The following is a 144,179-nucleotide window of genomic DNA, read 5'->3' as shown; positions in this document are numbered from 1 at the left end:
CATACGACAGTACTCAAACAATCAACATTTGAAATCCCTAGACACCGGAGCTTTAGTATTTAGTGTTCGACTGACTCCTCAACCTTTTACACAATTATCGTAATTCCAGTGGATTCTGAAGCACACAACAGCAGCCTTGTGCTGATATTCAACACTTTACGTTAGTAATGTGTTGAATATCAGTGTAAAGCTCATTTGAAATGCCACTTTTCTGAATCCAAATCAGCTCACTCACAATGATTGTGTAAACAGTCACAGAGTTGTCTTAAAGATTGTTATTTAGATGTTGCCGGCAACATCTTCATTGTTAAAGGGTTAAGTAAGCTTAAGCATTGTATACTTTTAAAAATGACTTCCACACAGTACTCAAACATTTTCACCATTCAAACCACACCAAGGGACTTTATTAAGAAAAAATATCTGCAAGGCGGGAAACCCCACTTGAAAAAACACCAACGCATTGAGGCAAAAAATAAAAAATAAAAGCACTGGTAGCATTCAGAAAATGAAAATAACAGGGGCAGCAAAATCAGAGAAAACAAACGGAAGCACCTTTAAATAAAACAGAAAGCAACATTATTTTATGGTCTAAAATGCATCAAACGAAAAACTGAAAAATCAGAGCAAGCTCAAGATAAGGACTGAAAAAAACATCTGTTGCAACTTGTATTTTTCTGTGATAAACAAAAACTATCCTTAATGAACTACATGCTTCTATCTTTCCTTCAGATCACACGGCCAATCACATGAAGCACTTTGTTGTCTAATAACAAGCAGCCATACAAAATGCACTAATTTAATTTCCACTAAAACATTTTGCAAAGCATTAAACTGCCAAAGATAGAATAACCTATTTATGCATCATTAAAAACATAATTTTCCTTTGTCAGTGTAAAATCCCCAATAATCTCCATCAGCGTTGGCTGAATTTCAGTCATCCTCGCTCTTGCATGTGTCCTTTTCTCTGCTTCAGCCTCTCTTCTCAGTTGGTGTTCCCTCTTAAGTATTCATAAATTGGTACTTGAGGGACCATCAGTCCCGTGTGGTCATAAAGCTGCTTTTGCTAAATGAACACACGTCGTTTCGGTAGAAACTGGCACAAATTAAGAATGGGAGTACCTTGTAAAGTTTTTGCACAGCGCAAGATCTGTGCTGTTGCTCTGACAGATTTGAATGTGCATTAATCAACTTTTTAATTAAAATGTGACTTAAAATGGACTTTGAAACTGTAGTGAGTTACTAATCAAGTTAAATGCATTTCAATAAAACCCATCTCAATAAAATTCACCCAGCTCAGTTTTATTACAGTCAGCAAACAAAATGAATTGTGAAAAAGCAGATGATTTAGGTGAATGCAAACACATGGGGGTCTAATAAAAACTCAGTGCTGTGTTGAGCAGCAGGTACAGGAAGCATAAAGTAATTAGGAAGCCTTAGAAACTGCTAATATTAAGCTACTGGCAACATGGAGAGTCTAAAATAGTAACAGAGAATGTGAAGATCCGATAAAGTTGAACAGAAAATGCAATAAAACGATGCACATCATTCAGTACATGAAGGGACGCCTCACCCATCATTTCAAATATTCATAATAATTTCAGTGTTTTTCCCTCATTGCAATGGAGCAGACTCCAACTTCAGAATACTAGCTATGAAAACGATTCAACCACTAGTAAACCTTTGAGCAGTATTTGAAAAAAAAAGGGATATTCTTAGAAATTATATTTCCATAAACTCCTATTCAGATGTTTTAATGATGGGCGTCATTCCAGCAGCTGCTCCAACAACCTCCCTTCCAAAAATTTCAATTCAAAATCTGAGTTCAGGCATTGGATCATTACAGTTTTGTACAGTTTTTAAATATTTATCAGATATCATGATCTGGAGCTGTACAAAATATGGTGTTTGAAGACTTCCTCCAACCCTTTACACCACCCGGTTGTGCAGCTGTCTAATGTATTTAACTTCTCTACAGTCGCTAAATACTTGATCTCAGTAAGACACCCTAAGCTGCTTTATAATGACAGCTGCCTCAAAAATGACTATGAAATGTTAGCTCCTTTTATGGTGCCATTTCTTTCTGCCTCTGAGGCGTCCTTTTACACCTGTGCACATCCTTTCACTGTGCACTTCAAAATGCTCATTCACAATGGCTCAATATTTTACTCCAACTCTGATCCGCCTCCAGAGATAGCCTCAGAGATGGAGCGTGTGCACCATGAGAGGGATGAAACTGCATCTGAAGTGCGCTGTAATGACAAGGATCCTACACGACAAGTCCTGTTTAAACCTTTTTTGAGATTATAGACTATCAAGGAGATTCTTCTCCTGTGATTTTGACTTTCCTTAACCTATTTAAAAATGGCTGCAAATTGAAGTTATTCTGAAGTGAGGGAACTTTTGAATATGTGCACTGTTGGGCAAAAATACCCGGTGCATAACTGGGACAGAATGTCATGGGCCTGTGCTTTGGAAGATTTCCTTTTTATTGCAGGTGAGGGGCTTTTATTTGAAACTAGGCTCAGTAAGACCAGTAAGTTTAGCAATCTTCGAAAACGGTAGCAAGGAGTGTTAGAACACAATGGACAGAGTGGAAGAGAGAAAATGGACCGGCCGTGCTTTGATTTGTTCACTTAGATATGTGTAAGCAGGTTAACACCAGCATGCTCTACTCCTGTGTGGCAGAGGAAACACTCAAACTCCAGGCCTCAACGCAGGGCAGTTGTTGCGGGCTGAAGAGCGGTCATCCACCCAGCAGCCAGCTAACATCACAGTTCCTATAAAAACTGCCTTCGGGCATTAGCTTTTGTTACATTTGTTAACATTTTCCCATTGTATTTTGCTTCCTTTCAATGTTAACACTCCAGGAAGCAGTGGGAAACAGGAAACATATCTGTATCTTTCATATCTGTGGAGCCCCTGCTTTTCATTAAGACCATGTATGATTTGATAACTTGCATTTATGACATTTTAGGAGTGGGACCTCTGTGTTTTTGGTAGATCTTTGTGTTTCTTTTTGTGTTAACTATTTTCAGGTGTGGCACTGGAGGTGTGTCTGGCGAATGGACCAGAACTGATGGATGTAACCCTAATAAAAATCTCCTTGTGGACCCTCTCTTCTTGAGAAAGGAGCTGTGCTGTAATCTGCTTTCACCCCAGGTCTCTGCTACTCTTTGAGACACCTGTAAACTGTGTTGGTGTGACTTTTTTAAGTTTAGTCACAATCACCCCTTACAGCTCCCTGTGTGCAGCCTGACTCTGAGAAATTAGGAAATTCCACAATCAGGGCGTTGTTTGTGTTTAACCCTTGTGCTATCTTAGATGACCCCACCCTTACATTGACGTGTTCTCTCTACCATGACAAAGGTGGATAAAGGTGGAAAGATTTCATGTAATCCATGGACACCAGTGAAGATCACAAATCATTGAAGAAAAAAGGTTCAGAGCACTGTCTAGTGGGTCCAGAGGACCCAACTCCCAATGTTAAAGTGCCTAGGATAGCACAAGGGATAAGCACTTATCCAACACAAGCACACCTTGTGTGTGCAGCATTCTCGCGTGGCCAGTAAGGGGCAAGTACTCACACCATACTAACGAACAGAGTGCAGCATAGGGGCAATGTAAGACAGTATGACCCCTACATCATGTGTGCGTATAATTTACATTATCCTTACTGATACCCATCTTGATATTACCACATGCATGACAATCGAATGTTCCATTCCTTAAGGTGGCCATACAAGGGTACTGCAAGACGCACCTGTGGTCCCCTTAAGATGCAGGCGCTCCTATCAATGACCCTCCATGGGATCTGACAACCCAAAAAGAACTTATGGGTTAGTGTGGTGTTTTATGTTCAGGCATGCTCTGCTTAGTTCTTTTTTTTGTTAACTGTGTTAAGAGTGAAGTGGTAGGGATGGAACTACCCCTTTTTAAGAACTGGATCTCTCATATGTATTTTAGTCTAGGTAGGTTGGTGTTTGTCGCTATTTTCTCTCTGTTTAGGTAGGAGCTGCTTTTGGCCTTTTCCTTCATCCTGAAGTCTTTTTGCTTTACCTCCTTAAGTTTTTGTTAATTGTCTATCATTTTTGATAGAGTTAGTTATCTTTTACAAAGGAGATATTTCTGTTATTTTTAGTTGTTGATTTAAAGTCTGGGTCTGACTGTTTTATGCTATGCTCAATCAGAGACACTCGTCATAAAAAAGGGTGTAACAAAAGCCTATCCTGTTAGCTGAGATTCAAGTCAACACCCCTCCCATTGAATGTGGGCTCGGGGGAATCTGTCAAACATTTTGAGCCTTCGAGGTGGGGGGCCAACAGGATCCACATGCTTTTATTGAGGGTTCTGATTTGCCATTTTATAACTTGCAAAAAAGAAATAATTAAAAAAAAATGTGGATTAGCAAGACCATGTTAAAAAAAAGGTATCAGAGCAGGAATGGTTATTCTGACAAATATAATGACTAAGTATTCTCTTGGTTTTCAATATAAGTCAATGAGATTTTGGCTTCTTGGAGCCGGAGGGTACTTCCTAATTGGGATGCGAGGGAGGAGGACTCACTCTGACCAGTTCTCCAGTCAATGGTTTGAACACCATATATTAAAAATCTCGTCAAAAAACATACATGTTTAAATGTGCCACAAATGCCCGTTGTGTACATAGTGTACGTAGTGTACGTAGGAATTGGTGGTGAAATATCCAGGAGACCAGGCTTGGTGGCAGGAACTTTAAAACTTAAACGTGACAAAACTCATGAAGAAACAAAAAGGTGACAAAACAGATGACCTGAGAATGAAGAACTGAAAACCAGACAATTATACGGGCCAAGGACAATGAACAAAAATGGAGACAGCTGTGGATTATTATTGAGATGAACCTGGAGTTACTGACAGGGGACATCTCAAAACTATACATGTGCAAACACTTAACTAAAATATTAAATTAGTGTGCATAGTCCTCACAAAACCTAGCAAAAATTAAAGATAAAACAAAATGAACTGAAAACAAAACTACCCACAATGCACTTGACACATTGCAGAACCAGCAGTTGGCAGGATTATCACAGTATTTAAAACAAAATGAATATGAATCACAAGATTATGCATGAAGAAAATTCTCAAGGAACTCTGGTCTCTTATGCATTCAGTTAAACTAAACTGCAGAATATGTATCTTTATGTCATTTTTATATTTCTGCACACCACAGAGCTGCAGAGACTCACACAAAAACTTCACAAATGGTTTTTGTTCACTTGTGATTTGATTTGTGGAGGCTGACAACACAGTAGTTTTATAGCAGTTGCAATCAAATTTAGATCAATATCAACAATAAAACTGACCTTCGAGAAATGGGTGAAGCATTTTTACCCTCCAGTACATTTTATTATTCCCCTGTTCTTTTTATTTATTTATTTTATCTTTCTACATTTAAACCAATTTCTTCCCATCAGGCCAACGCTTTTTATACAATTATTTCTTAGCTGCTCCGACCAAACATGTTCACCCAAACAGTTTGCCTCGTAAGAAGTTTTACATTGCTTTATTTTCCTTAGCAGGTGTAGTCTGTCCTCTAATTTTTTAAAGTTTGGGGACTGTGTAGTGTTGTCTTAAGTTCTTTTGTAATGCAATTCAGTGTACTGTATTTACTTGTAAAAACATGAGAGAAAAATCAAAGTTTTTTTTTCTCCAATTGTTAAGGTAAAAATAATACCAAACTGGTCATATGGAACAATGCTTCACATAGACCAGTCTTGCAATGCAGTTAAAATGCTTTACTGGAATGATCTGGTCTTAATTGGGCAATCGTGGTGCAGAGGTGGAGTGGTCGACCTCCTATTTGAACATTGGTGGGTTTGGTTCCTGCCCAGCATGCCCATGTGCCAGGGTGTCCTTGGGCAAGACACATTGCGCACACATTGCGCCTGGAGGTTATAAATTGGTGCCAGTGTGTGAATGTGTGTGTGCATGGGTCAAATGGACTGTAACGGCAAAGCACTTTGGGCCTTGAAGCAAGGTAGAAAACAGCTATATCCTGAGACCCGGCCCAGTCTTTTATGTCCTCTATAATGGACATTTTGTATACCTGTATATTTCTAAGGAATTAAGATATACCTTTCCAAATCCTATTCTACTCTGTAGAGGACATCCTGGGCTTTCCATTGATGTGTCATGTGATGAGTTTGCATGCTTTTTTTTTGTTTTTGTTTTTTTAAACTTGTCCTGTCCAACAGCTAGGCAAACAGATGAGAGCTGAGGGCCTCTTGTGTTGGACATATTTTATTTTAACAAGAGGGGTTATTAATCTTCAGACAAACCAAAGGTATGTCTGAATAAACCCCTTTTGTAATTGAGGCCAAACTTTATTAATTTCAATCATGTTTGAAAATCTTTTTTGTTGGACCGGACGGAAAAGGAAAGAGGGGAAGAAGAGAGAGGGACGTTAGAGCGAGGGGGGGTAGGAGGGTGATAATAGGAGGGGAAGGGGGGTAAGACCATGAAGCAGCATAGAGCAGACAGGTTTACTGGTTGTTTATCATTACGGTATGGTTCAAATGTAGTACAAAAAGGGCGGGGCCTGTTCACACACACTCAAATATTATCAACACACCTGCTAGCTGCAAAAATGTCCACATGTCAACATGAACACAAAACAGATAGTGTTCACGAACACATACCTATGCCTTTAAACCAACTAGTGTGAAATCTTTCATTCATTCAATCATGCAAACTATTAGTGCAAAGGTTGTAACAAACTATCCTCCACTCTGAGAGGGGAATGTCACAACGCCGTTCTACGGCAGGGGCATTGAATATCTTGTCAATCTCTGCACAATAATATTAACAACAAAAAACACAAATAGCCGCTTGTTTGTGCAGCCGTGTATTCTGCGCGTGCATGAACTTATTATCAATCATCAACCATCACATTCGTCATCCAATGTACAAACGCCCGATTTACCAAAATCCATAATAATCACAAAACCAAAGTGTAATCCCGAAACCCCGCAGTCTGATAAGAAAAAAAAAAGAAAAAAATGTTCGACAGTCTCACGCTTAGGTGGGAGGCCGCCCCGCCTCACTCGTCGGGACGCATTCCACCTGTAAAGAGCCAGCCGCTGATCCTCGTACCGGAACGATCCGAGCCTCTTGGAAACAATACTCCGCCAGGAATTGAAAATGTCTGGGGTAATCCAAATCGTTGCCAGAAAAGTATTCCACAGTACGAGCCTCGCTTGCTCCTCCGTCTCCTGGTCTGCCGTCAGCCCTCTACCTTTCACGCACCCGCGTCATTTAAAAAAAATAGGTGTGTCACCCTGTCACCTGGCTGTCATTTGTCAGCTGGTCCCGTTCATCCAATGGGATGACGACAGACAAAACATGACCACAAATTTCCACTTGAATCACAACCTGTTAAATAAATTCACATGTTTTTCAAGCTTGCGGTCATGGATAGAAACATTTTTTTGTGTTTAGGTGGTAACCATTACATCCCCCCCCCCCCCCCCCCCCCAGCCAGCGGCTTATCGGGACCATAAAAGGGTTTCAGGTTCACCACGTTTGTTGGGAGAGGGGAGTTGATAACTGAATCCAAGTGCAGACACAAACTGATAGAAGTTAGGTTATTTAATTTGACTTGGCAGGCAGACTGATAGGCTGGCAGGCAGACTGGAAGGCAGGCAGGCAGGCAGACTGGAAGGCAGGCAGGCAGGCAGACTGGAAGGCAGGCTGGAAGGCAGGCAGGCAGGCAGGCAGACTGGAAGGCAGGCAGGCAGACTGGAAGGCAGGCAGGCAGACTGGAAGGCAGGCAGGCAGGCAGGCAGACTGGAAAGAGATGCAAAAGTTATTTTAGTTGCTCTTGAGTGTGAAGGATTGTTCAAAGCCAAGGACTTGTTACCACAGGGTGAACAATAATCTGGCGCTGGCTGGAGATCCTCCTCAGGAATAAATAGAGTCTGTGATGGCCTGCAGGTGGGGAGGTGCTGATTGTAGAGATGAGCAGCAGGTGTTGGGCTCCAAGGAGGAGGCATGCTCAACAGAACCACAACAGTACCCCCCCCTCAACGGGAGCCACCAGGCGATGGAAAACGGTCTGGACGACGCCTGCGAAGATCCCGGATCAGGGAGTCATCCAGGATAAAGGACCGAGGAACCCAGGCACGCTCTTCCGGGCCATACCCCACCCAGTCAACAAGGTACTGGAACCCTCGACCACGTCGACGAACATCCAGAAGACGTCGGACAGAGTAGGCGGGCCGGCCACCAACCAACCGGGCGGGAGGAGGGGGCTTGGAAGGAGGGACCAAGGCACTGGAACAGACCGGCTTGAGGTGTGAGACATGGAAAACGGGATGAACCTTCATGGAGGCAGGGAGCCGGAGCTTGACCGCAGACGGGTTGATGACAGCCAAAACCTCAAAGGGGCCCAAGTAACGGGGAGATAGCTTCCTTGAGTCAGTACGGAGTTGGATATTCTTGGAAGACAGCCACACCTTCTGACCAGGGCTATAGCAGGGAGCAGAAGACCTCCGGGCATCAGCCACGCGGCAGCTACGTTCCCGAGCACGCAGGAGTGCCCGATGAGCCAATCTCCACACTCGACGGCACCTGCGGATGTGCAGCTGGACAGATGGCACAGAAACCTCCTCCTCCTGGGCTGGAAACAGGGGTGGCTGAAACCCCAGAGAGCATTCAAATGGTGACAGACCTGTAGCAGAGCAGGTGAGGGAATTATGGGCATACTCAACCCAGTCCAAGTAATCGCTCCAGGAGGAGGGGTTTGCCTCAGTCACACACCGCAGGGCTGTCTCCAGATCCTGGTTGGCGCGTTCGGCCTGTCCGTTGGTCTGAGGCTGAAAACCTGAGGACAAACTGACGGTAGCACCGATGGACCGACAAAAAGCCTTCCAAACTTGGGACGTGAATTGAGGGCCTCTATCCGACACAATGTCAGCAGGAAGCCCGTGAAGACGGAAAACGTGATGGACAAGGAGGTTGGCAGTGTCAGTAGCAGAGGGTAGTTTGGGAAGGGCCACATAATGGACAGCTTTGGAGAAACGATCCACAATGGTAAGTATGGTGGTGTTACCTCGAGACAAGGGCAAACCGGTGACAAAATCCAAAGCTATATGAGACCAAGGGCGGCCAGGAACGGGTAGAGGACGGAGGAGACCAGCAGGGGATTGATGCGAGGCCTTATTACGAGCACACGTTGGGCAGGCAGCAACATACTGCCGTACGCCCTTCTCCAAGGTCGGCCACCAGAATCTGCGTCTCAGCAGCGAGCAGGTGCGGGCCCCACCAGGATGACAGGTACGGCGAGAGGTGTGACCCCACTGGATGACCTGTGAGCGAACAGAGTCTGGCACAAAAAGGCGATTAGCAGGGCCTGTACCTGGATCTGGTTGTTGTTGCTGGGCCTCTAAAACTTTGTCCTCGATCTCCCAAGAGACAGCAGCAAGTGTACATGATGAAGGAAGGATGGGTTGCGGCAGTGTTGGTGCATCTAAAGTAAACTGGCGAGACAAGGCATCAGGTTTCTGGTTCTTGGAACCTGGCCTGTAGGACAAAAGAAAGTTAAAACGAGTGAAAAACAAAGACCACCGCGCCTGACGGGGATTGAGTTGTTTTGCTGATTGTAAGTAGGAGAGGTTTTTATGGTCAGTCCAAATGATAAAGGGATTCTTGGTTCCTTCCAACCAGTGTCTCCAATGTTCCAAAGCTAGCTTAACAGCCAACAACTCTCGATCTCCCACATGGTAATTTCTCTCAGCTGGGGTCAGGCGTCGGGAGAAAAACGCGCAAGGGTGCAATTTTTGTGTGTCCATGGATCGTTGTGACAGAACGGCTCCTACCCCAGTGTCAGATGCGTCTACCTCCACGATAAATTGCAGGGTTGGATCAGGATGACGAAGAACAGGAGCTGATGTGAACCTCTCTTTCAGCGTGGAGAAGGCCTTGGCTGCCTCCTCTGACCAGTGGAAAGAGACAGATGGAGAAGTTAATCTTGTCAGGGGAGCAGCTATCTGACTGTAATTTCGGATGAACCTGCGGTAGAAATTGGCGAACCCCAGGAAACGTTGTAGTTGTTTTACAGTGGTGGGGGTAGGCCAGTCTGCTACAGCTCGTATCTTTTCAGGGTCAGCTTTGACCTGCTTGTTCTCAAAGATGTAGCCGAGGAAGGATATGGAGGTGGTGTGGAACTGACACTTCTCAGCTTTCACGAATAACCGGTTTTCCAATAGTCTCTGTAGCACTTGTTGCACATGTTGGATGTGCTCTGTGACTGAGGGGGAGAAAATAAGGATGTCATCTAGATAGACAAACACAAACCGGTTCAAGAAATCTCTTAGAACGTCATTTACAAGTGCTTGGAAAACTGCAGGGGCATTACAAAGACCAAAAGGCATAACCAGGTATTCAAATTGGCCTAGTGGAGTGTTGAAAGCTATCTTCCATTCATCTCCCTCCTTCATCCTTACCAGATGGTAGGCATTTCGAAGGTCTAGTTTGGAGAAGATTGTGGCATCCTGGAGAGAGTTAAAAGCTGAATCAATGAGTGGCAGGGGATATTTGTTCTTCACAGTGATGTTGTTCAACCCCCGGAAATCGATGCAGGGACGGAGAGTACCCTCTTTCTTCGTGACAAAGAAAAACCCAGCTGCTACTGGGGAGAAGAAGAGGGTCTGATGATTCCTGCAGCTAGAGAAGTTGTAATGTAGTTTTCCATGGTTTCCATTTGTGGCCTAGACAGGTTATACAGACGGCTGGTTGGTAGAGGGGCCCCTGGGAGCAGGTCGATAGCACAATCATAAGGACGGTGTGGTGGAAGGACAAGGGCACGATCCTTGCAGAAAACTTCCTTAAGGTCATGATAGACTTCTGGAATGGTGGACAGGTCAGGTGGGTCAGGTGGGGATGTAGTGGAGGGACCTGAAGGCACAGCAGAGAGAAGACAGGATGTGTGACATGTGTCACTCCAGTTCAGGATGGTCCCCGTCCTCCAATCCACATGAGGATTGTGTGAGACCAACCAAGGATGTCCAAGGACCACTGGGTTTTCTGGAGAGGCAACTATGAGAAATTGGAGCTGTTCGTGGTGATTACCAGAGGTAATAAGCTTAATTGGGGCTGAGCGTTGAGTGATCCGGTAAAGCTCCCGGCCATCTAAAGCTCGTGCAACAGTGGGTGAAGGGAGGTTCTCTAGAGGAAGACTGATCTGGGACGCCAAGGTCTGGTCAAGGAAGTTAGCCTCTGCTCCTGAGTCCACCAATGCCAGAACTGGATGGGACGACTGATTAATGCACAGCGTAGCCGAGAGCAGGGTCTTTGTGTGGGTGATGTTAGTGGAGGTAGTCGTGGTCGTCAATACCCCCACTGCTACTGACGACCACTGTCTTTTGGCCGGATCGGACAGGAAATGACAACATGTCCAGGAGTTCCACAGTACAGACAGGCCCCACTAGATATTCGTCGCTGGCGTTCCTCAGTGGAGAGGCGGGCTCGACCCAGTTGCATAGGTTCCTCAGGTGGAGGGCTTGCAGCATGGAGCGGGTGAGAAGGTGGACATGAGGAGATTAATGAACGTGGACTAGGTCCCTGTTCCCTTGCTCGATCCCGCCGCCTGTTGTCCAGCCTGATTGTCAGGGAGATGAGGTCACCTAAGGTTGAGGGTGGATCTCTTGAGGCCAACTCATCTTTCAGCTGCCCGTTGAGACCATTTGTGAACAATGCCTGCAGTGCCTCGTCATTAAAGCCCACATCTGCAGCCACAGTCTGGAAATCCACAGAATACTCTGCAGCGCTCCGGGCTCCTTGTCTCATGGAGATCAACTGCCTTGTGGAATCCCCTCCTCTCACTGGGTGGTCAAAAACACGTTTTAAGTTCTCTACAAAGTCAGAGTAGGACAGCTTCCCAAAGCCATGCCGGTCGAAAGAGGCTTCTGCCCACTGCAATGCCTTGCCATCCAGGAGACCAACAACATATGACACCTTTGCTTGGTCACTGGCGTAAGAGAGAGGCTTCTGTTCAAAAATTAAAGAACACTGTAACAGAAAACCCCTGCACTTACCCAGGTCTCCGGAATATGGTTTGGGATCGGGGATGTGGGTCTCTCTCACAGCTGCGGGCGGGTTTCCTGGAAAAACAGATTGAAGCGGAGCTGGTGTAGGTTGTGCTGCAGGGGCGGTGTGAGTGGACAAAGACTGAGTGAGTCGATCCAACTGAGCCAGAACTGCATTGAACTTGTGATCCAGGTTAAGGATCATCTGTTCGTGGCGTAGAAAGTTCACATCAGAGTGAGGAAGGGGATGCTGAGCAGGGTCCTGGGAAGCAGACATGTCCGCTGGATCCATATTAAATGGCCAGATTATTCTGTTGGGAGAGGGGAGTGGATAACTGAATCCAAGTGCAGACACAAACTGATAGAAGTTAGGTTATTTAATTTGACTTGGCAGGCAGACTGATAGGCTGGCAGGCAGACTGGAAGGCAGGCAGGCAGGCAGACTGGAAGGCAGGCAGGCAGGCAGACTGGAAGGCAGGCAGGCAGACTGGAAGGCAGGCAGGCAGACTGGAAGGCAGACTGGAAAGAGATGCAAAAGTTATTTTAGTTGCTCTTGAGTGTGAAGGATTGTTCAAAGCCAAGGACTTGTTACCACAGGGTGAACAATAATCTGGCGCTGGCTGGAGATCCTCCTCAGGAATAAATAGAGTCTGTGATGGCCTGCAGGTGGGGAGGTGCTGATTGTAGAGATGAGCAGCAGGTGTTGGGCTCCAAGGAGGAGGCATGCTCAACAGAACCACAACAACGTTCACCGTATCTTGTTTTGTCTTGCCAGTCAACCCTTTAACCTGGTAATTGACGGGTCCCAATTTCTTCTCTACCCTCACAGGCCCTTCCCATTTGGGTGCTAATTTGGCAGAGAATTTTGTGGAGGCTTTAGACAGTGGGTGTGCCCGAATACAGACCAGATCCCCGACCACAAACTGTACATCTTTACGGCGGGCATTGTAATACCTGGCTTGTCTAGACCTGGCCAACCCAACGTGCCTTTCCACCTCTTTAATTAGTTGTGCATGTGTGTGTAGTGTATTGTATGCAGGTGTGTCAGGAGTGGGTGTCTGGCGAATAAGACGTTCTAAGGGTCCCGCTATACTGCGTCCAAGAGCCAACACGGCAGGGGTCACACCAGTGGTTTCGTGCACTGCAGTGTTGATAGCGAGACGGAATTCAGGCAGCCACCTGTCCCAGTCTTGATGGTGGTCTTCCACATAAGACGCCAGCATGGTCTTCAACGTCCTGTTCACACGTTCTGTTTGGTTCGTTTGTGGGTGATATGCAGTGGTGAGTTTTGAGTAACGCCCCAAGAGGAACATAACTGAGTCAAGAGCTGACTGGTGAACTGAGGCCCACGGTCAGAAACTAGGTATGCCGGGACACCCCAGCGGGTGAAGATTTCATCCTTAAGGATGCGGCATACTTTTGGTGTCTTGGCATCCCTAAGAGCAAACAGTTCCACCCATTTGCTGCAATAGTCCACAACCACCATCAGTACTGTGTTCTGGGATTTGCTGGATGGAAAAGGTCCCATAAAATCCACACCAATCATTTCACCAGGTATCTTGACATCAGTTGATTGGAGCAAACCAGCAGGCTTTTCATTGGATGACTTGTATTGTTGGCACTTCTTTTTTTTTTTTTTTTTTTTTTTTTTTTTTTTTTAACTTGTTCTGTCCAACAGCTGAGCAAACAGATTAGAGCTGAAGGCTTTTTGTGTTGGACAGGTTTTACTATCACAAAAAGAGGTTATATAGCTTCAAGAAACTAGAGTGTAGATTTGTATAAACCCCTTTTTGTCGTATTATTTTTTATTTATTTGTTACATTTAGTGTGTGTGGGGAGGGAGAGGGGAAGAATGTGAGGGGAGGGTGGAAGAGAGTAAAAGGAAGAAAGGTGAAAAGGTGGGGGATACAAGCACTGATTTGACTAAGTTATTAATTTAAGCTGTAACAATTATACCAGATCTGCTGGAAAGACGAATGTTACATCAAAGGTGAAAATCTGACACTAAGATGAGCGAAAAAAAAACTGTCCATCAATACACTGTAGGTAAGGAGGAGGGATGAAGCAGACAGGGAGCAGTGTGGGGTGTGCACGTGCACGTGGGGGTGGAGATACATGCATGCTGCCGACGTGAACCGTGTGTTCATAAAGGGAGCCAGATCCTACCCAGCCAGACCAGGAGAGGGGAGGAGAGCCCCCCAGGCCAGAAGCCCCCCCAGCATCCGTACCCAGGCAGCCCGGGAGGGGAGGAGGAGGGGACCGCCCACCCCACCAGCCAGGCACAGAGAGGGCCCCCCTACAGGGGCCCCCCCAATGCCCAGAGGCACAAGCGAACCCAGTGTCCGGCCCCCAGGCCACAAGACAGGAGCGCTTAGCCGTACCAGGCGGCAGCCATGGGGGCCACCGGGCGCCGGACACCGAGACAAAGGCCAGGGACGAAGCCAGGGCCCCCGGAACCCAAGAACCGGCCACCACCCGACCGGCGCCCCGTCCCCGCAAGCCAGCCCAGGCACGCGACCCTAGCAACCCAGGGATCGCCACGCACCCACAGCCACAGCCACCCCCCTAAAACCCTACGCACTACCACCCCCCCCGCCATAATATCTGACCCCCCCTCCCCAACCCTCTCAGTGCCCTCCCCTCTCTGTGATGGGGAGGGAAAGCCCCAGAGGGTCCCAGCGAGCCAGCCCCCAGGTCGGTCCTACCCATGCACTCACACACACATACTCACAATCATCTGGTTACCCTCCCTACCCCCGCCGCCAAGCAGTAACCCCCCCCCCAGCCGGCCGACCCCCAGCGCCGCATGCCCGACCCTTCCCGCAGCCGACAGGACACCCATAAGCCCGGCCGCCCTGAGAGGACCAGGCGGGTGAAGACCGGCCGCCCCCCCCCGACCCCACCCATGTATGGAGGTGTGGGAGTGCTGTGTGTGTGGGAGTGCTGTGTGTGTGCTAGTGCTGTGTGTGTGCTGTATTGTTGGCACTTCTGGCAACATCTTACATGAGTCCAAACATCCTTTCTTATGTCTGGCCACCAGGCCACATCCAGGACTTTGAGGAGTGTCTTCATGCGACCCAAATGACCTCCAAAAGGACTGTTATGGTAATATGTGAGGAATTCAGGAATGAGGACTGCTGGAACAACCATCTGGTAATTGTATCCACTATATTTGGATGGCACACAGCGGTAAAGCACACCCTGCTGGAGCTTATAGTAAATACGACCATGGGTTGGTTCTCTGATGGCGAGGAGGAGCTGCTGGCACAAAGGATCCTTTTCTTGGGCTTTCTCTACTTCCTGTAATGATGTTGGCAGGTCTGACCAGTATGACTTCACAGCAGCAAGGGCCACACATCCTTCTGCCGATGGATGGTTAGTCTGGTCGACAGCCCGGGAAAGTGCATCGGGGACGATGTTGGAGCATCCCTTTCGGTAATGCACACGGAAGGAGAAAGCCTGAAGCCGCAGTGTCCATCTGGTCAGCCGAGATGTTGTCTTTGGGCAGTTGAAGGCCCAGGCTAGGGCACTATGATCAGTGAAGACGTCGAAGGTGTCGCCCTCCAGGTAATGTCTCCACTTCTCCACAGCCCACACCACTGCCAGGCACTCTTTTTCTGATGTGGAATAGCGAATTTCTGGTCCACGGAGTGCTCTTGAGGCATAGGCGATGACAACCTCCTTTCCCTCCACGGATTGTGTCAGGACAGCACCCAAACCAACATCGCTCGCATCACAGCTGACTTGGAACCCCAGGTGTAATTGAGGTTGTGAAAGAACAGGTGGTGAACGTAGCAGATCCTTAAGATGTTGAAAAGCCATCTGACAGTCGGCAGACCACACCCACGGGACATCTTTCTTTTTGAGGTTGTTGAGGGGTGCTGCAATGTCAGCCAGCCGAGGTAGGAATTTGTGGTACCAACCCACCAGCCCCAAAAATCTCTGGAGACTTTTGAGATCATTGGGAACAGGATAGGTTGTGATGGCATGGACTTTGGCTGAAACCATCTCCACGCCCCGTGCAGACACTACATGTCCCAGGAAGGTGAGCTCAGTTTTGAAAAAATGGCATTTCTTGACATTGAGGGTAAGATGAGCATGGTGGAGTTTATGAAAAACCGCATCGAGGTCACGGAGATGTTGTTCTTGAGACTTGGAAAAAACAATTATGTCGTCTATGTAGACAAAATATACGCGACCATTCAGGTTTCCCAGAACTCGCTCCATTAATCGTTGGAAGGTGGCCCCAGCATTACGCAAAACAAGAGGCATTACCCTGAATTGAAAAAGTCCACGATGGGTGGTCATGGCTGTCTTGTATTTGCTGCCCTCATCCATGGCAACCTGCCAATATCCACTTTGCAGATCAAGTGAGCTGAAGTATTTGGCCCCCTGCATCGACTCAAGTATTTCATGCACTAGTGGCATTGGGTAGGCGTCATGGTGAGTCTTGGCATTGAGCCCCCTATAGTCCACGCAGAACCGCAGTGAACCGCACTTCTTTGGGACCAAGACCACTGGAGAAGCCCATGCCGATGATGATGGTTCAATGATGCCATTGGTTAGCATCTTGTCGAGATGTTCATCGATTATTGCTTGTTTTTGCGGAGACACCCGGTAGGCCCTTTTCCGCACAGTTGTCATGATGTGATGTTTGATGACGTTGGTGTTACCGGTGGCGTTTGTCCAAACTGTAGGCCACTTCTGCAGCAGTGGCCAGACCACCTCAGGTTGAGCCTCCAAAAGTTGAGAAGCAGGTTGGTTAGTAGAGTCTTCAACAGCCAAATAAAAATAGACGGAAGGCTCTACATGCCTCCACTCAAGTGTCTCTCTTGTTTTCCGCAGGAATGTGTACTCTTTGCCTCCAGTCATCACATATTTTCCAAGATGAGGTTTTAAGGTGAGCTGGCTTGTACACAAAAAGTCCAAGCCTAGAAGCAGTGGCATGCATAACTGGGTTTCTTCAAGGATATACACACAGATATGGTAATGAACTTTGTTTAAAGTGAGCAGCAAGTTAGCTTTTCCCAGGGCTTTATTCTCTTGTCCATTGGCCATGACGAACTTGAGGTTGCTGTTAGCACCCAATGTTTCATCTGGCTTTTTTATCTTATTCCACAAGGAGATGCTCATCAGGGAATATGTGCAGCCTGTATCTAACACAGCGTCACCACTATGCTCCCGTATCTTCACTGGCACCACCAAAAGAGTTGGGGTACCTTGCACTGCAGCCATGTCCGCACTCTGTCCACGACCTGGCCCTTGAGGTGGCCTCCGAGATGGTTTTTTTGATGCTCGATCTGCTGGATTAGCCTGCTGAACACGGCTCCAGTAGTCTTTAGTGTGACTCCAGTCTCTTTCTATCATGGAGCCCACTCTGACCAACTGCTCGACGGTGGAGACTATGCCCCGCAGGCCGCTGGCTAGCCTTGGGTTGCATGAATCCAGAATCCGTGGAACTATTTCAGCTTCTGGCATGTCCGGCCGCCATTTCAGGCAAAGTGCTCGATGGTCGTAAGCAAAGTCTCTTAAGGCTTGTGTTGGTGTTTGTACACTCTGGCGTAACTGTTCCTCTATTTCAGCCGAATAGTCAGAGGGCAAGAAGGCTTCAAGGAAAGCAGTTTTGAAATCATGCCAGTTCTGTATTTTTCCACGAGCAGCCATCCACCAGCTCCGAGCCGACCCCTTCAGGACAGTGTTCAGTGTGCCAAGGAACTCGGTGTTACTCAATGGGCGGAGAGTGAGAAAGTTTTCACATTGCTCTATAAACTCTGTGACATCGGTGGATTCGCGGGACTCGCCGAACTGCGGGAATTCCATTCTGATGGGTGGTCTGGGTGTGGCTGTATGAAAAGGCGTGATGGTAACATCCCCGTCAGGCAAATGAGTAGGCGGTAGATATGAAGGAGTAGAAAATCCAGTGGGGCCCCAGAATGAGTATGATGTCTTGACAGCTTTTTTCAGTTTGTCTTCCCACTGTTTATCACGCCGTTCTAAACATACCACCACAGTCTCATCCAGTTTCTGAAGCTTCCCATCAATGTATTCTTTAGCTTGCTGTCCCACTGCATCAATCGCAGCTCTTAGTCCATCCTCTCTGTTGAGCATGCTGTCCACCGTCTCCCTTAAACGCATCTCCAAGGCATCAATCTTCATGTGGATTGTCTGGAGAAGATCTGCTATGCTCTCACCATCTGCCACTGCCTCCTGGAGTTCGCTATCTTTATCCTCATTATCATCCAGGTACATGGATTCCAGCCTACTGGTTAATTCTGCCACTTCACCATGTGTGCCTCTGATGGTGACAAAGCGCGGAGAACTGGGGACAGTCATCGGGTTGGAATCAGGTGTTAGGTCCACGAGGGGAGATGCACCTGCTTCGGCAGCACCAACGTCACTGGGTGCACCCTGCTGGTCGCTCATAGACATGATTCCTGTAATATATGTGTGAGACCAACTGTAAAAATTGAGTTATGTAAATATATGTATGTATATAGAAAAAATCTGTAATGTAAAGATGAATGTGTTTTTTTTTTTCAAAGTCAATGGTGCAGTGCGCCAACAATGAAACCCAAACCCACAAATAAATGGATGTACACGTGTACCTATGCAAACACACGAAAGAAAAATAATTGCTGCTCTAAACGGCAACTATAATACCTCTCAAAACATATATACATGTACTTTCGTACACACCCCTTACTCCACAAACCCAAATGTCAAAAAACCGCAAAAAAACAGAAATGAATGCAAACATAGGTACATGAATGAAAGCAGATTTTAACATTCAATGCGTCCCCATACTGGCCACCACTCTGTAACAAACTATCCTCCACTCTGAGAGGGGAATGTCACAACGCCGTTCTACGGCAGGGGCATTGAATATCTTGTCAATCTCTGCACAATAATATTAACAACAAAAAACACAAATAGCCGCTTGTTTGTGCAGCCGTGTATTCTGCGCGTGCATGAACTTATTATCAATCATCAACCATCACATTCGTCATCCAATGTACAAACGCCCGATTTCCCAAAATCCATAATAATCACAAAACCAAAGTGTAATCCCGAAACCCCGCAGTCTGATAAGAAAAAAAAAAAGAAAAAAATGTTCGACAGTCTCACGCTTAGGTGGGAGGCCGCCCCGCCTCACTCGTCGGGACGGATTCCACCTGTAAAGAGCCAGCCGCTGATCCTCGTACCGGAACGATCCGAGCCTTTTGGAAACAATACTCCGCCAGGAATTGAAAATGTCTGGGGTAATGCAAATCGTTGCCAGAAAAGTATTCCACAGTACGAGCCTCGCTTGCTCCTCCTCCTCCTGGTCTGCCGTCAGCTGTCCTCCTTTCGCGCACCCGCGTCATTTAAAAAATAGGTGTGTCACCCTGTCACCTGGCTGTCATTTGTCAGCTGGTCCCGTTCATCCAATGGGATGACGACAGACAAAACATGACCACAAATTTCCACTCAAATCACAACCTGTTAAATAAATTCACATGTTTTTCAAGCTTGCGGTCATGGATAGAAACAGTTTTTTGTGTTTAGGTGGTAACCATTACAAGGTGAGCTAACACCTGTGCTCAAGTGAGTGTTTATGTTCTTCTAAAATGGATGGTGGAATGTGAAAAGAAGGAGGAGGAGCGCCCAGCCACCCCCACACCCAGACCCCCGCCGCAGCGGCAGCAGCAGCGGCAGCCGGAATTCCCCCAACGCCATACGGGAACAGGCAGGGAACAACCGCCCCCCGGGCGACCAAGACCGCCACCCAGGCCAGGGCCAGCAGGACCGCCGCAAGGCCCCCAGAGCCAGAGAGCAGGGAGGCGCGGAGGGAAAGAGAGCGCCGCCCCAGCCCAGCCAGGAAAGCAGCCCCCCCGCCGCGCCGGAAGAGCCCAACGCAGGGCCCCACCGGAGAGGGACGCCCACAGCCCCAGACGAGCACCCCACCACCACCCAGGAGTTCCGGGCATCCCCCCGCCCCGACCCCAGGTACGAGCCAGGACCCCCCAAGGGAGACCCGCTCCGCACTCCAGGCAGCCACCCACCCAGGTAGGAGCAAGGCAGGGGCCCGCCGCCCCCGCCCAGGAGGGGGGAACCCCGGGGAAAAAAGGGTGGCCCACAAGGGGTGTTATAAATATGGCCCAGGCTCGGCCATGTTGGAAGTTTGGGGTGGCCCAGCGCCCAGGGACAAGGACCAGGACCCACCCCCCAGGGACACGAACACCCCCGGCTCAGGTGTAATATGAACCCCCCCCACCGTGCGGAGAGAGCACCGCCGGGCCCAGGGAGCCGGCACCCAAGGGACACGGCCGCCATCGCCAAGAGGCCCGCACCCCCCACCAGGGAAGGGGTAGGGGACAGATGGACCCAGGTCCCACCTTCCTTGTAAAATGTGTGTGCGTGTATGGGTGTTTGAGAGGGTGTTTGTGTGCATGTGTGTGTGTTTATGTTTTAATATATATATTGAAGGGGGAGGGGTGTGTGTACTAAGGGGGGTGCAGTTAAAATTGGCGAGTAGGGCACTAAGGGGACATCTCCTGATTACTCACAGTGATGTCCCCTCACCCTCCACACCAAGGGGCCCTAAATGTCTAAGGTGCGGTTAAAATTGGCGGGTAGGGTGCCAGGAGGACATCTGCTGCTTGCTTGCAGTGAGATCCAAGCACCCCCCCTACCAAGGACCCTACATGTCTAAGGTGCAAATAAAACCGAAAGAGGGGGGACCCACTCCATACGGCAACCATAGGATTCATTTTTTTACCATGATAATTATATATATTCTTGGTCATAAACATGTTAGGAACAATATTTTTAGATCTGAAAAAAGTTTCATGCTTTTGGTTTTAAAACAGCAGGCATTTAATGAATGTTCACTGTAGAGGACACCGGGACCATTTTAATGTGTTTAATGGCTGGACATTATGTATGGAGAAAAAAGTGAAGCAGAGAGGATTCTATACCAGATAGTCGGAGAAGATTCAGATTTCGAGCTTTCAGATGATAAAAAGGATGAGATTCAGGAAATAAATAACTGTTATTTTTTTAATTCACTGGATTTTTTTGTGTTTTTAAACGTCCATCATAACAGGTTTACACCTGTGCTACCAGGGCGCCCTGCCTATCAAGATGACCCCAAAGTGTGTGAATACCGGAGTCCAATCTCTTACTTTTTACAGTACATTGATAACAATTTTTAGGACCTGTTTTTGATTTAGTTGTGTTCCAACTATCGGGGAATCACACTCCTCAGTCTCCCTGGGAAAGTCTATGCCACAGTACTGGAGAAGAGAGTCGGTCCGATAGTCCAACCTCAGATTCAGGAACAACAGTTCGGTTTCCTTTCTGGTCGTGGAGCAGTATAACAGCACTACACCCTGTCTAGGGTGCTGGAGGGAATGCAGGAGTTCGCTCATTCAGTCCAGATGTGTTTGGAGAAGGCGTCCGACTGCGTCCCCAGTATCCTGTGGAGGGTGCTATGGGAGTATGGGGTCCGGGGAGCCTTACTGAGGGCTGTCCGGTCTCTGCATGACCGGAGCAAGAGCTTGGTTCGCATAGCCGGCAGTAAGTCAAACCTGTTCCTGGTGCACGTTGGAGTCCGTCAGGTCTGCCCTTTATCACCACTTCTGTTCATAGTTTTTATGGACAGAATTTCTAGGGCACAGGCAGGGGCCGGAGGGTGGGGGGTGGGGGGGTCTGGTTTGGGGACTACAGAGTTTAATCTCTGCTCTTTGCAGATGATGTTGTCCTGTTGGCTTCATCAAGCTGGGACCTCCAGCGTGCATTGGAGTGGTTTGTGGTAGAGTGTGAAGCGGCTGGGATGAAGGTCAGCACTGCTAAATCTGAGGCCATGGTTCTCGACCGAAGAAAGGTAGTTTGCCCTCTCTTGGTGGGTAGAGTGTCCGTGCCCCAGGTGGAGAAGTTTAAGTATCTTGGAGTCTTGTCCATGAGTGGGGGAAGACAGGAGCGTGAGATTGACAGGCGGATCGCAGCGGTGTCCATAGTTATGCGGTTGATGTACCGGTCCGTTGTGGTGGAGAGATGAGCCAATAAGCAAAGCTCTCAATTTACTGGTCGATCTTCCTCTGTAGCAGATGGTCCAACAAGTAACAAAAGAGTGGTGCAGAACTTTATTGTTTTAGAACAAAATTCAATGTTTTTTGGGTGAATATCCCTCACAAGATTTAATCTGCTCCTTTTTTCTGATTTTCCAAATTGACCTCTATTTTCTCAGAAATATCATCCTGTTGTCCTCTACAGTGGACGTGTTGGAAAATTGAAATAAACATTTTTAAAAAAATTAAAATTCTAAGGTGTTTTTTTAGGCGCAAATAGATAGGAAATCACAAAAAAACAGAAATTGTAAGACACTTTTTTTCCTCGGTTGTCAGGAGGATATACAGTACAGACCAAACGTTTGGACATGGCTTCTCATTCAAAGAGTTTTCTTCTCTACATTTTATCTACAATTTTCATCATGAAAATTGTAGATTCACACTGAAGGCATCAAAACTATGAATTAACAGATGTGGAATTATATACATAACATAAAAGTGTGAAACAACTGAAAATATGTCATACTGTAGGTTCTTCATAGTAGCCACCTTTTGCTTTTATTACTGCATTTCTCTTGAAATGTGATGTTGAATGTTGATGTTGATCTTGGTGCTTAGCATTCTCGTCTGTGAATAGACCCTGGTTCAAACTTCAACTGGATCCTTTCTGTGAGGGGTTTATTTTTTATTTATACCTTCCACCCACAGTCCAAAATCATGTTTTATAGTTTCATAGGTTGACTGGTAACTCTCAGTAGTCCGTTAGGTGTGATTATGTGGCCCATTTTGCCCTGAAAAAGGTGGGAAAAACTCCAGCTCCAAATGGATTGATGGATGTTTTTCATGCATTCTTGTTTTCAAGCATCAGTTCAGAAGTGATCGGTTGCATTTTAGCAGGTAAAGCACATTTTGAAAAAACATTTCATGTTAACTTGATTGTTTAGCACAGATGACTTTTCAGCAAACCAGGGCAAAAAAAGAGCCCAGTAAGGGGTGTCATGTTGTAGAGAACAGCCTGACACTTACAGGTACATGTAGCTTCTGAGGCTTTGATTATGCAGTTTGAGTGTCTTATTGCTTTATTTTAGTCCTGTTTTAAAGTAAAATTATCAGCTACCCGCTTTAGGAACTGCTGTTGTTTGCTTCTGTTCTGCTTGCTTTGGGTTTACTGAACTGATCTCTCCGTCTTCTTCCTGCTCTCATGATATTTAAGCTGGGCCGAGCAGCTCCTACATGGGGAAGCTGCAGATTTGCTTACATCTCAAACCCCTTGAGCATGTAGCCTGGAAAACGTGATCTGCGTACCACGGGGGAACCTCATTTGGCTAATAATTAGGTGGTCTGACAGTCAAGCATAATTGTAGCATTTGACTGCGTGTGTTGGGGGGGAATTTGTTTTGGTTGGTCGTGGAAATTGGTTTCTATTTTTGTCATTTGATCTGATTAAGTCTCCTGCATTTCCCCTGATTAAAATGTAATATGTGACGTTTCTTGGTATTAATACTTCACTATCTGGTTTCTACACTTTTTGTTTATCTCTTAATCCAACGATGTTGCAATTGCTTTTTTTGTTTTGTTTTGTTATTTTAATGACTTCCTTCAAGTTGCAATTCCACTGTTTTTAGTGCTTTTTTCAATGCTCAGAGCCCTCAGTGGCAGTTGGGTAGTTAGTGAGGTGGAGGTGGAGGTTGACACTTTTCCTTGTTTCTGTGTTCCCGGGTGTGATTTTTCATCTTTCACTAATGTTTCAGTGGGACCATTTGTTTGTTTTTTGTTGAATTCTTCATCACAATTGAAGCCTTTAGCCTGATTTACATAGAATGTTTACATAGAATTTTCAATGAAAGTGCCCGCTTGTACGTGCTGGTGATGGCGCTGTGAATGTAGCTTCAGAGCGCATTATTTGGTTGTTTACACCACCAGCTCAGTCATCCCCTCAGTGTTGCCACAGGCATGTGCAAGTATTCATTACTAATTTAATAATTAATTCTGTTGATTCTTAGAGCTAAATTCAGTTTAAGTTGCAGGGTATTTCAGTGCTTCATAATTGATCTGTGGAGAAAATCAGAAAATAAATGAGAAAAAAACTTTTTTTGGGGTATGAAATTCTGTTTAGTCTACTTTCAGCAGGCTGGTATCAGGAAGCTTGACGTTGGCTAAATCTAGTTCCTGAAGATCAAGGCTTCCTCCTCACAGGGACTCAATTATTTTCAGCCAAACAGGCAGCAGAAACGGGGGGAGGAGTGGATTGATGTTGATGCAACATTGTGAGACTTTAGTGCAGGATTGGGGTGTGAAGGCAGAGCAGACAGATTTGCCTTAATGGTGGAAAAAATAGCTTTTAGGTCAAAAATGCAATGAAACACCAGATGATTGGTATTCTTACAATTTTCAATATTTAAGCCCTACAATTTGTGACTTTTCAATTTGATATGTGAGACTTGGAAGGTCACATAATCTTTTTTTTTGTCTATCAAAGAAATAAAAAATGTTCTCGGCTTATTTTGGAAAAAAAAAAAAAAACATCCAATGTGCCCTGTGTCATTTTTGTTTTCTGTCTTTTCCTCACCTTTCAGTTTCCAAATAGGTTTTAGGATATTTTCTCAGCAGCAGTAAATTTCAGAGCAGAAAAATACCTTTCAGAAGGGCAGCACTGAAAATTTGTGGTCCAACTGGGACTTTTTATTGCTCAAAGGCAGACATTTTTTAGGTGAGGGAGGCAACACAAAATGTCTTCTTCAAAGACTAAAAATACATTGTTTTTTGAAGCAACCCTTGACTAATGCTTGTAGCTCCAGTACATCATGGCACATGCAAATGATGGGTGTTTGAGCAGACAGGCAGCCAGGATGGGTTGTTCCAGTCTTTTAAATGGACCTCACAGTCTGCCTGACCTTGACTCTCTGAGAATGCAGGCAGATTTAAAGAAGAAATCAATTCCCCCACTGTTGATGACTTGTTCGCCTGATTACATGACATGTTAACAAGGTCAAACATGTAATTTCTTTTCTTGCTAAAGGGCCTTTCTGTTGTGGGTCTCACCAGTAATGCATTCATCACATTGCACAGCATGCTCCTATACCCTAGCGTATGTCATTAATTGTCTTTGTCTCCTGCAGTTGATCCTGTCTGTCCTTGTACATTTCTTCTCCTTGCTAAGCTCTTGTACAGCAAATAGCTGCATTGTCGGTTTATTAAAACATGCATAATGTCACATGGATGTTAAAACTGTTTGAATTCTGGCTGAGGCTGGTCTGGGTGGAACAGGCATGTTTTTTTTTCCGTGTCTATTTGGGTATTGTGCTTTCCCCCACGGTCCAAACACAAGCATGTACGGTTGACTGCACAGAACTGAGCACGAGTGCATGCTGGTTTGATTCATCTGTGACATGGACTTGTGACCTGTGCAGGTTCACCCTACCTCTCACCCTACCTCTGACTGATGAGCGGACCTCAGGCCCCTAAAATTCAGGAGCAGGGGAAGGGTGTGATTTTTTTAAAGCTATTATTTAGCTTTTTTAGTACTCTTATTACAACTTCCCAGTCCTTTCTCAATATTTGATTGCATTTAGAATTTAAATATTTTGCATTCAAGGTTATTTTTATATTTAATTTAGATTCAACTGGACGAGGCAAGATATGACAACCCATAAAAGAAGGAATAGAAATTATTATAGGTTATATGTCAAAGCATAGGCTTTTAAATGAGGTTAATAAACATGTCTATACTTCAAACTTATGGCCCAACCATCATGGCTGGAATCTCTTTCAGAGCAGAGTGATCACAGCTTCTGTCACAATCTTTAAACTTCAGAATTCCTTTAAACCTATAAAGTTTAGATTTATTTGCCATCCTGTTTTAATTTCACAGTAATAGGTTTAAAAAATGTCTTTACACAGTTTTTTACTTCTAGGATTCTTTAAAGGAGAAAGCAGGAAAATGAATGTGATGTCTCAAGTTCACAGTAACCTTTGCCATCTTTTATGATTTTACAAATGGAAGCTGAAAGCCTGTAATGACAGTAAAAGTGGTAGTAAAAGCTCGCTTTAGATTATGGAAAACGAAGAAGAGCTTGGGGAAGAAGCAGATGCAGGGCGAATGATCTGTTCCGTTTAGAGGATGGTGGTTTCCTGATACGGGATATCCCACATGTGTGCAGCCTTTTCTTTTTATTTCTGATCTGTAGGTTCCTGCTTGTGAAAGAAACTTAACATCACAAATCCTTTTTTTACATACCCTTAATATTTGGATTGTAGATATACGGTCCAAGAAAAAAAAAAAAAAAACTAGATAAATAAAAAGTTGACAGAATCAATTTGCTGTTGGAGTCTCTGATGTGTTGAAGTGGAACGACAGCAAACGTCCTGCGGTGGACTTCAATTATTTTGTAGCTATCATTGTGCTGCCTTGAAGGTAATTTCTGAAATTCTCTGTGAGCGGCGCAGGTTTCCAAATCTAAAAAACAAAGAAAAGAAGAGAAATGAATTTAGTTGAAAAACAACTTCTGAACGTTTAAACCCAGTACATGCAAATTGTGGGGAATGCATCAGCAATCTTCCAGCTGTTATAATTGAAAAAAGAAAATGGAGAAAAAAACTAATTCCTAAAGCACAAGTGCTAGTTGTTTTACATTTTCACTTAAGTTTCACATGTTTTATTGCTTTTTTATTTCAGTTAGACCCTATGCACTATATCAAATAAGCATTTTAATGTCACAGCCAGCATTATCATGAATCTGCTGTATTTATGAAAGCAGGATTGAGAATGGATTTAACTTTAACACAACCTCCTTTGTAAGCTTCTTGAAGTCTTGAAATGGTGATTTCAAGACCCAGATGCAGAAAACAGAAGTAAATAGGAAGAACAACAGAAGCATAAATCATTTAATAAACATAGCAAAAAGCTTGTCTTCTGGCTGCATTGGGCTCAGATCTTTCTCTCATTAACTAGCTGTTTTGGATGATAAATGCTGGAAAGGGCATCACATTTGATAAAAAGCTAATTTAATAAATCATCAAAAAGAGGTACAGGCCTCTGAAAGTCTGTTAGATACAGTAAGTTGACTTATTGTCATAATTACCACATGTCAGATGATGGAAAGACGGAGGTATGGTGGCCCAAATGTTTAAATACAAACATTTGGGCCACCATACCTCCGTCTTTCCATCATCTGACATATGTGGTAATTATGCCAATTGTAAAGGCAATGTGTAAAAAAACAAAACAAAACTCATGCTTTCAAAAACACGAGTTGTTAACTTATATGTGTGACCCCCGAAAATGAATGCTAACCTATGCCAAATAAGGACATGCAGAAACTTCTCTTTTTATAGTTTTTAATGTTGGTTTCTCAGGTGCAAATCAGTTATAACATCAGGGATCATCATTAGGACCATTCTTGAACACACACAAACACACACACAAACACACACACACACAAAGGCGACGTTCACACTGCAGGGCTTAATGCTCAATTCGGATTTTTTCAAAAAATCCGAATTGTTTGCTAGACCGTTCACATTTCCAAGTAAATCCGAACTTTTGTGATCTCCAGTGTGACCGTGACACGACCCAAACGAGACCCGCATGCGCAGAAGCCAGAAGAATACTCAACGGTGAACGACGTCACTCGTTGTTTGCGGAGCAAACGTTAACAATGGATGTCAACAACAGTGTTGTCAAAAGCGGAGCTCTTTTTGTAATATTAAATTTATTTTCACAAGGAGCAGCACAATTACAATCTTCTCATTTTAAGAAGGCATTGGAGTCGGGATCGTCTGTACCCACTGTAGTGGAAGAGGAATGTGTATGTGTTGGGGCCGCGCCCCCCCGTGTGTGCAAGCGCGTGCCGCGATAGAGAATAGGTGGGGGGGCAGTGTGGGCGCGCATTCATGTTTTGTGTTACGGAGGACGGTAATAAAAGAAGGTTTCCCCCAGAATAAATGCTATGGACTCTTTATTAACCCGTTCTGGAGAATCTAAGGATCAGAACAGAGAGGAGGAGGAGGATCGCGCTTGAGCACGGTCAAAGAGGAGAAAGAAAAAAAAGTTATCGCGGGAAAGGTTCAACACCACGCTCTGCCATTTAGGTGGAATCTTTTTCAAAAACCGCCCAGTTGCGATAAGAGCCCTGGAGTTTGGCCTGAATAGAGCGATCAGCCCAAATATTAATCCAATCAGTGACCTCGCTTCTCTTCCACTGACTGATCTCAGCAGCATCGTCCACCATGGTTAATGTTTACGTTCTCGTTCCCGCCTACTTCAACGCAAAATGATGACGTTTGTTGCGTGTCGATGACGTACGGTTCGGAATCAAGTTGCCTGGCCGGTCAGACGGCGGTCGCAATTGAAAAGAACGGCTACAATTCGGAATCAGGCCGGCAAACCCACGGGGCCTGGGTCGCAATTGAAAAGATCGGATCTGTGTCATTCAGACTGTCATGAAAAGATCGGAATTGGGCCGCTTAGGGGCAAAAAATTCGGAATTGGGTCGTTTCAGCCTGCAGTGTGAACGTAGCCAAAGAAACATTCTTAGTTCAAAATAAAAGGGTTCAGGTCTCCAAAAGAAGGGGAGCCAGTTTAGCTCGTGCTGGTTTGCGGCGCCTTCCGTCCGTGAAACCCGGGTTCGACTCCGGGCTGCTCCCTGTTCCCTTCTCTACCTCTGCCGGTTCCAAGCCCGGTTTGAGAAGGTTGTGTCAGGAAGGGCATCCGGCGTAAAACATTGCCAAATTTACCATGCGACTCGTTCGCTGTGGCGACCCCTGATGGGAGAAGCCGAAAGTGGAAGAAGAAGAGGTCTCCAAAAGAAGCTCTTTTTTTAGAATGTTTGAAATATTGAAGGGTTGTGTGAGTTGTCATGAAATGAACTTTACCTTCACAAGTGTATTTATTAAGCCTTTTCTGAGCTGCTCATAAAAGCAATGATAATGGCTTTTCCATCCATTATATTTTACTGTTTAGTATAAAAAAATCTCTTTGTTTATGCCAGCTCTAAATGTCCTTTTTGACGAGAGTTGATGTGCAGCTGAAAAGCGACAGATGGGGTTTAGCTGTTCCTTCTCAAGCAAATATACACCAGTTACAAGGTGGAAACGTAAACAGGATTTACAAAAAACAGGGGTTTCTGGCAGAGAAAAGGAAGTCATTTTCCTGCTCCGGGCTGAAATCTGCTCTCAGCTACCGTCTCCATTTTTTACTACTACCATTTTCTGTTTGATTTGTTTTATGAAATGTGTCGTGACTCACTCATTTCCTTGATTACACTCAAATAAAAGCACATTATTGCTTCTTTACAGTCTTCATGGAGGTTCAGCATAAAACCCATCATTTTTATGTTTTCCGCTTTAGTTTTACAACACTGACCTTGTTTTGAATCGGACACTAGGGTCCAAAAAGTTATCCAGCTCCCACTTTAAATTCCATATTGTTGGATTTCATTTCCTGAAGAACAATTTGCATCTGTGCTGTATATGCTAGAAGGTATTGATCAGTGTTTCACTTTTCCCTTTTTTGTTTTACAGCAGAGCAAATGAATTTCTCTTTAAAAAAATCTACACAAAACACCAGATAATAACAACTAATTAAAACCTGTTTGTTGACATGTTTCCTTTTTTTTTCAAATTTATAATTAAAAAAGTATTATTCACAACCCTTTGCAATAAAGTCCCAAGACTTTACACATTTTACTCGCTAAATTGCAGTAGAAATGTTTTGCTCAGTGATTTTGAGAGATTTTTTCTTGTAAACCATGATTAGTTAGTGTCAATAAAAACTCTGTACAAGCAGTCAATCTTTGGTTAGATACAAAAATGAATTAACTGTGGAGTTACACAGGGTTTCATATTGGATCCATTTATTTCCTTCTGGTATTTTTATACTACCGGTAATTGTCTCAAGAAATAAGGTTGGGTTATTTGGTGATGGCAATATATTTTTCCTTAGCTTAGGAAAAGATTAACATTTTTGGTTCAGAGTATTTAAATAAGCAAAATACTATGAAAGAAAAAAGTAAAGCATTTAATTTATCCTTCAAACAAAAAAAATATATGTTCATAAACTTAAAGACATAGAATAATGTATTAAGGCTGGAGTGTATATTATGTTTATGTTGAACATATACATGGAGTTTACATGTTTACTTGTACTACCACAGCTATTAGTTTGAAAGTTTGGGAAATATATAACCAACCAACATGAATTCCTTCTGTAATGGTTGCACCTGGCTCTAACTATTCAGTTCACCTGAAAGGTGGGCTTTTTTATTTAAGTCTCTAATGCTTGTTCATCTGGTGCCAGAGTGTAAGTGTTGTGTACCTTGCCTCCATTGTGGGTCCTTATCTTCTGTGCTTGCCAGGATTTCTGAGCTGTTTTGCCCTGATTTGTACCTTGGATGGGAGAATTGTATTGGATTTTAACTTGTGTGTCAAGTCTTCCATTGCCTATTTGCTATCAATTCCTGATGTCAATGATCTCTGTTACTCCTTTTTAATCTGATATTCACGATCACTTTTAGGAAAGAACACCGGATATAGACATCCACAATAGCTGATTTGCAATCTTTATACATACAGTAAAGTAGGCAATGCAAAAATGTCTCTAAAAATCTGATAAGTAAATAAATAAGTATATAAAGTAAAGTAAATTAATCTTTAAAGGAAAGTGTCTGTGAAAGTTCTACTTTTCAAAGTGTGTTTTTAATTTTTTTGTAGATGAAAAACAGGAGACTGAATTCCAGTCTACTGAAATAAGTTCAGAAAATCTGATTTTGTTTTAAATATAGTTGACAGTCTGAATAAAAATTGTTTACTATTTAATTAGGAATATTATGAAAATCTTGATCAGTTACGTAATGTAATATGACTGGCTGGTGGAGAAGACATACAGCAGGGCTGGCCCACGGCGGTCCTCATGAGTCTGAACCCTGCCTGTTTCCCAGCTCTCCCTGGACTGCTTGACGCTGACAACCGAAATCAGGTGTGTTCAGTCAATCAGGATGTGGAATCACTTGAGTCAGATAATCAGCAGCAAGCTGGTTATGGAGAACTGGAAAACAGACACGGTTGAGGCTCTTAAAGACCAGGGTTGGCCAGCTCTGCCATGTAGACATATTCATCTATAGTGTGAGAGTTGTACCATTTTTATTGAGTTGTTGTTGTGTCTTCATTTACTATTGTCTGGTCATCGATCTGTAGACATTTACTCTTTGAGGATGGAAAAACTGTGGAGAACATTTTTAGAATTTGTTAAATGATCAAAGACAACAGTATGTTTGTTTTGTTCACTGCTGAAGTTAACCAGGAACTTGACAAGTTTTGAGTGTGACGTTGTGTAAATAGATAAAGAAAATGTTTTTTCTTTTAAATCTTAGTTTTTTTTTCATTTAACATTTTGTTGTTTCTGATCTATTATTATAAAAAAGATATAAAAAATGATGATTAAAATAAATTATTTTAAATTTCAAACATCCAGTAAAAAGACACACATATAGCAACCATTCAAACACAATACATTTCAGTCAGAAAACTGATGCAGTAAAGATTTATTTCCATATTTCTTTTAGTTTGGCATAAGGCTCCACTCAGACACATTAACAAAGATCTCAATAGAAAACTTATATAACTTGTATAAGTCATATAACTTATATATATAACTTAGATATTAAACTACCCCTAACGGAGCTCACAGGTGGAAGGCGGGGAGGAGGGTGGGGTGATGAACGCAGAGCTCGTGGAAATGGAAAAGAGGGATTAGACCGCACAGCTGGAACTTAAGTAGGACGCTGAACAGGTCAGTTAATTAGACTGAACCGCCCGCGGGGAGGAGTAACCAGCTAAACGCACTGCTCGAGTTGCCTGCCTGAAATACTCCCAGGGTCGTTCATTAAATAGTAAGAATTGACTTGTTCACAGAATTGTCCACATTTGTATCCTCCAGGTGGGACACCCACTTCCCTGCAAATGAATGAAAACCAGAGAGAGATGCCACTCCACCCTAGTCCCATTAAAGGGTCATTGGTGGTCGCACTGGAGTTTGGGTCTTCTTTGCAACCATGGCAGCATGTTAGATAGAAGACAAATTGTTGCTGACGTCTCCCTCTCTGTTGGGGGAAGACTGATTAACACGTACATGTTTTACTTCTCTGACTCCTTTCAAAGCGTCTTCTTTGACAAGAATCTGTACATCTTGGTCTTCAAATGAGTGTCCTTTTTCTTTAAAAGCAAGAATAAAAAGCAGAAACTGTTCCTATGACTCAACTTCAAGACAACCTCAGTTGGAGAATGAAAACCTAGTAAGATTTGTAGTTAGATTTGTAAATCGTTGATTTTAATTCATGATTTGAGTCAGACTTCTACCTAAGTAACAATGCACAGTCCTGCTGATCTCAATTAGTTTTCTAGCTGGTTTGAGGATCCAAAGGTCCAGTCTGATCTCCAAAAACCTGTTTCATTTAGTCATTCTACTGAGCCATTAAATACATCTTTATATCTCTCTGCTAAGTCTGCGTCTCTTGGGGTTCTGCCATCCCTCTCACGTTGTTTATGTATCAAAACAAGGGCACGAAGGACAATTAGGAAGCACTCAAGAGAACACAGAAACACTTACCAAATCCCAAATAAAACCTCGAAGACTCACTTAAAAGTGAGACTTTTTAATTATTTATTTTGTCAGAAAAAGATGATCGCCGGGCAACTTGGTAAAGTTGTTTATTTAGTTGATGAACATCATCAAAGCAAAATGATCTACATTATTTATTCAGACTTCCTTATTTATACGATATAAAGACAAGTGTCTTTGGGTTTTGGAGTTAAATTGTAAAATACATCAGAGAATAAAAGAGACTTTCTTTTTCTTTTCAAATATGGTTCAGTTAGAGAATGTTTCAAATTTTAATCATTATAAAAGTCAAATGTTAAAAGACTTGGCTGAGAGGGGATTTAGTGGGTGTGTTTTCAAATCTTGCTGGTGAAGTTTGAAAAGTCATCTGTGTTTGTTAAGAAATACATGTGAGGGGAAGAGTGATAAATTGATGAATGAAAAAAAAGTTCTTCTGCCTGCCATTTATCTCTTTTGAAATGTTTGCAGCTTTTAGCTTGTACATCCACTGTGTAGAGCATTTGTATTTTTACCAACTGTGGAAAAAGCTGAAATGAAGAATTCAAAGTTCTTTTAACATTATACCATCCATTCATCATTTACCACCCCCTCCGTCGCATCATCTTGTTTGTATATCAGCCAAGTGATATAATCTCCTCAGTGTGTCTGGGGGCTTGCCATGGGTCCTGCTCCTAATAACTCATCTAGCAGGTGTTTGGAGAGCAAGTCTAAGCAAAAGTCCAAACCTCCTGATTTGGCCCCTCTTAACATGGAGGAGCATTGTCTCTGCTAAGATCCTCCTAGATAACAAAGCTTTGTATTGTATTTCTTAGGGAGACCCTGCAGAGAAAGCTCATTTCCTTTCCCTGCACCCACAATCTTATCTGTGTCTTCACAACACACCGCTCAAGGCCAAAGGTCAGAGGATTGGCTCATAGGTAAGCTAAGGAAGATATAAAAAAATGTAAATATATATTTATTTTGAATCCAATCTTTAAGTTCCTAAAATGTGTAGAAAAATGCAATAAAAACAAATTTGAGTTAATTTTACATCAGAAGTCTTGCACATGAAATATGAATAAGACTACAATGTAGCAAAACACAAGACAATTTAAAAAAGAATAGATCCAAAAGAAGAAGGTGGGCTTCTGTGAAATGAGGACAATTAAATGAAATGCTCCTACTGTGTGTCCCAGTGAGGAACTGAGAATATCAGAGACAGCCGCGAGGTAAATCAAGCAGTTCATTAAAGAAACAAACTGTGCTGCTCGGGAAGGACAACTGTAAAACTGAACAATGAACACTAAAGACTCTTAAACCTTTAAAAAAATCTACAAAAATTTTAAAGACACAACGTAAAACTACTGATGTAGAAGTAATGAAGCAAGATAATGGCAAAGATTAACTGAAACCAAGTCCATGTGTACTGAGGGAGCAGTTAACTGCTGAAACAATAAAGAAGGCTGAAAGGAATACATTTTAGTCAGAGCACAAGAACCACAATTTAACGCAATGAAACAATTTCAGAATGAAAACAAATGACCTAAACCCAGACAGCGGACGTGCTCATAATTCTTGGTACCCCAACGTCTCAGCATCATTTTTTATCATATTGGTAATTTTACAAATGTCTGAAAGTTTGGTAAGAAACTTTTATTAGCTGGAAGTTATTATTAATTAACATAAAAATAAAAGAAATAAATAGCTATTTCACAGGTTTTAAGATAAATTGGAAATTTTAAAAAAAGTGTGTTTGCAAAGTTTGGATTTATTAAAATCCATTTCCATTTTTTATTTCTGCTGTTATACAAAACCCAGAGTTTTAAACATGCTTAGATCCCTAAACTTTAAATTGGAACCACATCACCAAATAAACCAAAGTTTTTGTTTTGTTACTGGCAACATTTGCCATGACTTGCCATTGAAGATTCCTCTGTCTGTGCACCATGGTTTTTTCAAATCAAACAGGAGCCTTTACTGTGCTTTTTTTATTTGTATTTTTTTCAATTTATGTATTTAATTAAGCCTTTCAAGTAAGGGTTAATGGCCTTCGAAGTGTGCATTATCAGAAATTAATGCATGCTGTGTAAGCCTAAAGCGTCCAACGTGTTGATTTCTGATAATGCACACTTCGAAGGCCATTAACCTGCCTATACCGTGGTCACTCACAAGAGAAATAAATATTCAAACATTTTTAAGTACTTTATTCATGTCATTTTTTTTGGTTTAGATCACTTTTTTCCCCCACAAAAAGTCGACTATTTGTTACATGGTGCAGCGCGTTGTCACGGTAAGACTCACTAAGACTCACTGTATGACAAAACCCTGAGCTGGCACCGACCTCGACTACAGCGGCAAAGGAAATTGATATATATGCTGATCGTCACAATGGGTTAAATAAAGCATCAGTTCAGAAAGAATCCATTGTTATTTCCAAATGATGAAGCCAAATTTTGCTTTAAAGAAGCCAGCGCAGTGATATACAACAATCAGGATATGTGATTGTAACTTCTTTTTACGCGTGCAGTATCACTGTCGATTATCACTTTTTATTCCACACCCAGTCAGAATCGAGTATTCACCTGGATCATGGTATCAATCCTGTTTAACCATTTAGTGCTTGGTTCTGATTTGGTGCTCTAGGTTGGTTGCAGAGTCTGTTTGGCTTTCATATTTACATCAAATCTCACAGCCAAGCCAGTTAACCCTTTAACACCAGGAATGTCGCCTGGCAACACCCAAATAGCACATGCTCTTTAACATACCATACATCTTCAACCATTTACGCGATGAAAGTGAATCAGTTGATTCCAATGCGGAGTTAAGTGTCTTTTCACCTCAACTTTGCATTCATATGCAACACATTACTAACGTAAAGTGTTCCATAACAGCACAATGCTTCTTTTCTCCATGACAGAATCATCTGATTTACATTGATTGCATAACCGCTTCATGAATCACTACTGTAAACTGTTGCATATCGGCAGAAGGCTGCTTTTTCTGCTTCACAATCCGATGAAATTATGTTAATTGGTTGAGGATTTACGAAAGTAAAAATGTCAACGCTGGAGCATTATATGGTTAGGTGAACAAAATTGGCAATGGAGGTTAGTTGTCAGCCTTTATGGACACGTGAAAATACTATTCTGGAAGTCCTTCAATGTGTTATGACTGTCATTTTATTATAATTATATTTTTCTGTATGCACTCCAAAATGCTGCTGTCACATTTTTAATCCAGCAAGTATTCTGTCTAAAGAAAAGAAATACAACCCAGCGTTTCTGAAGAATTTCACACTTCAGTGGCAAATAGAGGGAGTTTTAATTTAAAAGGAAAGAGAGATCAACACCAGTGTTTGATTATTAGGAATCCTTTTATTGCTAAGTGTGTTGGTGGGAGTCAAACAAAGCTGAGTCTTGAACCGAAGGGGTTTCTTTTTTGAAAACATTCTAACACCATCATGTACCGATCCCACATTGGTAAACAAAAGCCTTAACTCTTAACCAGAAATAATTTTCTTTTACCTCCTTCATTTGGTGCAAAAATCAAAACAATTATTTCTGTCTCTATTAGTTATTTTTCTGGAATATTTGTCTTCAGGTAACTTTTGTATCAACTTCCTTATAAAAATATATAGACTTCTAGAGATTTTTTTTTGATTTTTTTTTTACATTTTGAATTTGAAGTGTTTATTTTATTATTAGGATGTAGGATAAGAGTTCTCTTCATAACCAAAGCTGATTTAACATTCTTCAGAAATTCCCCCTCACAAATTTATTTTATTTTATTTTTATTTTCACTTCTAAACAGAAGCTGTGTCCGATATGATGACAAAACAATGTCTTAAAAGAAAAAGAAAGACATTTTGGCCAGTGAAAAAAAAGAATAAAAAAAAGGATTTCTTGTATCTCTTTCTTAGATACAAGAATCACAGCACTGAACACAAAAGGGCAGCAACAGCCTGAGCTCTGCTAACAACTCTCACAAAAGTCAAAGTGAGCACAATGATACCGAGAACAAAGTGGTGCAATGTCCAGTATGAGCTATTGACAAACAAAGGATTTTTCCCCCCTAAAAACCTCTAAAAAAAAATTTTTAAAGTGTGTGAGGAGCTGCAGTTTAAGGAAACGATTTAGGAGCCCAGTCAAAACTTGGACTGCAGTCTTACCAGCTGCAGAACAAAAAGCCAAGAGTCATAACCTCTCCACCCCAGACAACACCAACTTTGGGATTAATATTACAGCCATAAAAAAGTAGCTGAAAACATGATTTTACAACATCTTTGAGGTTAATTAACAGCAGTTTTAAAAGTGACTTTGTCTGGAAAGTTTTACTTGACTACAGCACTGAAGCCAAACTGCACAAAACATCTCCACTGTCCCAACCATGGAGAGCTCACGGAGTCACTCAAAATCCTCCCATGTTGTTCTAACATGCCATCGTCTAAACTCCACAGTTGATATGAGTACAAGGAAGCAATGATATGTAACCAGACAGAGCAAAAGATTTGGCTGGAGTTCAAAGACTTTTAAGTTAATTTTGACATGCTCACTTAAAACAGAAACATCCAATGTAAAGTGGAATCCTACAACTGTTAGACCTGATCCTCTTTACTTAATATCACAGTGAAATAGATTTTTCTGAGCAGCTCATCAATATCCACCCATAGCTATTGTTCATGCATGCTGGTTGACAGAATAATTGTGTAGCACTTCATGCCTGCTCTCATCTGGAGGGGAGGATCTCAACAAAGTAAGATTAAATGAGTGAAGTGATACACCACTGACATATTTCAGTTTCAGAGCATCCACTTGATATGGTCATAATGTAAGGATTTTTGAACATGTGCTGCAGCAGCAAAAATGTTCCTGTTTGTATTTTTCTGAGTGTTACAAATAATGTAAAAGACCCAGTGCAGTGAAAATCGTGCTTTTAGTGTTTACTCACATGTTTTTCTAGGACCTTTCTCATGATGGAGGAAATATAAAAAGAAGACTGAGCTCAAAATTGCATTTTCTGCATTGCCTTTCTGAGTATTTCTTTACTGTAACCCTTGTGCTATCCTATGCAGTTTACCGTTGGGAGTTGGGTCATTTAGACCCACTAGACAGTGCTGTGAACCTTTGTTCTTCAATGATTTGTGATCTTCACTGGTGTCCATGGATTACATGAAATCTTTCCACCTTTATCCACCTTTGTCATGGTAGGGAGAACACGTCAATGTAAGGGTGGGGTCATCTAAGATAGCACAAGGGTTAATTATAGTGAAAAGACCAGAAAAAAAATCCAGTTGTAGCAGTGTTGTAAGTGCTACAATTGGCAGGCTACAAGAAGCTTCCTGCTCTGCTGTAATTAGATGCATCCACCTTGAGAATAATCGATCCATGTGCGTCTTTGTTTTCCTTGCCTGAGCTGGAATCAGGATCAAAACTGTACGGTTGGATAGCTCCACAACTCAGAGGGGAATTTCTATTGAACTATACTGCTCTGCAGAAACTATGTCCTAGAAAATGAAAGATTTATTTTTTATTATTATTTTGGCTAAAAACAACATGATCATAGTTAAGAGATCACTGGGTATGCTTTGAAAAAATAGATCAAAAGATGATCGGAGTGGGACTTCAATCAGTATTACAATAAGTGACATAAGCACATGGTGCTTGATTTAATTTCTTTCAACAGTTATCATCTCAGCCAGGAAAATTACCATTGTCGAGGTTATTTACATTTTTTTTTTAATGAGGTACTGAAACCATAGGTTGGTCCATGAGTGGAGCCATTTTGACCTACAAACCAAAACCCACATCCAGAATGTGTAAATAAAATCTAAAGATTACCAAAAAGACTGGAAAAATGCATTCACCTACAAACTCAGAGACTTTCAACAGATACAGAAAACTTTAAAAAAATTGATGGGGGTGACTTATTAATGTGAAGGAAGACAGACACCAGCATTATTTTGACTGTGTGTTTGTGTTTACATGTCGACTGTAGTGTGTAACTTTTCTCAAGCTGTATTAAACAATTGTGTACTCCCTCAATGCTGTTTCTAAATGCTGTCTGTAACGTTGTGTCACTGTGGGTTGGTTTTAGTCTTCACACGTGCCTGCCCACCCTTTATTTTAGCCTTGCCGACAGTCTGTTTTATTGTCAGTCGGAGGTCTTGTTTGTTCAAGGATCTAAGGATCTAAATGAGATTTTCCAATGATATCAAGCCAAAAAAGAGCTGATCTCAATAAATGACAGACTGCTTTGTGCAGCTGTGGTAAAGAGTCAGCAAGTATTTAATACACCTTGAGTCAGTCAAAGGTGCTACAAAAACTCTATTTAGTAATTTTTGGAATGATTCATGTGTTATGCAATTTTTTTTTATTTTAAAAATTTGAAGAAACTTTAGTGAGATGAGGGAAGAAAATATGCCTTCACTGTTTGGTTCCAACATTTAGAAGTTATATAATTTACTGCCATTATTCGCATGATGAAGTATTGCTGTGATTCAAGACCTGCTTCTCCTCTGGCCAGTGCCTTTGATGTTGGGGAATAAAATGCTCTGATGCTGTTGGCCGTGCAAAACTACTTATCTGGCATAACTCTCAGGCATTCTTGGTGTTATGCGTCTTTAGCTTCAACTAAATCTTGAATACATAGCAATAGACCAATAATGGCGCCTTTGTAGATCTGAACATAAACACTGACATCGACTCATTTCTAAACAACAATCTTACTCTTGTGTCATATTTGTATTTCTGTCGGGGTAAAAAAGGGGATGTGTGGTACTGGAGTGTATATGGATTTGTAATGCACTTAATCTCTTTACTGCACATTTACACTTTAAAACGTAGAAATAATAACGGTAATGCATTGTGAAACCAATGCTTTAGTGTGTTATCCCTCTTGTGGGAGACAGCTGCTGCAGAGTACACCACAATCCACTGCAATGTTTAATCCTAAGGGAAAGTCAATGTTAATGTGTTTGAATAATTGAAACTCGCCTGTCTTTGGGCTTCCCAGGGTGTTTTAGCAAATGCTTGTCCAGAGGCCTGAAAAATTGGTCAACCCTTGTGCTATCCTATGGGGTCCAGATGACCCGATCCTTATATTGACGTGTTCTCCCTAGCATGACAAAGGTAGATAAAGGTGAAGAGGATTTTATGTAATCCATGGACACCAGTGAAGATCACAAATCATTGAAGAAAAAAGGTTCAGAGCACTGTCTAGTGGGTCTAGATGACCCAACTCCCAATGGTAAAGTACCTAGGATAGCACAACGGTCAAGCAGTTGAAAGAAAAGGTTTGGGTTGGAAAGAGATAGGAGAGTTTATCTTTGTGGTGAGTTCATGGTGCTGTTTCACACAAAAATGACAAATCTTTTTTAATGCCCATTATATTATAATTTTTATTATTATTATGGGAGAGCTGTGGTGCATAGGTAAAGGGAAGATCGCAGGTTCAGTTCCCACCGTACTCGCCAATGTGTTGAAGTGTCCTTGAGCAAGACACTGAACTGGTGGGTTTTTTAAGCCACCAACCAAGATTTATAGATTTGCTTTCATATTTTGTGAGCTTAATATCTTTCCAGACTGCTATTTTCTTAAAGTAACCATGGTCTGAGGTCAAATCTGAATTGGTGAGTGGTAATAATTATGATTGCAAAAGGTGCTCACCCCACTATCCCAAAATGAAATTGTTTTAATTTTGCACTTGACCTTCAGCGGATGTGTTGACCTCCTGGAAATTTTGGCCAAACAGGCTGTGGTACCACACAAGAGTAAATTTAGACCAATTTTTGCTTAGTGAATCAACACTATAATCAAATGTCTTTTTAACTTTTTTTTTGAAGAGAATTAAAAAAATAAAACATAAATTAAAGCTACAAGTAGCATTTAGCGGGCCCGAGCACGTGCCACCGCCTGGCACGAGCGACCGCCCCGTGAGCAACGCCCTGCTCGAGCCATTCTCGTTGTTTTTTCTTGTCCATTCTGGAGCTCCAAGATAATGTTAATATGACAGCAGCCTGTGGGGGGGGGGGGGGGGGGGGGGGGGGCTGTAATCTGTTTCCTTAAAGGACAAAGACTTATGCATATAGCATGAAAAAAATTCTTAAATCTAAGCCTCGTTTAGACCTGCTCAATTTCTCATCAAGTAGAAGAAGGTTTTTATCAGATTAAGAAACAAGCAATGATGATAATTGCTATCACTGTTCCTAAGAATGAGAACAATAGAACTCATTCAATTTCCACTACAATGTCTAGATGAGTGTCAGCTATGTCTGATAACTTGGCCAATTAGCTGGACCGGGATCTTGCAAAGTGCAGAGGGTTTACGTCCAGTGTGATGAGTCTGTGGACGGCAACAGTTCAGCATAGCTTTTGGTTTCCACAAGAGAAGAACTCCTGACACATCTGCCCTAACAGACAACTACAAGAGGAGTTGAAATGTATAACACGGTGAAGGAGTTTTTGTGCAGAAAAATGTACCATTAGAAAAGCCAGTAGCAGTGACTGCAGACAGGTTTCATCACTCACTGTAAAGCTGACCCAGACTTTCCAAAATGTCTGCATTACTGCTGCGTCATTCACCAGTAGGCCTTATGTGCAGAAGTGATTGGCTCTGGACACATAATGACTCCTATTGTGAAAATCATAAAAAAAACCTCAGCTGCAAAGCAAAACAGAACAGGATTTTTAAGGTGCTATTGGTGGAGATATCTGCTGAATATGGTGAATATGAATATGGTGAATCTGAACTTGTATTCTTGACTGACATTACTGGAAAACTAAACCACTTGATCTGCGAGCTGCAAGACATTGGCAAAACTATATTTTTTTATTGACCAGCCTGCCTGAGCCAGTGTTTTTCTTGTGGGGATCTTTTCTGCCAGGGCTTTCCAGCTTGGTCAGTGGATGTTGCTGCAGTTGTCTCCCTTGCTGGGACAGCTGGAGTTAAACATAGCAGCCTCACGGCTGTGAAGTGGACCCCGTTGCTGTCCCAGTCTGGGTGGGCACTGTGGTGATGTTCCAATGTTCAGGCTGGCTCCTGGTATGAAGAGATTCCCAATTACCATTTCCTAACCGCAGAGCCAAGGATGTGTTTACATGTTTAGGTCAAAAATGTGATGAACAGCTTCATGTTGTCTATTGATGTAAGTTTAAACCTAAACATGTTTCCCTGTTACTAATCCAGTTGATGTGGTTCTCCACCTGTGTCTAGGTGATAGAAAAGCATTTTTTTATATTTAGAGCTCTAAGCAAACAAACAGTTGTCTATATAAAAGAGCTTTTACAATTGTGCACTTTTAGCAGGTCTCTGAATACATGTGACCAATGTATAATGGATTTTCACAGACTTTGTTTAAAACTGAAGGTGACAGAGACTTTGGAGAAGTGGCTACATTATTCTGGACTTCTTTGTTTCATCCACAGAAGAGTAAAATATGTGATTGATTTTGAAAAGCTGCTGAAAAATGTATCTTTTTAAAATTGCAATTTCTAATTTGGGTTTTACATTTTGTGTTCCATTTTTTGTGATTTTATTAGAAAGATTTGTTATTTATTTGGTGTTTAAAGGTGGTACATATTGTATATACACAATCTTCTTAGAGACATTTGCTATATGTTGTGTTTGTTGTCATTGTAGTTTAATTTTATTGGATGTATTGAAAGGAAATGAAAAGAAGTTGCAGCATTGATTAAAAAAAGCATAAAAGAGACATTTACTGTCTGATGTTACATCTGTAGGAGTGTACTGAGGCTGGGTTTTGTTTTGGAGCACATTCATATGTTTTGTTTGTAAAAAAAAAAAAAAAAGATAAAATATAAAGTTAATTGTATTTTGGATGAATAAAAAAGCAATGATTAGTGCTAAGGATGTATAAAAGACAAACAAAACAAAGGAAAATGCTGTATTTTAGGGTTGAACTAGGCTTTCTAACTGTTCTACTTTCTGTCTGCCACTCCTGGCTAATTTACATGTGAGCACACAGCCGGGGGTTGGGGGGGGGGGGCTAACTCCACTCCTGCAGCAGGGGAGACTGATGAAAAGCTTGAGGATGTAAGATTGAATAAATAAAATCCTAGAGTTGACCAGTTCATTTTATAAATGTAAATATTTTTTATTTTGGTGCTGATAAACTAAACAGAAGTTATGATAAAAATATTTGCTTGAGTCAAAATGTCCCAAAATTTGCTTTTAGCACAATAGGGTGATTAAGGTGGTTAAATGTTTCTCGTACGTATAGTGCTGCTTTTCAAACGTGGAGCTTTGTAGGACGCATCTAATTCTGAAATCTCAGCTTCCTGAGACAAACGGCTGATTTCCTATAAAGCTTAATTATATGACTGCAACGGAATCGACCACTTCCTGTTTGGCAGTGCCTTACGCAGGCACCGTCAGATGTGCAGCCATGAAACTTGAGATGATGAGAGAAGAGCCTTCTGAGTATCTCCAGTTTTAATTTCATGCACATCGGAAAAAGCACATAGAAAATACAGGGCAGAATGTGCCCCATGCAATAACCAGGTGGCGCTATAGAGCTCGTCCAAAGTTGTCATATCCATGGGTTCAGAATGGAAGCTTCATCATATCCATTGAAATTCAGTGAGATTGGACAAGGAATGTGCACATGAGAGCAACATTTGTCTGCATGGCGAGACGCCCAACTTTGCCGCTCTGTCAAGACCACACCCCGCATTGAAAGTTATGGCTTTTTATCAGAGTAAACTTCAATGGTTTTTCAACAGGTGGACGTCATTTTGAGGTGTGTCGGCTCATCCTACTTGGAGCAGTGATGCTCCAAGTAAAACATGTCATTTCCTGTTGCCAACAGGTGGCGCTACACCTGTTTCGGATTTTTCGACTGCAGATGTGTTCAAAGTCAGACTACAATCATGCACAACAAATTTGGATCAGATTAGATTATTTATGGCTGAGTAATGGCCATTTTTCTTTTCATGGCGTGATTTCGAAACGACCTCAAATTTTGACGCGCCGCCACGGTCACAAACAACCGTAAAAACTTAAAAGCTTCGCAATTTAATATTGGACATGTGTTTAGTTTACAAAACCAAAGTTTGGAGTCATTGTTCAAAAATCTCTAGGAGGAGTTCGTTCTAGAACGAGGCTTGCAAATGACCAAAATACACCAAAAATGACATATTGACACCAATATAGCAGACTTCCTGTGCAACTGACAGCTTGGTACCAAGAGACTTTTTTGTAGGTTTTCATCTGATGAACATGTCCTGTAAAAATCAAGCTTGTATGTTAAAGAACATGGCGGGGCTCTCAAAAACAAACATGGTAGGTGGCGCTATTGAGCCGTTTTTGTTCACCCATGCAAGTGCTGTATATCTAAGTTGGAGATATTTATGAGGCATCTCATTCTGAAATCTCAGCCTCGTGATACAAACGGCTGATTTTTTATGAATTTTTAATTATCTGACTGCAACGCAATCAACCACTTCCTGTTTGGTGGTGGCTTGCGCAGGCACCGTCAGGTGTACACCCATGAAACTTTAGACGATGAGAGAAGACCCTTATGAGTATCTCCTGTTGTAATTTTATGAATGTCGGACAAAGCAAAGAGAAAAGATAGGTCAGAATGTGACATAAAATGTATTTGTCAATATCTAGGTGGCGCTATGGAGTTCGTCCAAGATTGTCATATCCATTGGTTCAGAATGAAAGCCTCATCACCTCTATTGAATTTCAGTGAGATTGGACAAGGAATGTGCACGTGAGAGCAACTTTTGTGTGCATGGCGAGACGCCCAACTTCACCGCTCTGTCACGACCACACCCCCGCATTGAAAGTTATGGCTTTTTATCAGAGTAAACTTCAATGGCTTTTCAACAGGTGGACATCATTTTTAGGTGTGTCGGCTCATCCTACTTGGAGCAGTGATGCTCCAAGTCAAACATGTCATTTCCTTTTACCAGCAGGTGGCGCTACACCTGTTCTGGATTTTTCCACTTCTGATGTGGTCAGGGTCAGACTACAATCATGCATATCAATTTTGGATCAGATTGGATTTTGCATGGCTGAGTAATGGCCATTTTTCTTTTCATGGCGTGTTTTCAATATGACCTCCATTTTCGACGCGCCGCCACGGTCACAAACATCCGTAAAAACTTAAAAGCTTCGCAATTTAACATCGGACATGTGTCTAGTTTACAAAACCAAAGTTTGGAGTCATTACTCCAAAATCTCTAGGAGGAGTTCGTTCTAGAGCGAGGCCTGCAAATGTCCAAAATGAAACAAAAATGACATATTGACCTCAATATATCAGACTTCCTGTGCGAGTGACAGGTGGGTCCTTTCAGACTTTTTTGTAGGTCTCCATCTGAAGAACATGCCCTGTAAAATTCAAGCTTGTACGTTAAAGCGTATGCGGGGCGTCGGGACAAAAGTCACTGTAGGTGGCGCTATCGAGCCGTTTTTGTGCGCCCATGCCAATCTCCTATAAAATACGAAATTTTTCGCGACTCCTGATGTGTGTGCCAAATTTGGTGAGTTTTGGGGTATGTTAAAGGCCTCAAAAAGGCGACTCTTCCGGTAGAATAATAATAATAATAATAATTAAAGCTACAAGTAGCATTTAGCGGGCCCGAGCACGTGCGACCGCATGGCACGAGCGACCGCCCCGTGAGCAACGCCCTGCTCGAGCCATTCTCGTCGTTTTTTCTTGTCCATTCTGGAGCTCCAAGCTATTGTTAATACGACAGCAGCCTGGGGGGGGGGGGGGGGGGGGCTGTAATCTGTTGCCTTAAGGGACAAAGACTTTTGCATATAGCATGAAAAAAATTCAAGCAATGATGATAATTGCTATCACTGTCCCTAAGGATGAGAACAATAGAACTCATTCAATTTCCACTACAATGTCTAGATGAGTGTCAGCTATGTCTGATAACTTGGCCAATTAGCTGGACCGGGATCTTGCAAAGTGCAGGTGGTTAACGTCCAGTGTGATGAGTCTGTGGACGGCAACAGTACAGCATAGCTTTTGGTTTCCACAAGAGAAGAACTCCTGACACATCTGCCCTAACAGACAATTACAAGAGGAGTTGAAATGTATAACACGGTGAAGGAGTTTTTGTGCAGAAAAAGGTACAATTAGAAAAGCTGGTAGCAGTGACTGCAGATGGGACTCCTGCTATGATCAATAGACAAACAGGTTTCATCACTCACTGTAAAGCTGACCCAGACTTTCCAAAATGTCTGCATTACTGCTGCGTCATTCACCAGCAGGCCTTATGTGCAGAAGTGATTGGCTCTGGACATATAATGACTCTTATTCTGAAAATCGTAAACAACCTCAGCTGCAAAGCTAAACAGCACAGGATTTTTAAGGTGCTATTGGAGGAGATGTCTGTTGAATATGGTGAATATGAACATTGTGAATCTGAACTTGCATTCTTGACTGACATTACTGGAAAACTAAACCACTTGATCTGCGAGCTGCAAGACAATGGCAAAACTATTTTTTTTTTGACCAGCCTGCCTGAGCCAGTGTTTTTCTTGTGGGGATCTTTTCTGCCAGGGCTCTGAGACGAGCTTCCCCAGCCTCACATACTGCTGTCTGTCCGTCAGGAAGTCTGTGATCCACCTGCAGGTGGAGTCAGGCACATTCATCTTGGAGAGTTTTTAATACTAAAGATGTATGAAAGACATACCGAAAAAATATGTCTTTCAGTGTTTAACTGGCTGTCTTTGGATTATGCATGCCTGAGTAATGACCATTCTTACTCCTCATCTCTCTGTTCACTGCTTGCTAATTTACATAGCAGGGGTCCCAGCAGGAGGGGGCGGGGTTGTAACACGACTCCTTCAGCAGAGCCAGGCTGAGAGAGGCTTTGACATGTAAGATGTTAGATGTTAGAATGCCAGATGTTAGAATGACCAGTTCATTTTATATCTATGAAAATATTCAGGGAGCTATGGGACATGTTCAGCTTTAGGTCTGTGAAAATTGGTGTCGATTGTTGAAACATAAGTTACCATAAAAAAATGTTTGTTTGGAGTCTAGACAGATTTAACACAGGTTTTTGGATGAAAAGGATTTTTTATAAATCATCTGTTACACTTTTAAGTCTGAAAAAAATATGGAAGGCAGCAAACACAGATCCCTACCGTTTTTAATTTTTTTGTGCTGATATTTGAAAGATAAGTTATGCAAAAAAATAGGTGTTTGCAGTTTTGCCTAAAAAGACGTTTTCGGACCTTTTTGGATGTAATGCTCTCTAAGATGTCACCTGTAACTTCAATCATTCTGAATTTTTTTAGGAAGCAGTAGCACATAAATGCCTATGAAAGTTGAATTCTTGGTGCTGATAACCTAAACAGAATTTATGCTAAAAATCTTTGTTCAGTCCAAAATTGTATAGGAAAAAAAGAGTTATGAAGTTTCTCATAGACCCTATTGTGTTACATATCAAAGCTGGAGGTTATTAAAGGCATCTAATTCTGAAATCTCAGCTTCCTGAGACAAACGGCTGATTTATAATAAATTTCTATTATTTGGGTGCACATAATCGACCACTTCCTGTTACGCAGGCACCGTCAGGTGTACACCCATGAAACTTCAGATTATGAGAGAGGACCCTTCTGAGTATCTCCAGTTTTAATTTCATGCACATCGGACAAAGCAAAGAGAAAATACAGGGCAGAATGTGCCCCATACAATAACTAGGTGGCGCTATAGAGCTCGTCCAAAGTTGTCATATCCATGGGTTCAGAATGGAAGCTTCATCATATCCATTGAAATTCAGTGAGATTGGACAAGGAATGGGCACATGAGAGCAACATTTGTGTGCATGGCGAGACGCCCAACTTTGCCGCTCTGTCAAGACCACACCCCTGCGTTGAAAGATATGTTTTTTATCAGAGTAAACTTCAATGGTTTTTCAACAGGTGGACGTCATTTTGAGGTGTGTCGGCTCATCCTACTTGGAGCAGTGATGCTCCAAGTAAAACATGTCATTTCCTGTTGTCAGCAGGTGGCGCTACACCTTTTCCGTATTCTTCCACTCCAGATGTGTTCAGAGTCAGACTACAATCATGCATACCAATTTGGGATCAAATTGGATTATGCATGGCTGAGTAATGGCCATTTTTCTTTTCATGGCGTGATTTCGAAACGCCTTCGAATTTTGACGTGCCGCCACGGTCACAAACAACCATAAAAACTTAAAAGCTTCGCAATTTAACATCAGACATGTGTCTAGTTTACAAAACCAAAGTTTGGAGTCATTGTTCACAAATCTCTAGGAGGAGTTCGTTCTAGAACGAGGCCTGCAAATGACCAAAACACAGCAAAAATGACATATTGACATCAATATAGCAGACTTCCTGTGCAACTGACAGCTTGGTCCCAAGAGACTTTTTTGTAGGTTTCCATCTGATGAACATGTCCTGTAAATATCAAGCTTGTATGTTAAAGAACATGGCGGGGCTCGCGAAAACAAACATTGTAGGTGGCGCTATTGAGTCATTTTTGTGCACCCATGCGAGAGCTGTATATCTAAGGTGGAGATATGTAAGAGACATCTCATTCTGAAATCTCAGCCTAGTGATACAAACGGTTGATTTTTTATGAATTTTTAATTATCTGACTGCAACGCAATCAACCACTTCCTGTTTGGCGGTGGCTTGCGCAAGCACCGTCAGGTGTACGCCCATGAAACTTTAAACAATGAGAGAAGACCCTTGTGAGTATCTCCTGTTGTAATTTTATGAACGTCTGACAAAGCACAGAGAAAAGATAGGTCAAAATGTGACAAAAAATGTATTTGTTTATATCTAGGTGGCGCTATGGAGCTCGTCCAAGATTGTCATATCCATGGTTTCAGAATGGAAGCATCATCATCTCCATCGAATTTAAGTGAGATCGGACAAGGAATGTGCACGTGATAGCAACTTTTGTGTGCATGGCGAGACGCCCAACTTCGCCGCTCTGTCACGACCACACCCCCGCATTGAAAGTTATGGCTTTTTGTCAGAGTAAACTTCAATGGCTTTTTAACAGGTGGATATCATTTTGAGGTGTGTCGGCTCATCCTACTTGGAGCAGTGATGCTCCAAGTCAAACATGTCATTTCCTCTTGCCAGCAGGTGGCGCTACACCTGTTCCGGATTCTTCCACTGCAGATGTGTTCAGAGTCAGACTGCAATCATGCACATAAATTTTGGATCAAATTGGATTATGCATGGCTGAATAATGGCCATTTTTCTTTTCATGGCGTGTTTTCAAAATGACCTCGAATTTTGACGCGCCGCCACGGTCACAAACAACCGTAAAAACTTAAAAGCTTCGCAATTTAACATCAGACATGTGTCTAGTTTACAAAACCAAAGTTTGGAGTCATTATTCATAAATCTCTAGGAGGAGTTCGTTCTAGAACGAGACCTGCAAATGTCCAAAATGCAGCAAAAATGACATATTGACATCAATATAGCAGACTTCCTGTGCAACTGACAGCTTGGTCCCAAGAGACTTTTTTGTAGGTTTCCATCTGATGGACATTCCTTGAAAAAATCAAGCTTGTATGTCAAAGCCTGTGGCGGGGCTCGCCAAAACAAATTTTGTAGGTGGCGCTATCGAGCCATTTTTGTGCACCCATGTCAGTCTCCCATAAAATATAAAATTTTTCGCGACTCCTGATGTGTGTGCGAAATTTGGTGAGTTTTGGGGTATGTTAAAGGCCTCAAAAAGGCGACTGTTCCGTCGGAAGAAAAATAATAATAATAATAATCCGAGTAAATACAATAGGGTCCTTGCACTACGTGCTCGGGCCCTAATAATAATAATAATTAAAGCTACAAGTAGCATTTAGCGGGCCCGAGCACGTGCGACCGCATGGCACGAGCGACCGCCCCGTGAGCAACGCCCTGCTCGAGCCATTCTCGTCGTTTTTTCTTGTCCATTCTGGAGCTCCAAGCTATTGTTAATACGACAGCAGCCTGGGGGGGGGGGGGGGGGGGGGCTGTAATCTGTTGCCTTAAGGGACAAAGACTTTTGCATATAGCATGAAAAAAATTCAAGCAATGATGATAATTGCTATCACTGTCCCTAAGGATGAGAACAATAGAACTCATTCAATTTCCACTACAATGTCTAGATGAGTGTCAGCTATGTCTGATAACTTGGCCAATTAGCTGGACCGGGATCTTGCAAAGTGCAGGTGGTTAACGTCCAGTGTAATGAGTCTGTGGACGGCAACAGTACAGCATAGCTTTTGGTTTCCACAAGAGAAGAACTCCTGACACATCTGCCCTAACAGACAACTACAAGAGGAGTTGAAATGTATAACACGGTGAAGGAGTTTTTGTGCAGAAAAAGGTACAATTAGAAAAGCTGGTAGCAGTGACTGCAGATGGGACTCCTGCTATGATCAATAGACAAACAGGTTTCATCACTCACTGTAAAGCTGACCCAGACTTTCCAAAATGTCTGCATTACTGCTGCGTCATTCACCAGCAGGCCTTATGTGCAGAAGTGATTGGCTCTGGACATATAATGACTCTTATTCTGAAAATCGTAAACAACCTCAGCTGCAAAGCAAAACAGCACAGGATTTTTAAGGTGCTATTGGAGGAGATGTCTGTTGAATATGGTGAATATGAATATGGTGAATCTGAACTTGCATTCTTGACTGACATTACTGGAAAACTAAACCACTTGATCTGCGAGCTGCAAGACAATGGCAAAACTATTTTTTTTTGACCAGCCTGCCTGAGCCAGTGTTTTTCTTGTGGGGATCTTTTCTGCCAGGGCTTGTCAGCTTGGTCAGTGGATGTTGCTGCAGTTGTCTCCCTTGCTGGGACAGCTGGAGTTAAACACAGCAGCTCACGGCTCTGAAGTGGACCCCGTTGCTGTCCCAGTCTGGATGGGCACTGTGGCGATGTTCCAATGGCCAGGCTGGCTCCTGGTATAAAGAGATTCCCAAATACCATTTCCTAACCGCAGAGCCAAGGATGTGTTTACATGTTTAGGTCAAAAATGTGATGGACAGCTTCATGTTGTCTAAACATGCCACCCTGTTATTAATCCAGTTGATATGGTTCTCCATCTGTGTCTAGGTGATAGAAAAGCATTTTTTTTATATTTAGAGCTCTAAGCAAACAAACAGTTGTCTATATAAAAGAGCTTTTACAATTGTGCACTTTTAGCAGGTCTCTGAGTTCATGTGACCAATGTATGGTGGATTTTCACAGACCTTGTTTAAAACTGAAGGTGAGAGAGACTTAGAGAAATGGCTTCATTGTTCTGGAGTTCTTTGTTTCATCCACAGAAGAGTAGAATTGGTGATTGATTTTGAAAAGCTGCTGAAAAAAGTATCTTTTTCAAATTGCAATTTCTAACTTAGGTTTTACATTTTGTGTTCCATTTTTTGTGCTTTAATTGGGAAGCATTTGTTATTTGTTTGGTGTTTTTAAGGTTCTGCAAATATACACATCATTTTTTAGAGACATTTGTTATCAGTTGTGTTTGTTGATTTGTAGTTTAATTTCATTGGATGTATAGATGTCGTGTGGGGGGGAGGCTCGAGAGCAGGTAGGACCCAGGCGCAGAGACGGGAGGCAAACGGGTTCAGGGCAAGTGGGTTTATTTAACTAACAAAAAGCGCTGCAGAGCAGGATGACAAAACTAAAAACAAAAACTTACTGTGGCATGGCAAGGGACATGGACGCCAGACAAGAAGACGTGAACAACATGAGCAGAAGTTAATGGACCAGCACAGGAGGAAGGCAGAGACAAGACTTATATACAGACAGGGCAGACAAGACACAGGTGAACACGATTAGGGCAGATGGGGACCAAAGGAAGTAAAACTCAAGAAACATGACAATACAGGAAACCTTTCAAAATAAAACAGGAAACAGAACCAAACAAGACAGAACAAGAACTAAAGCGAAAAAAAAGACAACAAACTGAAACCATGACAATAGAAAGGAAAAGAAGTTCAAACATTGATTATAAAAAAGGATATAAGAGATAAAAAAAAAAAGAAAAAGGAAAAGAAAAAAGATAAAATATTGATTTAATTGCATTTTGAATGAATAAAAAACAATGATTAATAGAATCAGAATCAGAATCAGAAATCAGAAAAAGTTTTATTGGCAGGTTCAGTAGAGCGCACTTTACAAAACGAGGAATTTGACTTGGTGTATAGTGCAATTAAGAATAAGTTAAAAATTAAGTTAACAACAACAACACACTATATACAGTAGAGTAAGGTGAATTAAAGTGGGAGCACAGATGGGCTGGGATGGTGGGGCCTGTAAGTGGCACCGACAGTCCTTTGGTGGGCGGGGGGGGGGGAGGGGGGGTCACCTGGGGGAGTTGGGGTACTGTTCAGCAGGCTGACTGCAGTGGGGAAGAAGCTGTTCTTGTGGCGCGAGGTCCTGGTCCTGATGGACCGGAGCCTCTTGCCAGAAGGGAGGGGCCGAAAGAGATTATGTCCTGGATGAGAGGGGTTGGCTACAATCCTGGCTGCCCGCCTCCAGGTCCTGGAGATGTGCAGCTCCTGGAGAGACGGGAGGTGGCAGCCGATCACCTTCTCTGCTGAGTGGATGACGCGTTGCAGCTTGGCCTTGTCTCTGGCCGTGGCCGCAGCGAACCAGACTGTGATGGAGGACGTGAGGGTGGATTCGATGATGGCGGTGTAAAAGTCTACCAGCATCTTTTCAGGGAGATGAAACTTCTTCAGCTGCCTCAGGAAGTACATCCTCTGCTGGACCTTCTTAGTGATGGAGCTGATGTTCTGCTCCCACTTGAGGTCCTGGCTGATGATGGTTCCCAGGAAGCAGAAGGACTCCACAGAGGTCACCGGGGAGTCACAGAGGATGACAGGGGGGAGGGGGGCTGGGGCCTTCCTGAAGTCCACTGTCATCTCCACTGTCTTCAGAGCATTAAGCTCCAGGTTGTTAGCGCTGCACTATGACACCAGCCTGGCTATTTCACTCCTGTAGGCCGACTCATCTCCGTCAGAGATGAGGCCGATGAGTGTGGTGTCGTCAGCAAACTTCAGGAGTTTGACAGACAGGTGACCAGCTGTGCAGCTGTTTGTGTACAGGGAGAGTAACAGGGGTGAAAGGACACAGCCCTGGGGGGATCGGGTGCTTGTGGTCCGAGTATCTGAGACGAGCTTCCCCAGCCTCACTTACTGCTGTCTGTCCGTCAGGAAGTCTGTGATCCACCTGCAGGTGGAGTCAGGCACATTCATCTTGGAGAGTTTTTAATACTAAAGATGTATGAAAGACATACCGAAAAAATATGTCTTTCAGTGTTTAACTGGCTGTCTTTGGATTATGCATGCCTGAGTAATGGCCATTCTTACTCCTCATCTCTCTGTTCACTGCTTGCTAATTTACATAGCAGGGGTCCCAGCAGGAGGGGGCGGGGTTGTAACACGACTCCTTCAGCAGAGCCAGGCTGAGAGAGGCTTTGACATGTAAGATGTTAGATGTTAGAATGCCAGATGTTAGAATGACCAGTTCATTTTATATCTATGAAAATATTCAGGGAGCTATGGGACATGTTCAGCTATAGGTCTGTGAAAATTGGTGTCGATTGTTGAAACATAAGTTACCATAAAAAAATGTTTGTTTGGAGTCTAGACAGATTTAACACAGGTTTTTGGATGAAAAAGGATTTTTTATAAATCATCTGTTACACTTTTAAGTCTGAAAAAAATATGGAAGGCAGCAAACACAGATCCCTACCGTTTTTAATTTTTTTGTGCTGATATTTGAAAGATAAGTTATGCAAAAAAATAGGTGTTTGCAGTTTTGCCTAAAAAGACGTTTTCGGACCTTTTTGGATCAAATGTTGTCTAAAAGTTCACCTGTAACTTCAATCATTCTGAATTTTTTTAGGAAAACTAAACCACTTCAACTGTGATCTGCAAGGCAATGGTAAAACTATATTTTTTATGGAACAGCCTGCAGTGTTTCTTGTGGGGATCTTTTCTGCCAGGGCTTGCCGGCTTGGTCGGTGGTTGTTGCTGTTACCAATCCAGTTGATATGGTTCTCCATCTGTGTCTAAGTGATAAAATCAGAATCAGAATCGTTTATTGTCATTGTACATGGGGATACAATGAAATTGCAGCAGCCTTGGAGTGAAGGAGTTACATAAAATAAAAATAAAAATAGAATAGAAAAAGAAATACTGTATTTACAACTCTTAACAAAAATGAACAATATGGACAGAAACTGTTAAATATTAAATATTTGTGAATAAAATAGAAAGGAATTACATGAGTTGCTGTGAGCACAGCTTAATAAATATCAAGTTATTGCACAGTGACCCGGTTAGACAGTCAGGATATTGCACGCATTGTAGTAAAATTAGAGTGAGGTGTGGTTGGTGGACGTATGTGCATTCCGTATGATAATTGCCTGTGGAAAAAAGCTGTTTCTTAGTCTGTTTGTCCTGGTTCTGATGGACCTGTACCTCCTTCCAGAGGGCAGCAGTTCAAACAGAGGGAAAGCAGAATGGGTGGAGTTAGTGGTGATGCTAGTCACTCTGCTGAGGCAGCGAGACTGGTAAATGTCCTTCAGTGAGGGGAGGGGGCAGCCGATGATCCTCTGCGCTGTCTTTACCATTCTCTGGAGACTCTGCCGTTCTGCTTCAGTGCAGTGGGAAAACCACACTGTGATGCCATAGGACAGAATGCTCTCAATGGTTGAGCGGTAGAACGTTACCAGCAGCTCCTGGCTGACGTCGTTCCTCCTAAGTTTTCTCAGGAAGTGCAGGCGTTGCTGGGCCTTCCTGATGACAGTCATGGTGTTGTTAGACCATGTGAGGTCAGCAGAGATGGTGGTGCCCAGGAGGGTGAAGCTGTGGACCCTCTCCACACAGTTTCCATCGATGTAGAGTGGGGGTGGATCTGTTCTGTTTTTTCTGAAGTCCAGGATGATCTCCTTGGTCTTGGTGGTGTTCAGGATGAGGTTATTAGCCTGACACCACCTTGAGAGTTTCAGGACTTCGTCTCTGTAGGCCGTCTCGTCGTCCCCAGAGATCAGCCCCACCACAGTAGTGTCGTCTGCAAACTTCACCACGGTGTTGCTGGTGTGGGCTGGTCTGCAGTCTGCTGTGTACAGTGTGTACAGCAGAGGACTCAGCACACATCCCTGTGTGGAGCCTGTGCTCAGCGTCCGGGTGGAGGAGAGGTGGGGGTCAAGTTTGACTGTCTGTGGTCTGTTTGTCAGGAAGTCCTTGATCCACGAGCAGGTGAGTGGGTGGAGTCCTAGTTCAGACAGTTTGTTGACCAGAATGTCAGGAATGATTGTGTTAAAGGCTGAGCTATAGTCCACAAAGAGCATCCTGGCGTAGGTGTCTCTGTGTTCCAGGTGGCTCAGCGCAGTGTGGAGGGTGATGGAAATGGCATCATCCGTTGATCTGTTTGCTTTGTAAGCAAACTGGTGGGGGACGAAGATTGGAGGGAGGGAGTCTTTGATGTGTCCCAGGAGCAGCCGCTCCAGACACTTTGTGATGACAGCAGTGAGTGCAACTGGGCGGAAGTCCGTGAGGAAGGCTGTGGATGAGGACTTTTTGGGTATCGGGATGATAGTGGATGACTTCAGGCAAGCAGGGATGAAAGCCTGAGCTAGCGACAGGTTGAAGATTTTTGTGAAGACCTGGGAGAGTTGATCGGCGCAGGCCCGCAGAACCTTTCCGGGAACTCCATCAGGTCCCGCCGCTTTCCTGGGGTTTACCCTGCTGAACATCCGTGCCATCCGTGCCACGTCCATAAAGGCATTGTTTTTATATTTAGAGCTCTAAGCAACCAAACAGTTGTCTATATAAAAGAGCTTTTCCAATTGTGCACTTTTAGCAGGCTGAAAAAATTATCTTTTTAAAATTGCCATTTCAAATTTGGGTTTTAAATTTTGTGTTCCATTTTTCTGTGCTTGTATTGGAAGGATTTGTTATTATTTTGTTTAAAAGTGCTACATATTGTATATACACATAATTTATTTAGAGAAATTTGCTATACGTTGTGTTTTTTGGTTTTGTAGTTCAATTTCATTGGATTTATATTAAGGAAAAGAAGTTGCAGCATTGATTAAAAAAGGATAAAAGAGACATTTACTGTCTAAGTCTTATGTTACATCTGTAGAACTGTACTGAGAGTTGGGTTTTGTTTTGGAGCACATTCATATGTTTTGTTTGTAAAAAAAAAAAGATAAAATATTAAGTTAATTGCATTTTACATGACTAGAAAAGCAATGATTATTCATAAAAATCTATGAAAGACATACAAAACAAATGAAAAAGCAGTCTGCCCTCCCTCTTGTGTCTAAACTCTTGTCACCTCACCTCTGGGTTAGTTAGCATATGAATAGGCAGCTGGTGTGTGTGTGTGTGTGGGGGGGGGGGGTGAAATTTGACTCCAGCAACAGGGCGGATTGAGGAGCAGGCTGCAGCATGAGGAAAAAACTGAAGCATGTAAGAGGAAATGACATCCTACAGTTGACCAGTTCATTTTATATCTGTAAAGAATATTCAAGAAGCATTTAGACATGTTCAGCTATATGCGTGTGAAACTTGGTGTGGATATTTGAAGCATAAGTAATTTTAAAACACACTTGTTTGGAGTCCAGACGGAAAAAGCACAGGTTTTGGGATGAATCAGGATTTTTTTTAAATCATCTGTTTCACCTGGACTTCTGAAAAAAATATGGAAGGCAGCAAACACAGATCCCTACATTTAAAAAAATAAATGGTGTTGATATATGATGATTAAGTTATGAAAAAAAATAGGTGTTTGTAGTTTTGCCTAAAAAGACGTTTTCGGACCTTTTTGGATGTAATGCTCTCTAAGATGTCACCTGTAACTTCAATCATTCTGAATTTTTTTAGGAAGCAGTAGCACATAAATGCCTATTAAAGTGTAGTCTTTGGTGCTGATAACCTAAACAGAATTTATGCTAAAAATCTTTGTTCAGTCCCAAATTGCATAGGAAAAAAAGAGGTATGAAGTTTCTCATAGACCCTTTTGTGTTACATATCAAAGCTGGAGGTTATTAAAGGCATCTAATTCTGAAATCTCAGCTTCCTGAGACAAACGGCTGATTTATAATAAATTTCTATTATTTGGGTGCACATAATCGACCACTTCCTGTTACGCAGGCACCGTCAGGTGTACACCCATGAAACTTCAGATTATGAGAGAGGACCCTTCAGAGTATCTCCAGTTTTAATTTCATGCACATCGGACAAAGCAAAGAGAAAATACAGGGCAGAATGTGCCCAATGCAATAACTAGGTGGCGCTATAGAGCTCGTCCAAGATTGTCATATCCATGGGTTCAGAATAGAAGCTTCATCATATCCATTGAATTTCAGTGAGATTGGACAAGGAATGTGCACGTGAGAGCAACTTTTGTGTGCATGGCGAGATGCCCAACTTTGCCGCTCTGTCACGACCACACCCCCGCATTGAAAGTTATGGTTTTTTGTCAGAGTAAACTTCAATGGCTTTTCAACAGGTGGACGTCATTTTCAGGTGTGTCGGCTCATCCTACTGGGAGCAGTGATGCTCCAAGTAAAACATGTCATTTCCTCTTGCCAGCAGGTGGCGCTACACTTTTTCCAGATTTTTTCACTGCTGATGTGTTCAGGGTCAGACTACAATCATGCACATCAATTTTGGATCAGATTGGATTATGCATGGCTGAGTAATGGCCATTTTTCTTTTCATGGCGTGTTTTCGAAACGACCTCCAATTTTGACGCGCCGCCATGGTCACAAACATCCATAAAAACTTAAAAGCTTTGCAATTTAACATCGGACATGTGTTTAGTTTACAAAACCAAAGTTTGGAGTCATTACTCTCAAATCTCTAGGAGGAGTTCGTTCTAGAGCGAGGCCTGCAAATGTCCAAAATGAAGCAAAAATGACATATTGTCATCAAAATATCAGACTTCCTGTGCGACTGACAGCTTGGTCCCAAGAGACTTTTTTGTAGGTTTCTATCCGATGAACATGCCCTGTTAAAATCAGGTTTGTACTATAAAGCATATGGAGGTGCTCGCGAAAACAAATTTTGCAGGTGGCGCTATCGAGCCATTTTTGTTTACCTATGCCGTTCTCCTATAAAATATGAAATTTTTCGCGACTCCTGATGTGTATACAAAATTTGGTGAGTTTTGGGGTATGTTAAAGGCCTCAAAAAGGCGACGGAAAAGTCGGAAGAATAATAATAATAATAATTAAAGCTACAAGTAGCATTTAGCGGGCCCGAGCACGTGCGACCGCATGGCACGAGCGACCGCCCCGTGAGCAACGCCCTGCTCGAGCCATTCTCGTCGTTTTTTCTTGTCCATTCTGGAGCTCCAAGCTATTGTTAATACGACAGCAGCCTGGGGGGGGGGGGGGGGGGGCTGTAATCTGTTGCCTTAAGGGACAAAGACTTTTGCATATAGCATGAAAAAAATTCAAGCAATGATGATAATTGCTATCACTGTCCCTAAGGATGAGAACAATAGAACTCATTCAATTTCCACTACAATGTCTAGATGAGTGTCAGCTATGTCTGATAACTTGGCCAATTAGCTGGACCGGGATCTTGCAAAGTGCAGGTGGTTAACGTCCAGTGTAATGAGTCTGTGGACGGCAACAGTACAGCATAGCTTTTGGTTTCCACAAGAGAAGAACTCCTGACACATCTGCCCTAACAGACAACTACAAGAGGAGTTGAAATGTATAACACGGTGAAGGAGTTTTTGTGCAGAAAAAGGTACAATTAGAAAAGCTGGTAGCAGTGACTGCAGATGGGACTCCTGCTATGATCAATAGACAAACAGGTTTCATCACTCACTGTAAAGCTGACCCAGACTTTCCAAAATGTCTGCATTACTGCTGCGTCATTCACCAGCAGGCCTTATGTGCAGAAGTGATTGGCTCTGGACATATAATGACTCTTATTCTGAAAATCGTAAACAACCTCAGCTGCAAAGCAAAACAGCACAGGATTTTTAAGGTGCTATTGGAGGAGATGTCTGTTGAATATGGTGAATATGAATATGGTGAATCTGAACTTGCATTCTTGACTGACATTACTGGAAAACTAAACCACTTGATCTGCGAGCTGCAAGACAATGGCAAAACTATTTTTTTTTGACCAGCCTGCCTGAGCCAGTGTTTTTCTTGTGGGGATCTTTTCTGCCAGGGCTTGTCAGCTTGGTCAGTGGATGTTGCTGCAGTTGTCTCCCTTGCTGGGACAGCTGGAGTTAAACACAGCAGCTCACGGCTCTGAAGTGGACCCCGTTGCTGTCCCAGTCTGGATGGGCACTGTGGCGATGTTCCAATGGCCAGGCTGGCTCCTGGTATAAAGAGATTCCCAAATACCATTTCCTAACCGCAGAGCCAAGGATGTGTTTACATGTTTAGGTCAAAAATGTGATGGACAGCTTCATGTTGTCTAAACATGCCACCCTGTTATTAATCCAGTTGATATGGTTCTCCATCTGTGTCTAGGTGATAGAAAAGCATTTTTTTTATATTTAGAGCTCTAAGCAAACAAACAGTTGTCTATATAAAAGAGCTTTTACAATTGTGCACTTTTAGCAGGTCTCTGAGTTCATGTGACCAATGTATGGTGGATTTTCACAGACCTTGTTTAAAACTGAAGGTGAGAGAGACTTAGAGAAATGGCTTCATTGTTCTGGAGTTCTTTGTTTCATCCACAGAAGAGTAGAATTGGTGATTGATTTTGAAAAGCTGCTGAAAAAAGTATCTTTTTCAAATTGCAATTTCTAACTTAGGTTTTACATTTTGTGTTCCATTTTTTGTGCTTTAATTGGGAAGCATTTGTTATTTGTTTGGTGTTTTTAAGGTTCTGCAAATATACACATCATTTTTTAGAGACATTTGTTATCAGTTGTGTTTGTTGATTTGTAGTTTAATTTCATTGGATGTATAGATGTCGTGTGGGAGGGAGGCTCGAGAGCAGGTAGGACCCAGGCGCAGAGACGGGAGGCAAACGGGTTCAGGGCAAGTGGGTTTATTTAACTAACAAAAAGCGCTGCAGAGCAGGATGACAAAACTAAAAACAAAAACTTACTGTGGCATGGCAAGGGACATGGACGCCAGACAAGAAGACGTGAACAACATGAGCAGAAGTTAATGGACCAGCACAGGAGGAAGGCAGAGACAAGACTTATATACAGACAGGGCAGACAAGACACAGGTGAACACGATTAGGGCAGATGGGGACCAAAGGAAGTAAAACTCAAGAAACATGACAATACAGGAAACCTTTCAAAATAAAACAGGAAACAGAACCAAACAAGACAGAACAAGAACTAAAGCGAAAAAAAAGACAACAAACTGAAACCATGACAATAGAAAGGAAAAGAAGTTCAAACATTGATTATAAAAAAGGATATAAGAGATAAAAAAAAAAAGAAAAAGGAAAAGAAAAAAGATAAAATATTGATTTAATTGCATTTTGAATGAATAAAAAACAATGATTAATAGAATCAGAATCAGAATCAGAAATCAGAAAAAGTTTTATTGGCAGGTTCAGTAGAGCGCACTTTACAAAACGAGGAATTTGACTTGGTGTATAGTGCAATTAAGAATAAGTTAAAAATTAAGTTAACAACAACAACACACTATATACAGTAGAGTAAGGTGAATTAAAGTGGGAGCACAGATGGGCTGGGATGGTGGGGCCTGTAAGTGGCACCGACAGTCCTTTGGTGGGCGGGGGGGGGGGGAGGGGGGGTCACCTGGGGGAGTTGGGGTACTGTTCAGCAGGCTGACTGCAGTGGGGAAGAAGCTGTTCTTGTGGCGCGAGGTCCTGGTCCTGATGGACCGGAGCCTCTTGCCAGAAGGGAGGGGCCGAAAGAGATTATGTCCTGGATGAGAGGGGTTGGCTACAATCCTGGCTGCCCGCCTCCAGGTCCTGGAGATGTGCAGCTCCTGGAGAGACGGGAGGTGGCAGCCGATCACCTTCTCTGCTGAGTGGATGACGCGTTGCAGCTTGGCCTTGTCTCTGGCCGTGGCCGCAGCGAACCAGACTGTGATGGAGGACGTGAGGGTGGATTCGATGATGGCGGTGTAAAAGTCTACCAGCATCTTTTCAGGGAGATGAAACTTCTTCAGCTGCCTCAGGAAGTACATCCTCTGCTGGACCTTCTTAGTGATGGAGCTGATGTTCTGCTCCCACTTGAGGTCCTGGCTGATGATGGTTCCCAGGAAGCAGAAGGACTCCACAGAGGTCACCGGGGAGTCACAGAGGATGACAGGGGGGAGGGGGGCTGGGGCCTTCCTGAAGTCCACTGTCATCTCCACTGTCTTCAGAGCATTAAGCTCCAGGTTGTTAGCGCTGCACTATGACACCAGCCTGGCTATTTCACTCCTGTAGGCCGACTCATCTCCGTCAGAGATGAGGCCGATGAGTGTGGTGTCGTCAGCAAACTTCAGGAGTTTGACAGACAGGTGACCAGCTGTGCAGCTGTTTGTGTACAGGGAGAGTAACAGGGGTGAAAGGACACAGCCCTGGGGGGATCGGGTGCTTGTGGTCCGAGTATCTGAGACGAGCTTCCCCAGCCTCACTTACTGCTGTCTGTCCGTCAGGAAGTCTGTGATCCACCTGCAGGTGGAGTCAGGCACATTCATCTTGGAGAGTTTTTAATACTAAAGATGTATGAAAGACATACCGAAAAAATATGTCTTTCAGTGTTTAACTGGCTGTCTTTGGATTATGCATGCCTGAGTAATGGCCATTCTTACTCCTCATCTCTCTGTTCACTGCTTGCTAATTTACATAGCAGGGGTCCCAGCAGGAGGGGGCGGGGTTGTAACACGACTCCTTCAGCAGAGCCAGGCTGAGAGAGGCTTTGACATGTAAGATGTTAGATGTTAGAATGCCAGATGTTAGAATGACCAGTTCATTTTATATCTATGAAAATATTCAGGGAGCTATGGGACATGTTCAGCTATAGGTCTGTGAAAATTGGTGTCGATTGTTGAAACATAAGTTACCATAAAAAAATGTTTGTTTGGAGTCTAGACAGATTTAACACAGGTTTTTGGATGAAAAAGGATTTTTTATAAATCATCTGTTACACTTTTAAGTCTGAAAAAAATATGGAAGGCAGCAAACACAGATCCCTACCGTTTTTAATTTTTTTGTGCTGATATTTGAAAGATAAGTTATGCAAAAAAATAGGTGTTTGCAGTTTTGCCTAAAAAGACGTTTTCGGACCTTTTTGGATCAAATGTTGTCTAAAAGTTCACCTGTAACTTCAATCATTCTGAATTTTTTTAGGAAAACTAAACCACTTCAACTGTGATCTGCAAGGCAATGGTAAAACTATATTTTTTATGGAACAGCCTGCAGTGTTTCTTGTGGGGATCTTTTCTGCCAGGGCTTGCCGGCTTGGTCGGTGGTTGTTGCTGTTACCAATCCAGTTGATATGGTTCTCCATCTGTGTCTAAGTGATAAAATCAGAATCAGAATCGTTTATTGTCATTGTACATGGGGATACAATGAAATTGCAGCAGCCTTGGAGTGAAGGAGTTACATAAAATAAAAATAAAAATAGAATAGAAAAAGAAATACTGTATTTACAACTCTTAACAAAAATGAACAATATGGACAGAAACTGTTAAATATTAAATATTTGTGAATAAAATAGAAAGGAATTACATGAGTTGCTGTGAGCACAGCTTAATAAATATCAAGTTATTGCACAGTGACCCGGTTAGACAGTCAGGATATTGCACGCATTGTAGTAAAATTAGAGTGAGGTGTGGTTGGTGGACGTATGTGCATTCCGTATGATAATTGCCTGTGGAAAAAAGCTGTTTCTTAGTCTGTTTGTCCTGGTTCTGATGGACCTGTACCTCCTTCCAGAGGGCAGCAGTTCAAACAGAGGGAAAGCAGAATGGGTGGAGTTAGTGGTGATGCTAGTCACTCTGCTGAGGCAGCGAGACTGGTAAATGTCCTTCAGTGAGGGGAGGGGGCAGCCGATGATCCTCTGCGCTGTCTTTACCATTCTCTGGAGACTCTGCCGTTCTGCTTCAGTGCAGTGGGAAAACCACACTGTGATGCCATAGGACAGAATGCTCTCAATGGTTGAGCGGTAGAACGTTACCAGCAGCTCCTGGCTGACGTCGTTCCTCCTAAGTTTTCTCAGGAAGTGCAGGCGTTGCTGGGCCTTCCTGATGACAGTCATGGTGTTGTTAGACCATGTGAGGTCAGCAGAGATGGTGGTGCCCAGGAGGGTGAAGCTGTGGACCCTCTCCACACAGTTTCCATCGATGTAGAGTGGGGGTGGATCTGTTCTGTTTTTTCTGAAGTCCAGGATGATCTCCTTGGTCTTGGTGGTGTTCAGGATGAGGTTATTAGCCTGACACCACCTTGAGAGTTTCAGGACTTCGTCTCTGTAGGCCGTCTCGTCGTCCCCAGAGATCAGCCCCACCACAGTAGTGTCGTCTGCAAACTTCACCACGGTGTTGCTGGTGTGGGCTGGTCTGCAGTCTGCTGTGTACAGTGTGTACAGCAGAGGACTCAGCACACATCCCTGTGTGGAGCCTGTGCTCAGCGTCCGGGTGGAGGAGAGGTGGGGGTCAAGTTTGACTGTCTGTGGTCTGTTTGTCAGGAAGTCCTTGATCCACGAGCAGGTGAGTGGGTGGAGTCCTAGTTCAGACAGTTTGTTGACCAGAATGTCAGGAATGATTGTGTTAAAGGCTGAGCTATAGTCCACAAAGAGCATCCTGGCGTAGGTGTCTCTGTGTTCCAGGTGGCTCAGCGCAGTGTGGAGGGTGATGGAAATGGCATCATCCGTTGATCTGTTTGCTTTGTAAGCAAACTGGTGGGGGACGAAGATTGGAGGGAGGGAGTCTTTGATGTGTCCCAGGAGCAGCCGCTCCAGACACTTTGTGATGACAGCAGTGAGTGCAACTGGGCGGAAGTCCGTGAGGAAGGCTGTGGATGAGGACTTTTTGGGTATCGGGATGATAGTGGATGACTTCAGGCAAGCAGGGATGAAAGCCTGAGCTAGCGACAGGTTGAAGATTTTTGTGAAGACCTGGGAGAGTTGATCGGCGCAGGCCCGCAGAACCTTTCCGGGAACTCCATCAGGTCCCGCCGCTTTCCTGGGGTTTACCCTGCTGAACATCCGTGCCATCCGTGCCACGTCCATAAAGGCATTGTTTTTATATTTAGAGCTCTAAGCAACCAAACAGTTGTCTATATAAAAGAGCTTTTCCAATTGTGCACTTTTAGCAGGCTGAAAAAATTATCTTTTTAAAATTGCCATTTCAAATTTGGGTTTTAAATTTTGTGTTCCATTTTTCTGTGCTTGTATTGGAAGGATTTGTTATTATTTTGTTTAAAAGTGCTACATATTGTATATACACATAATTTATTTAGAGAAATTTGCTATACGTTGTGTTTTTTGGTTTTGTAGTTCAATTTCATTGGATTTATATTAAGGAAAAGAAGTTGCAGCATTGATTAAAAAAGGATAAAAGAGACATTTACTGTCTAAGTCTTATGTTACATCTGTAGAACTGTACTGAGAGTTGGGTTTTGTTTTGGAGCACATTCATATGTTTTGTTTGTAAAAAAAAAAAGATAAAATATTAAGTTAATTGCATTTTACATGACTAGAAAAGCAATGATTATTCATAAAAATCTATGAAAGACATACAAAACAAATGAAAAAGCAGTCTGCCCTCCCTCTTGTGTCTAAACTCTTGTCACCTCACCTCTGGGTTAGTTAGCATATGAATAGGCAGCTGGTGTGTGTGTGTGGGGGGGGGGGGGGGGGGTGAAATTTGACTCCAGCAACAGGGCGGATTGAGGAGCAGGCTGCAGCATGAGGAAAAAACTGAAGCATGTAAGAGGAAATGACATCCTACAGTTGACCAGTTCATTTTATATCTGTAAAGAATATTCAAGAAGCATTTAGACATGTTCAGCTATATGCGTGTGAAACTTGGTGTGGATATTTGAAGCATAAGTAATTTTAAAACACACTTGTTTGGAGTCCAGACGGAAAAAGCACAGGTTTTGGGATGAATCAGGATTTTTTTTAAATCATCTGTTTCACCTGGACTTCTGAAAAAAATATGGAAGGCAGCAAACACAGATCCCTACATTTAAAAAAATAAATGGTGTTGATATATGATGATTAAGTTATGAAAAAAAATAGGTGTTTGTAGTTTTGCCTAAAAAGACGTTTTCGGACCTTTTTGGATGTAATGCTCTCTAAGATGTCACCTGTAACTTCAATCATTCTGAATTTTTTTAGGAAGCAGTAGCACATAAATGCCTATTAAAGTGTAGTCTTTGGTGCTGATAACCTAAACAGAATTTATGCTAAAAATCTTTGTTCAGTCCCAAATTGCATAGGAAAAAAAGAGGTATGAAGTTTCTCATAGACCCTTTTGTGTTACATATCAAAGCTGGAGGTTATTAAAGGCATCTAATTCTGAAATCTCAGCTTCCTGAGACAAACGGCTGATTTATAATAAATTTCTATTATTTGGGTGCACATAATCGACCACTTCCTGTTACGCAGGCACCGTCAGGTGTACACCCATGAAACTTCAGATTATGAGAGAGGACCCTTCAGAGTATCTCCAGTTTTAATTTCATGCACATCGGACAAAGCAAAGAGAAAATACAGGGCAGAATGTGCCCAATGCAATAACTAGGTGGCGCTATAGAGCTCGTCCAAGATTGTCATATCCATGGGTTCAGAATAGAAGCTTCATCATATCCATTGAATTTCAGTGAGATTGGACAAGGAATGTGCACGTGAGAGCAACTTTTGTGTGCATGGCGAGATGCCCAACTTTGCCGCTCTGTCACGACCACACCCCCGCATTGAAAGTTATGGTTTTTTGTCAGAGTAAACTTCAATGGCTTTTCAACAGGTGGACGTCATTTTCAGGTGTGTCGGCTCATCCTACTGGGAGCAGTGATGCTCCAAGTAAAACATGTCATTTCCTCTTGCCAGCAGGTGGCGCTACACTTTTTCCAGATTTTTTCACTGCTGATGTGTTCAGGGTCAGACTACAATCATGCACATCAATTTTGGATCAGATTGGATTATGCATGGCTGAGTAATGGCCATTTTTCTTTTCATGGCGTGTTTTCGAAACGACCTCCAATTTTGACGCGCCGCCATGGTCACAAACATCCATAAAAACTTAAAAGCTTTGCAATTTAACATCGGACATGTGTTTAGTTTACAAAACCAAAGTTTGGAGTCATTACTCTCAAATCTCTAGGAGGAGTTCGTTCTAGAGCGAGGCCTGCAAATGTCCAAAATGAAGCAAAAATGACATATTGTCATCAAAATATCAGACTTCCTGTGCGACTGACAGCTTGGTCCCAAGAGACTTTTTTGTAGGTTTCTATCCGATGAACATGCCCTGTTAAAATCAGGTTTGTACTATAAAGCATATGGAGGTGCTCGCGAAAACAAATTTTGCAGGTGGCGCTATCGAGCCATTTTTGTTTACCTATGCCGTTCTCCTATAAAATATGAAATTTTTCGCGACTCCTGATGTGTATACAAAATTTGGTGAGTTTTGGGGTATGTTAAAGGCCTCAAAAAGGCGACGGAAAAGTCGGAAGAATAATAATAATAATAATTAAAGCTACAAGTAGCATTTAGCGGGCCCGAGCACGTGCGACCGCATGGCACGAGCGACCGCCCCGTGAGCAACGCCCTGCTCGAGCCATTCTCGTCGTTTTTTCTTGTCCATTCTGGAGCTCCAAGCTATTGTTAATACGACAGCAGCCTGGGGGGGGGGGGGGGGGGGGGGGGCTGTAATCTGTTGCCTTAAGGGACAAAGAATTTTGCATATAGCATGAAAAAAATTCAAGCAATGATGATAATTGCTATCACTGTCCCTAAGGATGAGAACAATAGAACTCATTCAATTTCCACTACAATGTCTAGATGAGTGTCAGCTATGTCTGATAACTTGGCCAATTAGCTGGACCGGGATCTTGCAAAGTGCAGGTGGTTAACGTCCAGTGTAATGAGTCTGTGGACGGCAACAGTACAGCATAGCTTTTGGTTTCCACAAGAGAAGAACTCCTGACACATCTGCCCTAACAGACAACTACAAGAGGAGTTGAAATGTATAACACGGTGAAGGAGTTTTTGTGCAGAAAAAGGTACAATTAGAAAAGCTGGTAGCAGTGACTGCAGATGGGACTCCTGCTATGACCAATAGACAAACAGGTTTCATCACTCACTGTAAAGCTGACCCAGACTTTCCAAAATGTCTGCATTACTGCTGCGTCATTCACCAGCAGGCCTTATGTGCAGAAGTGATTGGCTCTGGACATATAATGACTCTTATTCTGAAAATCGTAAACAACCTCAGCTGCAAAGCAAAACAGCACAGGATTTTTAAGGTGCTATTGGAGGAGATGTCTGTTGAATATGGTGAATATGAACATTGTGAATCTGAACTTGCATTCTTGACTGACATTACTGGAAAACTAAACCACTTGATCTGCGAGCTGCAACACAATGGCAAAACTATTTTTTTTTGACCAGCCTGCCTGAGCCAGTGTTTTTCTTGTGGGGATCTTTTCTGCCAGGGCTTGTCAGCTTGGTCAGTGGATGTTGCTGCAGTTGTCTCCCTTGCTGGGACAGCTGGAGTTAAACACAGCAGCTCACGGCTCTGAAGTGGACCCCGTTGCTGTCCCAGTCTGGATGGGCACTGTGGCGATGTTCCAATGGCCAGGCTGGCTCCTGGTATAAAGAGATTCCCAAATACCATTTCCTAACCGCAGAGCCAAGGATGTGTTTACATGTTTAGGTCAAAAATGTGATGGACAGCTTCATGTTGTCTAAACATGCCACCCTGTTATTAATCCAGTTGATATGGTTCTCCATCTGTGTCTAGGTGATAGAAAAGCATTTTTTTTTTATATTTAGAGCTCTAAGCAAACAAACAGTTGTCTATATAAAAGAGCTTTTACAATTGTGCACTTTTAGCAGGTCTCTGAGTTCATGTGACCAATGTATGGTGGATTTTCACAGACCTTGTTTAAAACTGAAGGTGAGAGAGACTTAGAGAAATGGCTTCATTGTTCTGGAGTTCTTTGTTTCATCCACAGAAGAGTAGAATTGGTGATTGATTTTGAAAAGCTGCTGAAAAAAGTATCTTTTCAAATTGCAATTTCTAACTTGGGTTTTACATTTTGTGTTCCATTTTTTGTGCTTTATTTGGGAAGCATTTGTTATTTGTTTGGTGTTTTTAAGGTTCTGCAAATATACACATCATTTTTTAGAGACATTTGTTATCAGTTGTGTTTGTTGATTTGTAGTTTAATTTCATTGGATGTATAGATGTCGTGTGGGGGGGAGGCTCGACAGCAGGTAGGACCCAGGCGCAGAGACGGGAGGCAAACGGGTTCAGGGCAAGTGGGTTTATTTAACTAACAAAAAGCGCTGCAGAGCAGGATGACAAAACTAAAAACAAAAACTTACTGTGGCATGGCAAGGGACATGGACGCCAGACAAGAAGACGTGATCAACATGAGCAGAAGTTAATGGACCAGCACAGGAGGAAGGCAGAGACAAGACTTATATACAGACAGGGCAGACAAGACACAGGTGAACACGATTAGGGCAGATGGGGACCAAAGGAAGTAAAACTCAAAAACATGACAAGACAGGAAACCTTTCAAAATAAAACAGGAAACAGAACCAAACAAGACAGAACAAGAACTAAAGCGAAAAAAAAGACAACAAACTGAAACCATGACAATAGAAAGGAAAAGAAGTTCAAACATTGATTATAAAAAAGGATATAAGAGATAAAAAAAAAGAAAAAGGAAAAGAAAAAAGATAAAATATTGATTTAATTGCATTTTGAATGAATAAAAAACAATGATTAATAGAATCAGAAATCAGAAAAAGTTTTATTGCCAGGTTCAGTAGAGCGCACTTTACAAAACGAGGAATTTGACTTGGTGTATAGTGCAATTAAGAATAAGTTAAAAATTAAGTTAACAACAACAACACACTATATACAGTAGAGTAAGGTGAATTAAAGTGGGAGCACAGATGGGCTGGGATGGTGGGGCCTGTAAGTGGCACCGACAGTCCTTTGGTGGGCGGGGGGGGGAGGGGGGGGTCACCTGGGGGAGTTGGGGTTCTGTTCAGCAGGCTGACTCTAGTGGGGAAGAAGCTGTTCTTGTGGCGCGAGGTCCTGGTCCTGATGGACCGGAGCCTCTTGCCAGAAGGGAGGGGCCGAAAGAGATTATGTCCTGGATGAGAGGGGTTGGCTACAATCCTGGCTGCCCGCCTCCAGGTCCTGGAGATGTGCAGCTCCTGGAGAGACGGGAGGTGGCAGCCGATCACCTTCTCTGCTGAGTGGATGACGCGTTGCAGCTTGGCCTTGTCTCTGGCCGTGGCCGCAGCGAACCAGACTGTGATGGAGGACGTGAGGGTGGATTCGATGATGGCGGTGTAAAAGTCTACCAGCATCTTTTCAGGGAGGTGAAACTTCTTCAGCTGCCTCAGGAAGTACATCCTCTGCTGGACCTTCTTAGTGATGGAGCTGATGTTCTGCTCCCACTTGAGGTCCTGGCTGATGATGGTTCCCAGGAAGCAGAAGGACTCCACAGAGGTCACCGGGGAGTCACAGAGGATGACAGGGGGGAGGGGGGCTGGGGCCTTCCTGAAGTCCACTGTCATCTCCACTGTCTTCAGAGCATTAAGCTCCAGGTTGTTAGCGCTGCACTATGACACCAGCCTGGCTATTTCACTCCTGTAGGCCGACTCATCTCCGTCAGAGATGAGGCCGATGAGTGTGGTGTCGTCAGCAAACTTCAGGAGTTTGACAGACAGGTGACCAGCTGTGCAGCTGTTTTTGTACAGGGAGAGTAACAGGGGTGAAAGGACACAGCCCTGGGGGGATCCGGTGCTTGTGGTCCGAGTATCTGAGACGAGCTTCCCCAGCCTCACATACTGCTGTCTGTCCGTCAGGAAGTCTGTGATCCACCTGCAGGTGGAGTCAGGCACATTCATCTTGGAGAGTTTTTAATACTAAGTCTAGACAGATTTAACACAGGTTTTTGGATGAAAAAGGATTTTTTATAAATCATCTGTTACACTTTTAAGTCTGAAAAAAATATGGAAGGCAGCAAACACAGATCCCTACCGTTTTTAATTTTTTTGTGCTGATATTTGAAAGATAAGTTATGCAAAAAAATAGGTGTTTGCAGTTTTGCCTAAAAAGACGTTTTCGGACCTTTTTGGATCAAATGTTGTCTAAAAGTTCACCTGTAACTTCAATCATTCTGAATTTTTTTAGGAAAACTAAACCACTTCAACTGTGATCTGCAAGGCAATGGTAAAACTATATTTTTTATGGAACAGCCTGCAGTGTTTCTTGTGGGGATCTTTTCTGCCAGGGCTTGCCGGCTTGGTCGGTGGTTGTTGCTGTTACCAATCCAGTTGATATGGTTCTCCATCTGTGTCTAAGTGATATAATCAGAATCAGAATCGTTTATTGTCATTGTACATGGGGATACAATGAAATTGCAGCAGCCTTGGAGTGAAGGAGTTACATAAAATAAAAATAAAAATAGAATAGAAAAAGAAATACTGTATTTACAACTCTTAACAAAAAATGAACAATATGGACAGAAACTGTTAAATATTAAATATTTGTGAATAAAATAGAATGGAATTACATGAGTTGCTGTGAGCACAGCTTAATAAATATCAAGTTATTGCACAGTGACCCGGTTAGACAGTCAGGATATTGCACGCATTGTAGTAAAATTAGAGTGAGGTGTGGTTGGTGGACGTATGTGCATTCCGTATGATAATTGCCTGTGGAAAAAAGCTGTTTCTTAGTCTGTTTGTCCTGGTTCTGATGGACCTGTACCTCCTTCCAGAGGGCAGCAGTTCAAACAGAGGGAAAGCAGAATGGGTGGAGTTAGTGGTGATGCTAGTCACTCTGCTGAGGCAGCGAGACTGGTAAATGTCCTTCAGTGAGGGGAGGGGGCAGCCGATGATCCTCTGCGCTGTCTTTACCACTCTCTGGAGACTCTGCCGTTCTGCTTCAGTGCAGTGGGAAAACCACACTGTGATGCCATAGGACAGAATGCTCTCAATGGTTGAGCGGTAGAACGCTACCAGCAGCTCCTGGCTGACGTCGTTCCTCCTAAGTTTTCTCAGGAAGTGCAGGCGTTGCTGGGCCTTCCTGATGACAGTCATGGTGTTGTTAGACCCTGTGAGGTCAGCAGAGATGGTGGTGCCCAGGAGGGTGAAGCTGTGGACCCTCTCCACACAGTTTCCATCGATGTAGAGTGGGGGTGGATCTGTTCTGTTTTTTCTGAAGTCCAGGATGATCTCCTTGGTCTTGGTGGTGTTCAGGATGAGGTTATTAGCCTGACACCACCTTGAGAGTTTCAGGACTTCGTCTCTGTAGGCCGTCTCGTCGTCCCCAGAGATCAGCCCCACCACAGTAGTGTCGTCTGCAAACTTCACCACGGTGTTGCTGGTGTGGGCTGGTCTGCAGTCTGCTGTGTACAGTGTATACAGCAGAGGACTCAGCATACATCCCTGTGTGGAGCCTGTGCTCAGCGTCCGGGTGGAGGAGAGGTGGGGGTCAAGTTTGACTGTCTGTGGTCTGTTTGTCAGGAAGTCCTTGATCCACGAGCAGGTGAGTGGGTGGAGTCCTAGTTCAGACAGTTTGTTGACCAGAATGTCAGGAATGATTGTGTTAAAGGCTGAGCTATAGTCCACAAAGAGCATCCTGGCGTAGGTGTCTCTGTGTTCCAGGTGGCTCAGCGCAGTGTGGAGGGTGATGGAAATGGCATCATCCGTTGATCTGTTTGCTTTGTAAGCAAACTGGTGGGGGACGAAGATTGGAGGGAGGGAGTCTTTGATGTGTCCCAGGAGCAGCCGCTCCAGACACTTTGTGATGACAGCAGTGAGTGCAACTGGGCGGAAGTCCGTGAGGAAGGCTGTGGATGAGGACTTTTTGGGTATCGGGATGATAGTGGATGACTTCAGGCAAGCAGGGATGAAAGCCTGAGCTAGCGACAGGTTGAAGATTTTTGTGAAGACCTGGGAGAGTTGATCGGCGCAGGCCCGCAGAACCTTTCCGGGAACTCCATCAGGTCCCGCCGCTTTCCTGGGGTTTACCCTGCTGAACATCCATGCCATCCGTGCCACGTCCATAAAGGCATTGTTTTTATATTTAGAGCTCTAAGCAACCAAACAGTTGTCTATATAAAAGAGCTTTTACAATTGTGCACTTTTAGCAGGCTGAAAAAATTATCTTTTTAAAATTGCCATTTCAAATTTGGGTTTTAAATTTTGTGTTCCATTTTTCTGTGCTTGTATTGGAAGGATTTGTTATTATTTTGTTTAAAAGTGCTACATATTGTATATACACATAATTTATTTAGAGAAATTTGCTATAGGTTGTGTTTTTTGGTTTTGTAGTTTAATTTCATTGGATTTATATTAAGGAAAAGAAGTTGCAGCATTGATTAAAAAAGGATAAAAGAGACATTTACTGTCTAAGTCTTATGTTACATCTGTAGAACTGTACTGAGAGTTGGGTTTTGTTTTGGAGCACATTCATATGTTTTGTTTGTAAAAAAAAAAGATAAAATATTAGGTTAATTGCATTTTACATGACTAGAAAAGCAATGATTATTCATAAAAATCTATGAAAGACATACAAAACAAATGAAAAAGCAGTCTGCCCTCCCTCTTGTGTCTAAACTCTTGTCACCTCACTTCTGGGTTAGTTAGCATATGAACTGGCAGCTGGTGTGTGTGTGTGTGGGGGGGGGGGGGGTGAAATTTGACTCCAGCAACAGGGATGATTGAGGAGCAGGCTGCAGCATGAGGAAAAGACTTAAGCATGTAAGAGGAAATGACATCCTACAGTTGACCAGTTCATTTTATATCTGTAAAGAATATTCAAGAAGCATTTAGACATGTTCAGCCATATGCGTGTGAAACTTGGTGTGGATATTTGAAGCATAAGTAATTTTAAAACACACTTGTTTGGAGTCCAGACGGAAAAAGCACAGGTTTTGGGATGAATCAGGATTTTTTTAAAATCATCTGTTTCACCTGGACTTCTGAAAAAAATATGGAAGGCAGCAAACACAGATCCCTACATTTAAAAAAATAAATGGTGTTGATATATGATGATTAAGTTATGAAAAAAAATAGGTGTTTGTAGTTTTGCCTAAAAAGACGTTTTCGGACCTTTTTGGATGTAATGCTCTCTAAGATGTCACCTGTAACTTCAATCATTCTGAATTTTTTTAGGAAGCAGTAGCACATAAATGCCTATGAAAGTTGAATTCTTGGTGCTGATAACCTAAACAGAATTTATGCTAAAAATCTTTGTTCAGTCCAAAATTTCATTAAAAAAATCAAGTGATGAAGTTTCTCGTAGACCCTATAGTGTTACATATCAAAGCTGGAGGTTATTAAAGGCATCTAATTCTGAAATCTCAGCTTCCTGAGACAAACGGCTGATTTATAATAAATTTCTATTATTTGGGTGCACATAATCGACCACTTCCTGTTACGCAGGCACCGTCAGGTGTACACCCATGAAACTTTACATGATGAGAGAGGACCCTTCTGAGTATCTCCAGTTTTAATTTCATGCACATCGGACAAAGCAAAGAGAAAATACAGGGCAGAATGTGCCCAATGCAATAACTAGGTGGCGCTATAGAGCTCGTCCAAGATTGTCATATCCATGGGTTCAGAATAGAAGCTTCATCATATCCATTGAATTTCAGTGAGATTGGACAAGGAATGTGCACGTGAGAGCAACTTTTGTGTGCATAGCGAGATGCCCAACTTTGCCGCTCTGTCACGACCACACCCCCGCATTGAAAGTTATGGTTTTTTGTCAGAGTAAACTTCAATGGCTTTTCAACAGGTGGACGTCATTTTCAGGTGTGTCGGCTCATCCTACTCGGAGTAGTGATGCTCCAAGTAAAACATGTCATTTCCTCTTGCCAGCAGGTGGCGCTACACTTTTTCCAGATTTTTTCACTGCAGATGTGTTCAGAGTCAGACTACAATCATGCACATCAATTTTGGATCAGATTGGATTATGCATGGCTGAGTAATGGCCATTTTTCTTTTCATGGCGTGTTTTCGAAACGACCTCCAATTTTGACGCGCCGCCATGGTCACAAACATCCATAAAAACTTAAAAGCTTTGCAATTTAACATCGGACATGTGTCTAGTTTACAAAACCAAAGTTTGGAGTCATTACTCTCAAATCTCTAGGAGGAGTTCGTTCTAGAGCGAGGCCTGCAAATGACCAAAATACAGCAAAAATGACATATTGTCATCAAAATATCAGACTTCCTGTGCGACTGACAGCTTGGTCCCAAGAGACTTTTTTGTAGGTTTCTATCCGATGAACATGCCCTGTTAAAATCAGGTTTGTACTATAAAGCATATGGAGGTGCTCGCGAAAACAAATTTTGCAGGTGGCGCTATTGAGCCATTTTTGTTTACCTATGCCGTTCTCCTATAAAATATGAAATTTTTCGCGACTCCTGATGTGTATACAAAATTTGGTGAGTTTTGGGGTATGTTAAAGGCCTCAAAAAGGCGACGGAAAAGTCGGAAGAATAATAATAATAATAATTAAAGCTACAAGTAGCATTTAGCGGGCCCGAGCACGTGCCACCGCCTGGCACGAGCGACCGCCCCGTGAGCAACGCCCTGCTCGAGCCATTCTCGTCGTTTTTTCTTGTCCATTCTGGAGCTCCAAGCTAATGTTAATATGACAGCAGCCTGTGGGGGGGGGGGGGGGGACTATAATCTGTTGCCTTAAAGGACAAAGACTTTTGCATATAGCATGAAAAAAATTCTTAAATCTAAGCCTCGTTTAGACCTGCTCATTTTCTCATCAAGTAGAAGAAGGTTTTTTTAGATTAAGAAACAAGCAATGATGATAATTGCTATCACTGTCCCTAAGGATGAGAACAATAGAACTCATTCAATTTTCACTACAATGTCTAGATGAGTGTCAGCTATGTCTGATAACTTGGCCAATTAGCTGGACCGGGATCTTACAAAGTGCAGGTGGTTAACGTCCAGTGTGATGAGTCTGTGGACGGCAACAGTTCAGCATAGCTTTTGGTTTCCACAAGAGAAGAATTCCTGACACATCTGCCCTAACAGACAACTACAAGAGGAGTTGAAATGTATAACACGGTGAAGGAGTTTTTGTGCAGAAAAAGGTACCATTAGAAAAGCTGGTAGCCATACCTGCAGACGGGGCTCCTGCTATGATTGACCGACAAACAGGTTTCATCACTCACTGTAAAGCTGACCAAGACTTTCCAAAATGTCTGCATTACTGCTGCTTCTTTCACCAGTAGGCCTTATGTGCAGAAGTGATTGGCTCTGGACATATAATGACTCCTATTGTGAAAATCATAAAAAACCTCAGCTGCAAAGCAAAACAGAACAGGATTTTTAAGGTGCTATTGGTGGAGATATCTGCTGAATATGGTGAATATGAATATGGTGAATCTGAACTTGTATTCTTGACTGACATTACTGGAAAACTAAACCACTTGATCTGCGAGCTGCAAGACATTGGTAAAACTATATTTTTTTATTGACAAGCCTGCCTGAGCCAGTGTTTTTCTTGTGGGGATCTTTTCTTCCAGGGCTTGCCAGCTTGGTCAGTGGATGTTGCTGCAGTTGTCTCCCTTGCTGGGACAGCTGGAGTTAAACACAGCAGCCTCACGGCTGTGAAGTGGACCCCGTTGCTGTCCCAGTCTGGATGGGCACTGTGGTGATGTTCCAATGTTCAGGCTGGCTCCTGGTATGAAGAGATTCCCAAATACCATTTCCTAACCGCAGAGCCAAGGATGTGTTTACATGTTTAGGTCAAAAATGTGATGAACAGCTTCATGTTGTCTATTGTTGTAAGTTTAAACCTAAACATGTTTCCCTGTTACTAATCCAGTTGATATGGTTCTCCATCTGTGTCTAGGTGATAGAAAAGCATTTTTTTATATTTAGAGCTCCAAGCAAACAAACAGTTGTCTATATAAGAGCTTTTACAATTGTGGACTTTTAGCAGGTCTCTGAATACATGTGACCAATGTATGGTGGATTTTCACAGACTTTGTGTAAAACTGAAGGTGACAGAGACTTTGGAGAAGTGGCTACATTGCTCTGGACTTCTTTGTTTCATCCACAGAAGAGTAAAATATGTGATTGATTTTGAAAAGCTGCTGAAAAATGTATCTTTTTAAAATTGCAATTTCTAATTTGGGTTTTACATTTTGTGTTCCATTTTTTGTGATTTTATTAGAAAGATTTGTTATTTATTTGGTGTTTAAAGGTGGTACATAATGTATATACACAATCTTCTTAGAGACATTTGCTATATGTTGTGTTTGTTGTCGTTGTAGTTTAATTTCTTTGGATGTATTGAAAGGAAATGAAAAGAAGTTGCAGCATTGATTAAAAAAGCATAAAAGAGACATTTACTGTCTGATGTTACATCTGTAGGAGTGTACTGAGACTGGGTTTTGTTTTGGAGCACATTCATATATTTTGTTTGTAAAAAAAAAAAAAAAGATAAAATATAAAGTTAATTGTATTTTGGATGAATAAAAAAGCAATGATTAGTGCTAAGGATGTATAAAAGACAAACAAAACAAAGGAAATTGCTGTATTTTAGTGTTGAACTAGGCTTTCTAACTGTTCTACTTTCTGTCTGCCACTCCTGGCTAATTTACATGTGAGCACACAGCCGGGGGGGGGGGGCTAACTCCACTCCTGCAGCAGGGGAGACTGATGAAAAGCTTGAGGATGTAAGATTGAATAAATAAAATCCTAGAGTTGACCAGTTCATTTTATAAATGTAAATATTTTTTATTTTGGTGCTGATAAACTAAACAGAAGTTATGATAAAAATATTTGCTTGAGTCAAAATGTCCAAAAATTTGCTTTCAGCACAATAGGGTGATTAAGGTGGTTAAATGTTTCTCGTACGTATAATGCTGCTTTTCAAACGTGGAGCTTTGTAAGACGCATCTAATTCTGAAATCTCAGCTTCCTGAGACAAACGGCTGATTTCCTATGAAGCTTGATTATATGATCATGCTTCATGATCATTTATGAACATATATAGCTCGTCCAAAATTGTCATATCCATGGGTTCAGAATGGAAGTTTCATCAAATCTATTTAATTTCAGTGAGATCAGACAAGGAATGTGAACGTGAGAGCAACATTTGTGCATGGCGAGATACCCAACTTCGCCGCTCTGTCACGACCACACCCCCGCGTTGAAAGATTTGTTTTTCATCAGAGTAAACTTCAATGGTTTTTCAACAGGTGGACGTCATTTTGAGGTGTGTTTGCTCATCCTACTTGGAGCAGTGATGCTCCAAGTAAAACATGTCATTTCCTGTTGCCAACAGGTGGCGCTACACCTGTTTCGGATTTTTCCACTGCAGATGTGTTCAAAGTCAGACTTCAATCATGCACAACAAATTTGGATCAGATTAGATTATTTATGGCTGAGTAATGGCCATTTTTCTTTTCATGGCGTGATTTCGAAACGACCTCAAATTTTGACGCGCCGCCACGGTCACAAACAACCGTAAAAACTTAAAAGCTTCGCAATTTAAGATCGGACATGTGTTTAGTTTACAAAACCAAAGTTTGGAGTCATTGTTCAAAAATCTCTAGGAGGAGTTCGCTCTAGAGCGAGGCCTGCAAAGGACCAAAATAGAGCAAAAATGACATATTGACATCAATATAGCAGACTTCCTGTGCGACTGACAGCTTGGTCCCAAGAGACTTTTTTGTAGGTTTCCATCTGATGAACATGTCCTGTAAATATCAAGCTTGTATGTTAAAGAACATGGCGGGGCTCTCAAAAACAAACATGGTAGGTGGCGCTATTGAGCCGTTTTTTGTTCACCCATGCAAGTGCTGTGTATCTAAGTTGGAGATATGTAAGAGGCCTCTCATTCTGAAATCTCAGCCTCGTGATATAAACGGCTGATTTTTTATGAATTTTTAATTATCTGACTGCAACGCAATCAACCACTTCCTGTTTGGTGGTGGCTTGCGCAGGCACCGTCAGGTGTACACCCATGAAACTTTAGACGATGAGAGAAGACCCTTATGAGTATCTCCTGTTGTAATTTTATGAATGTCGGACAAAGCACAGAGAAAAGATAGGTCAGAATGTGACATAAAATGTATTTGTCAATATCTAGGTGGCGCTATGGAGCTCGTCCAAGATTGTCATATCCATGGGTTCAGAATGGAAGCCTCATCACCTCTATTGAATTTCAGTGAGATTGGACAAGGAATGTGCACGTGAGAGCAACTTTTGTGTGCATGGCGAGACGCCCAACTTCGCCGCTCTGTCACGACCACACCCCCGCATTGAAAGTTATGGCTTTTTATCAGAGTAAACATCAATGGCTTTTCAACAGGTGGACATCATTTTGAGGTGTGTCGGCTCATCCTACTTGGAGCAGTGATGCTCCAAGTAAAACATGTCATTTCCTTTTACCAGCAGGTGGCGCTACACCTATTCCAGATTCTTCCACTGCAGATGTGTTCAAAGTCAGACTACAATCATGCATATCAACTTTGGATCATATTGGATTTTGCATGGCTGAGTAATGGCCATTTTTCTTTTCATGGCGTGTTTTCAAAATGACCTCCATTTTCGACGCGCCGCCACGGTCACAAACAACCGTAAAAACGTAAAAGCTTCGCAATTTAACATCGGACATGTGTTTAGTTTACAAAACCAAAGTTTGGAGTCATTATTCACAAATCTCTAGGAGGAGTTCGCTCTAGAGCGAGGCCTGCAAATGTCCAAAATGAAGCAAAAATGACATATTGACCTCAATATATCAGACTTCCTGTGCGAGTGACAGGTGGGTCCTTTCAGACTTTTTTGTAGGTCTCCATCTGAAGAACATGCCCTGTAAAAATCAAGCTTGTACGTTAAAGCGTATGCGGGGCGTCGGGACAAAAGTCACTGTAGGTGGCGCTATCAAGCCGTTTTTCTGCGCCCATGCCAATCTCCTATAAAATACGAAATTTTTCGCGACTCCTGATGTGTGTGCTAAATTTGGTGAGTTTTGGGGTATGTTAAAGGTCTCAAAAAGGCGACTCTTCCGGTAGAATAATAATAATAATTAAAGCTACAAGTAGCATTTAGCGGGCCCGAGCACGTGCGACCGCATGGCACGAGCGACCGCCCCGTGAGCAACGCCCTGCTCGAGCCATTCTCGTCGTTTTTTCTTGTCCATTCTGGAGCTCCAAGCTATTGTTAATACGACAGCAGCCTGGGGGGGGGGGGGGGGGGGGGGCTGTAATCTGTTGCCTTAAGGGACAAAGACTTTTGCATATAGCATGAAAAAAATTCAAGCAATGATGATAATTGCTATCACTGTCCCTAAGGATGAGAACAATAGAACTCATTCAATTTCCACTACAATGTCTAGATGAGTGTCAGCTATGTCTGATAACTTGGCCAATTAGCTGGACCGGGATCTTGCAAAGTGCAGGTGGTTAACGTCCAGTGTAATGAGTCTGTGGACGGCAACAGTACAGCATAGCTTTTGGTTTCCACAAGAGAAGAACTCCTGACACATCTGCCCTAACAGACAACTACAAGAGGAGTTGAAATGTATAACACGGTGAAGGAGTTTTTGTGCAGAAAAAGGTACAATTAGAAAAGCTGGTAGCAGTGACTGCAGATGGGACTCCTGCTATGATCAATAGACAAACAGGTTTCATCACTCACTGTAAAGCTGACCCAGACTTTCCAAAATGTCTGCATTACTGCTGCGTCATTCACCAGCAGGCCTTATGTGCAGAAGTGATTGGCTCTGGACATATAATGACTCTTATTCTGAAAATCGTAAACAACCTCAGCTGCAAAGCAAAACAGCACAGGATTTTTAAGGTGCTATTGGAGGAGATGTCTGTTGAATATGGTGAATATGAACATTGTGAATCTGAACTTGCATTCTTGACTGACATTACTGGAAAACTAAACCACTTGATCTGCGAGCTGCAAGACAATGGCAAAACTATTTTTTTTTGACCAGCCTGCCTGAGCCAGTGTTTTTCTTGTGGGGATCTTTTCTGCCAGGGCTTGTCAGCTTGGTCAGTGGATGTTGCTGCAGTTGTCTCCCTTGCTGGGACAGCTGGAGTTAAACACAGCAGCTCACGGCTCTGAAGTGGACCCCGTTGCTGTCCCAGTCTGGATGGGCACTGTGGCGATGTTCCAATGGCCAGGCTGGCTCCTGGTATAAAGAGATTCCCAAATACCATTTCCTAACCGCAGAGCCAAGGATGTGTTTACATGTTTAGGTCAAAAATGTGATGGACAGCTTCATTTTGTCTAAACATGCCACCCTGTTATTAATCCAGTTGATATGGTTCTCCATCTGTGTCTAGGTGATAGAAAAGCATTTTTTTTTATATTTACAGCTCTAAGCAAACAAACAGTTGTCTATATAAAAGAGCTTTTACAATTGTGCACTTTTAGCAGGTCTCTGAGTTCATGTGACCAATGTATGGTGGATTTTCACAGACCTTGTTTAAAACTGAAGGTGAGAGAGACTTAGAGAAATGGCTTCATTGTTCTGGAGTTCTTTGTTTCATCCACAGAAGAGTAGAATTGGTGATTGATTTTGAAAAGCTGATGAAAAAAGTATCTTTTCAAATTGCAATTTCTAACTTGGGTTTTACATTTTGTGTTCCATTTTTTGTGCTTTATTTGGGAAGCATTTGTTATTTGTTTGGTGTTTTTAAGGTTCTGCAAATATACACATCATTTTTTAGAGACATTTGTTATCAGTTGTGTTTGTTGATTTGTAGTTTAATTTCATTGGATGTATAGATGTCGTGTGGGGGGGGGGCTCGACAGCAGGTAGGACCCAGGCGCAGAGACGGGAGGCAAACGGGTTCAGGGCAAGTGGGTTTATTTAACTAACAAAAAGCGCTGCAGAGCAGGATGACAAAACTAAAAACAAAAACTTACTGTGGCATGGCAAGGGACATGGACGCCAGACAAGAAGACGTGATCAACATGAGCAGAAGTTAATGGACCAGCACAGGAGGAAGGCAGAGACAAGACTTATATACAGACAGGGCAGACAAGACACAGGTGAACACGATTAGGGCAGATGGGGACCAAAGGAAGTAAAACTCAAGAAACATGACAAGACAGGAAACCTTTCAAAATAAAACAGGAAACAGAACCAAACAAGACAGAACAAGAACTAAAGCGAAAAACAAGACAACAAACTGAAACCATGACAATAGAAAGGAAAAGAAGTTCAAACATTGATTATAAAAAAGGATATAAGAGATAAAAAAAAGAAAAAGGAAAAGAAAAAAGATAAAATATTGATTTAATTGCATTTTGAATGAATAAAAAACAATGATTAATAGAATCAGAAATCAGAAAAAGTTTTATTGCCAGGTTCAGTAGAGCGCACTTTACAAAACGAGGAATTTGACTTGGTGTATAGTGCAATTAAGAATAAGTTAAAAATTAAGTTAACAACAACAACACACTATATACAGTAGAGTAAGGTGAATTAAAGTGGGAGCACAGATGGGCTGGGATGGTGGGGCCTGTAAGTGGCACCGACAGTCCTTTGGTGGGCGGGGGGGGGGGGAGGGGGGGTCACCTGGGGGAGTTGGGGTACTGTTCAGCAGGCTGACTGCAGTGGGGAAGAAGCTGTTCTTGTGGCGCGAGGTCCTGGTCCTGATGGACCGGAGCCTCTTGCCAGAAGGGAGGGGCCGAAAGAGATTATGTCCTGGATGAGAGGGGTTGGCTACAATCCTGGCTGCCCGCCTCCAGGTCCTGGAGATGTGCAGCTCCTGGAGAGACGGGAGGTGGCAGCCGATCACCTTCTCTGCTGAGTGGATGACGCGTTGCAGCTTGGCCTTGTCTCTGGCCGTGGCCGCAGCGAACCAGACTGTGATGGAGGACGTGAGGGTGGATTCGATGATGGCGGTGTAAAAGTCTACCAGCATCTTTTCAGGGAGGTGAAACTTCTTCAGCTGCCTCAGGAAGTACATCCTCTGCTGGACCTTCTTAGTGATGGAGCTGATGTTCTGCTCCCACTTGAGGTCCTGGCTGATGATGGTTCCCAGGAAGCAGAAGGACTCCACAGAGGTCACCGGGGAGTCACAGAGGATGACAGGGGGGAGGGGGGCTGGGGCCTTCCTCAAGTCCACTGTCATCTCCACTGTCTTCAGAGCATTAAGCTCCAGGTTGTTAGCGCTGCACTATGACACCAGCCTGGCTATTTCACTCCTGTAGGCCGACTCATCTCCGTCAGAGATGAGGCCGATGAGTGTGGTGTCGTCAGCAAACTTCAGGAGTTTGACAGACAGGTGACCAGCTGTGCAGCTGTTTGTGTACAGGGAGAGTAACAGGGGTGAAAGGACACAGCCCTGGGGGGAATCCGGTGCTTGTGGTCCGAGTATCTGAGACGAGCTTCCCCAGCCTCACATACTGCTGTCTGTCCGTCAGGAAGTCTGTGATCCACCTGCAGGTGGAGTCAGGCACATTCATCTTGGAGAGTTTTTAATACTAAGTCTAGACAGATTTAACACAGGTTTTTGGATGAAAAAGGATTTTTTATAAATCATCTGTTACACTTTTAAGTCTGAAAAAAATATGGAAGGCAGCAAACACAGATCCCTACCGTTTTTAATTTTTTTGTGCTGATATTTGAAAGATAAGTTATGCAAAAAAATAGGTGTTTGCAGTTTTGCCTAAAAAGACGTTTTCGGACCTTTTTGGATCAAATGTTGTCTAAAAGTTCACCTGTAACTTCAATCATTCTGAATTTTTTTAGGAAAACTAAACCACTTCAACTGTGATCTGCAAGGCAATGGTAAAACTATATTTTTTATGGAACAGCCTGCAGTGTTTCGTGTGGGGATCTTTTCTGCCAGGGCTTGCCGGCTTGGTCGGTGGTTGTTGCTGTTACCAATCCAGTTGATATGGTTCTCCATCTGTGTCTAAGTGATATAATCAGAATCAGAATCGTTTATTGTCATTGTACATGGGGATACAATGAAATTGCAGCAGCCTTGGAGTGAAGGAGTTACATAAAATAAAAATAAAAATAGAATAGAAAAAGAAATACTGTATTTACAACTCTTAACAAAAAATGAACAATATGGACAGAAACTGTTAAATATTAAATATTTGTGAATAAAATAGAATGGAATTACATGAGTTGCTGTGAGCACAGCTTAATAAATATCAAGTTATTGCACAGTGACCTGGTTAGACAGTCAGGATATTGCACGCATTGTAGTAAAATTAGAGTGAGGTGTGGTTGGTGGACGTATGTGCATTCCGTATGATAATTGCCTGTGGAAAAAAGCTGTTTCTTAGTCTGTTTGTCCTGGTTCAGATGGACCTGTACCTCCTTCCAGAGGGCAGCAGTTCAAACAGAGGGAAAGCAGAATGGGTGGAGTTAGTGGTGATGCTAGTCACTCTGCTGAGGCAGCGAGACTGGTAAATGTCCTTCAGTGAGGGGAGGGGGCAGCCGATGATCCTCTGCGCTGTCTTTACCATTCTCTGGAGACTCTGCCGTTCTGCTTCAGTGCAGTGGGAAAACCACACTGTGATGCCATAGGACAGAATGCTCTCAATGGTTGAGCGGTAGAACGTTACCAGCAGCTCCTGGCTGACGTCGTTCCTCCTAAGTTTTCTCAGGAAGTGCAGGCGTTGCTGGGCCTTCCTGATGACAGTCATGGTGTTGTTAGACCATGTGAGGTCAGCAGAGATGGTGGTGCCCAGGAGGGTGAAGCTGTGGACCCTCTCCACACAGTTTCCATCGATGTAGAGTGGGGGTGGATCTGTTCTGTTTTTTCTGAAGTCCAGGATGATCTCCTTGGTCTTGGTGGTGTTCAGGATGAGGTTATTAGCCTGACACCACCTTGAGAGTTTCAGGACTTCGTCTCTGTAGGCCGTCTCGTCGTCCCCAGAGATCAGCCCCACCACAGTAGTGTCGTCTGCAAACTTCACCACGGTGTTGCTGGTGTGGGCTGGTCTGCAGTCTGCTGTGTACAGTGTATACAGCAGAGGACTCAGCACACATCCCTGTGTGGAGCCTGTGCTCAGCGTCCGGGTGGAGGAGAGGTGGGGGTCAAGTTTGACTGTCTGTGGTCTGTTTGTCAGGAAGTCCTTGATCCACGAGCAGGTGAGTGGGTGGAGTCCTAGTTCAGACAGTTTGTTGACCAGAATGTCAGGAATGATTGTGTTAAAGGCTGAGCTATAGTCCACAAAGAGCATCCTGGCGTAGGTGTCTCTGTGTTCCAGGTGGCTCAGCGCAGTGTGGAGGGTGATGGAAATGGCATCATCCGTTGATCTGTTTGCTTTGTAAGCAAACTGGTGGGGGACGAAGATTGGAGGGAGGGAGTCTTTGATGTGTCCCAGGAGCAGCCGCTCCAGACACTTTGTGATGACAGCAGTGAGTGCAACTGGGCGGAAGTCCGTGAGGAAGGCTGTGGATGAGGACTTTTTGGGTATCGGGATGATAGTGGATGACTTCAGGCAAGCAGGGATGAAAGCCTGAGCTAGCGACAGGTTGAAGATTTTTGTGAAGACCTGGGAGAGTTGATCGGCGCAGGCCCGCAGAACCTTTCCGGGAACTCCATCAGGTCCCGCCGCTTTCCTGGGGTTTACCCTGCTGAACATCCGTGCCATCCGTGCCACGTCCATAAAGGCATTGTTTTTATATTTAGAGCTCTAAGCAACCAAACAGTTGTCTATATAAAAGAGCTTTTACAATTGTGCACTTTTAGCAGGCTGAAAAAATTATCTTTTTAAAATTGCCATTTCAAATTTGGGTTTTAAATTTTGTGTTCCATTTTTCTGTGCTTGTATTGGAAGGATTTGTTATTATTTTGTTTAAAAGTGCTACATATTGTATATACACATAATTTATTTATAGAAATTTGCTATACGTTGTGTTTTTTGGTTTTGTAGTTTAATTTCATTGGATTTATATTAAGGAAAAGAAGTTGCAGCATTGATTAAAAAAGGATAAAAGAGACATTTACTGTCTAAGTCTTATGTTACATCTGTAGAACTGTACTGAGAGTTGGGTTTTGTTTTGGAGCACATTCATATGTTTTGTTTGTAAAAAAAAAAGATAAAATATTAGGTTAATTGCATTTTACATGACTAGAAAAGCAATGATTATTCATAAAAATCTATGAAAGACATACAAAACAAATGAAAAAGCAGTCTGCCCTCCCTCTTGTGTCTAAACTCTTGTCACCTCACTGCTGGGTTAGTTAGCATATGAACTGGCAGCTGGTGTGTGTGTGTGTGTGTGGGGGGGGGGGGGGGGGTGAAATTTGACTCCAGCAACAGGGATGATTGAGGAGCAGGCTGCAGCATGAGGAAAAGACTTAAGCATGTAAGAGGAAATGACATCCTACAGTTGACCAGTTCATTTTATATCTGTAAAGAATATTCAAGAAGCATTTAGACATGTTCAGCTATATGCGTGTGAAACTTGGTGTGGATATTTGAAGCATAAGTAATTTTAAAACACACTTGTTTGGAGTCCAGACGGAAAAAGCACAGGTTTTGGGATGAATCAGGATTTTTTTAAAATCATCTGTTTCACCTGGACTTCTGAAAAAAATATGGAAGGCAGCAAACACAGATCCCTACATTTAAAAAAATAAATGGTGTTGATATATGATGATTAAGTTATGAAAAAAAATAGGTGTTTGTAGTTTTGCCTAAAAAGACGTTTTCGGACCTTTTTGGATGTAATGCTCTCTAAGATGTCACCTGTAACTTCAATCATTCTGAATTTTTTTAGGAAGCAGTAGCACATAAATGCCTATGAAAGTTGAATTCCTGGTGCTGATAACCTAAACAGAATTTATGCTAAAAATCTTTGTTCAGTCCAAAATTTCATTAAAAAAATCAAGTGATGAAGTTTCTCGTAGACCCTATAGTGTTACATATCAAAGCTGGAGGTTATTAAAGGCATCTAATTCTGAAATCTCAGCTTCCTGAGACAAACGGCTGATTTATAATAAATTTCTATTATTTGGGTGCACATAATCGACCACTTCCTGTTACGCAGGCACCGTCAGGTGTACACCCATGAAACTTTACATGATGAGAGAGGACCCTTCTGAGTATCTCCAGTTTTAATTTCATGCACATCGGACAAAGCAAAGAGAAAATACAGGGCAGAATGTGCCCAATGCAATAACTAGGTGGCGCTATAGAGCTCGTCCAAGATTGTCATATCCATGGGTTCAGAATAGAAGCTTCATCATATCCATTGAATTTCAGTGAGATTGGACAAGGAATGTGCACGTGAGAGCAACTTTTGTGTGCATAGCGAGATGCCCAACTTTGCAGCTCTGTCACGACCACACCCCCGCATTGAAAGTTATGGTTTTTTGTCAGAGTAAACTTCAATGGCTTTTCAACAGGTGGACGTCATTTTCAGGTGTGTCGGCTCATCCTACTCGGAGTAGTGATGCTCCAAGTAAAACATGTCATTTCCTCTTGCCAGCAGGTGGCGCTACACTTTTTCCAGATTTTTTCACTGCAGATGTGTTCAGAGTCAGACTACAATCATGCACATCAATTTTGGATCAGATTGGATTATGCATGGCTGAGTAATGGCCATTTTTCTTTTCATGGCGTGTTTTCGAAACGACCTCCAATTTTGACGCGCCGCCATGGTCACAAACATCCATAAAAACTTAAAAGCTTTGCAATTTAACATCGGACATGTGTCTAGTTTACAAAACCAAAGTTTGGAGTCATTACTCTCAAATCTCTAGGAGGAGTTCGTTCTAGAGCGAGGCCTGCAAATGACCAAAATACAGCAAAAATGACATATTGTCATCAAAATATCAGACTTCCTGTGCGACTGACAGCTTGGTCCCAAGAGACTTTTTTGTAGGTTTCTATCCGATGAACATGCCCTGTTAAAATCAGGTTTGTACTATAAAGCATATGGAGGTGCTCGCGAAAACAAATTTTGCAGGTGGCGCTATCGAGCCATTTTTGTTTACCTATGCCGTTCTCCTAGAAAATATGAAATTTTTCGCGACTCCTGATGTGTATACAAAATTTGGTGAGTTTTGGGGTATGTTAAAGGCCTCAAAAAGGCGACGGAAAAGTCGGAAGAATAATAATAATAATAATTAAAGCTACAAGTAGCATTTAGCGGGCCCGAGCACGTGCGACCGCATGGCACGAGCGACCGCCCCGTGAGCAACGCCCTGCTCGAGCCATTCTCGTCGTTTTTTCTTGTCCATTCTGGAGCTCCAAGCTATTGTTCATACGACAGCAGCCTGGGGGGGGGGGGGGGGGGCTGTAATCTGTTGCCTTAAGGGACAAAGACTTTTGCATATAGCATGAAAAAAATTCAAGCAATGATGATAATTGCTATCACTGTCCCTAAGGATGAGAACAATAGAACTCATTCAATTTCCAATACAATGTCTAGATGAGTGTCAGCTATGTCTGATAACTTGGCCAATTAGCTGGACCGGGATCTTGCAAAGTGCAGGTGGTTAACGTCCAGTGTAATGAGTCTGTGGACGGCAACAGTACAGCATAGCTTTTGGTTTCCACAAGAGAAGAACTCCTGACACATCTGCCCTAACAGACAACTACAAGAGGAGTTGAAAGGTATAACACGGTGAAGGAGTTTTTGTGCAGAAAAAGGTACAATTAGAAAAGCTGGTAGCAGTGACTGCAGATGGGACTCCTGCTATGATCAATAGACAAACAGGTTTCATCACTCACTGTAAAGCTGACCCAGACTTTCCAAAATGTCTGCATTACTGCTGCGTCATTCACCAGCAGGCCTTATGTGCAGAAGTGATTGGCTCTGGACATATAATGACTCTTATTCTGAAAATCGTAAACAACCTCAGCTGCAAAGCAAAACAGCACAGGATTTTTAAGGTGCTATTGGAGGAGATGTCTGTTGAATATGGTGAATATGAACATTGTGAATCTGAACTTGCATTCTTGACTGACATTACTGGAAAACTAAACCACTTGATCTGCGAGCTGCAAGACAATGGCAAAACTATTTTTTTTTGACCAGCCTGCCTGAGCCAGTGTTTTTCTTGTGGGGATCTTTTCTGCCAGGGCTTGTCAGCTTGGTCAGTGGATGTTGCTGCAGTTGTCTCCCTTGCTGGGACAGCTGGAGTTAAACACAGCAGCTCACGGCTCTGAAGTGGACCCCGTTGCTGTCCCAGTCTGGATGGGCACTGTGGCGATGTTCCAATGGCCAGGCTGGCTCCTGGTATAAAGAGATTCCCAAATACCATTTCCTAACCGCAGAGCCAAGGATGTGTTTACATGTTTAGGTCAAAAATGTGATGGACAGCTTCATGTTGTCTAAACATGCCACCCTGTTATTAATCCAGTTGATATGGTTCTCCATCTGTGTCTAGGTGATAGAAAAGCATTTTTTTTTATATTTACAGCTCTAAGCAAACAAACAGTTGTCTATATAAAAGAGCTTTTACAATTGTGCACTTTTAGCAGGTCTCTGAGTTCATGTGACCAATGTATGGTGGATTTTCACAGACCTTGTTTAAAACTGAAGGTGAGAGAGACTTAGAGAAATGGCTTCATTGTTCTGGAGTTCTTTGTTTCATCCACAGAAGAGTAGAATTGGTGATTGATTTTGAAAAGCTGCTGAAAAAAGTATCTTTTCAAATTGCAATTTCTAACTTGGGTTTTACATTTTGTGTTCCATTTTTTGTGCTTTATTTGGGAAGCATTTGTTATTTGTTTGGTGTTTTTAAGGTTCTGCAAATATACACATCATTTTTTAGAGACATTTGTTATCAGTTGTGTTTGTTGATTTGTAGTTTAATTTCATTGGATGTATAGATGTCGTGTGGGGGGGAGGCTCGAGAGCAGGTAGGACCCAGGCGCAGAGACGGGAGGCAAACGGGTTCAGGGCAAGTGGGTTTATTTAACTAACAAAAAGCGCTGCAGAGCAGGATGACAAAACTAAAAACAAAAACTTACTGTGGCATGGCAAGGGACATGGACGCCAGACAAGAAGACGTGATCAACATGAGCAGAAGTTAATGGACCAGCACAGGAGGAAGGCAGAGACAAGACTTATATACAGACAGGGCAGACAAGACACAGGTGAACACGATTAGGGCAGATGGGGACCAAAGGAAGTAAAACTCAAAAACATGACAAGACAGGAAACCTTTCAAAATAAAACAGGAAACAGAACCAAACAAGACAGAACAAGAACTAAAGCGAAAAAAAAGACAACAAACTGAAACCATGACAATAGAAAGGAAAAGAAGTTCAAACATTGATTATAAAAAAGGATATAAGAGATAAAAAAAAAGAAAAAGGAAAAGAAAAAAGATAAAATATTGATTTAATTGCATTTTGAATGAATAAAAAACAATGATTAATAGAATCAGAATCAGAAATCAGAAAAAGTTTTATTGCCAGGTTCAGTAGAGCGCACTTTACAAAACGAGGAATTTGACTTGGTGTATAGTGCAATTAAGAATAAGTTAAAAATTAAGTTAACAACAACAACACACTATATACAGTAGAGTAAGGTGAATTAAAGTGGGAGCACAGATGGGCTGGGATGGTGGGGCCTGTAAGTGGCACCGACAGTCCTTTGGTGGGCGGGGGGGGGGGGGGGTCACCTGGGGGAGTTGGGGTTCTGTTCAGCAGGCTGGCTGCAGTGGGGAAGAAGCTGTTCTTGTGGCGCGAGGTCCTGGTCCTGATGGACCGGAGCCTCTTGCCAGAAGGGAGGGGCCGAAAGAGATTATGTCCTGGATGAGAGGGGTTGGCTACAATCCTGGCTGCCCGCCTCCAGGTCCTGGAGATGTGCAGCTCCTGGAGAGACGGGAGGTGGCAGCCGATCACCTTCTCTGCTGAGTGGATGACGCGTTGCAGCTTGGCCTTGTCTCTGGCCGTGGCCGCAGCGAACCAGACTGTGATGGAGGACGTGAGGGTGGATTCGATGATGGCGGTGTAAAAGTCTACCAGCATCTTTTCAGGGAGGTGAAACTTCTTCAGCTGCATCAGGAAGTACATCCTCTGCTGGACCTTCTTAGTGATGGAGCTGATGTTCTGCTCCCACTTGAGGTCCTGGCTGATGATGGTTCCCAGGAAGCAGAAGGACTCCACAGAGGTCACCGGGGAGTCACAGAGGATGACAGGGGGGAGGGGGGCTGGGGCCTTCCTGAAGTCCACTGTCATCTCCACTGTCTTCAGAGCATTAAGCTCCAGGTTGTTAGCGCTGCACTATGACACCAGCCTGGCTATTTCACTCCTGTAGGCCGACTCATCTCCGTCAGAGATGAGGCCGATGAGTGTGGTGTCGTCAGCAAACTTCAGGAGTTTGACAGACAGGTGACCAGCTGTGCAGCTGTTTGTGTACAGGGAGAGTAACAGGGGTGAAAGGACACAGCCCTGGGGGGATCCGGTGCTTGTGGTCCGAGTATCTGAGACGAGCTTCCCCAGCCTCACATACTGCTGTCTGTCCGTCAGGAAGTCTGTGATCCACCTGCAGGTGGAGTCAGGCACATTCATCTTGGAGAGTTTTTAATACTAAAGATGTATGAAAGACATACCGAAAAAATATGTCTTTCAGTGTTTAACTGGCTGTCTTTGGATTATGCATGCCTGAATAATGGTCATTCTTACTCCTCATCTCTCTGTTCACTGCTTGCTAATTTACATAGCAGGGGTCCCAGCAGGAGGGGGCGGGGTTGTAACACGACTCCTTCAGCAGAGCCAGGCTGAGAGAGGCTTTGACATGTAAGATGTTAGATGTTAGAATGCCAGATGTTAGAATGACCAGTTCATTTTATATCTATGAAAATATTCAGGTAGCTATGGGACATGTTCAGCTATAGGTGTGTGAAAATTGGTGTCGATTGTTGAAACATAAGTTACCATAAAAAAATGTTTGTTTGGAGTCTAGACAGATTTAACACAGGTTTTTGGATGAAAAAGGATTTTTTATAAATCATCTGTTACACTTTTAAGTCTGAAAAAAATATGGAAGGCAGCAAACACAGATCCCTACCGTATTTAATTTTTTTGTGCTGATATTTGAAAGATAAGTTATGCAAAAAAATAGGTGTTTGCAGTTTTGCCTAAAAAGACGTTTTCGGACCTTTTTGGATCAAATGTTGTCTAAAAGTTCACCTGTAACTTCAATCATTCTGAATTTTTTTAGGAAAACTAAACCACTTCAACTGTGATCTGCAAGGCAATGGTAAAACTATATTTTTTATGGAACAGCCTGCAGGGTTTCTTGTGGGGATCTTTTCTGCCAGGGCTTGCCGGCTTGGTCGGTGGTTGTTGCTGTTACCAATCCAGTTGATATGGTTCTCCATCTGTGTCTAAGTGATAAAATCAGAATCAGAATCGTTTATTGTCATTGTACATGGGGATACAATGAAATTGCAGCAGCCTTGGAGTGAAGGAGTTACATAAAATAAAAATAAAAATAGAATAGAAAAAGAAATACTGTATTTACAACTCTTAACAAAAAATGAACAATATGGACAGAAACTGTTAAATATTAAATATTTGTGAATAAAATAGAAAGGAATTACATGAGTTGCTGTGAGCACAGCTTAATAAATATCAAGTTATTGCACAGTGACCCGGTTAGACAGTCAGGATATTGCACGCATTGTAGTAAAATTAGAGTGAGGTGTGGTTGGTGGACGTATGTGCATTCCGTATGATAATTGCCTATGGAAAAAAGCTGTTTCTTAGTCTGTTTGTCCTGGTTCTGATGGACCTGTACCTCCTTCCAGAGGGCAGCAGTTCAAACAGAGGGAAAGCAGAATGGGTGGAGTTAGTGGTGATGCTAGTCACTCTGCTGAGGCAGCGAGACTGGTAAATGTCCTTCAGTGAGGGGAGGGGGCAGCCGATGATCCTCTGCGCTGTCTTTACCACTCTCTGGAGACTCTGCCGTTCTGCTTCAGTGCAGTGGGAAAACCACACTGTGATGCCATAGGACAGAATGCTCTCAATGGTTGAGCGGTAGAACGTTACCAGCAGCTCCTGGCTGACGTCGTTCCTCCTAAGTTTTCTCAGGAAGTGCAGGCGTTGCTGGGCCTTCCTGATGACAGTCATGGTGTTGTTAGACCATGTGAGGTCAGCAGAGATGGTGGTGCCCAGGAGGGTGAAGCTGTGGACCCTCTCCACACAGTTTCCATCGATGTAGAGTGGGGGTGGATCTGTTCTGTTTTTTCTGAAGTCCAGGATGATCTCCTTGGTCTTGGTGGTGTTCAGGATGAGGTTATTAGCCTGACACCACCTTGAGAGTTTCAGGACTTCGTCTCTGTAGGCCGTCTCGTCGTCCCCAGAGATCAGCCCCACCACAGTAGTGTCGTCTGCAAACTTCACCACGGTGTTGCTGGTGTGGGCTGGTCTGCAGTCTGCTGTGTACAGTGTGTACAGCAGAGGACTCAGCACACATCCCTGTGTGGAGCCTGTGCTCAGCGTCCGGGTGGAGAAGAGGTGGGGGTCAAGTTTGACTGTCTGTGGTCTGTTTGTCAGGAAGTCCTTGATCCACGTGCAGGTGAGTGGGTGGAGTCCTAGTTCAGACAGTTTGTTGACCAGAATGTCAGGAATGATTGTGTTAAAGGCTGAGCTATAGTCCACAAAGAGCATCCTGGCGTAGGTGTCTCTGTGTTCCAGGTGGCTCAGCGCAGTGTGGAGGGTGATGGAAATGGCATCATCCGTTGATCTGTTTGCTTTGTAAGCAAACTGGTGGGGGACGAAGATTGGAGGGAGGGAGTCTTTGATGTGTCCCAGGAGCAGCCGCTCCAGACACTTTGTGATGACAGCAGTGAGTGCAACTGGGCGGAAGTCCGTGAGGAAGGCTGTGGATGAGGACTTTTTGGGTATCGGGATGATAGTGGATGACTTCAGGCAAGCAGGGATGAAAGCCTGAGCTAGCGACAGGTTGAAGATTTTTGTGAAGACCTGGGAGAGTTGATCGGCGCAGGCCCGCAGAACCTTTCCGGGAACTCCATCAGGTCCCGCCGCTTTCCTGGGGTTTACCCTGCTGAACATCCGTGTCATCCGTGCCACGTCCATAAAGGCATTGTTTTTATATTTAGAGCTCTAAGCAACCAAACAGTTGTCTATATAAAAGAGCTTTTACAATTGTGCACTTTTAGCAGGCTGAAAAAATTATCTTTTTAAAATTGCCATTTCAAATTTGGGTTTTAAATTTTGTGTTCCATTTTTCTGTGCTTGTATTGGAAGGATTTGTTATTATTTTGTTTAAAAGTGCTACATATTGTATATACACATAATTTATTTAGAGAAATTTTGCTATAGGTTGTGTTTTTTGGTTTTGTAGTTTAATTTCATTGGATTTATATTAAGGAAAAGAAGTTGCAGCATTGATTAAAAAAGGATAAAAGAGACATTTACTGTCTAAGTCTTATGTTACATCTGTAGAACTGTACTGAGAGTTGGGTTTTGTTTTGGAGCACATTCATATGTTTTGTTTGTAAAAAAAAAAGATAAAATATTAAGTTAATTGCATTTTACATGACTAGAAAAGCAATGATTATTCATAAAAATCTATGAAAGACATACAAAACAAATGAAAAAGCAGTCTGCCCTCCCTCTTGTGTCTAAACTATTGTCACCTCACTTCTGGGTTAGTTAGCATATAAACAGGCAGCTGGTGTGTGTGTGTGTGTGTGGGGGGGGGGGTGAAATTTGACTCCAGCAACAGGGCGGATTGAGGAGCAGGCTGCAGCATGAGGAAAAGACTAAAGCATGTAAGAGGAAATGACATCCTACAGTTGACCAGTTCATTTTATATCTGTAAAGAATATTCAAGAAGCATTTAGACATGTTCAGCTATATGCGTGTGAAACTTGGTGTGGATATTTGAAGCATAAGTAATTTTAAAACACACTTGTTTGGAGTCCAGACGGAAAAAGCACAGGTTTTGGGATGAATCAGGATTTTTTTAAAATCATCTGTTTCACCTGGACTTCTGAAAAAAATATGGAAGGCAGCAAACACAGATCCCTACATTTAAAAAAATAAATGGTGTTGATATATGATGATTAAGTTATGAAAAAAAATAGGTGTTTGTAGTTTTGCCTAAAAAGACGTTTTCGGACCTTTTTGGATGTAATGCTCTCTAAGATGTCACCTGTAACTTCAATCATTCTGAATTTTTTTAGGAAGCAGTAGCACATAAATGCCTATGAAAGTTGAATTCTTGGTGCTGATAACCTAAACAGAATTTATGCTAAAAATCTTTGTTCAGTCCAAAATTTCATTAAAAAAATCAAGTGATGAAGTTTCTCGTAGACCCTATAGTGTTACATATCAAAGCTGGAGGTTATTAAAGGCATCTAATTCTGAAATCTCAGCTTCCTGAGACAAACGGCTGATTTATAATAAATTTCTATTATTTGGGTGCACATAATCGACCACTTCCTGTTACGCAGGCACCGTCAGGTGTACACCCAAGAAACTTTACATGATGAGAGAGGACCCTTCTGAGTATCTCCAGTTTTAATTTCATGCACATCGGACAAAGCAAAGAGAAAATACAGGGCAGAATGTGCCCAATGCAATAACTAGGTGGCGCTATAGAGCTCGTCCAAGATTGTCATATCCATGGGTTCAGAATAGAAGCTTCATCATATCCATTGAATTTCAGTGAGATTGGACAAGGAATGTGCACGTGAGAGCAACTTTTGTGTGCATAGCGAGATGCCCAACTTTGCCGCTCTGTCACGACCACACCCCCGCATTGAAAGTTATGGTTTTTTGTCAGAGTAAACTTCAATGGCTTTTCAACAGGTGGACGTCATTTTCAGGTGTGTCGGCTCATCCTACTCAGAGCAGTGATGCTCCAAGTAAAACATGTCATTTCATCTTGCCAGCAGGTGGCGCTACACTTTTTCCAGATTTTTTCACTGCAGATGTGTTCAGAGTCAGACTACAATCATGCACAACAATTTTGGATCAGATTGGATTATGCATGGCTGAGTAATGGCCATTTTTCTTTTCATGGCGTGTTTTCGAAACGACCTCCAATTTTGACGCGCCGCCATGGTCACAAACATCCATAAAAACTTAAAAGCTTTGCAATTTAACATCGGACATGTGTCTAGTTTACAAAACCAAAGTTTGGAGTCATTACTCTCAAATCTCTAGGAGGAGTTCGTTCTAGAGCGAGGCCTGCAAATGACCAAAATACAGCAAAAATGACATATTGTCATCAAAATATCAGACTTCCTGTGCGACTGACAGCTTGGTCCCAAGAGACTTTTTTGTAGGTTTCTATCCGATGAACATGTCCTGAAAAAATCAAGCTTGTATGTCAAAGCATATGCGGGGGCTCGGGACAAATATCACTGTAGGTGGCGCTGTCGAGCCGTTTTTGTGCGCCCATGCCAATCTCCTGTAAAATACGAAATTTTTCGCGACTCCTGATGTGTGTGCCAAATTTGGTGAGTTTTGGGGTATGTTAAAGGCCTCAAAAAGGCGACTCTTCCGTCGGAAGAAAAAGAATAATAATAATAACTCTTACAGATACAATAGGGTCCTTGCACTCCGTGCTCGGGCCCTAATAATAATAATAATAAACCTAACAGATACAATAGGGTCCTTGCACTCCGTGCTCGGGCCCTAATAATAATAATAATAATAATAATAAACATTCGAATTACAATAGGGTCCTTGCACTCCGTGCTCGGGCCCTAATAATAATAATAATAAACCTAACAGATACAATAGGGTCCTTGCACTCCGTGCTCGGGCCCTAATAATAATAATAATTAAAGCTACAAGTAGCATTTAGCGGGCCCGAGCACGTGCGACCGCATGGCACGAGCGACCGCCCCGTGAGCAACGCCCTGCTCGAGCCATTCTCGTCGTTTTTTCTTGTCCATTCTGGAGCTCCAAGCTATTGTTAATACGACAGCAGCCTGGGGGGGGGGGGGGGGGGGGGGGCTGTAATCTGTTGCCTTAAGGGACAAAGACTTTTGCATATAGCATGAAAAAAATTCAAGCAATGATGATAATTGCTATCACTGTCCCTAAGGATGAGAACAATAGAACTCATTCAATTTCCACTACAATGTCTAGATGAGTGTCAGCTATGTCTGATAACTTGGCCAATTAGCTGGACCGGGATCTTGCAAAGTGCAGGTGGTTAACGTCCAGTGTAATGAGTCTGTGGACGGCAACAGTACAGCATAGCTTTTGGTTTCCACAAGAGAAGAACTCCTGACACATCTGCCCTAACAGACAACTACAAGAGGAGTTGAAATGTATAACACGGTGAAGGAGTTTTTGTGCAGAAAAAGGTACAATTAGAAAAGCTGGTAGCAGTGACTGCAGATGGGACTCCTGCTATGATCAATAGACAAACAGGTTTCATCACTCACTGTAAAGCTGACCCAGACTTTCCAAAATGTCTGCATTACTGCTGCGTCATTCACCAGCAGGCCTTATGTGCAGAAGTGATTGGCTCTGGACATATAATGACTCTTATTCTGAAAATCGTAAACAACCTCAGCTGCAAAGCAAAACAGCACAGGATTTTTAAGGTGCTATTGGAGGAGATGTCTGTTGAATATGGTGAATATGAACATTGTGAATCTGAACTTGCATTCTAGACTGACATTACTGGAAAACTAAACCACTTGATCTGCGAGCTGCAAGACGATGGCAAAACTATTTTTTTTTGACCAGCCTGCCTGAGCCAGTGTTTTTCTTGTGGGGATCTTTTCTGCCAGGGCTTGTCAGCTTGGTCAGTGGATGTTGCTGCAGTTGTCTCCCTTGCTGGGACAGCTGGAGTTAAACACAGCAGCTCACGGCTCTGAAGTGGACCCCGTTGCTGTCCCAGTCTGGATGGGCACTGTGGCGATGTTCCAATGGCCAGGCTGGCTCCTGGTATAAAGAGATTCCCAAATACCATTTCCTAACCGCAGAGCCAAGGATGTGTTTACATGTTTAGGTCAAAAATGTGATGGACAGCTTCATGTTGTCTAAACATGCCACCCTGTTATTAATCCAGTTGATATGGTTCTCCATCTGTGTCTAGGTGATAGAAAAGCATTTTTTTTTATATTTACAGCTCTAAGCAAACAAACAGTTGTCTATATAAAAGAGCTTTTACAATTGTGCACTTTTAGCAGGTCTCTGAGTTCATGTGACCAATGTATGGTGGATTTTCACAGACCTTGTTTAAAACTGAAGGTGAGAGAGACTTAGAGAAATGGCTTCATTGTTCTGGAGTTCTTTGTTTCATCCACAGAAGAGTAGAATTGGTGATTGATTTTGAAAAGCTGCTGAAAAAAGTATCTTTTCAAATTGCAATTTCTAACTTGGGTTTTACATTTTGTGTTCCATTTTTTGTGCTTTATTTGGGAAGCATGTGTTATTTGTTTGGTGTTTTTAAGGTTCTGCAAATATACACATCATTTTTTAGAGACATTTGTTATCAGTTGTGTTTGTTGATTTGTAGTTTAATTTCATTGGATGTATAGATGTCGTGTGGGGGGGAGGCTTGAGAGCAGGTAGGACCCAGGCGCAGAGACGGGAGGCAAACGGGTTCAGGGCAAGTGGGTTTATTTAACTAACAAAAAGCGCTGCAGAGCAGGATGACAAAACTAAAAACAAAAACTTACTGTGGCATGGCAAGGGACATGGACGCCAGACAAGAAGACGTGATCAACATGAGCAGAAGTTAATGGACCAGCAAAGGAGGAAGGCAGAGACAAGACTTATATACAGACAGGGCAGACAAGACACAGGTGAACACGATTAGGGCAGATGGGGACCAAAGGAAGTAAAACTCAAAAACATGACAAGACAGGAAACCTTTCAAAATAAAACAGGAAACAGAACCAAACAAGACAGAACAAGAACTAAAGCGGAAAAAAAAGACAACAAACTGAAACCATGACAATAGAAAGGAAAAGAAGTTCAAACATTGATTATAAAAAAGGATATAAGAGAAGAAAAAAAAAGAAAAAGGAAAAGAAAAAAGATAAAATATTGATTTAATTGCATTTTGAATGAATAAAAAACAATGATTAATAGAATCAGAAATCAGAAAAAGTTTTATTGCCAGGTTCAGTAGAGCGCACTTTACAAAACGAGGAATTTGACTTGGTGTATAGTGCAATTAAGAATAAGTTAAAAATTAAGTTAACAACAACAACACACTATATACAGTAGAGTAAGGTGAATTAAAGTGGGAGCACAGATGGGCTGGGATGGTGGGGCCTGTAAGTGGCACCGACAGTCCTTTGGTGGGCGGGGGGGGGGAGGGGGGTCACCTGGGGGAGTTGGGGTACTGTTCAGCAGGCTGACTGCAGTGGGGAAGAAGCTGTTCTTGTGGCGCGAGGTCCTGATGGACCGGAGCCTCTTGCCAGAAGGGAGGGGCCGAAAGAGATTATGTCCTGGATGAGAGGGGTTGGCTACAATCCTGGCTGCCCGCCTCCAGGTCCTGGAGATGTGCAGCTCCTGGAGAGACGGGAGGTGGCAGCCGATCACCTTCTCTGCTGAGTGGATGACGCGTTGCAGCTTGGCCTTGTCTCTGGCCGTGGCCGCAGCGAACCAGACTGTGATGGAGGACGTGAGGGTGGATTCGATGATGGCGGTGTAAAAGTCTACCAGCATCTTTTCAGGGAGGTGAAACTCTTTCAGCTGCCTCAGGAAGTACATCCTCTGCTGGACCTTCTTAGTGATGGAGCTGATGTTCTGCTCCCACTTGAGGTCCTGGCTGATGATGGTTCCCAGGAAGCAGAAGGACTCCACAGAGGTCACCGGGGAGTCACAGAGGATGACAGGGGGGAGGGGGGCTGGGGCCTTCCTGAAGTCCACTGTCATCTCCACTGTCTTCAGAGCATTAAGCTCCAGGTTGTTAGCGCTGCACTATGACACCAGCCTGGCTATTTCACTCCTGTAGGCCGACTCATCTCCGTCAGAGATGAGGCCGATGAGTGTGGTGTCGTCAGCAAACTTCAGGAGTTTGACAGACAGGTGACCAGCTGTGCAGCTGTTTGTGTACAGGGAGAGTAACAGGGGTGAAAGGACACAGCCCTGGGGGGATCGGGTGCTTGTGGTCCGAGTATCTGAGACGAGCTTCCCCAGCCTCACTTACTGCTGTCTGTCCGTCAGGAAGTCTGTGATCCACCTGCAGGTGGAGTCAGGCACATTCATCTTGGAGAGTTTTTAATACTAAAGATGTATGAAAGACATACCGAAAAAATATGTCTTTCAGTGTTTAACTGGCTGTCTTTGGATTATGCATGCCTGAGTAATGGCCATTCTTACTCCTCATCTCTCTGTTCACTGCTTGCTAATTTACATAGCAGGGGTCCCAGCAGGAGGGGGCGGGGTTGTAACACGACTCCTTCAGCAGAGCCAGGCTGAGAGAGGCTTTGACATGTAAGATGTTAGATGTTAGAATGCCAGATGTTAGAATGACCAGTTCATTTTATATCTATGAAAATATTCAGGGAGCTATGGGACATGTTCAGCTATAGGTCTGTGAAAATTGGTGTCGATTGTTGAAACATAAGTTACCATAAAAAAATGTTTGTTTGGAGTCTAGACAGATTTAACACAGGTTTTTGGATGAAAAAGGATTTTTTATAAATCATCTGTTACACTTTTAAGTCTGAAAAAAATATGGAAGGCAGCAAACACAGATCCCTACCGTTTTTAATTTTTTTGTGCTGATATTTGAAAGATAAGTTATGCAAAAAAATAGGTGTTTGCAGTTTTGCCTAAAAAGACGTTTTCGGACCTTTTTGGATCAAATGTTGTCTAAAAGTTCACCTGTAACTTCAATCATTCTGAATTTTTTTAGGAAAACTAAACCACTTCAACTGTGATCTGCAAGGCAATGGTAAAACTATATTTTTTATGGAACAGCCTGCAGTGTTTCTTGTGGGGATCTTTTCTGCCAGGGCTTGCCGGCTTGGTCGGTGGTTGTTGCTGTTACCAATCCAGTTGATATGGTTCTCCATCTGTGTCTAAGTGATAAAATCAGAATCAGAATCGTTTATTGTCATTGTACATGGGGATACAATGAAATTGCAGCAGCCTTGGAGTGAAGGAGTTACATAAAATAAAAATAAAAATAGAATAGAAAAAGAAATACTGTATTTACAACTCTTAACAAAAATGAACAATATGGACAGAAACTGTTAAATATTAAATATTTGTGAATAAAATAGAAAGGAATTACATGAGTTGCTGTGAGCACAGCTTAATAAATATCAAGTTATTGCACAGTGACCCGGTTAGACAGTCAGGATATTGCACGCATTGTAGTAAAATTAGAGTGAGGTGTGGTTGGTGGACGTATGTGCATTCCGTATGATAATTGCCTGTGGAAAAAAGCTGTTTCTTAGTCTGTTTGTCCTGGTTCTGATGGACCTGTACCTCCTTCCAGAGGGCAGCAGTTCAAACAGAGGGAAAGCAGAATGGGTGGAGTTAGTGGTGATGCTAGTCACTCTGCTGAGGCAGCGAGACTGGTAAATGTCCTTCAGTGAGGGGAGGGGGCAGCCGATGATCCTCTGCGCTGTCTTTACCATTCTCTGGAGACTCTGCCGTTCTGCTTCAGTGCAGTGGGAAAACCACACTGTGATGCCATAGGACAGAATGCTCTCAATGGTTGAGCGGTAGAACGTTACCAGCAGCTCCTGGCTGACGTCGTTCCTCCTAAGTTTTCTCAGGAAGTGCAGGCGTTGCTGGGCCTTCCTGATGACAGTCATGGTGTTGTTAGACCATGTGAGGTCAGCAGAGATGGTGGTGCCCAGGAGGGTGAAGCTGTGGACCCTCTCCACACAGTTTCCATCGATGTAGAGTGGGGGTGGATCTGTTCTGTTTTTTCTGAAGTCCAGGATGATCTCCTTGGTCTTGGTGGTGTTCAGGATGAGGTTATTAGCCTGACACCACCTTGAGAGTTTCAGGACTTCGTCTCTGTAGGCCGTCTCGTCGTCCCCAGAGATCAGCCCCACCACAGTAGTGTCGTCTGCAAACTTCACCACGGTGTTGCTGGTGTGGGCTGGTCTGCAGTCTGCTGTGTACAGTGTGTACAGCAGAGGACTCAGCACACATCCCTGTGTGGAGCCTGTGCTCAGCGTCCGGGTGGAGGAGAGGTGGGGGTCAAGTTTGACTGTCTGTGGTCTGTTTGTCAGGAAGTCCTTGATCCACGAGCAGGTGAGTGGGTGGAGTCCTAGTTCAGACAGTTTGTTGACCAGAATGTCAGGAATGATTGTGTTAAAGGCTGAGCTATAGTCCACAAAGAGCATCCTGGCGTAGGTGTCTCTGTGTTCCAGGTGGCTCAGCGCAGTGTGGAGGGTGATGGAAATGGCATCATCCGTTGATCTGTTTGCTTTGTAAGCAAACTGGTGGGGGACGAAGATTGGAGGGAGGGAGTCTTTGATGTGTCCCAGGAGCAGCCGCTCCAGACACTTTGTGATGACAGCAGTGAGTGCAACTGGGCGGAAGTCCGTGAGGAAGGCTGTGGATGAGGACTTTTTGGGTATCGGGATGATAGTGGATGACTTCAGGCAAGCAGGGATGAAAGCCTGAGCTAGCGACAGGTTGAAGATTTTTGTGAAGACCTGGGAGAGTTGATCGGCGCAGGCCCGCAGAACCTTTCCGGGAACTCCATCAGGTCCCGCCGCTTTCCTGGGGTTTACCCTGCTGAACATCCGTGCCATCCGTGCCACGTCCATAAAGGCATTGTTTTTATATTTAGAGCTCTAAGCAACCAAACAGTTGTCTATATAAAAGAGCTTTTCCAATTGTGCACTTTTAGCAGGCTGAAAAAATTATCTTTTTAAAATTGCCATTTCAAATTTGGGTTTTAAATTTTGTGTTCCATTTTTCTGTGCTTGTATTGGAAGGATTTGTTATTATTTTGTTTAAAAGTGCTACATATTGTATATACACATAATTTATTTAGAGAAATTTGCTATACGTTGTGTTTTTTGGTTTTGTAGTTCAATTTCATTGGATTTATATTAAGGAAAAGAAGTTGCAGCATTGATTAAAAAAGGATAAAAGAGACATTTACTGTCTAAGTCTTATGTTACATCTGTAGAACTGTACTGAGAGTTGGGTTTTGTTTTGGAGCACATTCATATGTTTTGTTTGTAAAAAAAAAAAGATAAAATATTAAGTTAATTGCATTTTACATGACTAGAAAAGCAATGATTATTCATAAAAATCTATGAAAGACATACAAAACAAATGAAAAAGCAGTCTGCCCTCCCTCTTGTGTCTAAACTCTTGTCACCTCACCTCTGGGTTAGTTAGCATATGAATAGGCAGCTGGTGTGTGTGTGTGTGTGGGGGGGGGGGGGGGGGGGTGAAATTTGACTCCAGCAACAGGGCGGATTGAGGAGCAGGCTGCAGCATGAGGAAAAAACTGAAGCATGTAAGAGGAAATGACATCCTACAGTTGACCAGTTCATTTTATATCTGTAAAGAATATTCAAGAAGCATTTAGACATGTTCAGCTATATGCGTGTGAAACTTGGTGTGGATATTTGAAGCATAAGTAATTTTAAAACACACTTGTTTGGAGTCCAGACGGAAAAAGCACAGGTTTTGGGATGAATCAGGATTTTTTTTAAATCATCTGTTTCACCTGGACTTCTGAAAAAAATATGGAAGGCAGCAAACACAGATCCCTACATTTAAAAAAATAAATGGTGTTGATATATGATGATTAAGTTATGAAAAAAAATAGGTGTTTGTAGTTTTGCCTAAAAAGACGTTTTCGGACCTTTTTGGATGTAATGCTCTCTAAGATGTCACCTGTAACTTCAATCATTCTGAATTTTTTTAGGAAGCAGTAGCACATAAATGCCTATTAAAGTGTAGTCTTTGGTGCTGATAACCTAAACAGAATTTATGCTAAAAATCTTTGTTCAGTCCCAAATTGCATAGGAAAAAAAGAGGTATGAAGTTTCTCATAGACCCTTTTGTGTTACATATCAAAGCTGGAGGTTATTAAAGGCATCTAATTCTGAAATCTCAGCTTCCTGAGACAAACGGCTGATTTATAATAAATTTCTATTATTTGGGTGCACATAATCGACCACTTCCTGTTACGCAGGCACCGTCAGGTGTACACCCATGAAACTTCAGATTATGAGAGAGGACCCTTCAGAGTATCTCCAGTTTTAATTTCATGCACATCGGACAAAGCAAAGAGAAAATACAGGGCAGAATGTGCCCAATGCAATAACTAGGTGGCGCTATAGAGCTCGTCCAAGATTGTCATATCCATGGGTTCAGAATAGAAGCTTCATCATATCCATTGAATTTCAGTGAGATTGGACAAGGAATGTGCACGTGAGAGCAACTTTTGTGTGCATGGCGAGATGCCCAACTTTGCCGCTCTGTCACGACCACACCCCCGCATTGAAAGTTATGGTTTTTTGTCAGAGTAAACTTCAATGGCTTTTCAACAGGTGGACGTCATTTTCAGGTGTGTCGGCTCATCCTACTGGGAGCAGTGATGCTCCAAGTAAAACATGTCATTTCCTCTTGCCAGCAGGTGGCGCTACACTTTTTCCAGATTTTTTCACTGCTGATGTGTTCAGGGTCAGACAACAATCATGCACATCAATTTTGGATCAGATTGGATTATGCATGGCTGAGTAATGGCCATTTTTCTTTTCATGGCGTGTTTTCGAAACGACCTCCAATTTTGACGCGCCGCCATGGTCACAAACATCCATAAAAACTTAAAAGCTTTGCAATTTAACATCGGACATGTGTTTAGTTTACAAAACCAAAGTTTGGAGTCATTACTCTCAAATCTCTAGGAGGAGTTCGTTCTAGAGCGAGGCCTGCAAATGTCCAAAATGAAGCAAAAATGACATATTGTCATCAAAATATCAGACTTCCTGTGCGACTGACAGCTTGGTCCCAAGAGACTTTTTTGTAGGTTTCTATCCGATGAACATGCCCTGTTAAAATCAGGTTTGTACTATAAAGCATATGGAGGTGCTCGCGAAAACAAATTTTGCAGGTGGCGCTATCGAGCCATTTTTGTTTACCTATGCCGTTCTCCTATAAAATATGAAATTTTTCGCGACTCCTGATGTGTATACAAAATTTGGTGAGTTTTGGGGTATGTTAAAGGCCTCAAAAAGGCGACGGAAAAGTCGGAAGAATAATAATAATAATAATAATAATAATAATAAACCTAACAGATACAATAGGGTCCTTGCACTCCGTGCTCGGGCCCTAATAATCCGAGTAAATACAATAGGGTCCTTGCACTACGTGCTCGGGCCCTAATAAACCTAACAGATACAATAGGGTCCTTGCACTCCGTGCTCGGGCCCTAATAATAATAATAATAAACCTAACAGATACAATAGGGTCCTTGCACTCCGTGCTCGGGCCCTAATAAACATTCGAATTACAATAGGGTCCTTGCACTCCGTGCTCGGGCCCTAATAATTCAACCTCTTAAGACCTGGACTTCACATGAATGGATGTCACATTTTGGGTTATGTCATCACAGTAGTTAATTCTGCTTAACTGGGGCCCTGACAAAGAGAAGTTAAAAAAAGCCTCATCAAACAAGAGCTCTGGTCTTAAGAGGCTAAAGAAGTCATTACAAACAGATCATGAAAGACAGAAAAGAATACAAAAGTATTCTCGCTCAGGTCTAATTCATGAAATGACATGATAAAAAAGCCTGTTTTCTCTTAAGGTCCTTGTCCTGTTGTAGTTTTGTGCTCCCGATGCGAGAAACAAAAGAAAGTATGCTAGATGATACAATTTATAATAAAAAAGTAGGATTTTTTTCATTTAGATTTACTAACGGCAAATACAAAGCAACTGTTTTTGCCAAAACGTTTATCTAAAAGAGGACGGACATATTGTTTGATGAACTTCCCCACTCCACTGCATGTGGAATAGTGCAATAATAGCACATAACAAGTAAAACATCTCATTGTTGTTGGGCTTTTGCTTCATGACATGACTTTTATGTTTAGTATCTCAGGAATCTAAAACTTTCCTCCTTATAATCATGATGAGCTGCTGGCTTTTAACGATTTAGGTGACTGCAGTCACCATAGTGTGTTTCTATACATTATTTGGAACATTATACAGTTTAAAACTGTTAGTGGTATTTTACTTTTTTTTGCTCTTTTTCAACAAAATATACAGTAACTACTCAAGTAATGTTGCTTATTAAACTTTAGATCACGTGAAAGCCGCTGTCATGCTGTCTAAAGAAATAGAACTGGAGTTGATTGCTAGGGCTGTGGCGCCTCACTTTTCAGAATGCCTTGTGTTACATTCAGTGGGCTCATTCCAACTGATTGCCGTGGAAGAAGCCTTGATGTCGTGGGTCCATGCCACTGTGGTGTCCGGTGGGGCTGCTGCTTGATGGACCTCCCTGAAACAAACTATAGAATACAAGGCATTTTGTGCCTCCCGTGGAGAAGGGAGCTGGGAGATGAAGAAACCACAGATTGCTTCTTTCTGACCTCTTATGTGGACTTACAAAGAGAGAAGATGAGGTTTGATGAGGGCTGAGTTCTGGAAAAAAACATGTCCTCATTCTCCAACTTTCTGTCTAACTCAAACTGCCAGCAGACACATTGACTGTAGAATTCTCTCAGTGGGTTCATAATGCATCTCAGCTGCCAGAATGTCAGAGTCAGAAGAGCTCAAGAGATGCAAAACTATCTCATTAATTTAGATGGATATTTGGGTCACAGTTATCTAAATTATTTATTAATTGTAGGGGTGTGTGTTAAGATACACAAGCAGGGATTAAAAATAAATGAACAAAGCTCACATAGCTCAAAATATGACCACTGACTTCTGATTAAAACTGTCAGCTGATTAAGTCATAAACTGTCAGCAAGTAAACTGTCAGCATAAACTGTCCCTCTCTCTTCTTCCCCTCTTTCCTTTTCCGTCCGGTCCAACATAAAAGATTTTCAAACATGATTGAAATTAATAAAGTTTGGCCTCAATTACAAAAGGGGTTTATTCAGACATACCTTTAGTTTGTCTGAAGATTAATAACCCCTCTTGTTAAAGTAAAATATGTCCAACACAAGAGGCCCTCAGCTCTCATCTGTCTGCCCAGCTGTTGGACAGGACAAGTTAAAAAAAAAAAAAAACTGTCAGCAAGTATGTACTTTTCCTAAGGATTCGTGAAGAGAATCCGACTGGGATTCTCATTGCACTTTACTGACATTTAACCTTTATTTAGGCATTGTTTTTGTTGGTGTTTATGTATCTAATCGACATTTTTTATTTAAAAAAATTCAAAGCTCATGCTTTATACAAACAGTGACAGCTCAATCTTTTAATTTACTTGTATATTTCACAGTCATGAATAACTTCTTTTTTCTAATGAATTTCCAAATATAAATGACAGTCTGCTGAAATTGTTTACTTCCAACATTTCCATGTCTGTCTTCTCTTTCCTTATAAAACTAAAAAACATTACTGAAGCTTGATTTTGGAGCTCAACATAATGAGTATTAAAACACATTAGTATGGACCTTTCAAATGTAACAAATTATTCAAAAGTCTTAATTACACACTCATGCTAATGGATTTTTTAAATCCACTACTCGTTGGTTAATGAAGACGACATCCCTTTTCTTAATTTACAAGCATCTAAAAATATTTTTACTGCTTTACGGTTCTTTATGTACTTTTGTCATTTGTTTTTCAATACCTACATCTTTAGAAACACCTTGAAATACCTTCATTCTTAATAAACAGTTTAACCTTTCCGGTGTGCCTTAAGAAATGCCAAATACAGAATTTTCTAACTTTTGAGAGTCGTTAAATATAACATCAATAAACCTATGTATATTGTCAATGCTTTATAATTTGTTAAAAATATATAAAATCCCAGCCAATTAGTTTAAGAAAGTTGCCATATTATAGAGTACCGGTTTGAAAGTTTGAAAGGGTCAATGAATAAAACCTTCTGAGAGGTTTAAAGATTTTCCGACCCTTTTTTCAAATATCACAGACTGTTAGTTGAATATTTTATCAACCCAAAAGGTTTGCATTGGCAAAAAGTATAGACAACCCATATCTCAAGAAGCAGCTGGACATTTCACTATTAGAAATTTCAAAATGATGCGATGTAAGTTTTACACTACATTTGCTGAAAGACATAAGGAAGAATAAGGTCAAAAGCTCACTAGAAATATTTGCTCTCTGGATTCTCACAGTATTGTTTGGATAAAGTAATACCAGCAGCTGTATAGTTGCATCAAGGCTTGATGAAGCCTAGTTATTTTAACCTTTGCAGTGTAAAAAAGTGAATTGTTATTCTGTGCAATGCTTTAAGTCTTAGTCACAACTGCCCATTTGGTAGATAGCCAAATAGGCAAATCTGTACAGGAGGTGTAAGTGTTATGGGTTGCCCCCTAGTGATTTTTTTAGGTTCTGTATTTTGCATATTGGCTGTGGCCTTCCCTGAATGGGTCACATCTGCCTGCAATTATCTGATTCCAGCTTCCTTATTTAAGGACGGTTCATTCTCTGTTTAATGTTGGAGCGTCTTCTGTGATGTCCCTTATGTTTGGCATTTTGATTAAATCCTTGAAACCTGGGGATGTGTTTGAGTCTTCCTGCTCCTGGTTTTATCCTCTCTGACTAACCATAACAGAAAGCGCTAGAAATGATAAAGTCGTTAATCGTTGGGTGAGCCCATAAGATAAAAAAGTGCAGGCACATTTTTTTCAACAGGCCTACTGTGAGCGACATGTTGTAGCAAACATTTAAACAACATGCAAGGGTAAACCTAGGTAAACACTGGGCATGTGTGGTCTGTTCAAGAACATGCTAAATGGGCATTGTTGATTACGCTTTTAGCAAATTTTGTTTACATTGAATTGTTGCCACCCGATACTAGCACATGCACTCACAGAGGCTTGTGAAATGTAAAAGTGGTGTAAATCTTGCTCCAGGCTTTTATTTTCAGGCATCCTAAGCTCACTTATGTATGACCTACACACCCCTTGCGTGTAGCATTTGCATGTCAGTAAGGAGGCAGTGTACAGACCTTACAACGACTGGCGTGTTGCTTGAAGGGCACCGTTCATCAAAATCCGTACTGCAGGCCTCCTTCACTTAATTTACGTGTTGTTAAACTACAGAATTCCCCTACAAAAACAATGTGCATGAACAGGTTCACCCTACGGGTTCACCAAACAATCTAAAACTTTGACATTTGCAGGCCACATGCGTATCCTGTACAGATTTGCCCATTTTTTGCCCACAGGAAGCCCATTTTTAGCTGTAAGGGCAGTTGTGACTAAGGCATAATTTGCGGCACAAGTTAAACAAAATGTTGTCTGCTTCTAAAATCCGTGTTCATCAATTTTTTTTTTTTCTTGAAACATGTAATATAAACTTTTCCAAGAGGTGAGAGTGAATTATGACCAAGAAGGCCTTTGATAGCCAGTATTAGATGTATTCAGGGTACATCTGTTCCAGCTGTCCTTGCAGTTAGTTTATCCTAACCCAAGTAGATAAATTCCCTCAGGGGCAGTGGGACAGATGGTGGGGACTGCACTGAATCACTGAGGCTTTGCTTCAGTGAATGGGGAAACCCCCTAGTCTAGCTTCTTTGACCTTTCTCTATGCTTCAACGGAATGCTCAAAAAACTTCTAGTGACCCTCACACACATACTTACGCACACACACTTGTTCCTGCTTGCCCCCAGACAGTCACAGTGGAAGAAAAAAAAAGTCCTTTTTAATGTAGCCTGCAGGAGTCTTTACGTCTTCAGTCAACAAACACTGTCACTTGAAAGGTTTTTCTCAATTATTTCTAACAGGAAAACATTACTTGCTGTATGGAGATGTTTTAATAACTACAGACAACTCACCATTTGAAAGCAAGGTTTTAGAAAAACTTGTTTTTTTCAGCTTAAATAGTTTCTCTTGCAAAAATACATTTTTAAGATAAACCAATCTGGCTTTAAAACAGACCACAGTAAAGAAACACCCTTGTTAAAAAATGGTTAATGATGTCAGGGGTGCCTTGGATTCAGGTCAGATCTCAGTGTTAGTTCTACTATATCTAAGTGCTGCTTTTGATACTGTTGATCACCTGATCCTTGTAGACAGTCTTTAGAGTCTTGGCCTTTCAGGGAGTGTTCTCAAGTGGTTCAAATCTTATCTCATGGAGAGAACCTTTATGGTAAGCATGGACACAAAATTAAATTTGGTGTGCCTCAAGGCTCCATCCTTGACCCCTTGCTTTTTAACATTTACATGCTTCTACTGGGGAATGTCATCAGAAGCCATTACATCAGCTTTTACAGCTATGCTGATGATTCCCAGCTGTACAAAGCTATGTCTCCAGATGACACAAGACCAATAGAAGCACTTTTTAACTGAATTTTAGATGTGAAATGATGAATGAGAAATAATTTTCTGCCGCTCAACCAGGAAAAAAAATAAAATTTTAGTTATCGATCCTAAAGCTATGAGAGTGAAACCGTTTTTGAAGCTAAAAGAACTTTAATCAAGCCATTCAGAAACAGTCAGAAACCTGGGTGTTATTTTTGACTATAAGCTAACTTTTATTCCTCATATCAAACATATAGTTAGAACTGTTTTTTAAAATCTGGCTAGGGTCCACCCAGTAATCTCTTTTGATAATATGGAGATTCTAATGCCTGCTTGCACCATCAGTAGAATTGAATATTGTAACACTCTGCTTGCTGGTCTTCCAAATCCTAACATTAAGAACCTTCAGCTTCTCCAGAACTATGCTGCACAAATTCTCACCAAGACCAGAAGGGGAATCACATCAACCCGATTTTAAATTCCCTCATTGGCTCCCCATCTGCTTCAGGATGGATTTTAAGATACTTTTAACAGTTTTTAAACAAACATAACCAACAGCAACTAAGTTAAGAGAAAAGAATATTTTTCCAGAAAGATTGACATTTTGCTAAAGCAGTGTTTTTCAACCGGTTTTCCAACTTGGAGATGGTCAGGTGTGCCGTGGGAAATTGCCCTCATTATCTGATCTAAAAACATTGACCATCTCCAGGATATCAGCTCAGTGTTCATCCAAACAGACCCTGATAAAACACTGAGTAGTTAGGAATATAAAAGATCGTAAAATACTTTTTTCTTTGTGTTTATTTGATTCTATTAAAGACATTTTGATAAGAATGACAGTACCGCGATTTAGCCGTAGCTTCAGCTGTATTAGGAAAAGTCCCGCCCCTTTAACTGTCTCCAATCATTCTTGAAGGCTTAATCATACGTCATCAGTCTGACCAATCAGAAGTGTTTAAAGTCTTCACTTCCTTGTTCCGATTTAGCTCGTAAAGTCTCTCAGTTCCAACAAAAATACCAGGTAAAGCTCGTCTTTAGCGGTGTAGCTTTCCACGGGATCTGGTATTAGACCATGGAAAAAGTGAACAAAACAATAAAGCTCAGTCTCAAGCGAGTCGGTCTGCGTTCGGCGGCTGTTTCTACTACATCTCCCATGATGCATTGGGTTAAAGTGACAGTGTCTCAGCACACAATGAGTCCCTCCTGTTAAACGTCTTGAAACCACAACGAACACACATCAAACAGTTTTTAAATATTTTAACTTAACTTTGATTACAAATTTTAGAAAAACAGCGGCAACTTTCAGCTTTTTCTGCCACAATTATCACAAAAATGCATGTGAGATTGTGGGGCTGTAGATCAATAAAGACTATGAGTTTCTCCTTTTTTTAAATTTTTGGATGCTGGGATTTTTGTCAAGGTTAAAGTGTGCCGTGTCTCACAAAAGGTTGAAAAACACTGTTCTAAAAAACAGAGTCCAGATAATCATTTGCTTTAGGTGAGCTGGCATAAAAGGAATATATGGTCATTCAGGGTCGCAGAACGTGTGGTTGACCCATATCCAGCCAGTCTCTCTGCCTACAATAATAAGTTAACCTAATTTTTTGTTTCTGAGCTATTAATACAGAATACTGAACATACAGCAACCACTTTGGTTGCATCTATGTTACCCATGTGTCTACCATTTCAATTCACACACAGACAGATGAATCATGGTCAGCTCTTTATATAGAAAAGTAAAATTAATCTTGATTTTGTGGCTTGTCCTACTAAAATAAAAAAATAAATAAAAAACATTAACTGCAGAATCTGTAATTTCAGTCTTCTGTTGTGCAAAATTGTGAGGCTTTAGAAGTTCAGTTACCTAGCACTGACAGCAAATGAGGCTATGATGCTCTTCTATTACAGAACACACATTAAATAAATGGTTTGCCGTGAAGTCACAAGCCATTACTTTCTGCTGACCAGGTCAAGCTGCTGGTGGGTGCACATATGTCACATGGCTAAGTCCGCTCTGCGTTGAAGCAAATGTCAGTTCAGTCAGTCACATAAAATCAGCACCGAGCATTAACACTGGAAGACCTGGTCAAGACCATCTCCTGAAGTTAAGCACAGCAGAATGAAGACCAAAAACATTATTTCTAAAGATGCTTTTCTTAGTTACAGGAGAAATTGACTTTATTTAACCTCTGTAATAAAAGTTACAACACTCAACCTGGCAACTGTCAACACTTTCAAAGGGATTCACCAGAGTTAAATGGGTCCCTTAACAGTTGAAATACATATTTTGGAACATTTACTACAGCTTCTTTTGTGAATGTTTATTTAGAAAATGAGATTTGAGGAGCTGATGTCATTAAGACGAAGCTCCTGCTACAGGAGTGAAGCTCAGGGTATTGGAAGAGAATCTGAATGATTCCATGACCCAGGCAAGGGGATATGATTACTGATGCTTTTGTAAATTTATTTAAAAAAAAAAAATGAACCCCATCTCCAAACACCCCTGTATTTCATGTAATGTATATGAGATACACAGACACATTTACGGGCAAAAATTATTTAGCGGTAGCTCCTCCCATACGCGTCTGGGGCGTCAAGCTAGAAACACATTTTTTTAAATTTGACGCACTTTGAAAATGAAAAAGAAGCTTGAATCAAGATCGGTGTAAACGCTGCTTAAGAGTCAACCCTTTTGATTCAAACTATATTGTACTGATAAAAAAAATATATTTAGATAGACTTTACGAGGATGAAAACAGGGTTAGTGGGTTAAGGTAAGTCCAATTAGAAAAAAAAAAAGAATAAATTGAGCCAAACAAACTCTCAAACCATCCTAAGTTAAATGTTTCAAAAAGGAAAAGAACAAAACCAATATCAAGGGGCATAGATAATTTAATGCATAAACATTCTGTCCATATTTCACTTGGCAACCTCAGCCGACCTATACTCTTACACACTGCATATTATAAGTGAGCTTTGTAACCGGTTTATAGCCATTTCGCAGGAACAGTTAAACCCTGAGGAACTAGGATTCAATTTTGCGTTATTAGATTTTCCTATCACACACAGCAGATTTTTTATAATTAGTTTGTAAAGTCTCTCTTGAGGGACTGCAGGACTGATAAAACTTGCACTAAGCAATACCCGTGACAACAATTTCTAAAAAATGTGAAAAATCCTCTCCAGTTTATCCGAAAGAGTCACTAAAGTCAGTTTCTGGCCAACCCACACTGGACAATACTGTCTAGTGATTTATGAACTGATTTCCTATTGATTAAGTATCCACAAATATAGTGATCCAATCAAAATAAATAAAAAGCCCATCCATCTATCCAACTTTGAAATTTTAAACTGACCTCAAACCGACATGAAAACCAGCATATTGGACTTTGATGCCACCCGGACAGACCGGCACCCAGGTCTCATGGTCGACCTCGGCGTCGGAGGGCCCCTCGCTTCTGGAGCTGCTCCCAGGAGGGGGTTTCTGTCATAAGTCAGAGCTCTGTCTTCCCCTCTGTTCACTGGCGGCAACCGTCTCCAGAGTTCTGAATGCACTACATCTCCCAGCAACCCAAGTACACAGTTTCTGGATGCCACACACCTGACTCTTATTTCCAATCACTCATAGTCTGCTTAAGAACTGCACTGAGCCTCACTCAGTGTGATGTATTGTTTGTGCCACTCTGCCTGCATTACCGAAAGTTCCATCTGGATCTGATGTTCTGTTTCCTGACCCTGTTTTGTCTCTGACTCCGTTTGCCTGCCGCCTGACCCGACTCTCGTCTGGTTCCTGACTACTCTAGCTGCTTCTCTGATGCTTCAATGCCTGTTGTTGATCCCTGTCTGCCTGACCCTGCCTGATTTATGGACTTTTAGCTGTGCTGGTTAACCTGGTGCAATTGGAACCAACGGTCTTCTGTTTTTTGGGACAGACAGAAAGACAGACATAAACAGAATGAAACTAAATGTAAACTGAGTAGGTCATGTTTCCATGTCTACCTGGGGGCATGGCAGAAAGCTGATTGTAAGGAAAACTAATAATGAAAATAACAACCTGCTGCTGGTTTGACTAGCCTTCCACTTGCAGGAGCAACTATCAATTTCAAAGTGATGCTAACATTGTTTTTTATATATTTTATGTCATCGAAAGAAAATTTTCATAACAGTCTTGAGTGTAATCATAGGATGGAAAAAGCGGTAGAATGATCAAAGAGGTTAGAGACCTGGAGGGTGGGCTGGAATTTTCTGGAACATGATCTGCTGCGTTTGGCATTTCACCAACTAGGCTGAGGCCAATAAGGCCCACTGCAGACTTAAAGTCATGCAACATACAAAACTGATAATGAGTAACTGCATACCTTAATAGTTCAGCTCAGAAGTATGCACAAGTTTTGCAGATCACCACATTTCACACCATCACAAACGGATGGAAGAATGAAAGGATGGGAGGCTTATAACCAGTGGCACTCATAGGACCAGACAACTCCCAAGTCAAAAACACTTGTAGACTTATCTTCTGTCCCTGCTCTGTGTCCCCTACTGACATTTTACATTTTATTACAAAACACTATTTGTTCTGTAAGCTGCTTAAGGATCATTTTGTTGTTTGGTGCATTTCAGTGCAATTGCTCTGTGTAATGATGCATTTTTGGTTTTGAAACACACATGCACACAAATACGCATACATGATCCCATATAAATATCTACATACCCCGCATAATTATTGTGGTGCTGCTGTATTATTCATTCTGCCTGTCAGGTAACTTGTCAGGTACCATTTCCCGGTCTAACTCTGCAGGCAGTTCTATAATTGTGGAGAAATATATGTATTTCTTTCTGTATGCTAATGAGACACAATGCGCCTGGCTTGAAAACATATCTAGGTTTTAAATGGACATTCCTATGAACTGAAGGGCTGTACTTGTACCTTTAATATGCTAAAGAATGTGAGTCTGCCTGTCAGGATTCTGATGCATGAAAATGACCAGAGTGGAAGCAGAAACGCTCTGAAGAGCACTTTTTTCTGTTTTTGAAATAGTAAACAGACATAAAGGGAGCTGCAATTGAGGGACAGGAGTAAGCACTCTTTCTTCACAGTGATAAGGCGCTGGTTCAAATCTCGGCAGGTTTCTTCCTGCATTGAGCTAGGATGTTCTCCTCGTGCTTTTAACCCTTGTGCTATCTTAGATGACCCCACCCTTACATTGACGTGTTCTTCCTACCATGACAAAGGTGGATAAAGGTGGAAAGATTTCATGTAATCCATGGACACCAGTGAAGATCACAAATCAGTGAAGAAAAAAGGTTCAGAGCACTGTCTAGTGGGTCTAGATGACCTAACTCCCAATGTTAAATTGCCTAGGATAGCTCAAGGGTTGCGGGTTTTGTCCGAGGTCTCCGGCTTCCTCCCACAGTCCAGAAACATCCTTCTTAGGTTAATTGGCATCTTTAAATTGTGCTTAGGGTGTGCATGTTTGTGAGAGTATGTGTCCCTGTTCAGGGTGTGGCCTTCACCCAGGTTGGCTCCAGATACCCCATGCCAGTGAAAGAGACATTCTGAAGATGGATGGACTTTCATAAAGACCAGGCTCAATTAAGGAAATCAATTCCAAAGATGATTACTCATGTTATACATATTTTTTATCTATTCTAAGTGTTTTTTGTACAAACGTTTGCCTATGGCTGCTGCAGGAGTCAAACTTCCCAGGTTGGGATCACTAAAGTATCTTTATCTTGTATTATTATTTGTATAAAAGAGGGGAAACATTTTTGGAAAGATGTATTTTGTTGCTGACAACATGAAGCTGCGGAGCCTGGGATCTAAATAAATAAATATAGCATTCCCACAAAATAATATTTCGTTCCCATGGAATAATTAATGCGTTGGAACGGATTCATATTCTGATATACATTTATTCTATTGTCTTTGAATGCACCACAGTTACAGGGACACGTTGATTGGTCGAGATGCATTATGGGATATGTGTGATGCATTATGGATACATAGCAAGTAGCCTATAGATGTTAAGTGACTGCTAACGAGCATGTTAATGAAAGACAAGTCCTGAATATTATTATTCTTATTCGACCTTAAACTACAACATCAGCTGGCTGTCCGTCTACCGGCCAGCCAGCTGCCTGAATGACGGCATAAAAAGCAAAATAGCTCCGCGGTGAGCCGCAGCTCATAGCACATAGCTCATAGCTCGAGCAAGCTATGTTGGGACAATTGCTGCGGTATCTGGAAGCAGCAAGCTCGGGTATCCTAAATACTATGACATTTTTCTTAGTTTTAACAAGACAATAATAAATAGAGTATTCTGGTTTTTATTTTCCCCTCTTGAAGGAATGTGGGTCACAGAGACACGGAAGTAGCGGCGGACAGCGGCTATTGATGCAGGACGGAGACCGTACCAGGATGTGAATGCACGCAGACATGGAGACATGATTACCGATGCTTTTGTGCTTTTTAAAATACATAAATCTGATCTCTAAACATCATCAGTGTCTTCCATGCAATGTAATGAAACACACACAGACAGAAATGTGAAGGTATCTGCTGTAAATCCAAGTACCGCTAACATTTGTGTTTAAGAATTACTAATGACGTGAATATAATAATTTCGTTCGAATTAATTATTTTGAGTAAACAAATATTATTTTGTGGGAACGGAATATGTATTATTTTACCCATGGCACTTTCCGGGCTCAGTATGAAACATATTCTTTTGAGAACAGCATGTTTCACATGTACAGTTTGGGGGCCCCAGGAAAACAATAACATGGGGCCCTCTGCAGCGGCTGAATTATTATTATTTTTTTTTAAATTATTATCTATAAAGTAAGAACCTTGAATAACTTCCTTACTGATCTACCTTTACACAACGTCAATGCCAAGAATCCAAATGTTTTTATTAGAATTTAAAAACTGAAAAAAAACAAGAACAGCAAAAGAGAAGGAAGAAAAGTGTGCATGGGTGGAATGGAGAACAAAATGCAGAATGTCACCTGTATTCATGAAAAGTTAAAAATGTCTCCCTGATCCTAAAAGTTTGTCTGAGTTTTCCTATTTGTTTCTGTTTTACTTTTGTCTCTGATGCCAAGATAATAAAACATCCACATGGAGTTAAGAGGGATTTCACTTCTGACCCCCTATTTTGCTCCTGTCAGGTAGCGAGTTAGCTGATCCAAAAACCAGACCAATATGGCCCCCGGAGACCTTTAAATTTGGGCAATGCCAAGTCACACAAGTACGACGGAGTTTTAGGGCCACCAAAAGAAAATTTAAAATAGTAAAAGTAAAATTTACGACTTAAAATCTCGTAAATTTGCGAGAACAAAGTCATAGATTTACAAGGAGAAAACACCGAAGTCGTCTGTTTATCGGAACCCAGCTTGAAGATGAAATATGTGGAGCCTTTTGTGAAGCTTTATTTCCAGATTATAGGTTTAAAACAAAGAGATTCTGAACCTTTTGATGACTCAAAATCAGATTATTGTCAGTGTAGTCGGCTTTCCGGGGTTCAGTGTCAGTAAAGCGGAGTTTCATATGTAAAATAAGGAACTCAGAGAAACATTTGGGTGCAGAGGACCGCTGCAGCCTTTATTCTCCTTTTGATTCACACATCCTGAAGTTCATTTGTCACCTTACGTCATGAACCTGTAATCCAAACACCAATGCGGAAGTAAACAGTGTTACATATGCCCACTCCTGCAGGTGTAGCGTCCCGTTTCAGCATAAAACAATAAAGAGGAATTAAAATAGTCTGTTATATTAGCAATAGAACGATGAAAATGCCAAAAAAGTGCTCCTCCTCGGACGGAAGCGTCACACAGACGCAGAGATCTTGTCTTTGGTGCAGGAAGAAGGGATTGAAGTAGAAAGCTGCAGGGACACCGACGGCTTCATCGGGCTGCAGAGATCCTGCAAACCAACCATCAATAAATAAAACTTTAATAAATCATAAATCAAATGAGCTTCCAGACATTTGGAACGTTATCAATAAACATTCAGATCACCTGTTCAACTAAGTCTAGTCGGTCTGCTCTGTTGCTACGCGGCGTTCACCTGCTGCTCTGCATGCTCACTTCCACCTTAATTTCACAAATTTACAAATTTTTTTTCTCATAAATTTACGACTTAAAATCTCGTAAATTTACTTTTTTTTTCGTATACAAGGGATCTCACTTCAACACAAGATCCATTACACACAGAGAATACAGTCATGTATCCTGTCTGATTAAAGGTCCTATTCATGCTAAATCAACTTTTTAGATATTTTGAAGTGTGTGATGATATTGATTCCCTCAAAAAAAAAAAAAAAAAAAAAAATCCCAAACTGGTATTTTAATTCATTCACACCTTTCTAAGCATTTCTCTAAAAACGTGCTCTCTGAGCGCCAGCCCCTCCCAATCCACAAGAATGAGTGGATTCTCACATTGTGACATAGATAAGTAAGATCAGCCTCTTTGAGCACCGCCCCCAGGATAACACACACAGACATTTTCTCAGAAGAGCTAGCAGTGATCAACAAAAATGTTTTCCTTTTATATGCACCATTTGCACATCCATCTTTGCAAAAGTTCAGATGTTGATTTGTTTTTTTCTTGTGGGTGAAGCACAGACACGCTGCCAAGGCCGACTCTAGGTTGATGTCATGAAATGGACGGCACCCACAAGGAGTGAAAGGTGGTGCCTCTGAGATTCTTCCAGGAAGAAAATTCGTTAAAAAAGAGTTCTTTAGTGTGTCAAAGATAATATATTACCATATATATGAATATAGTTTAGGCTTATGAAAAGCAAGATAGAGGCCCTTTAAATTTTGGTGGGAAAAAAAACCTTTAGGCTTTTTTTGCAACGGGCATCTGAGCCTGAGGGGGATTCTCTCTTTGCTTTGTTTTCATGGATACCTGAACAAAAACAAAACTCATAATTCACAATTATTGACAAGCAGAGTTCACATCTAAAATTTAGAAGCATACATAACTGAGTAAAATATGTTCAGTTAGCCCTGATCTGGATAACTGGGTTTTTAGTAACAAAACAAGGCAATAGGGCGACGTTAATTAGCTAAGGAATGCCATCTTCTTTTCTAAAACTCACCTCTTACTGTCATCTTTAATACCACAAGCATTTCCTTTCTGCTGATTTGTTGATGATTTCATGTACATCCTATTAAGGAAAAACACTAGAACCAGCACACAGCTTTACATTTCAGAAATTGGTTTATAAACTACTGTGTACATTCACCCACAAAGTTCTGAAATCTCTTCGAGAGACCTTCTCATCTTTATTCCACTTATTTTGCATAATCATATTCAAAGATGAGCTGGATTGTGCTGTTTGCTCATTCAGCCATAAAACAAATTAAGAAAAGAGCCAATATCTTAAATTATTTTTTGATGGATCAAACAGAGAGGAAAGGAAGCCAGAACCAATGAAAAAACAAAGTTTTAAAAAGAGTTACATTAAGAGTTACATTAATGACAAAATAAGAACATAATGTGCTTTTATAACTAAATTTTCAAATGTATTCCTTTCTTTATAACAAATTCCCTGTTGTCTTTTAAAATTTGCAGTAAAAGGCACATTTCATGACTAATAAGGACCTAATTTCTGAAACATATACAGTATATAGACACAAAAAAACTACTTTTTTACCTACCGTTGAAGATCTTCTCATGGAAAAAACGTGCAAATCTTAAAACGTGTTCAAATGCTGATTTTAGATGAGTGTAAACAGTAATTTGTGGAAAAAAGGTATTTCTTGTCCTTGTTAATGTTCACATTAACACACTGTTCTGAGGATCCGTTCTAGAAAGTTTATTTGAGATCCTTTCTTCTCTGTCACTCTTAGGCTACGTTCACACTGCAGGGCTTAATGCTCAATTCTGATTTTTTGAAAAAATGTCAATTTTTTTGCAAGGCCGTTCACATTTCCAATTAAATGCCAACTTTTGTGATCTCCTTTGTGACCGTGAAATGACCCAGAAGTGACCTGCATGCGCAGAAGAGTACTCAACGGTGAACAACGTCACTCGTTTGCGGAAGTAGCTAACGTTAACAATGGATGTCAACAACAGTGTTGTCAACAGCAGAGCTCTTTTTGGATTAATACATTTATTTTCACAAAGGAGCCAGCACAATTATAATCTCCTCATTTTAATAAGAAAATTAAAAAGGCCCCTTTTGTCCAAAGCAGCTGTCCAACAGTTCTAGTGGCTGAACGCTGGGCTTATCCCCCAAAATGTGGTCCAGCTCTTCGTAAAATGGAGAGCTGATACAATCACGGCCACTTTGTTTGTTCCAGTCTTTAACCTCCTTGTATTTAGCTCGGAGGCTTTTTGTTGTTCGCTGGCATTGGAGCCAGGATCGTCTGTACCCACACTCGGCCATTTCACAGGAAAAATTTTCAAAAACTGCCCGGTTGCGATAAGAGCCATATAGAGTTTGGCCTGAATAGAGCTGTAGCCCCAAATACGAATCAAATCGGTGACCTCTCTTCCCTTCCACTGACTGGTCTCAGCAGCATCGTCCGCCATGGTTGATGTTTCTGTTCTCGTTCCCGCAGAATTACGACGTTTGTAGCGTATCAATGACGTATGGGTCGGATACATGTGGCCTGGCCGTTCAGACGGAGGTCGTATTTCAAAAGATCGGATACATATCGGATTCAGAACCACATACCCAAGTGGCCTGGGTCGCATTTGAAAAGATCGGATCTGTGTCATTCAGACTGTCATGAAAAGATCAAATACAAGTCGCATAGGGGCAAAAAAATTGGAATTGTGTAGTTTCAGCCTGCAGTGTGAACGTAGCCTTAGATAATGTGCAACAATCTCACATAAAAAAAAATGTTTCTGACTTCATGGCCTCAACATTTGAAGCACACAGATTGTTTTGTCTTAACCTATGACTTTGCCCAAACCTCTAACAATGTGGACCAGGAACACTTATTGGAGAGGGTGACCTATTGTCATCCTTAGGTCAATCTAAAAAAACACTCACACTTCTTTAAAGACTCTTTCTTTAAGGCCCAAAAGGCTTTAAAGTCGAAGTTCCAGTCACCCAAGAACACACACATTCCAACACTGACAGCAGCTCCTCGGCCTTACAAATCAACCCCCAGAAGAAATGAGGGGTTCAGTGACTTGCCCAAGTACACTTCAACACATGGGCAGGTAAAGTGAGAACTGAGCCTGCAATCAGTGATCAACCACTCTACCCCTGCACCATGGTCGATTCTATTTCCTGTTGTAAACACGTGCAAAAGGTGCACTTACATGTGTCAGTTGTTTACATTTGGGCAGGACCGCACACACACAACCCTAAAAACACAGTGTTACCTTTCTAAGTGCACTATTGTGTGTTCTGCTTTCACCATACTGCACATGCCTCTGTGGATGTTGTTATGGAGTGGAGACGGGTTTAATTTGAAAAAATGTGTCCAAGAAATGCTTTTCTTTTCCATAAGATGTGGGTTTTATTATTGTTCATGGACAACCTTTTACCACATTTCACACAAATGTCACTAATTAAACAGCTTATTTTTTGTTCAACTTTTTAACTGTGGCCTTCATGGAGGAAGAAGAAAACAGAATCTCCTCAGCAGACAGGACCCATGCAGACTATTTCTGGTAAGAGAGGGGCAGCATTGCAGAACGAAAGTGGGTCTGCTTCATATAAATACTGGCATATGCTGTAATGGTGGGGCATACATCTCTTGGTGAGCACAATAACTCAATAGCTATGGTGGCCCATTGGTGATTTTTCCTAAACTTCCCGACCAGCCACTCCAGGCTCTGCTGTGCCTATATTTTTACAGGTGCAGCAGTAAAAGTGACTTTGACAGCAGCATTACGGATCTGTGTGATTTCCCACCACAGCAGCAGGCCCTTGGTGCTTAATTCAAGCTATCGGAATTGTGATTCAGAGCACATTGCTGAAGCAGTTGCTAAAGTTTTAAAGTGCGATCACCCATACAGCCAATTCCACATCTGTTATAGGACATTTTAACACCCAAGTGTACCTTAGTCACAACTGCCCTTACAGGTTGATACGTCTGTGGGTGAAAAATGGGTAAACCTGTATGGGTGGCAGTTAAGCACAAAATATCAAGGTTGTAGAATGCTTGGTTAGCCATTAGAGAAAAAATGTTCATGCACATTTTTTCTACAGGCATGTTGCAAGCAACAGGTTGTAGTGACAGATTTAAAAAAAAAATAATTATCCCCCCAAATCATGTGCCCATTAGTGCTGCTCGTGTGTGCGCTCCTTCTGTGCAGCTTGGGTGATAGAAATGTGGAAATTGGATAACAAGAGCCGTTTATGTTGACACCCTGGTGTCCTACAGGCACTTACAAATCACCTGGACACCCTGTGCATTTGCACATGTTCAGTTAGGGGCCTTTACTTGCCCCTTACTAATGACTAGAGCAGGGGTGGAGAACACCCGGCTCTCTGCCAATAAGAATGCTGCTCTTTGACTTATTTCACATTTTCTATATACCTTTCTGTGGCTCTTTGCCTCATTTCATATATATATTTTTTTCACCTCTTAAACCACACCCAAATCCATCAGAGGGTATTAAAAACAAATAGTCAAATTAATTCCTGTGCGTGTGGACTTCCAGGGTAGCCGCTGTGTTAACTCTGGCTAAACTTCATTTGATGTGTGTATTGAGGGTGGACACTTGAAATAAACAAAAATACAATACTTGATGTTGTACTGAAAGGAGAGGAGTGTGTTGTTGAAAATATTATGGCTTTAACTGCATGTTTGTGTGTGTATGTCTTGTGTATGTGCATGTCCTGGTGTGTGTCTTGGCAGGCGTGGTGCCTTTTGGAATACAGATTTAATGAAAATAAAAGTTCATATTCATATCAAATCTTACAGCTAATGTTTTAGAACTGACCTGTAATACCAGAAATTCTAGTTAAAAATGGTAAAAAAATAAATATAAAAATAAAAAAAGAGAAGAGAGAAGTAAATGACCAATCTGTTGTTTTTTAATGACTTTCAGCTGTAGTTAGACATTTTGGGAACAAATGTATTTGATTTTCATTAGGTTTCTTGAAGTATTTATAATACTGAAATAAATGAATAACACTTTTTTGGTAATATGTAATTTGGAAAACAAAAAAATAGAATAGAAATTGAGGAGCAAACTGATTGAACAACCATTTTTTTGTGTTTATCGCACAGAAGTTTTTAGGACAGTCAAAACTGAGCTGCAAACACAAAATATTGTAAAAGAAAAATCACACAAGAGGAAGTTGAATCAAATTGTTCTGTACCCTTTATTGAACATTTCTAAACACTGGAGAGTCCATTCAAGCACAGATTTAAGCTAATGAAACCCCCAAATCCCTTGCCATGTATTCCGGGGACAACTCGTGTCAGCTGGCATTGTAACCCTTGAAACAAACTGGGAGAGCAGATGCTTGGAATCCATTTAGCCTGAATTGGCAGTTTCACGAGACATTTAATTGTTTTTGTGCAAAATACCTCATCGAAGTGGGAATGTGGTCGCTGATACTTCTGCTGGAGTCAAAGGTAGGGGGCAAATTAGCTCACTGTGTGCAAGTATTCGAAAAGTTGCAACCCTGTTTCCCTGCTTTTCAGAAATGCTTTATCCCTCATTCCTCGCTTTAGCAGTGCATGTGAGTAAATGACAGGAATAGTAATTTGACTTAAAATAGAGATTACATTTACATGCATGAAAATATTGTCTTTTATAAACTTGTTCTGTGACTAGGATACTAATTAGATTCCATAGATCTTTCCATAAGTTTTTAGACAGGCCATGAGTTTTCTGGTACCAAGCACCAGCTGGATAAAAAAAATGCAATAGGGACTGAAGCATCCACATGGCATCTGCACACCTTATAAAGCGTGACAAAGTTCTCAACATAGCCATCAGTTAATGACAATGCTAATCATAGATTTTATTTATAAGCCCCCTTTCTTACACTATAAGTCACCACAACAGTGTAGAATAACAATACAAATGCAAAAAAGAAGACAAAAAAACAAACACACAAACAGCCCACAGTGAAAAACAACATGAACATCCATCCACCCATTATCAGTATATCCCTTTTGGGGTTATGGGGTTACCGGAGCCTGTCCGGGTCAATGTTGGGCAAAGGCGGGGTACACCCCGGACAGGTCAGGAGATTGTCGCAGAGCTAAGGCATAAAACAAATCAGACAAATTCAAAATGATGAACTCCTAATAAAAAAGTAGTAAAGCTTGAACAAATGCCTTTCGAGTTTTGCTTGATAAAGTGATAGAAAATGCAATATTGCAAATATTTGGGGGAGTGAATTCTAAATCAGGGGAGCAGAGGGACTAAATGGCCTCCCTCGTAGAGTTGTATAGATTGACCAGTGAGCTGGACAGATGTGGAGGATCTGAGTTTGCGAGCTGGAATGGGACGAGGAGGAGATCAGTGAGGTATGGAGGGTGACTTTGTGAATAGCCTTGTGGGTAAAAAGCATTATCATTTACTGAGTGTGATGTGTGATGGCAAAACATTGGAGATGCCATAGAAAAGGTGTACTGTGATGGGTAAATTGGGTTTTTATTCTTGTGATGTCTGCTGCTGAGATTTGAGCCAGTTAAATTTGTTGAACATTTCCCGATGTAACCCAAATTATAAGGAGTTGTAGTAGTTGGGAGGTGACAAGACCGTGAACCAGTATGGTAATAGACTGGGTTTGTGAAGGAGTGCATTCGAGTGGCCGCTTCCAACAAATGCGTGTTTCGGGCTTTTGTGTTCAAAACTCTCGCATTTATGTGCCGCTACGCAAATCTTTAAATCTGTTTGCAGGCTCTGCGTTAAAACATGTGGCCCCTAAAAGTTAAACCAGTTGAACTTTGACCAGTCAGAGACTCAGATTTGGTAATGAAGTATTGGTAGCGTCCTTTTCAAAGCAACCTTTTGAACAACCATTTATGCTCGGACAAAATTCTATGACACCGTGTCTTCTATATCCGAATAGATCTGTGAAAGACAAAGGCTTGAGCAAGATTTCTGAGATTTATACTGCTTTAACGTTTTCCATCAAGCCTCATCCAAATGTGAGTATATGTGCTAGTACCACGTACCAATGAACCAGTGTGAATACCATTAAGCTAAAAGTGCATTTAAAATGCCTCTTTAGTGGGTTCTTGAATGCTTCACACATGCCCGGTATGTATCTGTACGACCCTGGGAGTATTTCAGGGAGGCAACTCGAGCAGTCCGTTTACCTGGTTACTCCTCCCCGCGGGCGGTTCAGTTTAATCAACTCACCTGTTCAGCGTCCTATTTAAATTCCAGGTGTGCGGTCCAATCCCTCTTCTTCCATTTCCGCGAGCTCTGCATTCATCACCCCACCCTCCTCCCCAGCTTCCACCTGTGAGCTCCATTAGGGTTAAATACCAAAATGTTTTCTATGAAGATTTTTGTTTTATGTAACTGAACGGAGCCTTATACCAAACTAAAGGAAATATGCAAATACATTTTTTTTGCTGCACGAGTTGTCTGACTGAAATATACTTAATGTTACAGTAAGTGTTTTGAAGGTGGAAGTAGGCGGACCCAGTAATACTATACTGTAAATATGTGCAGAGAAGGAAAAAATACTGTCAAGGTTGACATGCAGACTCTTTACATGAAAGAAGGGAGGGATGGCTGAACTATTCACATCTACTGAGAAATAGGGGGTTTGGTTAGCGTAGAATGAGTGTCAAAAGTAGTATTTATGTTTTAATAACACAGTCTTACTTAATGATTTAGCTGTGAGTGGTTAAAAAAAGTGAAAGGATTACTTATACAAACAGAATCCTCTTCCTTTGCAGGATCGTTGTGACTTTCTTCAGAAAAGCATGTGAAGCTTAGCCATTCTTAAGGGATTCTAATTCAATTCACTACTCTTCCACAAGGTGATGAGGTTTTTGACATTTTTTGGACAGCTGGCTAGAATTTTACTTGGAAACCAGGAAATAACTGTGACAAAAGGCTTTGGAAGTGACACAGGGGTTGCCACTATCTTTTCTGATAATTTCAAAATTCTGTCAGCTGAGGAAACATTCAAAGAAATTTTTTCTTCAGCCGGTAATTCAAACCTCTGTAAACTCAAACCCTGCTAGGATAACATGTAGATGAAATGATGAATGACTCCACTTGCAGAACAATAAAACAATATTTTATTAAAATAACATTATCATGCATGGACAGTAATGGTGTATCAATTTACATAGTGGAACCAAACCGTTTCGGTACAGCAGTTTCGGATGGGGTCACTCCTGTTCATTTCGGTACGCTTTTTTCCCACATATGCATTGCACCCACCTACTTCATCACTCGTAGCAGGGAAACGCGAGTCGAGCTGCCAAATAACTAGCTGCGTTGACTGTCCTTGTCCCGTACTCCACACGCCCTCAAACAGTCTCAGAGAGGGAGAGGTAGATGGAGAAGCAGACTGCTCGGTCTCCTTTCCTGCACTATTAGTGACCGGGGGAGGGGGGATGGGGTTGGGGTCAGCCTACGATGTACCTTGGGGGGAGGAGCTACTTGGTAGTGGTCCCCCTCCCATGTTTGCTGTATGGAATAGCCCCCCCTCTCGGTTTTAATTGTCCCTTAGACGTGTAGGACCCTTGGTAGGTGGGGGCGCTTGGACATCACTGCCAGCAAGCAGCAGATGTCCTTTTAGCGCCCTACTCGCCAATTTTAACTGCACTTTAGACATTTAGGGCCCCTTGGTGGGGAGGGTGATTGGACATCACTGTGAGTAATCAGGAGATGTCCTCTCAGTACCCTGCCCGCCAATTTTAACTGCACCTCCTTAGTACACACACCCTTTACCCCTCAAAATAAGCACTCCAACACAAACACACATACATGCACACACACACCCCTCAAACACACACAGGTGGCTGCCTGGAGCGCAGGGGTGGGTCTCCCTCGTACCTGGAGTTGGAGCGAGGGAATGCTCCTGGGTGGTGGTAGGGTGCTTGTCTGGGGCTGTGGGCGCACTTCTCGGGCGGGGCCCCGTGTTGGGCCCTCCCTGCACGGCAGGGGGGCTGCTCTCCTGGTTGGGCTGGAGCTTGCACTCTCTGTCCCCCATGCCTCCCTGCTCTCTGGCTTTAGGGGGCCCCGTGGCGGTCCTGCTGGCCCTGGCCTGGGTGGCAGATGTGATCGCCAGGGGGCGGTTGTTTGTCTATCTGCTACCGTGCTGGTGTTGGGGGGTTCTGGCTGCCGCTGCTGCGGCGGGGATCTTGGGTCCCTCTTTATTTTTACATTCCATCATCCATTTTAGAGGAACATAAACACTCACTTGAGGACAGGCGTTAGCTCACCTTTGCACTTTGCGTGATTGAATGAAATATTTCATACTAGTTAGTTTAAATGCATAAGTATACATGTGTGAAAATTATCTGTATTTTATACATGTTGCCATGTGAACATTTTTGGAGCCAACAGGTATGTTTATAACATTTGAGTGTGTGTGGACAGGCCCCGCCCTTAGACTTGTATTACCTCACTGTAATGATTATAACCATCCAGCAACTTGTTGCTTAATGCTGCTTCATGGTTCTACCCCACCCCTTTCTATAATCACCATCCTGTCCCCCCCTCTAATATCCCTCTTTTTCCTCCCTCCTTTCCTTTTCTGTCCGGTCCAACACAAAAGCTTTTCAAATGTGATTAAAATGAATAAAATTTGGCCTAGATTACAAAAGGGGTTTATTCAGACATACCTCTGGTTAGTCAGATGATTCATAACCCCTGATGTTAAAGTAAAATATGTCCAACACAGGAGACCTTCAGCTCTCATGTATTTGCCCAGCAGTTGGACAGGAAAAGTAAAAGAAAAAAAAAAGAAGTACAAAGAGATGCAGAGCAAAATGAAAGTGGGGGTGACGAAGGCCAAATAAAGGCATGTGAAAACATGTTGCCCTGTCTGGAAGAAAGTGGAGATATTGTTTTGTATAGGTGTAACAGAGTACAGTGATCCCTTGCTATAACACGGTTTACTTTTCACGGTTTCGCTACTTCACGGATTTGCATCGTGCATTGTGTTCTGCATTCTGATTGGCTAAAACGTCACTCAGCTTCTTCTCTACCTATGCGTCAATAACGATGCAGTTTAATATGTACACGTACGTAAAACAGCTTGCCAAATTTACATTATGTACGTGCAAATTCTCTTGATGTTGGCATGTCGGTGTATAAGGATGTTTTTGATGTTTTTGGGAAGAAGAAAAAAGAGCGACACCAACTGCCGATCACTATGTTCTTCTTCCCCCGAACAAACACACCTGCAGCTGCACCGCGGGCTGCAAAAGAAGAAAACACTGCAGAGTAAAGTCAGGATGGAGCGGCTCAGTCTGGACTTAGAGCAGTTAAATACACCCGAGTCACTATTTGTCCCACTGTACTTTTTTTAATCATTATTTTATAATGACAATTCTTCGGGTCGCGGTGGGCGGGGCTAATCTCCGCGATTTGAAGCCTTCTGTTCACATTGATGATTAAAATTATTATTTGACAGTACAGAACAGAAGTTATTTGTAGAAAAAAACGTTTCTAAGGTACTTTTATTGGTGACTCAAATGCTTGAGCCTGTAAAATGGTTTGTTCTTTCTTTTCAATGTATAATAGAGTATTTAATTGTATAATAATTGTTAAAAGATATAGAGGTTTCTACTTCACGGTTTTTGCCTATCACGGGTTCTTTCTGGAACGTAACCCCCGCGAAAAACAAGGGTTTACTGTAGTTCGAAGTAAAGTTGGGAATCCACCATGTGTCAGCTTTGAGCTCCTTTGTGTTAGCTGTGGTAATGAACAAACTGACGGATGAGTACTTTCGGTCAACACTACACACTAACAGAGAGTGTAGGAAAGGTTTGATTGGGACATGAAGGTTTGATTGGGTGGAGGAGAGTTTCAGGGGTAATGTGTAGCAAAAAAGAGTGTCAACAAGAATGAAAGAAAAGGGGTAGTCTTTGGGAGTGACCAGGATGGATATAATCCAGAATGAATTCATCATGTCAGATGTTTTGGTGATAAATGCAGGGAAACAGAATAAGATGGACCTGTTGAGAGGAGGAGGAACAGTGATGCTGTTGGTCTTCTTAGGCCTCTTTCCTGTCTTTTTACCAAAGATGAGGTCTTTGCATGGATTGCCTCCATGCAAAGGGATGGAGGCAAAAGAGAAAAAAGACAAAATAGAAGACATGATTTGCTACTGCGCATCATTTTAAATATATTCATAGACAAAAAACAAGAATGGATCATCCAGAAAGTCATCAAAGCATTTATCAAAAAACTGCAATGTCTCACAGTGTATTGAAGTCTTGAAATGTTGAAGCTTGTAGTCTTGGAACAATTCTACATCCTTGCATTTGCTGCCATGGTAAAAAGAATTGCTACTCATGTACTTTTTGATGCATCCTATTGTAATTAATATGGTAACATTTTTATTAACTTAAATACAATACAGACCAAGAGTTTGGACACACCTTCCCATTCATTTGAATGGGAAGGTGTGTTCAAACTTTTGGTCTGTATATTTTGTTGTAGTTTTTTATGTGTTGTTTACAAAGCAGTTACTTGTGTATTTATTTATTCTTTAACATAAGAGCTAGGTGGCAGTGGTGCAACAGTTTGGTTTTACTCTTTGTGATTGGTTTGGAAAATACAATTTGTAACTACTCAGATCAAATATAGCAAATGCTTCCTTAAATATTCTAGTTGAGAAAGAACATCACCAACTGAATTGCTTTTATTTATTTATTCTTCAGAAAAAAAAGGTTATATTTTTAATGATGGCATTTTACTGTCAGTGAGCATTTGAAAGGGTCATCCAGAGACACACTGAGCAACAACCTTTCAGGACAACTTCCCTATTATGAAACAAGCATTCTTATTCCTCTGTAGTCACCATACTTTGCTCACATAGTTGTTGAAGGGACTTGGCCATTTATCTGAGAAAATGTACTAAACCTTATCGACTCTTGTTTTGTTTGTGTCATTTTCAGTGGCAAAGCCTCCTTCAGGTGTAAAGCTAAAGCAACTCTGAAAGAAGGAACCCTTAATCAAAACTGTGTGTGCACCAACATACTGTCCTGCTTAGCTTTCATGAGAAAAATGATTAGGTACGGTGATATCTATTTCTTTTTAGCTATATGAGAGGTTAGCACTCTGACTCAGTGTGTGCATCACACCCATACTGACAACGTTTTTTTTTTACGTGGACATTCTAAGAGGAAAATTTTTTCAGTCAGATATTTTAAAATATATATTTAAATTTTACAGATATGTATATTGTGTCGGGTTGAGGAGTGAGTGTGTTAAAAGGTGTAGTGAAAATGGGTGGTTAAGGCTCTGTAAGGATGCCTCCTGTTTGCAGACTACAAATGTCCAAGCACCCAAGTTTTTCAGCTGCATTTCGTTATGAAATGCAGAGTGTCACAGCGGGGGTTGAGGGAGTACCCAGGTGCAGAGAGGAGAAGGCAGGAGGTTCCAGGCAAAGAGGACTTTAATTCAAAACAAAACTAAAAACTAAAAACCACTGCAAAGCAGGCAAGCTGCACTAGAAACGCAAAAATACAAAGACACGGGAACTGGGGACATCAAAACTAACAGCAAACTTTCAGGCCTCTTTACTCTTTTAATGTCTATATTTGCTCTTTTTAGTGTGATTTTTTTTTTTCCCATTCCATGTTTTATTTATGGGTCAGGGTACAAGAAGATAGACAAAGAGAAGTGGCAACTACTTAATTTTATTGTTGGTGAGGCGAGACGTGCAGTTCACATAAGCAGGAAGTGCAAAATAGAAGGCGAACGATTAGCGGACACAGTTTTTATCTGGGGCTGCAATGTCTATTCTAGGCTGAACTTGGAATTCTTCTTCAGACTGTTTTTAAGAAAATCTGGTGCTTCAACAATCTTCTTTGTTCTGTTTCTAATGGTGAACTGAGTTATGCTGCTTTTTCACGTCACCGATTGTTTTTACTCATTATCGGTGAGCGCTCATTAAACTAATGTTTTAAAAATCAAAATCAATCAAATCCTGTGCCATTTCTTTTTCACAATGGACAACACATATAAAGAAAATTAATACTAAATAATCCCAAATTTTCTAATCAAATGATTGTGAATCAGGAGAAGACACAACATGCCTTTGGAAACAGCTTGTAGGTGTGATGTACAAGCTCCCTGCTCTGCTCAATTCTGATGCATCCCCTTGTAGACGACTTGATCCATGTACGTCTTTGTTTTCCTTGTCTAACCTGGCAACTGGCTCAAAACTGTACTAGTCACACCGAAGACTGACATAATCAGACCCAAAGCTCCACTGATTGACTCCAAGCAATCAAGGGTTGAATTGGGGATCAAATCACCGGATGGTTCTTGAATAATGCTATGACTGTAACCCAAAACTCCCCCAGAAGACGATTAGACTTCAGAGAAAAAATGTCACACCCCTAGATATATGAGACCAAAAAATACTTTAAACATGTTATTAGGATTAATATTTCCTGACTAACCTGATGTCAACCTTGTCTTGACCTACCTGTTTGGGGATCAGGTGTCATAGGACAGACTTCCGGTTCCGGGTTACAGCGAGCACGCGAGTGTGGCTCGCTCCGGCTATACTACTATCTTCAACTGACTTAGAAAGTTGATCTTCTCCAAAAAAGACAGCTGACCATGGCCCCTAGGAAAAAACAGGACTACGAAGACCTTAAAAAGTCTCTTGATGATTTCCAAGATGCATTGTATCCCTTTATGGAACAAGTGAATGCTAAGCTAATTCCACTCTCAGTGCTAATGGAAGAATTCCTGAGGCTCTGCGCTAAAAACGAACAATGAGAAAACCGGGTCGAGATTCTGGAGAAAAGACTGGACGATGTGGAACAACAAGTAAGGATGAGTAATGTCATTCTCACTGGAGTACCGATCAAACCTCGGGCAAAGCTAAATGCAGCTGGAGCTGGCATTGCTAATGCTAATAGCGCTAGCAGTCCCTCTCAAACGGAGAGCGGTGGAGAATCTGTGGAACACCAAGTGGAATCATTTTTCACGTCTAAAGGGATTTCCCTGGATCTCAACACAATCGAGAACTGCCACCCGCTCCTCAGGAGAAAGGAGACGGGATCCTCATCAGGTTTGTGAATCAAAAACCCAAGTTAGCACTGATGAATCATCCTAAAAATCAGAAAGGATCGGCTGCTTATCTGAACGACCATCTGACCAGAAGGAATGCTGATATCGCCAAACATGCCAGGCTGCTCTGGAAGCGTAAGCAGATTGAGAACACTTGGGTTAAAGGCTGCAGGATTTACGTCAAACCACTCGGTCCACCGGACCGGTCCAAGGTTCAGGTTGTGAACACCATGAAGGACTTTGAGAAGTGTTTGATCACGGTCGTCTGAAACAACATGCAGTAATAAATCAAAGAGCCAAATAATTTCAAGAAATATTATGCCTGGATACAACACTTTCTCCATAAGTCTGAAGTGACCTGATTACTCAGCAGAGAATGCTGAACTGCAGAGAAGTTGACCTCAACTCGGCGCCGCTGATATCAGCTGAAGAAGGATATGGACCTCTATTTAATGTCTGCAGAAATAACATCGAAGAGAACTAGAAACTGTTTAAACCCAGAAGAACGGGTGTTAATCAGCAGAAGAAATGCCAACCTTAGTCATTCGACAAAATATGGACCCTTTTTTATTTTACTTACTTATTTTTATTACTTTATCATAAAAATATAAAAAAATAAAAATGAAAAAATAAATAAAAAAGAAAATACAAAAAAATAATAAAACAAATGATTAATCAATTTGTGAAAATGGTTAAATTGATTGACTTTTAATGACATTACTTCACTTGCTCCAAAGAAATTGATAAGCTGATTCATGAATTTTTCCTAATGTAACATAATTTTGCACATATTATTAACTTTCGATACTTGACCAAATTTTGATATGAAAATTCCTGAAACAGTGTTATGTCTATTTTACTGATATAGTATTATTATTTAATCATATCAATGACTTTTATAAGTAACATAATCTGCATATATTTTGGATACTTCATTGCCATGTTGATTTCTAAAAGTTATTTTTTACAAAATAATTTAAGCAATTCATCTTTGTCATGTGCTTTATTGATATTTCAAGATTCTTAATTCTGTCTGATAAAAGCTAGGAACCGGATATTGATAAATCATGTAATAAAATGGTTACAGTAGAACAGGGGTGGGATTATATTAGTTCGCTTCCTTCCACTCCCTTTCAAACAATATTTAATTTTATGTCTAATTATTCTAAGTTTGATTAGTTATTGTATGAATGTATAACTGATGATTGTAATGTTTTTTTGTGTATAATTCCTATTTGATTGCTTGAAATAAACTATTTAAAAAAAAAAGTCTTTCTGAACCTGGAACCATCTGATTAGCAGCAAGAAGGCGCGGATAGCAGAAAAAACATGGGGTAGCTCTTAAATGATCTTTTTCTTTACTTTTAAATAAGCGACTCGTCGCATTTCGGGCAGACACTCGGCAGAATTGCAGGTTACTCCCCTAGGGCGGGTCTGTTAATTAACCCACCTGCTTAGCGTCCTATTTAAGTCAGGTGTACAATTGTTCATTCTCTCTTACCTTCAGCGCTCATTCTTTGCCCCTCCCTCCTCCCCGGCTTCCACCTGTGGGCTCCGTTACGGGGGTTGTTACCCGAAAGTGTATGGAAAAATAATTGTATCAAGGAATTGAACGGAGCCTTATGCCAAAACGAAGTTGTGAATCAAATTGTGAATGTCATCCTAAAGATGTTGTGAAAACCTAAAGATGTCGTGAAATAAATGTTCTTCTGCAAGAGTTGTCTGACTGAAATGAAGATAGATTGTTTTCTATTGTCTTTAACATATTTTTTATCTGATTATTTTTAATCCATTGGGAAGACAACTGTTTTGGAAATAAACAGTCAATTTTTTATGAGGTAAGTTAAAATCTTCTGTTGTGTCTATGGCTGCAAATGGATAGACATACAGTATGTCCATTGATACCAGTGCTGATCTCAAACCTCAGATATGTTTTTCCAATGTTTACCTCCAATAAATGACATACCACAAAAACTCCCAGATTGTCAAAGTTGGTTTCTTTCTCTCTGGTTTGCTTCAGTTTGTGCTTTCTTCGCTCCATGCTTCCACTCTGCACTGCCAACAACACAGCTGTATTCATAATCTAGTGTCTTCAGTATTTCTGGATACACAATTATCAGGCAATTTTCATTATTTACCTTTTTGAAAAATATAACTATGTCATACAGTTTGATGTCTTAATTTGTAAATGGTGAGGACTCTTTGCTCAGGATTGTGTCTGTATACAGTTTAGATGTCTAACCCTGAGCCTCCCAGAGAAACATGTTACGTGAGCAGGAGGTTCCATGGGGAATGTGGGGTTAGCTCAAAAGATGTCATGTTGCCTCTGACAGTCTCTCCTCCCCCTCCCCTCTCTGCTCTGCTCTCATGATTGGAACCAGCTGTGGACACTCACCTCATCTACCTCCTGCCTTTATAAGGAGATCCCGCTCCAGCATTCATCGCCAGTTCGTTGCTCCTAATGGTGCTTAGTCTGGTCGTCAAGTTTTTTCTTGTCTTCAAGTTTACTATTGTACTTACCACATTTCCTCGCCTCACCCTCAGGTCCAATTCCACGAGTGTCCACCTGGAACTATCCTCTCCAAGAGCAGCCTGATCCAACTCTTTCCGCGCCACGACTCCTGCCGCATTTAATCCAGCCACGCCACGACTCCTGCCACGCTTACTCCAGCCACGCCACGACTCCTGCTCCGGTAAGACTGCTGTCATTGCTAGCCATCATTCCAGCTTCAAACTCTAAAAACTTATTGACCTTTCCACTCAGGAAAAATAAATATTTTTTACATTCTACTACATCTGGAGTGTTCTTCCGGGTTCCAGCATCTGAGTCTGCTATGTCACACATGTCATGACAGAACGAACTGGCCAAACTCCAGACCCAGCTGACCTGGAAGTTCTTCGCCACACTGTTTCTCAGTAAGGAGTTTTTCTGGATCTACACGCCAACATCTTATCTCTGATGTCGATCATTCAAAAGGATTTGTTTCACCGTATGGACGAGATGTCCCAAGCCCTGATGGAATTAACTGGACAATCCTGCGCTAATCCCACAGCTACGGTTCCACTTCAGGTTTTCAGCAACATGACCAATTCTGCTTCCGCTATGGCTCAAGAAAACATCCGGCTCCAACCTGAACCGTTTCATGGTGATGTAGAAGCATGTGGAGGTTTCTTCCTACAGTGTCAGTTGATTTTTCTGCAAGCACCTGGATATTATCAATCTGACCACAGTAAAGTTACATTAATCGTTAATTCCCTAAGAAGCAAGACATTACAGTGGGTTCAAGCTTTTCTTTCTTCTAACCCCATATCTCATGTTTCCTTTGACTGATTCATTGGAGAATTCCAGTTAGTATTTGACCAACCTCGTAAGGAGGAGGCTACATGTCGTTTGTTAAGTCTCAAACAACAACAACTGTTCAGTTAGTGACCATCTTATCGATTTCTGTAGCCAAGCGGTTGAAGCTGGTTGGCCCGATGTCGCATTGAAGGGCATCTTCTATCAATCACTGAATGAATTCATCAAAGATCATTTATGTTCTCAACTAGAGACTAACTCCTTTGAAGAACTTGTCTCCGCAGCCCTGCGATCCGACGTCCGTCTCCGCAAGCGACAGTTGGAGCGTAATCGTCACGATCAGAAACCACACTCAAACTCCACCTTACACTCGCCATCTCTGGACTCTCCTCTGCCATCTATTCAAGAATCCTCAGGTAAAACCTCAGAGAAACCAATGCAAATTGTCCACTTCAAGCTTACTCTGGAAGAACGACAAAGGCACAAGTAACAAGGGGCGGGTAACTCTGTATCTCTTATGGGAAAAATAATGTCCTCTTTATCCCTGTCAAGCTATGCCCTCAAGTTGGGATTCATGACTTCAAAGCTCTGATTGACTCAGGTACCGAACAGAGTTTCATTGACTTTCATCTAGTGACCAAACTGAATCTACCCACAGAACCCTTGGATCATCCAGTCGAAACAGCAGGTCTAGGGGGTCAACCTCTCATCACTCATCGCACCAAACCTGTCCTCGTCATTACTTCCGGTAATCACACTAGTGTGCCGCGGGAGATTGCCCTCATTACGTGATCTAAAAACATTTACCATCTCCAGGATATCAGCTCTGTGTTCATCCAAACAGGCCCTGATAAAAACACCGAGTAGTTAGGAATATGAAAGATCATAAAATACTTTTTTCTTTGTGTTTATTTCATTAAATTAAAGACATTTTGATAAGAATGACGGTACCGCGATTTAGCCATAGCATCAGCTGTTTTCTGAAAAGTCCCGCCCCATTAACTGTCTCCACCAATCATTCTTGGAGACTATCGCTATCACTTCAGTACAGTCGTATGGAACTCCTACAACTAAACAACGGAGAACATCACCTGTCAGCCGAATACCTCTTCCCCCCGGAGATCGCCAGACCATCCCCCGGAATACTTACAACAGAGAGCCGGAGAAGGAGACGCTGCGAGCGCAGACAGAAGAGAGGCAAGAGAGCGTGCATAGGGGTTCGGCTAAAGGCTAACCCGTTTAAACCGCCTCTTCCTACCATCTTTCTCTCCAATGTGCGATCAATCCGGAATAAGATGGATGAGATCCGACTGTTGACAGCTACACAAAGGACTTTTATCAACTGCTGCTGCATGATTCTCTCAGAAACGTGGCTGGACAGCACCATCCCGGACGCGGCTATAGAGCTGGAGGGCCGCACCGTCTACCGAGCCGACAGGACTGCGGAGTCGGGTAAGAAGAGCGGCGGAGGGCTATGCATCTACATAAAAAACTCTTGGTGCACCAACGTCACCGTAGTGGATAAGCTGTGTAGCCCAGAGGTGGAACTCCTGCTACTAAAATGTCGACCGTTTTTACCTACCGAGGGAATTCTCTGCTGTTTACATCTGTGCTGTGTATATCCCACCGGACGCTAATGCTAAGCTAGCGCTAGCACAGCTACACAGCAGCATCAACAACGGCCTAGTAGCACATCCAGACTGTATTTTTATTGCAGCTGGGGACTTTAATCATGCTGACTTAAAATCAGTCCTGCATAAATTCCACCAAATTGTGAAATGTGCTACCAGAGGAGACAAGACACTGGACCAGGTGTACACTAACATAGCAAAAGCATACAAAGCCCAGGTTTATCCTCACCTCGGACAATCTGACCACCTTTCTCTTCTGTTACACCCAGTTTATACACCCATAATCAAAAAGGTGAAAAAGACAACAAAAACAGTAAGAACATGGCAACATGACGCTGTTCCTATGCTTCGGGACTGTTTCCACCACACAGACTGGGATGTATTCAGAGAGCAGGGCACGGTCAGCCGTCAAACTCTGGATAACTACACCTCCACTGTTTTGGATTACATCTGTTTCTGCGTGGATAAAGTAACAGTCTGGAGTCTTTCCAAATCAACAACCTTGGATGACAAATGGAGTACAACAACTGATTCGAGCAAGGAACCGCGCACTCAAAGGTGGGGATAAGGAAGCATACAGCAAAGCCAGGACTGCTTTGAGGAAAGGCATCAACACTGCTAAACAACAATACAAGAGGCGCATTGAAGCCAGTTTTGACTCCGCCACAAACCCCAGACAGGTCTGGGAGGGCATGAGGGCAATTACGGACTATAAGAGGAAATCACCATCCCCCCCCCAGGGGACTCTCCTACACTGGCTGAGGACTTAAACCTTTTCTATGCCCGTTTTGACAGAGAAAACAAAGATCCTATCTTCCCCTCCCTTCACTCTACCGACACCCCCCCAGTCCTGAGCACACACGTGGTGAGGTGTGTTTTGAAAAACATCAACACCAGGAAAGCAGCCGGGCCGGATGGTGTACTGGGCCGGGTGCTGAAGGACTGTGCAGCGGAGCTGACTGACATCTTTACCACCATCTTCAACTTGTCGCTCTCCACAGCATGGGTCCCCACCAGCTTCAAATCTGCTACAATAACCCCCATTCCTAAGCAATCGAAGGTCACATGTCTAAATGACTACAGACCCGTGGCGCTCACTTCCATCCCTGCAAAGTGCCTGGAAAAACTGGTCATAAAACACATAAAGGCCACAATACCACCTTCACTGGATACATATCAATTCGCCTACAAGAAGAACAGGTCAACTGAGGATGCCATTGCCATTGTGCTCCACAGGTTACTGGAGCATCTGGAGCATAAGAACACCTATGCACGGCTTCTTTTCGTGGACTACAGTTCAGCTTTCAATCTAATTCGGCCATTCAAGCTTCGAGCCAAGCTACACCACCTTGGACTCAACACCGCACTGTGCAACTGGACTACTGATTTTCTAACCAACCGCAAACAGAGTGTTAGAGTAGGAAAGTACACTTCATCCACGGTTTTAATCAACACTGGGGCCCCCCAAGGGTGTGTGTTGAGCCCTCTGCTCTACTCTCTGTTTACTCATGACTGCTGCTCATCATCTTCATCCAACCTCATTGTTAAATTTGCTGACGACACTACTGTGCTTGGACTCATCAACGACAATAACGAAACGGACTACAGGAAAGAAGTGCAACACTTGGTGTCATGGTGCAACAATAACGACCTGATCCTAAACATTACAAAGACCAAGGAAATTATTGTTGACTTCCGGAGACGCAGTAAGAACCATCAGTCACTTTCCATTGGCACAGAGATGGTGGAGAGGGTGACCAGTTTCAAATTTCTGGGGGTTACAATGACAGAGGACCTATCATGGGGTCCACACACGGCCTCAGTGGTGGGCAAGGCCCAACAACGCTTGTACTACCTGAGGAAACTGAAGGTGGCAAAAATCTCCAGGCAGCTGATGGTGAACTTCTACAACTGTGCCATCAGCAGCGTCCTGACATTTGATTTCCTAGTGTGGTTTCACAGCTGCACAAAGGCAGATCAGCAGAGACTCCAACGGGTGGTGAAAACGGCTGGGAAAATCATTGGGACCATTCTCCCAGAGATGGGTAGTCTCTACACCACCCGCTGTCTGAAGAGAGTCCAGAACATCCTGCATGACCAGCACCATCCAGCCCACCACCTCTTCCATCTGCTGCCCTCAGGAAGGAGGTACAGGTCTATAAAGGCCAAAACAACCAGACTGAGCAACAGCCTTTATCCACAGGCTGTGCGGCTGCTGAACAGTCCCTCCTAGCAACTGCCCCCCCCCCCCCCCCCCACCACCTTCTTATCTGATCTTATCACACACTGTGAAAACTGGACTTTGCACTGCTGCTACTAACTTACGATCTTGTGTCTTATTTAATGTCTTATTTCATTATCTATATTTCTTTTCATTAAGTCTTTGCTGTGTTTTCCTATTGTACTGATTATGCACTTTGTTTTTGTTTTTTTGTTTTTTTTTGGTGAATTGAACTGAGTGGCTCTGAGATGCTCCAAACGTATTTTCGTTGTTCCACTGACAATGACAAATAAAAATCTTGAATCTTGAATCTTGGAGGCTCAATCACATGTCATCAGTCTGACCAATCATAAGTGGTTAAAGTTTTCACTTTCTTGTTCCGATTCTGCTCAAAGTCTCTCAGTTCCAACAATAAATATCAGCTAAAGCTCATCTTTAGCGATGTAGCTTTCAAAAGAATCCGGTATCAGACTGTGGAAAAAGTAAACAAAACAATGAAGCTCAGAGATGTCTGTTTGAGTTCAGAGGCTGTTTGCACTACATCTGCCATGATACATTGGGTTAAAGTGACAGCCTCTCGCCGCACAATGAGTCTTCCTTTGACGTCTTGAAACCACAACGAACACACATCAAACAGTTTTTTATTCTTCTAACTTTACTTTTATTACATCTTTTAGAAAAAACAGCTTCAGCTTCCAGCTTTTTCTGCCACAATTATCACAAAAATGCATGTGAGATTGCAGAGGGGCTGTAGATCAATACAGACTACGAGTTTCTCCTTTTTTTTTTTTTTTTTGAATGCCGGTGTGCCGCGCGATTTTTGTCAAGGTTAAAGTGTGCCGTGGCTCAAAAAAGGTTGAAAAACACTCGCCTAAATTAATCTGATAAACCCAGATTGTATCAAATGTAGTTTTAGTGACCAACAGATTACATAGAAACAATTCCAATGTAATCCTACATGTTAATACTTAAAGATCTTTTATAAAGACAATGTGTTACATTGAAAATGAAAATCCATAAGATTTTGAATGGAGCCATTATACTATTAAAATGTATCGTCACATTTTGGTAAGTCAAAGCAGGGTAAAGGTCTGGAAAAAGCTGAAAAAAGGGCACTGTCAATAATACCACATTGGTTATTCTCCTTAACAACTTGTATCATAACCCCAGGGATAATATAATACAGCTCCATATTTATTTTTGGCCTACTTGTAATGATCTTCTCCTAATCAATAACGCCATTATTAAAGGGATCAAAAAGGTTTTATTTCTGTCCATCACAGCCAGGAATTAACACCATTTGTGAGCAAAAAACAAAAAAGGCTTTTTATTTGAGTTTAGTCTTGATAAAGGCCTTTACTTTATCAATGTTTACAGGTAACCAATAAAATGTAGAAACACATATAGCAAAAAAACAAAACAGGTAAAAAATTGATTCAGCGCAAATGTGGGCATGAGTACTGTTTCTACACTCCTCTTCAAGAATATTGGCTATGCAAATCTTGTGTGTACCTGACTGTGTATAAGTCTTGTGAGATAAATCTTCCATGATTAATTTATGAATATGCTTGAAATCTGTAAATACTGTAAATAGCTGTGTGCAGACTATTTGTTGGTGTTTGTATGTGAGAACTAAGTCATGCAATTTACTTCTGACAGTCTTATGTTAGGACTCTGTATTACCCCCCCGTCCCCTGTCCCCCTACCCAATCTTAACCCCTTCTCCCTTCTCGAACCTCCCACTCCTCTCTCCCTCTCTTCTTTTTTTTACGTCCCATCTAACAAAGAATATATACAGATATAATTGTTATAAATAAAGCTTAGCTTCAAGTACAAAAGGGTTTTATAAATATACACTCTGTTTGTCTGAAGATGCATAAACCCCCATTGTAACAGTAAAATCTGTCAAACACAAGAGGCCTTTAGCTCTGATCTACTTGTTCAGCTGTTAGACAGGACAAGTAGAAAATAAATAAATTATAAAACAGTGTTTATTATTATTTGAATTATTTTCTTCGTTGTTGTTTAGTTGTGGTTATCTTTTAGTCGTTGTTTTTAATGTATCAAGCTTTTTAATGTTTGACTATGGTCATGTTAAGGTGTTGTGTGCCATCTCCTCTGAGGTTTGTTTTTGGTAATTTAGCATTCTATTAATGGAATTAATTATGCATTGAATCATGGAAGCTCCAACAAAGGCACATTTCAGAAATATTAAGTTAAATCTAAAATAAAAGTTATAACCCCTCGATACCTTTTGGTGAAAATACTTATCCAAATTACTTTAATTTAGCTTCTACTTGAAAGTAAAAGCAGATTATTTTGGTTTTCATGGCTAGAAATAAATTTAGGCATCAAGGGATTAAAAGCAATTACAAAACAAAATCCCTAAACTCCAGTTTTCCATAGCTTAGATACTGAAACACATGAATGGACTACATACCTGCATAAATTACACTGGCCTAAATATTAGATTGACTTGACAGAATGCGCAGAGGTAGAGGCTGCCCTTTCAGAGATGCCCTTTTCAAATAATGTTCCCCTCTCTTTCACTGATGTGAGCATACACAGAGAGTCATCACTGACATTTGCCTCACCACCTGCCTGTGACAAACACACAGACGCCTAATGAAGCTACTACAGCTGCAAGCGCAAACATTCCTTTGTGTCAGTTTTTCACACACCTCTGCTAGTTGCATAGATGCAGCAGTTTGCAAATGCACACTTAGGATTTGCTGCCAGAATGCTACAAGCATTTGCATGTTAATGCAAGATCTCTCTTTTTTTTAAGCCCTTATTTTGGTAATTTTTGTACGATTGCTTCTATGTATTTACTTGTGTTTTAACTTAACCGTTTGATTTTTAATGGAATAAAGCCTAATAATTCAACACCACAAGCAAAATATGAACAAACCGTATCAAAATTGCTGCAGTCTTTTTTGTCATGAGAGGAATGTAGAATTTCAAAACTAGCAGCCACTTTATAAACCTCAGTGGACGTTTGCGTAACACTTCAAACTAAATGTTCCAACAGTCTAACCCTTGTGCTATCCTAGGTACTTTAACATTGGGAGTTGGGTCATCTAGACCCACTAGACAGTGCGCTGAACATTTTTTCTTCAATGATTTGTGATCTTCACTGGTGTCCATGGATTACATGAAATCTTTCCACCTTTGTCATGGTCGGGAGAACACGTCAATGTAAGGGTGGGGTCATCTAAGATAGCACAAGGGATAAATGTACACTATATTACCAAACGTATTTGCTTACCCATCCAAATGATCAGAATCAGGTCTCCTTCACTTTGCCCGGCCACAGGTGTATAAAATCAAACACTCAGCCATGCAGGCAGTTTTTACTGAAAGGATTCGTATTTGGACCTCAATGAAAACAAAGACGGAAGGAATATAGTAGGACTTTTATTGGTTCTGGCAGGACTAAAAAAAATGTAGAGCGACAAGGATCAAAGAGCTGATGTTGGGGATGGCAAGAACAAAAAGACGGTCTTGTGCACAGGCCGACGGAGTGGGTAACTGATCAGTAGCATTCAAAACCTCTTCCTCAACTCCAGTGTTCATCAAGGCTATACAGACAGATGATGGCGGAATATACTCAGGTTTAGATAGGGACTCCTCTCCATCATGAAGACGAGACAGGACATCAGCCTTTATGTTCTTGGACCTAGGAAAATAGAACAGAGTGAAATCAAATCTTGTAAAGAACAGAGACCACCGGGCTTGACAAGAGTTAAGGTGTTTAGCTAAAGTTTAGATAGGGACTCCTCTCCATCATGAAGACGAGACAGGACATCAGCCTTTATGTTCTTGGACCTAGGAAAATAGAACAGAGTGAAATCAAATCTTGTAAAGAACAGAGACCACCGGGCTTGACAAGAGTTAAGGTGTTTAGCTATGCAAAGATATTCCAAGTTTTTGTGGTAAGTAAAGACAATGAAGGTTTGAGAACTCCCCCTCCAGCTAATGTTTCCACTCTTCGAGGGCCAGCTTTGTGGCCAACAACTCCCAGTCACCAACGTCATAATTCTTCTCTGCTGGTGATAAAGGCCGAGAGAAAAAATCACATGGCTGGACTCTGTGATCTATCTCTGACTGTTGGGAAAGAACTGCAACCACACGATCTCCGAAGGATCCACTCCGACAATGAAGTGTCAGTTGGGATCAGGCATGGTGAGGATAAGCGCAGAGATGAACAGGTGTTTGAGTTCTGTAAAAGCTTATGCAGCAGCGGCCGACTAGCTAAATGTACATTTAGAAAAGGTGACAACATGCATAGGACTGGCAACTTGACTGCAACCCTTTATGAAACGTCAGTAAAGTTTGCAAACGCCAAAAGCCGTTGTAATTGTTTTCTTGAGTTAGGAGCTGGGCAATTTAGTACTGCCTCATTCTTTTTGGGGTCCATTAAGATCTTGTCTCTCGCCACCAGGAGTCAGAAGAATGACATAGTAGGAGTGTGAAACTCACATTTCTCAGCCTTAACACAGAGTTTGTTTGCAAAAGTCTCTGTAACATTTGCCGCACGTGTTGGAAATCAGGAGACTATTTAGATGTCATCCAGATAGATAAACACAAATTTATTAACCATGTCCCCAAAAACATCATTGACCTTCTTCTGAAATATGGCTTGGGCATTTGTTAGATCAAATCACACAAGATATTCATAAAGACTTGCTGGGATGTTGAAAGAAGTCTTACATTTATCTCCATCGCGTACTCTAATCAAGTGGGTTACATTTCTGAGGTCAAGTTTGGAGAAGATAAAGGCACCTAGAAAAAGCTCTTGTTATTGTTATTTGGTTCAACCGTCTATAATCAATGCATGGATGTAGGCCCCCCACCTTTTTTTCTTAGCAAAAAAAAAAAAAAAATGCTCTGGCAGTTGAGGAGGGACGAATGAGACCTGAAGCCAAACGCATCATCAATGTACTTTTGCTTGGCATGTTGTTCGGGAGTGGAAAGAGAACATAGCCACCCTCGAGGTGGAGTGGTGCCTGGCAACAAATTAATAATGCAAGGTCTATGAGGTGGTAAGGAGGTTGCCCTGGTCTTACTAAAGACCTTCTTCAGGTTGTGGTAGATCACAGCAACCTTGGACAGATCAGGATATTCATTGGCAGGAGAGGCTGTTATGTCTCTGTGACTTGGTTTGACTTGGTTTAGCTGCCATTAGAGACACTTCGATGGACTCTCCTGAACTCCAATCTGTGTGAGGGTTGTGACAAGTAAGCCAAGAGTAGCCCAAAATCACAGGTTGTCCAGGGGGATGTTATAATATAAAATGACAGGGTTTCATAATGATTGTCTATTTAAAGTCTTAAGGGCTAAGTAGTAAAGGTGTTTGTGAAATTACATGATCATCTATGGCTTTGACTTCCATGGTTTTGTCTTGTGGATTCAACTGAATACCCATTTGTGTGGCAAAATCCTTCCATTAAGCCATCCAGGAATTTAGAGTCATTCATCAAACACTGGTTGAGTGACTAACCAGCCCTCAATGTGAAGAATGGCATGAGTAGAAAGATGGGAGGTTTTTGGATCCAGTAGGGCTCAGCTCAGCAGCAACATCCTTATTGGACATGGCCCATGATTGTAAGATTGGAGGTTAGATTCCCGCTTTGCATGCCCATGTGTCGAAGTGTCCTTGGGCAAGACACTGAACCCCACCTTGCCTCTGGTGGGAGGT

Source organism: Oryzias latipes, chromosome 7 (assembly GCF_053564925.1).
Source record: "Oryzias latipes strain Hd-rR chromosome 7, Olatipes_Hd-rR_3.1".
Classification (NCBI taxonomy): Eukaryota; Metazoa; Chordata; class Actinopteri; order Beloniformes; family Adrianichthyidae; genus Oryzias; species Oryzias latipes.
Note: the sequence above shows the minus strand (reverse complement) of the source record.